Source organism: Bufo bufo, chromosome 10, assembly GCF_905171765.1.
Source record: "Bufo bufo chromosome 10, aBufBuf1.1, whole genome shotgun sequence".
Classification (NCBI taxonomy): domain Eukaryota; kingdom Metazoa; phylum Chordata; class Amphibia; order Anura; family Bufonidae; genus Bufo; species Bufo bufo.
In genome coordinates, this window is record NC_053398.1 from 50,650,783 (window position 1) to 50,794,961 (window position 144,179).

General features: G+C 44.7%; 2 protein-coding genes across 4 annotated transcripts in view; one reads left to right on the forward strand and one right to left on the reverse strand.

Moving 5' to 3' along the window:
* Positions 1-24,395: 24,395 nt before the first annotated feature.
* NAALADL1 (N-acetylated alpha-linked acidic dipeptidase like 1) lies at positions 24,396-117,663 on the forward strand. The gene is made up of 19 exons (XM_040410250.1): positions 24,396-24,595; positions 31,914-32,086; positions 34,149-34,270; positions 35,650-35,769; positions 55,215-55,404; positions 56,847-56,940; positions 58,274-58,375; positions 64,017-64,102; positions 70,241-70,360; positions 70,815-70,900; positions 74,669-74,732; positions 83,146-83,213; positions 86,123-86,217; positions 88,331-88,421; positions 91,206-91,287; positions 91,430-91,603; positions 101,963-102,053; positions 107,777-107,869; positions 117,313-117,663. The coding sequence occupies exons 1-19, from the start codon at positions 24,396-24,398 to the stop codon at positions 117,494-117,496; spliced, it is 2,235 nt and encodes a 744-aa protein (XP_040266184.1). The 3' UTR covers positions 117,497-117,663.
* Positions 117,664-126,368: 8,705 nt separating this feature from the next.
* SNX15 (sorting nexin 15) overlaps positions 126,369-144,179 on the reverse strand; it is a 24,842-nt gene continuing 7,031 nt past the window's right edge. For all 3 annotated transcript variants that reach the window (XM_040410253.1, XM_040410251.1, XM_040410252.1), the window contains 3 exons: positions 132,856-132,996; positions 129,776-130,003; positions 126,369-126,832 (listed from right to left, as the gene is read on the reverse strand). In XM_040410253.1, the coding sequence (XP_040266187.1) occupies positions 126,726-126,832; positions 129,776-130,003; positions 132,856-132,996 (476 nt within the window). In that variant the 3' untranslated portion in view covers positions 126,369-126,725. The remainder of the gene's footprint in view (positions 126,833-129,775; positions 130,004-132,855; positions 132,997-144,179) is intronic.

Genomic DNA, 144,179 nt, shown 5'->3' on the forward strand with positions numbered 1-144,179 from the left:
GTTCGGACGAGGAGGTTGAGGTCCCTGATAGCACCAGGCGTACCCGGCCCCGTGTCGCTAGACCACAGGTTGCGCAGGATCCGCTTCAAGAGCAGCAGAGTGGGGCTGGCGCTGTCGGATTACGTGGTGAGGCATACACCAGCAGCGCAGCCCTCCCTGGACCTAGTACCAGCACTGCCGTACAACATGGTGAAGTGGCGAGCACCAGAAGGGCAGTTGAAGCTTGTACGGTGGCACGTGCAGTAATTACCCCGTCACAGCCACCGCACAGACAGGCCCGTAGACCCCCTAGAGTCCCTGAGGTGCTGGCAAATCCTGATTGGCAGCCACCAACTTCAGCCGCACCAGTAGTTCCCCCTTTCACCGCCCAGTCTGGAGTTCGGGTTGAGACAGCTCAGATCAGTTCGGCCCTGGGATTTTTTGAGCTGTTCTTGACTGCGGAGCTCTTGGACTTAGTCGTGGCAGAAACAAATCGGTATGCCACTCAATTTATATCCGCCAACCCGGGAAGCTTTTATGCCCAGCCTTTCCGTTGGAAACCAGTCCAAGTTTCCGAAATTAAAATTTTTCTGGGCCTTCTCCTCAACATGGGTCTAACCAAAAAGCATGAATTGCAGTCATATTGGTCCACGAACCCGATTCATCACATGCCCATGTTCTCTGCTGCTATATCCAGGGCACGATTTGAGGCCATCCTGCGTTTCCTGCACTTTAGCGACAACACGACCTCCCGTCCCAGAGGCCACCCAGCTTTTGACCGGCTCCACAAAATTCGGCCCCTCATAGACCACTTCAACCAGAAATTTGCAGATTTGTATACCCCAGAGCAAAACATCTGCGTAGACGAGTCCCTAATACATTTTACCGGGCGCCTTGGCTTCGAACAATACATCCCAAGCAAGCGCGCCCGGTATGGGGTCAAATTGTATAAGCTCTGTGAAAGGGCCACAGGCTATACCCACAAATTTCGGATCTATGAGGGAAAAGATCAGACCCTGGAGCCGGTCGGTTGCCCTGACTACCTGGGGAGCAGTGGGAAGACAGTCTGGGACTTGGTGTCACCCTTGTTTGGCAAGGGGTACCATCTTTATGTGGACAATTTCTACATAAGTGTGGCCCTCTTCAGGCATTTGTTCCTAGAACAGATTGGCTGCTGTGGCACCGCGCGAACTAGTCTCGTGGGCTTCCCCCAACGGCTCGTTACCACCCGTCTTGCAAGGGGGGAGAGGGCTGCCTTGTGTAACGAAGAACTGCTCGCGGTGAAATGGAGAGACAAGCGTGACGTTTACATGCTCTCCTCCATTCACGCAGACACGACAATACAAATTGAGCGAGCAACCCGTGTCATTGAAAATCCCCTCTGTGTCCACGACTATAATTTGCTCATGGGAGGGGTGGACTTCAAGGACCAGATGTTGTCTCCGTATTTAGTTTCCCGACGCACCAGACGCTGGTATAAGAAGGTGTCTGTATATTTAATTCAATTGGCGATGTACAATAGTTTTGTTCTCTACAGTAAGGCTGGGAGAACACGATCCTTCCTCAAATTTCAGGAAGAGATCATCGAGAACCTCCTGTATCCAGAAGGTTCCGTGGCCCCATCCACCAGTGTAGTTAGCCGTCTACACGAGCGACATTTCCCCAGTGTCGTTCCTGGTACCTCAACTTAACCGTCACCCAGAAAAAGATGTCGTGTCTGTAGCAGGAGTGGAATAAGGCGTGACACCCGCTATTTCTGTCCTGACTGTCCTGACCACCCTGCCCTATGCTTAGGAGAGTGTTTCCGGAAGTACCACACACAGGTACACTTAGCATAGGGATTGCGTTCCACAGAACAGGCACACAGGGCTATTAGGGCCCTTTTACTCACAGCTGATGCAAACATCTCCTTTCACCTGGGATAAAGTGCATAATGTACTTCGCCACATCTTTGGGCGATTTGCACTTTGCACATTGTCCCATGGGGAAGGAGAGGTTTGTCCTATAAAAGGTAAAAAAAAAAAAAAAACACCAGTAAGCAAAAAAGTTAACTTTCAGTTCAAAAAGTTAAAAATAAGTTTATATGTTCTGTTCAAAAGTCATTATAAAGTTAATAAAATTTATTGCGTTGCGGCCTGGTTTTTTCTTTTTTGTTTTGTTTTTTTTTACCTTCCAGGTGGACCAACCGATCGACTAGCTGCAGCACTGATGTGCATTCTGACAGAAGCATTGCGCTGCTGTCAGATTACACACAAGTCGGTGTATGCGGCGCTGCAAGACGAGATTTCTCCTCTGCAGTAAAAGATACGTTTGCCGAGGCATATAAGCTGAGGAGGCGGCGGTGTTCATATGCTTTGGCAAACACTTTGTATATATATAAAAAAAAAAAATCCCAGCAATGATTTATTAATCCACATCGATTGATGTGAATGGATAAATCTGGTTTGCCAGGGCATACGGGCTAAGTGGGTATGGATGTTGGGCGGAGCTCCTATGTCCTGGCAGACGCCTTTCCCCTCCTTTTTCTTTTTTTGGCAGAGATTTTTTCATCCACATTGATCGATGCGAATGAAGAAATCTGTGCCGTTCATTTTTTCTTTCAGCCCAGAGGCTGAAGGGAAAAAATAAATCTCATTACCCGTATGCTCAATATAAGGAGAATAGCAGAAACTCCTAATGCTGGCCATACATGTAATGATTGCGGAGACCCTCAATTGCCAGGGCAGTACAAACACCCCACAAATAACACCATTTTGGAAAGAAGACACCCCAAGGTATTCGCTGAGGGGCATATTGAGTCAATGAAAGATTGAAATTTTTGTCTCAAGTTAGCGGAAAGAGAGACTTTGTGAGAAAAAACCCGAAAAAATCAATTTCCGCTAACTCGTGCCCAAATTTTTTTTTTCTATGAACTCGCCATGCCCCTCATTGAATACCTTGGGGTGTCTTCTTTCCAAAATGGGGTCACTTGTGGGGTAGTTATACTGCCCTGGCATTTTCCAGGGGCCCTAATGTGTGGTAAGTAGGTAAATGACCTGTGAAATCCGAAAGGTGCTCTTTGGAATGTGGGCCCCTTTGCCCACCTAGGCTGCAAAAAAGTGTCACACATGTGGTATCGCCGTACTCAGGAGAAGTTGGGGAATGTGTTTTGTGGTGTCATTTTACATATACCCATGCTGGGTGAGAGAAATATCTTGGCAAAAGACAACTTTTCCCATTTTTTTATACAAAGTTGGCATTTGACCAAGATATTTATCTCACCCAGCATGGGTATATGTAAAATGACACCCCAAAACACATTCCCCAACTTCTCCTGAATACGGAGATACCACATGTGTGACACTTTTTTGCAGCCTAGGTGGGCAAAGGTGCCCAAATTCCTTTTAGGAGGGCATTTTTAGACATTTGGATACCAGACTTCTTCTCACGCTATGGGGCCCCTAAAATGCCAGGGCAGTATAAATACCCCACATGTGACCCCATTTTGGAAAAAAGACACCCCAAGGTATTCCGTGAGGGGCATGGCAAGTTCCTAGAATTTTTTATTTTTTGTCACAAGTTAGTGGAAAATGATGATTTTTTTTTTCATACAAAGTCTCATATTCCACTAACTTGGGTCACATGTGGGGTATTTATACTGCCCTGGCTTTTTAGGGGCCCTAAAGCTTGAGAAGAAGTCTGGGATCCAAATGTCTAAAAATGCCCTCCTAAAAGGAATTTGGGCACCTTTGCGCATCTAGGCTGCAAAAAAGTGTCACACATGTGGTATCGCCGTACTCAGGAGAAGTTGGGGAATGTGTTTTGGGGTGTCTTTTTTCATATACCCATGCTGGGTGAGATAAATATCTTGGTCAAATGCCAACTTTGTATAAAAAAATGGGAAAAGTTGTCTTTTGCCGAGATATTTCTCTCACCCAGCATGGGTATATGTAAAATAACACCCCAAAACACATTGCCCAACTTCTCCTGAGTACGGAGATACCACATGTGTGACACTTTTTTGCAGTCTAGGTGGGCAAAGGGGCCCACATTCCAAAGAGCACCTTTCGGATTTCACCGGCCATTTTTTACAGATTTTGATTTCAAACTACTTACCACACATTAGGGCACCTAGAATGCCAGGGCAGTATAACTACCCCACAAGTGACCCCATTTTGGAAAGAAGACACCCCAAGGTATTCGCTGATGGGCATAGTGAGTTCATAGAAGTTTTTATTTTTTGTCACAAGTTAGTGGAATATGAGACTTTGTAAAAAAAAAAAAAAAAAAAAAAAAACATTTTCCGCTAACTTGTGACAAAAAATAAAAAGTTCTATGAACTCACTATGCCCATCAGTGAATACCTTAGGGTGTCTACTTTCCAAAATGGGGTCATTTGTGGGGTGTTTGTACTGTCTGGCCATTGTAGAACCTCAGGAAACATGACAGGTGCTCAGAAAGTCAGAGCTGCTTCAAAAAGCGGAAATTCACATTTTTGTACCATAGTTTGTAAACACTATAACTTTTACCCAAACCATTTTTTTTTTTTACCCAAACATTTTTTTTTTCTTAAAGACATGTAGAACAATAAATTTAGAGAAAAATTTATATATGGATGTCGTTTTTTTTTGCAAAACTTTACAACTGAAAGTGAAAAATTTCATTTTTTTGCTAAAAAATCGTTAAATTTCGATTAATAACAAAAAAAGTAAAAATGTCAGCAGCAATGAAATACCACCAAATGAAAGCTCTATTAGTGAGAAGAAAAGGAGGTAAAATTCATTTGGGTGGTAAGTTGCATGACCGAGCAATAAACGGTGAAAGTAGTGTAGGTCAGAAGTGTAAAAAGTGGCCTGGTCAATAAGGGTGTTTAAGCACTGGGGGCTGAGGTGGTTAATCATGTCTTCTCAAGACTAAATACATTTAATCTTTTCCATGCCCTTTATCAGTTTAGTCGCTCTCCTTTGTACTTTTCCAGTTCCAAAGCATTTATGGACTGGTGCCCAGGACTGAACTGCATATTCCAGATGAGGCGCTTTGTAAAGTGGTTAAAAATTAACAATCTCTAACTACCTAAGATAAATAATAGCGATAAATTCCAGAAATTTCAATGCACACATTGTGAGATTCATACCCTCCCACGTTTTCCCGCGAAAACTGAAACTCTGCCCCCCCCCCAGTGCCAATTTTTTAACTTAACCCCTTTGCCACAATGAAAGGGCTCATTGCTTCCTCTGTCCCCCTCTTGCCCCTACCTGGTACTGCCTGAGTCAATCGCCTTACCTGGCCTCCTTGTTGGTGCACCCCTGGCACCTTGGAGGAATTACCTTGTAGAGCAGTCTGCAGATTCGGCCTCTGCCAACGTCTCTGCCAAAGGAATGGAAGTCACTGTAGCTGCTATGATCAAAACACTCTACATCCAACGGAAACACAGTGGGACAATGAAATTACATACTAAATTTTCAATTTAAACATTTTACTGCTATATTTGGTCTAAAATATAATTGATTTAGTAAGTTCCATAAATTGCTGTTCAATAAAAAAAAAAATAGAGTGCTGTATTTTTGCAGCACAAAATGGTGCCTGCGCTATATATTACATATAGTACTGGCACCATTTTGACTACACATAGCAGTCTAATTTTTAAGTTCAGGGGGTGTGGCTTGTTCATGGCGGAGTAAGACGCACGTTCAAACTTCTCTCCCACCTTCCCTGCTATACTCAGCTATCCGTTGTGCAATTTGCCTTACCAACCGTCCAGATGGGCCGGAAAACAGCAAAGGGTCCGGTGGAAACCGAACCCCAACCTGAGAACACCGGCATTCAGAAGTTCTTCGGCTCCCAATCGAGCGCTGCCGGACATCAAGCTACGCCTAAGATGGCCGCCGCTTCCTTCCTGCCTGACGCTGAACACAGTGCACGCCCTTCGCCTCCTGAACTAGATTCTCGGAGCCCCTCGTCTTGCGCTTCAGACAACGGGTGGGATCTCCGTGCTGGTAAAGGCACAGTATTCTGGCAACCAGGAAGTGCAGAGACATGGCTTAAATCAGGAAGTTCATGGGAGGAGCAAAGAGTTCAAAGTTCAAGGCAAACAAGATTCAAGACAAGATCATTCAAGGAATTGTCTAAGGAACTGTCCAGCATTTCAGGTGGCTCAGCAAGTAGAGGCACCACCAGACGCAGCAGAGGTCCCGGGTTCAAGTCCAGATCCTAACAGGGGGAATGATGTTTATGTACATGGACTTAATGTTTAGGCTACGTTCACAATTGGGTTTGGGGATCCGCTTGTGAGATCCGTTTCAAGGCTCTCACAAGCAACCCCAATGCATTCTGAATGGATCCGCATTCGTTCGGCTCCGTACGGCCCCCCGTTCTGTTTTGGAGGCGGACCCCAAAATGCTGCAAGCAGCGTTTTTGTGTCCGCATGGCCTTGCGGAGCCAAACGGATCCGTCCTGACTTACAATGTAAGTCAATGGGGACGGATCCCTTTGCATTGACACAAAATGGTGCAATTGTAAACGGATCCGTCCCCCATTGACTTTCAATGTAAGTCAGGACGGATCCGTATTGGGACTTAGAAATTCAAATCTAATACAAAAGAATCGGTCCTGAACGGATGCATTCGTTTGTATTATCGGTGCGGATCCGTCCTGTACAAGTACAGGACAGATCCGCACGAACGCAAGTGTGAAAGTAGCCTTAGGGGGTGATGTTTACATGGGATTGTGCGTTGGAGGCGGCTGGGGAGGAGGTGATGTTATTTACATGGGACTGTATGGTGGAGGGAGGATTATAACTGCAGGGGGCACTGCAGATCCAGGGGACATTATATGCGGTCTTATTACTACTGGGGGCTCTATAGGAGGGTCTTATAGATCCGCCTTTTTTCTACTAAGTGCACTATGGGGGCCTTATTACTACTGAGGGGTCTGTAGGGAGCTTTATTACCACTGGGGGAACAATAAGGGGCCTTATTTCTACTGGGGACTCTGTGAGGGTATTATTAATATGGGAGGGCTCTTCTAATAATGGGGGCATTGTTGAGGAGCATTATCACGGATGGGGCAGTGTTACTAATGAGGGCATTCTAGAAGGGAATTACTATTGGTGGGACTATGAGGAGCACTATTACTATGGGGGGCAGTAATGTTTCTTCAGGATAGTATTGGGGGGGGGGCAGGGGCGTAACTAAAGGCTCGTGGGCTCCGGTGCAAGAGTTCAGCTTGGGCCCCCCTTCCCTCAGTGCTTTGTGTGTCTTCTTATGCGGCACAAGTGTCTTTGGGCCCCTTCATGCTCCTGGGCCCGGTAGCGAATGCTACCTCTGCACCCCCTATAGCTACACCCCTGGGGGAAGCGGGGCACCGCAAGCAACAGGATAACACTGTGGGGACTCCAGTTGGGGGATAATGATAGAATGTGAGGAAGCTAAGATGTCTGTGTGTCACACTCTGCAGAGACGAGGCGGCTGATAGAAGTTGTCCATACCGAGTGGAGAAGATGATGAGAGAGAAGATCTACAGAGAAGATGATGACAGAGAGGAGACGTCACCTGGAGGCCCTGGACGTGACAGGTAAGTGCTGCTGTATAGCAAGTACAGCAATCAATATTAAAGACGGCCCTGGTCATAAGGGCTCCCTCTCTTCAGCGGTGTATCAAGAGTTATGCGACACACGTTTGGCCCTCAAGAAAATAATTGACCAGAAATACCTGGGAGCCAGAGATAGACTCCAAAAGCTCTTCTATGGTCAGGGGGGCAAGTGTGGTAGACTGCTGGCAAGAGCTCTGAGACCAAGACCTAACTCCTCCTATATTACCTCCCTAAATAAGCGGGGAAGGGGGATGGGCCCATGCCACAGGGGATATATTGCGAGAATTTCAAACATATTATGAGGAGCTCTATAACCTGAGAGGGAAGTTTGCTGATCTTCACTTAGACGTCAAAACACAAAAATTTAGGAATTACATATCGGGACTGTTGGGCCCCAAACTCTCGGGAGAACATAGGGACTTGCTGGAAGAAGAAATTTCAGTCCATGAAGTAAAATGCAACATTAATAGGCTAGTTGTTGGGAAGTGCCCTGGCCCAGACGGCTTCACACCCCGTTTTTACAAAAAATTCCTTGAGGACATCTCCAGCCCCTTTACCAAAATGTGTAACTCTTTAGCAGACAGTTCTTCTTTCCCTCTTCAGGCCTTGACGGCTCACATCTGTGTTATTCCTAAGCAAGGGAAAGATCCTTTGGTCTGTAGCAATTACCGCCCAATTTCCTTAATAAACGTTGATGTGAAAATTTATGCTAGAATATGTCACAGTCGTTACCTTTGGCTGTGACCTTCTGTCTATGCTCTTGCTGCAGCTCCGTTCCTGTGTGTCATTTGTGGTTCTTTATGGGTTAACTCCCCTGTGTGCCTATTAGGAGTTAATCCTCTCTGTCTGCTCCATGGGTGTGGCTTCTCTGCTGCACCCATGGAACCTGTATATAAGGCTGAGGTTTCTTCAGTTCTGTGTCAGCTCTCCTGGTGTGTGTTGTCTTGTCCTGCTCCTGTTTGTACTCTCTCTCTCCCATGCTGCTGACCCATGGGATCCGTGTCTGTCTGTCTGTGCTCTGTGGGTTTCCCTACTTGTTCATTGACGTCCTCTTTCCTGTGTTTCTGTTATCTGTTCTGCCAGTTATGTTTTAGTTACCTTGTGTGTATTCATATGTCTCTGTTCAGCAAGCCCTTGCTGCACCTTTCTTTGCAGCAGAGTGGTATGCGCAAGGCCATGCAGTTTACTACTGGTGGAGCTAGTCCTTCTCTGCTCATTGCCACTCCTGCTCCCTTGCGTGAACTCCTGCTTGTATTTTAGTTACCTTGTGTGTATTCATATGTCTCTGTTCAGCAAGCCCTTGCTGCAGCGCGCCTAGCTGCAGAGTGCTATGCGCAAGGCCACGCAGTATACCACTGGTGGAGCTAGTCCTTCTCTGCTCATTGTCACTCCTGTTTCCTTGCTATGTATTTCTGCTTGTGTTATTAGTTGCCCTGTTTTGTATTTGCCTGTCTGTTATGTTTGCCTATGTGCCGTCGGTACCTCCTGGTACCTGTTGTCCATTCGTTCCTGCTGTCACTGTCTAGTTCACGCTCCAGAGTGGACCCTGGCAACTTCCTGCGGCAAAGCCTAACCCTACCTTCTGGGGCCCTAGTGAATACCAGGAGTTGCTTAGTCATGCCCCTCTGGAGTATTACTAGACAGTGGCGCAGTGGGGGTTTTCTCCCACTGTGCTGACGGTATATAGAGCTCTTGTTTTGTCTGTGCTGCCTTCCCTGGTTTTTGTTTGTGCAATAAACTCTTGTGTGTCTGTACCTGATTTCTGTTTGTTTATTGCTTGACGACGCGGTGGTCTCTCCTGGGACCTCCAACTCGTGACAGAATACTGGCAGATAGATTAAAACCTTACCTACCCTCTTTGATTCACGTGGATCAGACGTTTTTGTCTCGGGCCGGGAATCCAGGGATAATACCATCCGTTCTCTGGCTCTGATAGCCCGAGTCAATGCGACCAAATCTCCACTTTGCCTTCTTTCGGTTGATGCAGAAAAGGCGTTCGACCATGTTGATTGGACTTTTCTAAGTGAATCTTTGAAGGCCTTTGGTATAGGCCCTAACATGATGTGTAGAATTCTTGCTCTTTATCACAATCCCACAGCTCAAGTCCGAGTCAATGGCTCTCTTTCTGGCCCTCTCCAGATACACAAGGTACAAGGCAGAAATGCCCACTTTCCCCCCTGCTGTACGTCATGGTCATGGAATTCCTGGCTAGGGCCCTTAGAGCTAATGAGTCCATCAAGGGCCTTCAGATAGGGGATTTGGAGTCCAAAATTGCGATTTATGCAGATGACTTGCTAGTTTATTGTTCTGACCCAATAGTTAGCTTTCCCAATATTTTAAAGGAGTTCTCGGCTTTCGGCGATCTCAGCAACTTTAAGGTCAACCTCCACAAATCTGTGATACTTAACATCACGCTACCATCTAACTTAGTTCATACATTACAGGACTCATTCCCCTTTCAATGGTCACCCAGATACATTTCCTACCTTGGAATAGCTATCCCCTCCAAGATTTCTGATCTCTTCCCTCTAAATTTTAAACCACTGTTAAAAGAAATAAAAAAGGATCTGATGGCTTGGAGGAACCTTCCGTTATCATGGTTTGGGAGAATTCACACACTAAAAATGAATGTTCTTCCGAGGATAATGTATTTCTTCCGCACTATTCCTATCCCTCTACCGTGCGGTTTCTTCCGGGCCATTAGAACATTGTTCCTGAAGTTTATATGGGCAGGCTCTGCCCCCAGACTAGGTTGGCACCATTTAATCCGGCATAAGTCGGGGGGTGGCGTAGGGGTCCCAGACCTTCAAAAATACCATAGAGCGGCAATTCTATCTTATGTGTTGGATTGGTTTCATTGCGGGCTATCCAAACGTTGGATTCAGTTTGAGAGGAAAGAGGTGGGTTTTCCTACCCAGAATTTGCTTTGGATACCTAAGGCTAAAAGACCCCTGCGCCTCCCCCCGATAACGTCAGGTATACTGCAAGTGTGGGACAGGATAGCTGTTTCTTTAGGTCTCTCCTCGTTCCCTGGGCCCATGACCCCCATATTTAACAACCCTGATTTCCCATTGGGAGTAAGAAGGCGTACTTTACTAGGCCTTCGGAGTGAGGAAAACACGCGGGTGTCTCAGCTTATTGTGAACAAAGCCATTTGCCCATTGGATTCTTTCTTAGAGGGTCATTCCCAGGGTGCCTGGTTTAGCTATTCTAGCTTGACAAACTTTATTTCTAAGTTGGGCCCCATTGAAACACTTGCCAGGGATCTCACTCCTTTTGAATCCCTTTGTCTACAATCTTCACCACCCACACATTTAGTGTCTCTGGTCTACGGGCTGCTTCAGGAGGGAGGAGAGCCTCCTTCTTCCTTGCCTTATGTGAGAGCGTGGGAGAGGGAGTTGGGTAAATCCTTCTCCAATGAACAATGGGGGAAGGCATTCGCTTTATCACATAAATCATCCATTAGCTGCAACTTACAAGAGAAGAATTTTAAGATCATGTCTAGGTGGTATAGGACTCCTGATCTTTTGCACTCCTTTTACCCGTCCTGTCCGAGTACCTGCTGGCGATGTGAGCAAGAGACAGGTACCATGGCCCATACATGGTGGCACTGTAGTCGGTTAACTCCCTTTTGGAAGACATTAAATGATCTATATGACTGAGTTAGCGGCACCACTACACAATAGTCTCTGGAAGGGGCCTTGCTTTCTATACTCCCTGGTTCTATAGCTACCCTGAAAAAGGGCCTATTATGTTTTGTTGTGCAGGCCGCTCGCTTGGTCATACCTAGATTTTGGAAGACTACTAACACTCCACACTTTAAGGATTGGATCAATACCTTTGAAAAAATCCATAGAATGGAGGAGCTCATGGCAGAGGATGAGGAGAATGTTGCTAAATACCTCAAAGTTTGGTCCCCTTGGATTCTATACAAGGATTCCTGTGACTACCAGTCGTGGTTGCGGAGTTTAGATGCCACTTTATAATCTATTTCTGTTTTTTGTCAGCGCAATTATGCCCCCCTTCCCCTTCTTTCCCTTGTCTATGTCTTGTCATTTGTCTTTTTCTATGTCAGGTATCCTCCAGGGATGTGATCTTTTATTTCTGGATGGTTTGGTCCACCTTCTTCCTGACTGTTTTACTGATGCATCTCATCCACGCTGGTATATGCTTATATGTTATATAAGTGTTGTTTGTTGCTTTTTCAGGATTTCAATGATACTGCACTGTACTATTTGTACCTGTTTCTATTTGGTTATTTGACATTTTTATGTTTGATATCCTCTTGGGCTGAGATCCTATATATCTGGTTGGTATTGACCGCCATCTACTGTATCTGATTGCCCTTCTGATGTATCTCACCCATGATGTGTACATGTTTATATATTGTATCAGTGTCGTTTAATGCTTTTCTTGATTTCCATGATTTTGCAATGTACCATTGGTGCCTTTTTCTATTTTGCTCTTTAATAAAAGATATTTAACATTAATTTTTAAGTTCAGAATGTTATGTATTTAGTTTTTTATTTGGCATTAATGGCAGCCAAGCTAAACCCAGGGGGGTCCAGAGAGGGTCTCACCCAGCTTTCACTCTCCCTGCCACTGTTCCTGCCTCTTCCTTCGCCACTGTCACTACCTTTGTCCCTTTCTCAGCCTTAGATCTGCCCCCCCACCCCCCATCAGCCTCCTATCAGACCTCCCAGCCTACATCAGCCTCAGATAAGATTTCCATCAGACCTCCCAGCCTCAGATCAGACCCCCATCAGACCCTCCCTATCCTCAGATGAGCCCCTAATCGCACACCCCCAGCCTCATATCAGAAACCCATCAGACCCCCCAGTCTCAGATCAGACCCCCAAGCCTCAGATCAGACCCCCCAGCCTCATATCAGACCCCAGCCTCAGATCAGACCCTCCCCAGCCTTAGATCAGCCCCCCCATCAGACCCTCTGCAGCCTCAGATCAGACCCTCCATTAGCTTCAGATCAGCCCCTATCAGACCTCCAACATCCAATCAGACATCAGATCAGATGTTTAACAAATAAATGAATAAACTTCCCTCTCCAGCTCCGGACACTTGGCAGATTCACTTACCCTCCCTGTTCTTCTTCCCGCCGCACTTTACTGTGACCTGACAGGTCATAGTGCGTGTCTACGTGCACTACTTCCCAACATTGTATGTGTCAGGACAAAAAGCGGGGCCAGAAGAAGAAGGTGAGGACAGCCAGTGCAGTGCTGTTCTCATCTTCTTGTGCCTCCCGCATGCTAATGACCGCTTCCATAATGGAAGCCTTCATTAGCATTTTCATTAAGTTCTGGCAGGGGGCCGGGGGACACATGAGATGATCTCGCTGGCCGTATGAAGTTTCCCACCCCTGGTGTAATGGATGGAGCTAGATACTGCAGCACCACAGGAATCTAACTCCCCTCAATATTTTATTGATGACCTATCCTAGAGATACGTTGTACAGGGGGAGCCTGCAAACCACATAAAAGAATACAGTACAGTTAAATCCAGTGACTCACCGGTGATGTCTTTTCTGACTGAAGTTGTTCACTTTCCTTTTCGTCTCCATCTGATCCAGACTACCATGAAGACTTCTCCTGACAGTGACTCGTCTCTCCTTGTCTCACCAGTACTCTCATGTATCTTCTACCCTCTACACAAACTGCCATTGGTGCCTTAGCTATAGTTACCACAAAAATAATAGTGCCAAATAGACAGTACTCAGATGGTAGCAGTTCCCCACTCAGTAATGTACCGCAGTAATGCACTGCAGTACAGGCACTCATTAGTGTACCTTTCATGGTAGCAGCCAGAGGCTGTACAGCATAATACAGTGCTGTACAGCCTCAGTGCAGGGCTGATCGAGGTCTGTGAAAGACCCGACAGCTCCTGCACTCTCCCGGCCCCGGCGGTCACATGACCGCCGGGTCGGAACAGGAAGCGCATAGCACTGTTTACAGCGCTCTGTATACAGCGATCTAGAAGGCAGGGACACCTGGGAACTGTCCCTGCCTTCTCTCTGGGTTGCCCTGCTGTCACTGACAGCGGGCAACCCGCTCTGCAGCTGCACGATTAGCGTGCAGCTGCGATCTCTAAATGGACGTTCCAGAACGTCCATTCAGAGTTAAACATCCACCCATAGAACATTTATGTCCTATGGGTGGATGTGAGGTGGTTAAGCATGCCTTTAATGTGCAATTTCAACACAGTGGGCTTGTGCCCCGGATGTTTTCAGACCCTAGCAACACCCCTTCAGACCTTTATTGTGTACATTTTTCACTGCATTATTATTGTATTGTAACATCACTGTGTACATCACTCATTTATTAGGGGTACAGAAAGGGCAATCTGTCACAAAGACCGTGATCGCCGCACAGTGGCGCTAGAGTTCGACACATCGCGGATCAGGTTGACAGATTACTGGGAGGGGCTGGAGAAGATCCAGCGGTCATGGTCCATATCGGAACCAATGACAAAGTTAGATGTAGGTGGAGAGTCCTTAAAAATTATTTTAGGGATTTAGGTCAAAAGCTTAGGGCAAGGACCTCAAAAGTAGTGTTTTCCAAAATACTGCCTGTACCACGAGCCACACAAGAAAGGCAGCGGGAGATTAGGGAGGTTAACAAGTGGCTCAAGAACTGGTGTAGGAAGGAGGGGTTTGGGTTCCTGGAGAACTGGGCCGACTTCTCTATCAGCTACAGGCTCTATCGTTGGGATAGGCTGCACCTCAATAGGGAAGGGGCAGTTGTGTTGGGGGAGAAGATGGCTGGAAGGTTGGAGGAGTGTTTAAATTAGGGACTGGGGGAGGGTAATTACGTTATAGGATGGGAAGATAGTGCAGATAGAGACCTGGAGCAAGGTAGTGGGACTGGGGGAGGAATGGAAGGAGGGACTAGAATAGTTCAGAAGGAAAGGTGTAGGGTAAAAAATATACATAAACCTCTTAATTGTATGTATACTTATGCCAGAAGCCTGACTAATAAAACTGGGGAACTGGAATAAGTGATGTGTGAGGAGGACTATGACATAGTGGGAATAACTGAGACATGGCTGGATGATAGCTATGACTGGGCAGTTAAGTGAGGGACATGAACATGTGGAGTCACTGTGGGTAGAAATACATGGAGGCAAAAGTAATAATAAATTACTAATAGGAGTTTTTTTTATAAACCACCTAATATACCAGAGTCCACAGAAAATCTACTACTAAACGAGATAGACGAGGTGGCAAATCATAATGGGGTGGTTATTATGGGGGACTTCAACTACCCAGATATAGACTGGGATACTGAAAGCTGTACATCTCATAAAGGAAACAGGTTCTTGGCAATAACCAAAGACAATTATCTTTCCCAACTGGTTTAGAACCCGACTAGAGGGACGGCCATACTGGACTTAGTATTATCCAATAGGCCTGACAGAACAACAGATGTGCAGGTTGGGGGACACCTGGGAAATAGTGACCATAAAGTAATAACCTTCCAATTATCCTTCAGACGAGCGTTTATACAGGGAGGTACAAAAATACCAAACTTCAAAAAAGCTAAATTTAGCCAACTAAAAGAGACCATAGGCGCAACTACTGGGACAAAGTCCTCAAAAATAAAAATACCGCCACAAAATTGGATATTTTTAACCACCTCAGCCCCCAGTGCTTAAACACCCTGAAAGACCAGGCCACTTTTTACACTTCTGACCTACACTACTTTCACCGTTTATTGCTCGGTCATGCAACTTACCACCCAAATGAATTTTACCTCCTTTTCTTCTCACTAATAGAGCTTTCATTTGGTGGTATTTCATTGCTGCTGACATTTTTACTTTTTTTGTTATTAATCGAAATTTAACGATTTTTTTGCAAAAAAATGCCATTTTTCACTTTCAGTTGTAAAATTTTGCAAAAAAAACGAGATCCATATATAAATTTTGCTCTAAATTTATTGTTCTACATGTCTTTGATAAAAAAAAAATGTTTGGGTAAAAAAAAAAAATGGTTTGGGTAAAAGTTATAGCGTTTACAAACTATGGTACAAAAATGTGAATTTCCGCTTTTTGAAGCAGCTCTGACTTTCTGAGCACCTGTCATGTTTCCTGAGGTTCTACAATGCCCAGACAGTACAAACACCCCACAAATGACCCCATTTCGGAAAGTACACACCCTAAGGTATTCGCTGATGGGCATAGTGAGTTCATAGAACTTTTTATTTTTTGTCACAAGTTAGCGGAAAATGATGATTTTTTATTTTTTTTCTTACAAAGTCTCATATTCCACTAACTTGTGACAAAAAATAAAAAGTTCTATGAACTCACTATGCCCATCACGAAATACCTTGGGGTCTCTTCTTTCCAAAATGGGGTCACTTGTGGGGTAGTTATACTGCCCTGGCATTCTAGGGGCCCAAATGTGTGGTAAGGAGTTTGAAATCAAATTCTGTAAAAACTGACCAGTGAAATCCGAAAGGTGCTCTTTGTAATATGGGCCCCTTTGCCCACCTAGGCTGCAAAAAAGTGTCACACATCTGGTATCTCCGTACTCAGGAGAAGTTGGGGAATGTTTTTTGGGGTGTCATTTTACATATACCCATGCTGGGTGAGAGAAATATCTTGGCAAAAGACAACTTTTCCCATTTTTTTATACAAAGTTGGCATTTGACCAAGATATTTATCTCACCCAGCATGGGTATATATAAAAAGACACCCCAAAACAAACAACATTCCTCAACTTCTCCTGAATACAGAGATACCACATGTGTGACACTTTTTTGCAGCCTAGGTGGGCAAAGGGGCCCATATTCCAAAGAGCACCTTTTGGATTTCACTGGTCAGTTTTTACAGAATTTGATTTCAAACTCCTTACCACACATTTGGGCCCCTAGAATGCCAGGGCAGTATAACTACCCCACAAGTGACCCCATTTTGGAAAGAAGAGACCCCAAGGTATTCGCTGATGGGCATAGTGAGTTCATGGAAGTTTTTATTTTTTGTCACAAGTTAGTGGAATATGAGACTTTGTATGAAAAAAAAAAAAATCATAATTTTCCACTAACTTGTGACAAAAAAAAAAAATTCTAGGAACTCGTCATGCCCCTCACGGAATACCTTGGGGTGTCTTCTTTCCAAAATGGGGTCACTTGTGGGGTAGTTATACTGCCCTGGCATTCTAGGGGCCCAAATGTGTGGTAAGGAGTTTGAAATCAAATTCTGTAAAAAATGACCAGTGAAATCCGAAAGGTGCTCTTTGGAATATGGGCCCCTTTGCCCACCTAGGCTGCAAAAAAGTGTCACACATCTGGTATCTCTGTATTCAGGAGAAGTTGAGGAATGTGTTTTGGGGTGTCTTTTTACATATACCCATGCTGGGTGAGATAAATATCTTGGTCAAATGCCAACTTTGTATAAAAAAATGGGAAAAGTTGTCTTTTGCCAAGATATTTCTCTCACCCAGCATGGGTATATGTAAAATGACACCCCAAAACACATTCCCCAAATTCTCCTGAGTACGGAGATACCAGATGTGTGACACTTTTTTGCAGCCTAGGTGGGCAAAGGGGCCCATATTCCAAAGAGCACCTTTCGGATTTCACTGGTCAGTTTTTACAGAATTTGATTTCAAACTCCTTACCACACATTTGGGCCCCTAGAATGCCAGGGCAGTATAACTACCCCACAAGTGACCCCATTTTGGAAAGAAGAGACCCCAAGGTATTCGCTGATGGGCATAGTGAGTTCATGGAAGTTTTTATTTTTTGTCACAAGTTAGTGGAATATGAGACTTTGTATGAAAAAAAATCAAAAAAAAAAAAATCATCATTTTCCACTAACTTGTGACAAAAAATAAAAAATTCTAGGAACTTGCCATGCCCCTCACGGAATACCTTGGGGTGTCTTCTTTCCAAAATGGGGTCACTTGTGGGGTAGTTATACTGCCCTGGCATTTTCCAGGGGCCCTAATGTGTGGTAAGTAGGTAAATGACCTGTGAAATCCAAAAGGTGCTCTTTGGAATGTGGGCCCCTTTGCCCACCTAGGCTGCAAAAAAGTGTCACACATGTGGTATCGCCGTATTCAGGAGAAGTTGGGGAATGTGTTTTGTGGTGTCATTTTACATATACCCATGCTGGGTGAGAGAAATATCTTGGCAAAAGACAACTTTTCCCATTTTTTTTATACAAAGTTGGCATTTGACCAAGATATTTATCTCACCCAGCATGGGTATATGTAAAATGACACCCCAAAACATATTCCCCAACTTCTCCTGAATACGGAGATACCACATGTGTGACACTTTTTTGCAGCCTAGGTGGGCAAAGGTGCCCAAATTCCTTTTAGGAGGGCATTTTTAGACATTTGGATACCAGACTTCTTCTCACGCTTTGGGGCCCCTAAAATGCCAGGGCAGTATAAATACCCCACATGTGACCCCATTTTGGAAAGAAGACACCCCAAGGTATTCAATGAGGGGCATGGCGAGTTCATAGAAAAAAAAAACTTTGGCACAAGTTAGCGGAAATTGATTTTTTTGATTTTGTTCTCACAAAGTCTCCCTTTCCGCTAACTTGGGACAAAAATTTCAATCTTTCATGGACTCAATATGCCCCTCAGCGAATACCTTGGGGTGTCTTCTTTCCAAAATGGTGTTATTTGTGGGGTGTTTGTACTGCCCTGGCATTTGAGGGTCTCCGCAATCATTACATGTATGCCCAGCATTAGGAGTTTCTGCTATTCTCCTTATATTGAGCATACAGGTAATGAGATTTTTTTTTTCCGTTCAGCCTCTGGGCTGAAAGAAAAAAATGAACGGCACAGATTTCTTCATTCGCATCGATCAATGTGGATGAAAAAATCTCTGCCAAAAAAAGAAAAAGGAGGGGAAAGGCGTCTGCCAGGACATAGGAGCTCCGCCCAACATCCATACCCACTTAGCTCGTATGCCCTGGCAAACAATGATTTCTCCATTCACATCAATCGATGTGGATGACTAAATCATTGCCGGGAATTTTTTTTTATATATATACAAAGTGTTTGCCAAAGTATATGAACACCGCCACCTCCTCAGCTCATATGCCTCGGCAAACGTATCTTTTACTGCAGAGGAGAAATCTCGTCTTGCAGCGCCGCATACACCGACTTGCGTGTAATCTGACAGCAGCGCAATGCTTCTGTCCGAATGCACATCAGTGCTGCAGCTAGTCGATCGGTTGGTCCACCTGAAAGGTAAAAAAAAAAAAAAAAAAACAGGCCGCAACGCAATAACTTTATTAACTTTAGAACAGAACATATTAACTTTTTTTTAACTTTTTTAACTTTTTTACTTACCGGTAATTTTTTTTTTGTTTCGTTTTTTTTACCTTTATAGAACAAACCTCTCCTTCCCCATGGGACAATGTGCAAAGCTCAAATCGCCCAAAGATGTGGCAAAGTACGTTATGCACTTTATCCCAGGTGAAAGGAGAGGTTTGCAGCAGCTGTGAGTAAAAGGGCCATAATAGCCCTGTGTGCCTGTCCTGTGAGATGCAATCCCTATGCTAGGTGTACCTGTGTGTGGTACTTCCGGAAACACTCACCAAAGCATAGGGCAGGGTGGTCAGGACAGTCAGGACAGAAATAGCGGGTGTCACGCCTTATTCCACTCCTGCTACAGACACGACATCTTTTTCGGGGTGACGGTTGGGTTGAGGTACCAGCAACGACACTGGGGAAATGTCGCTCATGTAGACGGCTAACTACACTGGTGGATGGGGCCACGGAACCTCCTGGGTAAAGGAGGTTCTCGATGATCTCTTCCTGGAATTTGAGGAAGGATCCTGTTCTCCCAGCCTTACTGTAGAGAACAAAACTATTATACAGCGCCAATTGAATTAAATATACAGACACCCTTCTTATACCAGCGTCTGGTTCTGCGGGAAACTAATTACGGAGACAACATCTGGTCATTAAAGTCCACCCCTCCCATGAGCGCATTATAGTCGTGGACACAGAGGGGCTTTTCAATGACACGGGTTGCTCGCTCAATTTGGATTGTCGTGTCTGCGTGAATGGAGGAGAGCATGTAAACGTCACGCTTGTCTCTCCATTTCACCGCGAGCAGTTCTTCGTTACACAAGGCAGCCCTCTCCCCCCTTGCAAGACGGGTGGTTACAAGCCGTTGGTGAAAGCCCACGCGACTAGTTCGCGCGGTGCCACAGGCGCAAATCCGTTCTAGAAACAAATGCCTAAAGAGGGCCACACTTGTGTAAAAATTGTCCACATAAAGATGGTACCCCTTGCCGAATAAGGGTGACACCAAGTCCCAGACTGTCTTCCCACTGCTCCCCAGGTAGTCAGGGCAACCGACCGGCTCCAGGGTCTGATCTTTTCCCTCATAGATCCGAAATTTGTGGGTATAGCCTGTGGCCCTTTCACAGAGCTTATACAATTTGACCCCATACCGGGCACGCTTGCTTGGGATGTATTGTTTGAAGCCAAGGCGCCCGGTAAAATGTATTAGGGACTCGTCTACGCAGATGTTTTGCTCGGGGGTATACAAATCTGCAAATTTCTGGTTGAAATGGTCTATGAGGGGCCGAATTTTGTGGAGCCGGTCAAAAGCTGGGTGGCCTCTGGGACGGGAGGTGGTGTTGTCGCTAAAATGCAGGAAACGGAGGATGGCCTCAAATCGTGACCTGGACATAGCAGCAGAGAACATGGGCATGTGATGAATCGGGTTCGTGGACCAATATGACCGCAATTCATGCTTTTTTGTCAGGCCCATGTTGAGGAGAAGGCCCAAAAAAAATTTAAGTTCGGAAACTTGGACTGGTTTCCACCGGAAAGGCTGGGCATAAAAGCTTCCCGGGTTGGCGGATATAAATTGTGTGGCATACCGGTTTGTCTCTGCCACGACTAAGTCCAAGAGCTCCGCAGTCAAGAACAGCTCAAAAAATCCCAGGGCCGAACCGATTTGAGCCGTCTCAACCCGAACTCCAGACTGGGCGGTGAAAGGGGGAACTAATGGTGCGGCTGAAGTTGGTGACTGCCAATCAGGGTTTGCCAGCACCTCAGGGATACTAGGGGCTCTACGGGCCTGTCTGTGCGGTGGCTGCGACGGGGTAACTACTGCACGTGCCACCGTACCAGCTTCAACTGCCCTTCTGGTGCTCGCCACGTCACCATGTTGTACGGCAGTGCTGGTACTAGGTCCAGGGAGGGCTGCGCTGCTGGTGTATGCCTCACCACGTGATCCGGCAGCGACAGCCCCACTCTGCTGCTCTTGAAGCGGATCCTGCATAACCTGTGGTCTAGCGACACGGGGCCGGGTACGCCTGGTGCTGCCAGGGACCTCAACCTCCTCGTCCGAACTTTGGGTCAGAGAGCCACTGCTTTCTACAGGTTCATATTCTGACCCGCTAGATTCGTCAGATGAGGGTTCCCACTCCTCATCCGACTGGGTCAGAATCCTGTAGGCCTCTTCAGAAGAATACCCCCTGTTTGACATTTTGGACTACTAAATTTAGGGGTATTCCCTGAGACTACCCAAGAAAAAAAGCAAGCCTGTCTTACAAAGGGGAGGCTAGCGAAGTACCGGAGGCCGCTGCGGTTGATAAAAAATATCAAAACTGATTTTTTTATCGCCGCAGTGTGTGTAAAATGAATGTGCAGTGATCAAAAAATATATATTTTTTGTCACTGCGGTGGGGCGGGCGTGGGTGAATGCACGTGTGGGCGACCGATCAGGCCTGATCGGGCAAACACTGCGTTTTGGGTGGAGGGCGAGCTAAGGTGACACTAATACTATTATAGATCTGACCGTGATCAGTTTTGATCACTTACAGATACTATAAAAGTACAAATGCTGATTAGCGATACGCTAAACAGCGAATAAGTGACTGCGGTGCGGTGGGCTGGGCGCTAACTCACGCTAAACTACCTAACCAAGGGGCCTAAACTATCCCTAAAACCTAACAGCCAATACTAGTGAAAAAAAAAAAGTGACAGTTTACACTGATCACTTTTTTTCCTTTCAATAGTGATTGACAGGGGCGATCAAAGGGGTGATCAAAGGGTTAATTGGGGTGCAGGGGGGTGATCTGGGGCTAAGGTGTAGTGTTTGGTGTACTCACAGTTCAGTCTGCTCCTCTGCTGGATCCAACCGACGAAAAGGACCAGCAGAGGAGCAGACAAGCCATATAACAGATCATATTTACTAATATGATCTGTTATATGACTTTTGATTGGATTTTTTGAAAATCGCCAGCCTGCCAGCCAATGATCGTTGCTGGCAGGCTGGTGACGAACTTGTTCTTTTAATTTTGCCGGCCCGCGATGCGCATGCGCGTGCCGGCTTTGAGCGAAATCTCGCGTCTCGCGAGATGACGCGTATATGCGTGATTGTACGCAGCGCTGCCACCTCCGGAACGCGAATCTGCGTTAGGCGGTCCGGAGGTGGTTAAAGCATTCTAAAATCTAATTGTGAGAGCTACATACCTTATAGGAATAAATGGTAAAGAAACAAGTAGAAACCAATGTGGATAAATAGAACTGTAAAGAAAGCAATAAATGACAAAAAGAAAGCATTTAAATCACTATAACAGGAGGGTAGCCAGGAAGCACTGAATAACTATAAGAAAAAAATAGAATATGTAAAAAGTAAACAAAAGCCGCCAAACTAGAGACCGAGAGATTAATTGCCAAAGAGAGTAAAACTAACCCTAAAATGTTATTCAATTATAAAAATGGTAAAAAGTATAAATCTGAAGGTGTCGGCCCTCTACAGAGTAATGAGAGTGGAGTTGCAGAGAGCGACGAGGAGAAAGCAAAGCTATGAAATTTATTTTTCTCCACTGTATTCACTGAGGAAAATAAACTGTCAGATGAAATGCAGAATGTAAAAGTAAATTCCCCATTAAAAGTGCCCTGTCTGACCCAGGAAGAAGTACAACAGCGACTTAAAAAGATAAAAATAGACAAATCGCCAGGACCAGATGGCATTCACCCCCGTATCCTAAGAGAATTAAGTAATGTCATAGCCAGACCCTTATTTCTGATATTTAAGGACTTTATACTGACAGGGAGTGTTCCACAGGATTGGCCTTATATACTATGTTACATTATCCCTGTACTGTGACATCACTGTATATGATATTTTTAAAGTGACATTAGTTTGTTTGTTATTTCTATACTCTGAAATCACTGTAAGCATTATCCCTGGTCTATAACTTTATTGTGTGCACTATTCCTATACTGCGGCATTACTGTTTATTAACCCTGTAATGTGAGTCACTGTGTTCATTATTTTTCTACTGTGACATCACTGTATTATCCACATATTGTGTAATCGCTGTGTTCCTTATTTTTTTTTTACTGTGACATCACTGTATTATCCCCGCACTGAGACATACAGTGTTTATTACCCTGTACTGTAACATCACATTGTACATTAGCCCTGTGCATTAGGCTAATTTCACATGATTAATCTTTCCATCCAGATGTGATACTTGTATAGAACACATAGCAACCTGACTGAATCCTGATTCAATAATTTCTATGGGTCATCATCTTTGTGTTCAGGAAAAATCACAGCATGTTCTATATTGTGCGTTTTTCGCGCAGCCTTGGCTCCATAGAAGTGAATGGGGCTTGTGTGAAAAACGGAAGGCATCTGGATGCAATGTGTTTTTTACTGATGGTTCTTAGGAGATGTAGATTGGTATTCTTCAGTCTTTCTTCATCTGCATGAAAAACGCATCAAAAACTGATTGCATCCGATTGCATCCGATAATGCAATTGCAGACAAAACTTGTGTGCAAAACCATCATTTTTATTCTGAACAGTTCCTGACACAATCCGTATCACTATATCACAAAGTGGCCTTAGGGAGACCAAACTAATCATAATGTATGTTTTATGATCTGAACTTGTTGCTGAAGGTGATCATGGTGGAGCGGGGCCCCATTACAGGTTTTGCTATGGGACCCTGTAGTAACTTGTAATAACCATGCAGGCACCATGCACATAGGGTTCGTTTACTAATCTGAAATACGCCTAAATGAAATGTATTTCAGGTGCAGATAGGACTTCCACCCGCTCACGCCAGGTCTAAAATTGTGGGCAGGGAAGGGGACGGGCCGGTAGGTCTGGCTCATTCATCATTTTCTACGCCTGTTTTAGGTGTAGAAAATGTTTTAAATGTAAGACAGCTCGGAAGCTATCTTACATTTAGAAGTGACGCTGGATGCGCCAAAGTTACGTAGAGGCCGGCACCTCTTCCTAACTTCTGCGGAACCATCGCCAGCGCAGGGCCTTCATTAAGACCGGCATCTAAAACAGGATCTCTTCCAATGCTCGCTTCTTGACTTGATCTCTAGAGATGTGTCATGGGTTTTTTCTTAATAAATAACTTCATAGTCTGATTAAATAATAATGCTTTGGATCAAAGGTGGATAGTCTTGTATATGTGCAGGAAGTAAACTTTGATGTGCAGAACATGTACCACTAGATTAATAAGCGTTTTTAAAAGTCAGTCTGTGATTGTAAATTTTATTCTCTAACACATCCTGCACTTCATGACCTCTGCAGGATTTCAGATTGGCAAGATGTAATAAAAATTAACATTGCCCTACCATAAATGCGGTGATAATTGCATCCAATAGGGACAAAGGACAGATATTGGTCACTGTGACTTAAACAAGTGTAGTAGAGCTGTAAACTGGTAATATGTTACTTGCACTGTGGGATATTGTGTTATAGAACATCTTCTTTTATTATCTCAACACAAATGTACACCAAGGTCATGATAAGATAAGTTTTATAAAAAGTTCAGAGCAAGGATATTTTACTTCTTTTGATTGTCTGGGAGAGAGGAACGATGAACGTGTGGAAAATAGTTGGTGGTGTTTTGGGGGGAGCTCTGATTTTGGCCATTGGATTACTCATTGGACACTTTGGCATCTCAAAGACCTCCGAGACACCATCATGGGTTAAAGACCTTTCTACCGATGTCGATGAAGCTTTCATTCAGGAGTTCATGAAAGAAGTAAGCAGTAATAACATCAGGGAACATCTGAGGTGAGAGAAAAAGATCTGTATAATAATGAAGACATAGATAATCAATATAGACTTCTTCTGAGACATAAATCTAGACATGCAGATGATTTGCAGTGATGACTGGTCATTCCAAAGTAACAAATCTGTTCTGATTAATGGGAAGTTTAATTCTGCTAATACATGATGGAAATACTCAATACTTCAGCTCCTATACAGTGGAGCTGAAGAGTAGCTTAGTCGCACACTGCTCGTAGTTTCTTTCTTTAGAATTTCATGGAGTCGGGTTCCCACCCCATCAAATGCATGAAGAGAAAACTCCAGAAAAAATCACAATGAACTGTGGGTCCATAGAAATATGCTTTGCCTACATTGAATCTGCGGCCAATGTTGATGTTACGTTTCGGCCAATTACGGCCTTTATCAAACTGGTGCCGCTTTGAGGGAGAAATAAGGATAATCTTGTAATATGGTTATCAGCATACTCAATTGTAGGCGTGCAGACGTGGAACCACAGCAAAATCTGGAACAAATCTACAGCGAAACAAGCAGTCTAGTCTTGCAGGAAACATAGCCCCCACTTCTGCTAATCCATTCAGTCTTCTGCTTGCTTAGATGCAGGTTCCAACATAGAAGGGGAAATGATCTAACACTGATAGGGGTAGAAAGTAAGGATGAGTGAATCGGTTCATGCATGAATCATTCAAAATAGCTTCCACCATTTTACAGAGAAGAAGGCTTCTACCACCAAAAAGGGATTTTTAGACTTTTCTTTAACCCTTAGAATACCAGAGGTTTTTTCGTTTTCATTTTTCTTCCTTGAGCCATAACTTTTTTATTTTTCCGTTCACATATCCATATGAGGGCTTTTTTTTTCAGTTGCCGGACAAGTTGTACTTTCTAATGCCACCATTTAATATGGCATACAATGTAGTGGGAAGCAGGAAAAAAAATACAAATGGGGTGGAATTGGAAAAAAAACGCAATTCCTCCACCGTATTACGGGTTTTGTTCCCACGGCAATGTGACAAAACTGACCTGTACCCTTCATTCTCTGGGTCAGTACGATTACAACAATACCACATATGTATAGTTTTTTTTTATGTCTAAATACTGTAAAAAGAAATTAATACTTTGAAAAAGATATTTCTTTTTTTACATTACCGTATTCTGACCCCTATAACTTTTTTATAGTTATATCTACTGAGTTGTGTGGGGGCTTGTATTTTGCAGGACAATCTGTAGTTTTTATTTTAATACCATTCTGGACTTTTTGATTACATTTTATAAAACATTTTGGGGGAAGAGAAGCAATGAAAAAAAATGGCAAATTGGCCATTTTGACCCTTTTTTCTGTTACACCATTCGCGTATTGGAAAAGTATTTTTATATTTTAATATTAGGGGCATTTTTGGACACAGTGATGCCCATGCTGTTCATATTTTTTGTTATTTATGTATTTTTTTTTTTATTTTACGGAAAAGGGGTGATTTAAACTTTTATATTTTTTTATATTTTTTTGAACATTTTCTTTTAACTTTTTTATGATTTTGAGCCTACAAAATATATAGATTTTTCTAATTTTGAACATTCATGGGTCTTTTAGACCCATATTTTTTACAGAATTGCCCATTTCTTATGTTGGCCTGCCACCTGCTGTCCAAAATAATAATTGCAGCTTCAATACCCTGGGTCTCAAATTCATTGTATTGAATTCAATTCAATTACCGGCCTCCTCATTGGCTGCAGAGGATGCCGGTAAGAAGCCTGGAAGCGCGAGCTTCTGGGTTTTTACCCTTTAGATGCCGTGATCTCACTTGATAATGGCATCTAAAGGCTTTAATGACCGCGATTGGCATTATTGGAGCAGGAAGGGCTCGTATAGATATGGAGTTATTTAGCAGTCCTTTACTATTACAGAGTATAGGGCAATAAATAGGGAAGCCTAACATCAACTTGATTAATAGCAACTAAGTGATGACTAAGTGAGCGATCAGCATCACTCAACATTTACTGGCTTTGATTTAATGAGCATTGTTAACTCTGTATCATTTATAACAATCCCACTAGGAAGGTTTATACATATTGTGTGGCCGTTGCCTGGGTTCCAGGGATTGCTCTATAATCTTCGTCTCCCAGCCCACAGTGACTTACCAATATAAGGGTGTGATATCTGCTATAAACCCATGGTCATTTGTGGTCTGGTGATCCCCTGGGTGGGTGTGTGATTAGGGGAATTGGTGTCATCTTACCCTGCTTCATTTCCTTACCCAGGAGCAAGTTCTCTGAGGCTGCGCCTGAGATACATAGGGCAAGCGCCCTGTTCTTGTGTGTTTTTTAGTGTTATTATTTTTAGTTTAGTATCCTTTTCAGGCAGTGAATACACTTTAGATTTGGACCAAATCAAATCTCACAAAATCAAGTTTAACCCAAAGCAAATCTAGTAAAAAGACAAGGAGAAATATGTAAAGTGTCTAGGACAGGCATGCTCAACCTGCGGCCCTAGGGCTGTTGCAAAACTACAACACCCAGCATTCCCAGACAGCCTACAGCAGGGCATGGTGGGATTTGTGGTTTTACAACAGCTGGATGGCCGCAGGTTAAGTATCCCTGGTCTAGGATATATTCAGACATGGCATATTTGTTGCAGACATATCCGCCATTTATCTTTATATCGGTTTTCCAGTCTGCCTTAACATCCTTTAATATATTCATTTATTAAGGTAGCTGTGTGGAACCACTGGGTTAACCAACAGATTTGACTTTGGACTAAACAGAAGGTCATTATCCTGGCAGTCCTCTGATATTCACCATTTAACCCCTACACAGAAATATAGACTTTGCTGCAGGGGAACCACCAGGCCTCTGCCTCTTAGTCACTGGGTGGGTAACACCTAACCCTCAAGGGTCAGAGACACAAGAAACCAGTGCAGGGCACTGAGGGGCAAAGAAAGTTTGTAGTCAGAGAAGACCAAAGTCAGGGCAGGCAGAGTAAGTGCTTGAACAGTCTGAGGTCTGGCAGGCAGTAAAGTGAAAGTACAGAGGTGCGATAAGTGCTTTAGTGCACCTATTTTCTGTTCTGGGCTGTGATCACTTGATAATGTCCATTTTGCTATTTTCTATTCCCTGTGGTGCTATGTCCATGGGCAGGGCAGTGATAGGGGAGTGTCTATGTAACTAGCTGGGTGGGAGGAGCTATAAACTAGCTGGCCATTGTTAGGGGCAGTGATAGGTGAGTGTCTATGTAACTAGCTGGGTGGGAGGAGCTATAAACTAGCTGGTCATTGTTAGGGGTGGTGATAGGGGAGTGTCTATGTAACTAACTGGGGGAGGAGCTATAAACTGTCTGGTCATTGTTAGGGGCAGTGATAGGGGAGTGTCTATGTAACTAGCTGGGTGGGAGGAGCTATAAACTAGCTGGCCATTGTTAGGGGTGGTGATAGGGGAGTGTCTATGTAACTAGCTGAGGGAGGAGCTATAAACTAGCTGGCCATTGTTAGAGGCGGTGTTGGAGATGTAGCAGAGAAAGGAGAAGTGCATCATGGGTTTGGTTGTATTCAGCAACAGGAAGTGCTACATACTGGATGGAAACAAACCAGAGGGATTGTTTACATGGTAATAATTGGTCAGGAAAGTCCAAACTGAAAAAGAAAAAGTATGGGGAAGATGTACATGAGATAAGCAGCTACAGTGGCATGCAAAAGTTTGGGCACCCCTGGTCAAAATTACTGTTACAGTTAAAGAGGACGTTTCACCGATTATTACACTATGAACTAACTATACAGACATGTAGAGCGGCGCCCGGGGATCTCACTGCACTTACTATTATCCCCGGGCGCCGCTCCGTTCTCCTGCTATGCCCTCCGGTATCTCCGCTCACTAAGTTATAGTAGGCGGAAATTCCAGTCCCTAAGTTATGGTAGGCGGAGTCTGCCCTTGTTCTGCTCTAGCGCTGGCCAATGGCAGCACAGAGCTCACAGCCTGGGAGGTTATTTTCTCCCAGGCTGTAAGCTCTGCAATGCGATTGGCCAGCGATACAGAAGAACAAGGGCAGACTCCGCCTACCGTAACTTAGGGAACGGAGATACCGGAGGGCATAGCAGGAGAACGGAGCGGCGCCCGGGGATAATAGTAAGTGCAGGGAGATCCCCGGGCGCCGCTCTCCATGTCTGTATACTTAGTTCATAGAGTAATAATCGGTGAAAAGTCCTCTTTAAGCAAGTTGAAAATGAAATGATCTCCAAAAGGGATAATGTTAAAGATAAAACACACTTTTCAACATTTTGCAATATTGGTGTATTACTTTGGTTTGGTACAATTTTAAAATGAAAAAAGGAAAGGAGTACCTTTCAAAAGTATGGGACCCCAAGTAGATTTAAGTGCCCCAGTAACTTTGATGTCTCAGAACTTAAATAGACTGTTAGGGTTAAGGCTTGTTCACAATCATCGTTAGGAAGGGCCAGATGGTGCAAATTTCAAAGCTTTATAAATACCCAGACTCTAACCTTGTCCCAAAAAACAGCAGCCATGGGTTCTTCTAAGCAGTTGCCTAACAAAATGGCTGAAGCCCATAAAGCAGGAGAAGGCTATAAGATAGCAAAGCGTTTTCAGGTTGCTATTTCCCCAGTTTGAAATGGAATTAAGAAATGGCAATTAACAGGAACTGTGGAGGTCAAGAGAAGATGTGGAAGACCGAGAAAGATTTCAGAGACAGCTGCTCATAGGATTGCTAAAAAAGGCAAATCAGAACCCCCATCTTACTGCAAAAGACTTTCAGTAAGATATAGCAGACTCTTATTTTGTGGTACATTGTTCTACTGTTCAGCGACACCTGCACAAATATGGCCTTCATGGAAGAGACATCAGAAGAAAACAATTCCTGTGGACCAATGAGGTTAAAATAGAACTATGAGCACAATGAGCAAAAGTAAGTTTGGAGAAAAAAGGGCACAGAATTTCATGAAAAGAACACCTTTCCAACCATTAGGGTGAATCAATCATACTTTGGGGTTGTGTTGCAGCCAATGGCAAGGGGATCATTTCATGGGTAGAGGGAAGAATGGATTCAATGCAAATTCCAGCAAATTCTGGAAGCAAACAGTACCAACAGTAAAAAGTTGAAAAGAGGATGGCTTCTACAAATGGATAATGATCCTACTTAAACACACCTAAACACACCTAAACACACCTAAAAATCCTCAATAGACTACCTCAAAAGGTGTAAGCTGAAGGTATTACCATGGCCTTCACAGACCCCTTATCTTAACATCATTGAAAATAGCTGAATAGACCTCAAAAGAGTAGTATATGCAAGATGGCTCAGGAATCTCACAGAACTGGGTGACTTTCGCAAGGAAGACTGGATGAAAATCCCTCAAGGAATAAAAGACTCTTGGCTTGCTACAAAAACTGTTTACAAGTTGTGATACTTGCCAAATGGGTTTCTACTAGGTACTAACCATGCAGGGTGCCCAAGATTTTGCTTCAAGCCACTTTCCTCTTTTTTTATTTTGAAAATGTAAAAGTTGAACATTAAAAATTATTTTTGCTTAAAATACAAAGGGAATGTGTAATCTTTAACGTTATGCCTTTTGGAGATCATTTCATCTAACTTGCTTGACTGTTCACAGTAACAGTAATTTTGACCAGGGGTGCCCAAATTTTTGCATGCCAGTGTACATGAGCAGATTTGTTAATAATCATACTATTCCCAGAACACCCCTTGAGGCTTTCAGAAATACATGCACATGCTGCAGAAAAAAATTCACTTAACCTTACTTAGGTTGTTCCAGTTTATCTCTGGTGTCTTTCCAGTCAGCAACCTTTCCTTAGCTCACTAATTAATAGGAATCTGTCATAATGGTAGATCTTTGAACTTAGGCTAGTTTCACATCTGTGGCAGCTATTCCGGCAAACTGTTGCGGCAGAGAACAGAATGCTAGGATTCTCCGGATCCAACACTTCTGGATGCAACTGGAATGCCCACCAGCCTCATTAATTGTAATGGGGTCCAGCAAAGATCCAGACGCCATCCAGCAAAAATGTAGAGACAGGAACTGTTGCACGCTGTTGAATGTGTCCAGCAGATTCCCAGCATTCTCTGCCAGAATTGTCAGCCGGATCACAATGCTGAAGATGTGAAAGTTACCTTAGACTAGTGGTGTGCCCCTTGAGTTCATCAAATATCTATGCCATGCAACACAACTCTCATTTGTAGCAAGAGGGGTCTGCACATGGATAGTTTCTCTCCCCTCACTTGGAGGGTGACTATGTGAGTACGGCCACCTACAAATGGAGGACATGGTATGGCACCCTGTTCTTAGTATTCAGCAGAGTGTGGGGGAAATTTATCAAAACTGGTGCAAAGGAAAACTGGCTTACTTGTCCATAGCAAGCCATCAGATTTACCGTATCCTTTTATTTTCCAAAGAAGCGCTGGAAAATGACAGGTAGAATCTGATTGATTGCTATGGCCAACTAAGCCAGTTTTTCTTTGCACCAGTTTTGATAAACCTCCTCCTATGAGTCAGTGTGACACAGAGCAGTGTATGTACGCAAAAAAGGCAGCAGACCATGCTGGTTTAGAAAGTCTGTAAGAAGCAATGAATAAAACATGTGAACAATACCCCAAGCATTCAAAACACTTCTTTTAAAATAAGGGACTCAGACCTTGCTCAGGATCTTTTTGACCAGTCAGTAGTATATTTGGCTCCGCAGTCAAGGGTAGAGGAAGGAAACAGGTGGACACAGATGTTACTTGAGCCCTACCTTTAATGATTTCACGTAGGGCAACAAGTTTGGCAGAGGCAACTAGCTTGACGGTTACATTCTCACGTTGGGCAATGAGCTTAGTGGTTACAGCAATCTCTTAAAGAGGGCACAGTTTTAGTCAGAAAAAGGCTTACTCTCTCCTCTAGCATTGCACTCAACTTCCATGGGTATGATCAATCTGTCTTTAAGTCCCCTCTGCATGACAAAAAGAAGACTATGCTGCTTGTCAGGTCTTAGCAACTCTTCTCCTGGTGCACTCTGGACAATCCAGCACAGATGTCTGTACAGGCTATGGATCCTCTTCACTAATACACAAGCCACAGTACTTCTCTTCACAGCGCACTTTATGCACACAGTCTGGAACAGCTCTCACACACACACACAGACATTTTTTCACGTGCGGTATCTGGGTGGTTTCTTCCTCCTGACTTGGCTATTCGTAGGTCCATGGACACTCAAGGGTTGCTAGACATTTTTAGTGCTGCTGTTAGAGCCCTGTTTTCTCTAATGTTATTTCTTGGTGTAACCCACCATTGTAACCCAACATAAGTAATCTCTCCATTTTGTACAGGAAACTCAGTGCGAAACCTCATATGGCCACAACCAAGGGGGATGAAGACTTAGTGAAGATGATCCTAAATCAATGGAAGGACCCAACATTTGGACTTGACGATGCTAAGGAGGAAAGATACGATGTCTATCTATCCTTCCCTAAAGCAGACCAGCCCAACAATGTCCGAGTTGGTATGTAAGAGTCAAATGTCCTGGGAGAAACTTGCAAGTGCCACACAATAGTCATAAAATGTGCTTCACAAAGTGATTTCTTTTGGTATGGAATACTGACCTGGCATGACCTCAGCACGCAGAACAGAGTTATGTTTCTGGCTCTGTTTTCTGTGTCATATCTGGTATCAATGGCTACTGGGATCAGCATGGGGTTCCATATGTCGACCCCCCCCACCGATCAGATATTGATGATCTATTCTAAGGATAGGGCATCAGTATCTATAACCTGGACAAACCCCTTTAATTTGTCAGATAATGTATACTCTTTGCCACATCTTTAATGGATTAAAAGGGTTGCCACAGAAAATTTAGCATTTAGACCGTTAAATACAAGGCACTTACTAATGTATTGTGATTGTCCATATTGTCCCCTTTGCTGGCTTGATACATTTTTCCCTCACATTATACACTGCTCATATCCAGGGGTTACATCCAACGCTGCAGCACAGATACAAGGTGGCTGGGACGGGAGCTGCTTCACATGCCTGCTTACACGTGCTCCAACGGTGCCAGCACGACCACTGGATTGCAGGATGGTCATAACCATGGAAACAAGCAGTGTATAATGCACTTGAATAATAAATCTAGCCAGCAAAGGAGGCAATATGGACAATCACGATACATTAGTAAGTGCCTTGTATTAACTTTGTCTACATGGTAAATGCAATTTGCTAAAGTGAGACAACCCCTTTAAGTAAAAACAACACCAACGGTTATAAAATAAAATGTATATTCACCTCTCCAATCCCCTGCCAATCCAGCACAGTCTCTCTGGCGGACCTCCCAGTCTTTGTTTATATATTTATGTCGGGTTTACATGAATGTTCCTGTGAATGCTCGTCCCAGATAATCGGCCGCAGATCACCCGAAGAACTAGCAAAGTGTTCGTTCATCGGGTGAAATGATTGTTAGTGCGGACACCCGAATCATCGTTTCTGGGCAGCAGATCGTGCTGTGTGAACAGAACTCTGCTGCCCAGAAAGAATGGGGGTCATTTATTATTAGACATACGCCAGATTTGGTCACAAAAGGGATTTGCGGGCGAATCTGTGACTTTTCCCTGCTCATGCCAGATTTAAAAAAGGGGGCATGGTGTGGGCGGGCCGACCAGCCAGTCTCATTTATCATTTTCTACGCCTATTTTCGCATAGAAAATTATCTAAATCAGGGATGCCCATCCTGCGGCCCTCCAGCTGTTGCAAAACTATAATTCCCAGCATGCCTGCACAACCTACAGCTATTAGGGCATGCTAGGAGTTGTAGTTTTGCAACAGCTGGAGGGCTGCAAGTTGAGTATCCCTGATCTAAATCTATGCTAGCAAGGGAGCTGGCGTAAATTTAGGCCGGCAGTGGATGCGCCTAAGTTATGTAGAGGCCTGAGCCTCAACTTAGGCGCATCATGCGTCAGCGCAAGGGGTATTAGGAGCAGCGTTTTATATGAGGGCGAGCTATGACAGCAGTCACCCCTCGTCCTCATACAGTTTAGGTGAACCCTACTTGTAAATGCAGCGCTTCACCTCTACTGAGGAGCAGGCAATTATTGGGAAGGAACACTTTCTTCCAGACAATAGCTTATTGCATCAAGTCGTGTAAACCCACTTTTAGCCATGTGCCATAGTACTGGCATTGTGCTAGTGGTACATCACTTGACTGCTGAGGAAAATGATTGGCTGCAGCAGTCACAGCAAAGACCGGAGGGACTGCTAGGGCCTATGTGCTGGATCGGCAGGGATGAGTATCACTATTTCTAGTTATTTTATAGCATTTGCTGCTGGTTTTATTCAGACTGGATAAATGCTAGTTTATTATAATGCCAGTCCATAGATTGTTAAATGGTTCTTTGAAAAACACCTGTGGAATTTTAAGAGATTAGAAAAAGGTGTCTTTTGCCCCAGAAGCAGCGCCACACTTGTCCATGGGCTATTGCAGTTGTGATAACACAAAGTTATTTTTCATAAGTTCTTTGTAATGCAGTTAATTAAATATTTTCAACGAATCCTATCTTCTTTTCACACATCAGTTACGTCGAGTGGTGAAGAGAAATTTATGTCACGACTCACTGAAAAATTCCTAACTGGTGATCAGAGTGATCCCGATGTGGTTAAGCCATACGCTGCGTATGCTCCCAGTGGAAATCCAAAGGTACGCCACAGAGACTCCCAACATTGGTAGATGACTTTTACAGTCTACACAGAAACAGGACAAAACTCAGTCACATCTATTTGAAATGCTGGTACAGTTTCATTACACCTTGTAAATATTTCAACTAGCCGACATAGATATAGATTATAATAAGACATGGAATACAGTTATAATTAGAGAGTTTTCAAAGACAGGAAACTGGATGGATGAGAGGGATAAGGGATCTGTTTTACAACTCCAGATTGGAAAAACTAGGATTTGTATAAAAACTTTTAATTTCAATTATGTTTCACATAAGGCAAAGGCATTTCATCAGCAATACAGGAAGGGTTTTTTGACAGTAAGAGCAGAGTGCTAATGCTAGTGTGACAAGAGTAAAAAACATCACTAAGGGCTCATTCACACGACTGTGTGTGCCCCATGCCGTACTGTGGTCCTTAATGCACGGGCTCCAGCCATGTGAATACCGTATTGCGTCGCTGACCCATTGACTTGAATAGGTCCGGAATATACGGCAAGAGATATGGACCCGAAAGCCCATGGAAGTGCTTCGTAGTGCTTCTGAGCCGTATCTTGCTCCAAGTCAATAGGCACAGAATACGGGCACAGGGCACACACGGTCATGTGAATGAACCCTAAAGAAAGTACCGTATTTTTCGCTGTATAAGATGCACCTGACGATAAGACGCACCTAGGTTTTTGTGGAGGAAATTAAGAAAATAAAATATTTTGAACCAAATGGTGTGCTTTTGGTGGGTTTTGAACTAATGAGAGATCTGTGGATGGGGCACTGTTATGGGGTATCTGTGGATAGGGCACTGTTATGGGGGATCTGTGGATGACACTGTTATGGGGATCTGTGGATGACACTTCTAGGGATCTGTAGAGGACACTTATAGGGGGATCTGTAGAGGACACTTATAGGGGGATCTGTAGAAGACACTTATAGGGGGATCTGTAGAAGACACTTATAGGGGGATCTGTAGAAGACACTTATAGGGGGGTCTGTAGAGGACACTTATAGGGGGATCTGTAGAGGACACTTATAGGGGGATCTGTAGAGGACACTTATAGGGGGATCTGTAGAGGACACTTATAGAGGGATCTGTAGAAGACACTTATAGGGGGATCTGTAGAAGACACTTATAGGGGGATCTGTAGAAGACACTTATAGGGGGATCTGTAGAGGACACTTATAGGGGGATCTGTAGAGGACACTTATAGGGGGATCTATAGAGGACACTTATAGGGGGATCTGTAGAGGACACTTATAGGGGAATCTGTGGAGGACACTTATAGGGAGATCTGTGGAGGGCGTATCTTTTTTTTATAGGAGAGACATACAATCCAGCATGTCTAACTATTTTCTTGCTTCATAGGGAAAGCTGGTATATGCCAATCAAGGTAAAATGAGTGACTTTGAAACACTTAATAAAACCATTGATCTCAGAGGAACCATTGCTATTGTGCGCTATGGAGGAGCTGGCAGATCTGCTAAGGTAAGTACCTCAATAGTGGCAGAAAACTCTTCATACAGGAAGCATGGTTTTATATATATATATATATATATATATATATATATAAATTTATACCTTATTTAATTTAGATTTTTTTTATTGAATTTTTGCATTTTCAAACATACATTACACAACAACCCCCAAACAGACGCATCAGCCCTCACCCCACCTAGACAGCAGTACAGACAGCACTGCAAAATCACATACAGCGAGTTTCACCTTGTGTCTGCTTGAGCAGGAATCCTGACCCACCTTCCAAACTAAAAAATATAACAAGTGGCATTTGCATTTTTATATATGTTTCGTGTTTCACCCATTATCATTCCATGAAATGTGTTCCGATTCCTTGACAGTCTTCTCAGGTCCTTTTATTGGCAAGGCCAGTCACCCCAAATTGGTATAGCTAACTTACATGCCCTCCAAAGAGCAGGGTGGCATAACTAGCTTTTCAGTTGGTATAAGCCCATTGGCAGATAATATTGACATGAACATGGTGACTGCATTGGCAAAGGCTGTTATGTGATCTTATTAGAGTATCACAAACCTACTAAATCTCTTTCATCTATACTGTTGCCCCGGAGTACTGTGTACTTGAAGGAACAAATGGCCTTAAAGGGAACCTGTCACCTGGATTTTGGGTATAGAGCTGAGGACATGGGTTGCTAGATGGCCGCTAGCACATCTGCAATACCCAGTCCCCATAGCTCTGTGTGCTTTTATTGTGAAAAAAAATATGTATTTTATACATATGCAAATTAACCTGAGAGGAGTCAGAGCTTGAAAATATGACTCTTCTCTGGTCACACAAGTAAGATATGACTCTTTTATGTTAATTTGCATAAAAGGCGGGAAGTACAAAAATGCATAATACTTATTGAATTCATCTACAAATGAAATTAAAAGTTTAATTTATATGTTTAGGGTAACACAATGAACATTTAGAAACGCTCAGTGAGGGTAGCATAGTAGAGGTGACAGGTTCCCTTTAATTACTCTCCAGGAATCTCTCCTTTTGTCTAATCCTCACCTGTCTCCTTTACAGTCCGTACTGAGTGCGGCTCTTTGGACATTACATTTCTAACACATTTATTTTCTAACAATTTAATGCTCCTTTCATTTGAGCAGATATGGGAATACACCACATGCCATCTTCCATTATCTTCAACTTGGACATGCCCTTTAGACCCAGTTCAGTACATTAAATGTTCAAATTAGTTTTTCAAAAACTGAATAACTTTTAGGAACTTCTGACCTACCTAAGCCTCTTACACAGACATACAAGTGGTCCCTCAAGTTACAATGGTAATTGGTTCCAGAAAAACCATTGTATGTTGAAACCATTGTAAGTTGAGTAATTGGTTCCAAAGCCCCCAAATGTCATCCAAGATAAGAGAAAATTAAGATTTAAGAAAATTAAGCGGATAACAGATTAAACATGTCCTTACATATAACAGTCAGGAATAGCTGATAACAAGCAACTAATCCAGCTATTTATTGGTTGGCCTTTATTGGTTGGATATGAGTCTGAGACATTGTATGTTGAGTCTAGTTTCAACTTACGATGGGTCAGAAAAGTCCATTGTATGTTAAAAATATTGTATCCTGAGGCCACTGTATCTTGAGGGTGTCATGGTCTTACCTGCTTGCTGCTCTCCTTCGTTTGACATGTGCTGGCGGCCATCTTGGGTCCTGGGTTTCTTGTAGCCTTCCACCCTGCGGCTCCTCCTTCCCCTGGGAGGAGCTGGATGCCTAGCTCATATATATAGGAGGTCTGTGGCTTCAGTTCCTTGCTTGGTCCTCTTGTGTTCACATGCTTCTAAGACTGCTGCTGCTTCTGGTTCCTGATCCTGGCCTCGTCTGACTACCCTGCTGGTTCCTGATCCTGGCTTCGTCTGACTACCCTGCTGGTTCCTGATCCTGGCTTCGTCTGACTACCCTGCTGGTTCCTGATCCTGGCTTCGTCTGACTACCCTTCTGGTTCCTGACCTCTGGCTTCGCAAAGACTCTGCTCGGTTTCACCATCCGTTTGGACTTTTGCTTTACAGCTTTATTTTTAATAAAGCCTTCTTATTTTCACTTATCTCTTGTTGTACGTCTGGTTCATGGTTCCGTGACATTAGGACCAAGCCCTGAATTCTGACGGTACAGGGCCATCCTCGCTACCCACGCTGGTTGCCAGACTTGATCAGCAGGATCACCTGTTGGGTCGGTTCGCTGTGGCGTTGCAAACCCTGCTTGAACGCACGGCTCATTTCGCTCCCGTTGCCGATGGGTCGGTTGTCGCTCCTGGGCTCGCTCCTACTGCCGCTCCGGTTGTTGCGCCAGAGTCTACCCCGACACCTGTTGTTGCGCCTGCGGTGTTTCGGGGTATGACCGGTTCTGCCCCTCTTCCACAGCGCTTTGGGGGAGAGCCAACTCAGTGCCGAGGTTTCCTTAACCAGGTGGGCATTTATTTCGAGTTGCTGCCACATGCCTTTCCTACTGAGAGATCAAAGGTGGGCTTCTTGATCTCGCTGCTCTCGGACAAGGCCTTGGCCTGGGCCAGCCCTTTATGGGAGAACAACAATCCGGTGGTTGCCGAGTTTTCCGGTTTTGTTGCTTCTCTTCGGAAGGTATTCGATGTGCCGGCTCGTGCTGCCTCTGCTGCGAAGCTCCTTATGTCCATCAGACAGGGTTCACGATCCGTAGCTGAATACGCCATTGAGTTTCGTACCCTGGCAGCAGAGGTGGGCTGGAATAATGAGGCTCTGGTCGCTGCTTTCTCTCATGGTCTCTCGGATGCCTTGAAGGATGAGGTTGCAGCTAAGGACCTACCAGTTGAGCTCGAGTCTCTTATTTCTTTCCTGATTTTGATTGACACCAGACTCAGGGAGAGACCTTCCTTTAAGGAGAACCTGCGGAGGTCTTCTAACAGATTGGTGCCTACGTTTGCTGTCCCACCCGTGCCTCCCTCTCCTCCCACGCCTCCTGGGGATGACTTGTCTGGGGGTGAACCCATGCAGCTGGGGTTTGCTCGCCTGTCCGAGGGGGAGAGGGCACTCCGGAGACGCGAGGGCCGATGCATGTACTGTGGTCTCGGTGGGCATTTTCGGTTGGCATGTCCGAACCGTCCGGGAGACGCTCGTACCCTGAGATCCTGTCGGGGGCAGATCTTGGGTGGAGTCTCCTCGTCCCCGGTTTCCCGTGTTGACAAACCACTGATCACTGTTGTCCTTTCCTGGGTCGGGGGCTCGGTGACGACCCAGGCGTTGGTGGACTCTGGTGCTGGTGGTTTGTTCATTGATAGTGTGTTCGCTGCCGCCAATTCCATTCCTCTGCAGGCTCGAGGTTCCCCACTGGCTCTTGAGGCGATAGACGGCAGACCCCTTCTGCCGCCACACGTGACTCATGAGACCCTTCCAGTGGGAATAGCCATTGGTGCCGTTCACAGAGAGTCGGTCTGCCTCCAGGTTATTTCGTCTCCACACTACTCGGTGGTCTTGGGGTACCCCTGGCTCCAGAAGCATAATCCGACTTTCGATTGGAGATCGGTCGAGATCCTCTCGTGGTCACCGCAGTGTGGGGCTAGTTGCATCCATGGGTCTGTCAAGTTGCTGTGTACTTCCTCGGACTCTCTGTTGCCTCCTGAATACGAGGAGTACCGGGATGTATTCGATAAGGTGCGCGCGGTTGCCCTACCTCCGCACCGCCCATACGATTGTGCCATAGAGTTACAATCTGGTGCCGTTCCTCCTCGTGGCAAAGTCTATCCACTGTCGGTAGCGGAGAATGAGGCCATGGAGGAGTACGTGAGGGAGGCGCTTTCACGCGGACACATTCGCAAATCTTCGTCCCCGGCAGGGGCTGGATTTTTCTTTGTGAAAAAGAAGGGCGGTGAGTTGAGGCCTTGCATCGATTACAGGGGTCTCAATCGCATCACGATCAAGAACGCTTACCCGATACCCTTGATCTCCGAGCTGTTCGATCGCCTTAAAGGGGCCACGGTCTTTACCAAACTCGACCTGAGGGCGGCATATAACCTGGTAAGGATCAAGGCGGGCGATGAGTGGAAGACCGCGTTTAACACCAGGACCGGTCATTACGAATCCTTGGTTATGCCCTTTGGGTTGTGCAATGCGCCCGCAGTCTTTCAGGAATTCATCAACGATGTTTTCCGTGACCTGTTGCAGCAGTGTGTGGTAGTCTATTTGGATGACATCTTGGTATATTCTGAATCCATGGAGGCCCACATTCTGGATGTCAGACGAGTGTTGCAACGGTTACGAGAGAACAAGCTGTTCGGTAAGCTTGAGAAATGCGAATTTCACCGATCCCAGGTAACCTTCTTAGGTTACATCATTTCCGCTGAGGGGTTCTCCATGGATCCTGAGAAGGTTTCGGCTGTCTTACAGTGGCCCCAGCCCAGTGGTCTTCGTTCCCTGCAGCGCTTTTTGGGCTTCGCCAATTATTATCGGAAGTTCATCAGGGACTTTTCCATGCTGGCCAAGCCTCTCACGGATCTGACCAGGAAGGGCAGTAATTCCCAGGTCTGGCCGCTCGAGGCCATCCGAGCTTTTGAGGCCCTAAAGTCCGCCTTTGTGTCGGCTCCGATTCTGTCGCATCCCAACCCTGGGTTGCCCTTTGTCCTCGAGGTGGACGCGTCTGAGACGGGAGTAGGCGCCCTTCTGTCTCAGCGTAGAACACCAGAGGGTCCTCTGCTTCCTTGTGGGTTTTACTCCCGGAAACTGTCTTCCGCGGAGTGCAACTATCAGATTGGTGACAGGGAGTTATTGGCCATCGTGCAGGCCCTTAAAGAATGGAGGCACTTGCTCGAGGGTTCGGTGGTTCCGGTTCTCATCCTGACGGACCACAAGAATCTGACCTACCTTTCTGAGGCCAAGAGATTGACACCACGTCAGGCCAGATGGGCTCTGTTCTTGTCACGTTTTAATTACGTGGTCTCCTACCTACCCGGTTCCAAGAACATCAGGGCGGATGCCTTATCACGGCAGTACTCCGAGCTGTCCAGGGAGGAGTCGATTCCGACTTCGGTCATACCTCCGAATCAGATCCTGGCCGCCATTCGCACCAGCCTGACCTCTCCCCTGGGTGAGCAGATTTTGGCGGCTCAATCTGGTGCCCCCTCTGGGAGACCCAACGGCAGATGTTTTGTGCCTGAGGAGTTGCGCACTCGGTTGTTGCGAACCTACCATAACTCCAAGACCGCGGGGCATCCTGGAAAGAATCAGCTGTCCTGGGCTGTTTCACGTCTGTTCTGGTGGCCTTCCCTACGTTCCGACATCGCCGCATATGTAGCGGCATGCTCCGTTTGTGCCCAGAGTAAGTCCCCTCGGCACCTTCCGTTGGGCCTTCTGCAACCCATAGCCACCGGGGAGCGCCCATGGTCACACCTGGGGATGGATTTCATTGTGGACCTCCCTGCATCCCGAGGCCATACGGTCATTTTCATGATTGTGGATCGGTTTTCCAAAATGTGCCACTGTGTTCCTCTCAAGAAGTTACCCTCTGCACAAGAGTTGGCCACGATTTTTGCCAGGGAGGTCTTCCGGTTGCACGGTTTGCCCAAGGAGATTGTGTCGGATCGGGGGAGTCAGTTTGTGTCCAGGTTCTGGCGCGCCTTTTGCTCCCAGTTGGGGATTCATCTCTCCTTCTCCTCGGCCTACCACCCTCAGTCCAATGGGGCCGCAGAACGATCCAATCAGGCCTTGGAGCAATTCCTTCGTTGCTATGTCTCCGATCACCAAGACAATTGGGTTGACCTCCTGCCTTGGGCTGAGTTTGCCAGGAACACGGCGGTGAACTCTTCCTCTGGGACGTCTCCCTTCATGGCCAATTATGGGTTCCAACCTGCCGTGTTACCGGAGGTATTCTCTCCCCAGGATATTCCGGCTGTGGAGGATCACCTTTCCGTCCTACGTGCTTCTTGGGTACAGATCCAGAAGTCCCTTGAGGTCTCTGCGCAGCGCCAGAGATTCCAGGCTGATCGCAGACGAGCGCCTGCTCCTTCCTACCAGGTCGGAGACCGTGTATGGTTGTCCACCCGCAACCTCAACCTTCGAGTGCCCACTCCCAAGCTGGCGCCTCGCTTTGTTGGTCCCTTCCGAGTGCTTCGCAGGGTAAACCCGGTAGCCTATGCCCTTGCGCTTCCTCCTGGCATGCGGATCTCCAACGTGTTTCATGTCTCCCTGTTGAAGCCACTGGTGTGTAATCGTTTCACTTCCTCGGTTCCTCGGCCTAGTCCGGTCCAAGTGGGCAATCGTGAGGAATATGAGGTGAGCAATATCCTGGACTCACGCCTGGTCCGCGGTCGGTTGCAGTTTTTGGTCCATTGGCGTGGTTATGGTCCAGAGGAGCGTTCCTGGGTTCCCTCCGCAGATGTCCATGCTCCTGCCTTGCTCCGAGCCTTCCACGCACGCTTCCCTCAGAAACCGTTTTGTGCTTCGCGGAGGAGGGGCCCTTGAGGGGGAGGTACTGTCATGGTCTTACCTGCTTGCTGCTCTCCTTCGTTTGACATGTGCTGGCGGCCATCTTGGGTCCTGGGTTTCTTGTAGCCTTCCACCCTGCGGCTCCTCCTTCCCCTGGGAGGAGCTGGATGCCTAGCTCATATATATAGGAGGTCTGTGGCTTCAGTTCCTTGCTTGGTCCTCTTGTGTTCACATGCTTCTAAGACTGCTGCTGCTTCTGGTTCCTGATCCTGGCCTCGTCTGACTACCCTGCTGGTTCCTGATCCTGGCTTCGTCTGACTACCCTGCTGGTTCCTGATCCTGGCTTCGTCTGACTACCCTGCTGGTTCCTGATCCTGGCTTCGTCTGACTACCCTTCTGGTTCCTGACCTCTGGCTTCGCAAAGACTCTGCTCGGTTTCACCATCCGTTTGGACTTTTGCTTTACAGCTTTATTTTTAATAAAGCCTTCTTATTTTCACTTATCTCTTGTTGTACGTCTGGTTCATGGTTCCGTGACAGAGGGATCACTGTACTCACTTCTATAGACTACAAGTGTCAAACCCTTTGATAAAGCTTATGCCGAATGTGTCATAGATACACCTGACTTATCTACTGATGACTGGAAGAAAATGGAACAATCTTATTATGGGTCATACATACACCTGACTTATCTTCTGATGACTGGAAGGAAGTGGAACACTCATGACTTTCTAATTCAATTCAGGTCCCTTAAAGGGGTTGTGCATGTTTGCCAAAACCCCTCCTTCTGGGCAGAACTGCAAATGGCAGCTCACTTACCTGCATCCTGACACTGGGTCCTGCTCCTGTGCTCTCTGGTCTCCGCTTCTCCGCTCAGGTCGCTGATTGTAAACTTCAGATTTGCTGCCACTGCAGCCGATTGATTTCTATAGCAGTGACCTACTACCCTTGCGTCATCTTGAATGGTCATGAGGTGCAAGGGGAGCAGGTCACCGCTGCGGCCAGTGACTGGCTGCAGCAGCATCAAACCGGAAGTTTACATTCAGGGATCCCAGAAGAGCAGTGGAGCCAAAAAAAGGGAAGGAGCCAGCAACAGGAAGCAGGTAAGTATGCTTCCCTTTGCAGGTCTGCTCATAAGGAGGGGGGGTTTGCTACCCCCCCCCCCCCCAAACTTGCACAACCCTTTTAATAGGGTATATTACACCCATGCTAAGCTTAAAAGCAATGAGTTTCTACATCTGACCTATGTTTCCGATGTCAAGCAATGGCTGGTACCTTCCTTCATTGTGTCTGGAATTGCTCTAAATTACTTCTCTTCTGGTCGGGTGTTATCAAGTTTCTAAATGACAACCTTCAGTCCCAAAATAATTTCTCCATAAATATGTCAATTGGGAAGTATTAATGATATTACACAAAGTTCTTATAACAAGAGTTTCTACAGATTTGTGCTCTTCTGTGCACGCAAGGTAGTGATCATGCCTGGAAATTGACTGATGTTCCTTCTCTGGTGCCCTGGATCCAACTGGTTAATAAGTACAGGGTGGGCCATTTATATGGATACACCTTAATAAAATGGGAATGGTTGGTGATATTAACTTCCTGTTTGTAGCACATTAGTATATGTGAGGGGGGAAACTTTTCAAGATGGGTGGTGACCATGGCGGCCATTTTGAAGTCGGCCATTTTGAATCCAACTTTTGTTTTTTCAATAGGAAGAGGGTGATTATCACGGTCGGCGTGGCTATCACATACGTGACGCAGAGGGAGGGAACAAGGAAGGCCCTGCACAAGTGAGAGGGAAGGTGGTGACCCCTGACTCACCTGGCGGCTGGCACCTGGCTGCCCTGACGTCCATAGACGGATTCCTCACCCGTACGCCGATCACGTGCCTAAAGCCCTGGCTTTCCCTGAGCTGAGCCCTAGGTAGTGAACAGGGCGATGGGAGCACTAGTCCGCACCACTAACTCTAAGGGAAAACACCAAGGGGAGGACAGACAACACAGACTCAACATATATTCCCAGGTGGGCGACAACAGGAGACAACAATAAGCCAAACAGGGATCCGGAGGGTAGCACACAGGAACAACAACCCGGATTAACCACTCCAGTGGGTCAGTATAGATGTCCAGGCAGGAAGCTCTATAACTGGCAACTAGAGAAGTGTGAGGGGAGAATATAAGGAGGTAGGGAGTGGCAGACAAGAAACAGCTGAGGAGGAGAAGCTACGGATCCCTGAGAGAGACAAAAAGGATAGCAAGGCAAACACAGAAAACAATCATAAAGAAACACCGTGATCTTTAGATATAGAGCGCGCAGCCACCCGCTGCGACTTCCTGACCCCGGGTATAACGGAGTCAGACGTGGGTCTTGATACCCTCGTGACAGTACCCCCCCTTTCACGAGGGGCCTCCGGACACTCAGGACCAGGTCTCTCCGGATGAGAGGCATGGAAAGTCTGAATTAACCTGTTGGCGTTTACCTCTGACGCTGGAACCCACATTCTTTCCTCGGGACCGTAACCCCTCCAATGCACCAGATACTGAAGAGAGCGGCGGACTCGACGAGAATCAACAATTCTGGCTATTTGAAACTCCAGATTACCATCCACAATAACCGGAGGAGGTGGCAGCGGCGATGGTTCTAGAGGTGGAACATACTTCTTGAGTAACGATTTACGGAAGACGTTATGGATCTTAAAAGTCTGAGGTAGCTCCAGGCGAAAAGCCACAGGGTTAATGACGGCTACTATTTTATAGGGACCAATGAACCTAGGACCCAGTTTCCAAGAAGGAACCTTCAACTTAATATTCCTAGTAGACAACCACACATAGTCATTCACTCCTAGGTCCGGACCTGGCGACCGTTTCTTATCGGCCATGCATTTATATTTACCACTCATCTTTTTCAAGTTAACTTGCACCATCTGCCATACCGATGAAAGAGATGAAGAAAACCTTTCCTCTTCGGGAACCCCAGAAGACCCCCCCTCTTTGAAAGTACAAAATTGGGGATGAAAACCGTATGCACCAAGGAATGGTGACTTGCCAGTGGACTCCTGATAATGATTATTTATGGCAAACTCAGCTAACGGTAAATATGATGACCACAACTCTTGGTTTTCAGACACAAAACACCTTAAATATGTTTCTAGGTTTTGGTTGGTACGCTCAGTCTGTCCATTCGACTGAGGATGGAAAGCTGAGGAAAAGGACAAGTGAACCCCCAAACGGGAACAAAAAGCTTTCCAAAACTTAGAAATAAACTGGGTTCCCCGATCCGAAACCACATCGGAAGGGACCCCGTGAAGCTTCACGATTTCACTGATAAACACCTGAGCGAGAGTTTTAGCATTAGGAAGTGCGGGTAGCGCAATAAAGTGTACCATTTTGCTAAACCTGTCTACTACTACCAAGATAACTGTTTTACCCGCCGACAACGGTAAGTCAGTGATGAAATCCATTGACAGATGTGTCCATGGCCTATTGGGGATGAAAAGTGGCAATAAAGACCCTGCTGGACGTGTATGAGAGACTTTCGCGCGTGCACAAGTAGAACAAGTAGACACGAAATCCATTACATCCTGACGCAACCTTGGCCACCAAAAACGACGAGATAAAAGCTCCAAGGTTGCTTTACTACCCGGGTGTCCAGCAAGTGCCGAATTATGATGTTCTTTTAATAATTCAAGATGCAGGTTTAACGGTACAAACAATTTCTCTGAGGGGCAAGAGGCCGGGGCGTCCCCCTGAGCCTCTAACACCTTTCCCTCTAGAACAGAGTGTACAGCAGAGACAACCACTCCTCTTTGTAAAATAGGTACCGGATCACAAACATTACCCCCTCCAGGGAAACTACGAGATAACGCGTCTGCCTTGGTATTTTTTGCCCCAGGACGATAGGTGATAACAAAGTTAAATCTGGTAAAGAATAGCGACCACCTAGCTTGTCTAGGGGTGAGACGCTTAGCCGATTCTAGGTACAGAAGGTTCTTGTGATCCGTAATCACCGTGACGGGGTGGATTGCTTCCTCTAAGAAGTGACGCCACTCTTCAAGCGCCAGTTTAATCGCCAACAGTTCCCTATTTCCAATATCATAATTCTTCTCCGCAGAAGATAATTTTTTGGAAAAGAAAGTGCAAGGACGCCATTTGCCAGGAGACGGACCCTGAGACAATACAGCTCCCACTCCCACCTCTGACGCATCTACCTCGACAATAAAAGGCTGGGAGACATCAGGTTGAATTAGAACAGGTGCCGAGGTAAACCTCTCCTTTAGAGAGGAAAATGCATCTTTAGCGGCGTCAGACCATTTTGAAAAATCCGTCCCCTTCCTAGTCATGTCGGTAAGGGGTTTAACGATCACTGAATAATTTTTAATGAACTTTCTATAGAAATTAGCGAAACCCAAAAACCGTTGTAGGGCTTTAAGGTTCTCAGGAAGATCCCAATCTAAAATTGCCTGGACCTTCCCAGGATCCATGCGGAAACCTAAAGCAGATAATAGATATCCCAGGAACTGTAATTCCTGAACAGCGAAGACACATTTTTCAATTTTCGCATATAATTTATTCGTCCGTAGGACCTGCAGTACTTGCCTGACATGCACCTCATGTGTTTTCAGATCAGCCGAATAAATTAAGATATCATCTAGGTATATGACTACAAACCTGCCGATGAGATGACTAAAAATATCATTAACGATTGTTGGAAGACAGCAGGGGCATTGGTCAGACCGAAAGGCATAACTAGATTTTCATAATGCCCCTCAGGGGTGTTAAAAGCTGTCTTCCACTCATCCCCTTCCCTGATACGAATCAGATTGTAGGCCCCCCTAAGATCAAGTTTGGAGAACCACTTAGCACCCGCAATCTGATTAAAAAGGTCAGGAATGAGAGGAAGAGGGTATGGGTCACGGATGGTTATCTGGTTTAACTCACGGAAATCTAAGCAAGGACGCAGGCCCCCATCTTTCTTTTTAACAAAGAAGAACCCTGCAGCCACGGGTGAAGAAGAGGGTCTGATGTGTCCCTTAGCCAGACTCTCGGAGATATAATCTTTCATGGCTTGTCTCTCGGGACCCGAAAGATTATACAACCTGGACTTGGGTAATTTTGCCCCGGGAATCAGGTTAACCGGGCAATCATAAGGACGATGAGGTGGTAGTTTCTGACAACCCTTTTCAGAAAAAACGTCCTCAAAGTCCGAAATAAATGTAGGTAGGGAAGCTATGGAGGCGATTAAGCAATTGTTATTTAAGCAATTCTCTCTGCAATGCTCACTCCACTCCAATATCTCCCTGGCCTGCCAATCCACCACTGGATTGTGCGCTACCAACCAGGGAAGACCCAATACCACCGGAGAGGGAAGGCCCTCCAGAACGTAACATGAAAGACACTCATTATGGTGGTCCCCTACCCGAAGGTGTAAATTACGAACAATGTGGGTGAGGTTTCTCTGAGACAGAGGAGCAGAATCTATAGCGAATACGGGAATAGGTCTCTGCAGCGTACAGAGAGACAAACCCATAGTGCGGGCAAAATGGGCATCAATCAAGTTTACCCCTGCTCCACTGTCTAGAAAAACAGAAATAGACTCCGTCTTAACACCAAAAACAATGACCGCTGGTAACACAAATTGAGATGTTCGTATGGAGGAAACGTATACCCCCCGGCTGACATCCTCCGCACAGCCCGGGGTTAGTAGTTTTCCGACGGTCTTTTGTTTTTGAGAAAGGAGGGACAGACATTAATGAAATGACCCCTCCCCCCACAGAAAAAACAAGCCCCCCCCCTACGACGAACCTCGGGAGGACGGACCTGACGAGAAGTTCCGCCTAGCTGCATAGGCTCATCTAAGTCAGTACAGGCTGACTGTTGCTTGGGAGAGGTAACCAATTGCTCCGGAATTTTCGATCTCTCCCTAAGACGTCTATCTATTCTGATAGAGAGGGACATAACAGCATCAAGGGAAAGGGGGGTCTCATACAGCGCCAGTGCATCCTTAACCCTTTCAGACAACCCAGAGCAGAACTGACTCCTGAGAGCCGGGTCGTTCCACTGAGTATCCGTAGCCCACCTACGGAACTCTGAGCAATATTCCTCTGCTGACCGATCTCCCTGTAGGAGTCTCCGTAACTTCGACTCAGCCAGGGCGACTCGGTCAGGGTCATCATATATGAGACCCAAAGCCCCAAAAAATCCCTCCACTGACCGGAGAGCCTGGGAACCAGGGGGTAACGAGAACGCCCAGGATTGCGGATCCCCCTGAAGCAGGGAAATGACAATCCCTACCCGCTGTTCTTCATGACCTGAGGAGTAAGGGCGCAACTTAAAATATAATTTGCAGGCCTCACGGAACGTCGCAAATTTGTCCCTTCCCCCAGAAAATCTGTCGGGAAGAGCAACCTTGGGTTCAGTGACAACCTGGTTACCCATAGCAACCGCTGGGGGTGCGGTCTGCTGCATTTGCTGCTGTTGTTGGAGAACAGACGCCTTCAATCCTGCCACCTCCAAAGACAGGCTTTGAAGCTGTTCTGCCAAGGCATCAATAGGATCCATATTGGATTCTAAGTAGAGAGAGAGAAAAAAAAAAAACAACACAAAAAAAAAATTAAAAAATTTTTATTTATTTTTTTTCTCAAAAAGTAAAGGCCAGTTATAATATCACGGTCGGCGTGGCTATCACATACGTGACGCAGAGGGAGGGAACAAGGAAGGCCCTGCACAAGTGAGAGGGAAGGTGGTGACCCCTGACTCACCTGGCGGCTGGCACCTGGCTGCCCTGACGTCCCTAGACGGGTTCCTCACCCGTACGCCGATCACGGGCCTAAAGCCCTGGCTTTCCCTGAGCTGAGCCCTAGGTAGTGAACAGGGCGATGGGAGCACTAGTCCGCACCACTAACTCTAAGGGAAAACACCAAGGGGAGGACAGACAACACAGACTCAACATATATTCCCAGGTGGGCGACAACAGGAGACAACAATAAGCCAAACAGGGATCCGGAGGGTAGCACACAGGAACAACAACCCGGATTAACCACTCCAGTGGGTCAGTATAGATGTCCAGGCAGGAAGCTCTATAACTGGCAACTAGAGAAGTGTGAGGGGAGAATATAAGGAGGTAGGGAGTGGCAGACAAGAAACAGCTGAGGAGGAGAAGCTACGGATCCCTGAGAGAGACAAAAAGGATAGCAAGGCAAACACAGAAAACAATCATAAAGAAACACTGTGATCTTTAGATATAGAGCGCGCAGCCACCCGCAGCGACTTCCTGACCCCGGGTATAACGGAGTCAGACGTGGGTCTTGATACCCTCGTGACAGTGATGTGACACATCAAACTTATTGGGAATTTTACACGAAAAACAATGGTGTGCTTGGTTTTAACGTAACTTTATTCTTTCATGAGTTATTTACAAGTTTCTCTTTGTTTACAGCCATTGACATGTCGCCGAGGTTAACACGCGAGGAGCTGATAGAAATTGTGTTGATGTCTGGTGAACGCAGTAACCGGGTCATTGCAGCAGATTTCAATGCAAGACACCCTACGAGACCACCCATCTCCCATGCTACAGTTAGCAAACTGCTTGCTAAGTTTTGTGAAACTGGTTCAGTGTTGGATTAGCCAAAATGTGGACGCATGAAATCTGTCTCTAATGAAGAAACATCAGTGGCTGTCCTAGCTTCATTCAGCAAGAGCCCACAGCATAGCACTCGCCGCATGTCACTGGAGAGTGGCATTAGTCGAACATACCTTCGGCGGATATTAGCTACTCACAAATGGCACCCTTACAAACTCCAGCTACTGCAGCATCTCAACGAGGATGACCCAGATCGGCGCACTGAATTTGCAGAATGGGCAAAACAAAAATTGGAACAGGACCCTCAGTTTACACAGAAGATTTTGTTCAGTGATGAGGCAAACTTTTATGTGAATGGTGAAGTTAACAAACAAAACCACCGTTATTGGTCTGACACTAACCCACATTAGATAGATCCCTCCAAGACTGTTGGAACAAAAAAATTGATGGTATGGTGTGGTATATGGGGTACAAAGATAGTGGGGCCATTCTTCATCAATGGAAACCTCAAGGCCACTGGATATGCGAAATTGCTACATGATGATGTGTTTCCCTCTTTATGCACTGAAGCTGGCACGTTCCCTGAGTTTTTCCAGCAAGATGGTGCACCACCACATTATGGGTGTTAGGTCCGAGCATTCCTAGATGAACAGTTTCCTGGAAAGTGGATTGGTTGTCGTGGGCCAGTTGAATGGCCCCCAAGGTCTCCCGATCTGACCCCCTTAGGCTTTTATCTTTCGGGTCATCTGAAGGCAATTGTCTATGCTGTGAAGATACGAGATGTGCAGCACCTGAAACTACGGATACTGGAAGCCTGTGCTAGCATTTCTCCTGCGGTGTTGCTATCAGTGTGTGAAGAGTGGGAGAAGAGGGTTGCATTGACAATCCAACCCAATGGGCAGCACATTGAGCACATTTTACAAGTGGTCAGAAACTTGTAAATAACTCATGAAAGAATAAAGTTACGTTAAAACCAAGCACACCATTGTTTTTCTTGTGAAATTCCCAATAAGTTTGATGTGTCACATGACCCTCTTCCTATTGAAAAAACAAAAGTTGGATTCAAAATGGCCGACTTCAAAATGGCCGCCATGGTCACCACCCATCTTGAAAAGTTCCCCCCCTCACATATACTAATGTGCCACAAACAGGAAGTTAATATCACCAACCATTCCCATTTTATTAAGGTGTATCCATATAAATGGCCCACCCTGTATATTTCACTATGTAGGATATTGTATATGAATAGGAAATGTTCATACAAATTTAAAAAGATATGGATCCATTAGTTGGAGGCTTACATCACTGCTGAGTAACCTACTAATCTGTGGGTTGTAAAGAGAAGTAGATGCATCTGAATTAATGTGATATACAGTATGTGAGTGAATGGGCGTTGAAAAGATTTGGTGGATTAGATAAAGGGAACCTGTCACTGGGATTTTGGGTTTAGAGCTGAGGACATGGGTTGCTAGATGGCCACTAGCACATCCGCAATATCCAGTCCCCATAGCTCTCTGTGCTTTTATTTGATACATATGCAAATTAACATAAAAGAGTCATATCTTACTTGTGTGACCAGAGAAGAGTCATATTTTCAAGCTCTGACTCATCTCAGATTAATTTGCATATGTATCAAATCAGTTTTTTTTACACAATAAAAGCACACAGAGCTATGGGGACTGAGTATTTCGGATGTGCTAGAGGCCATCTAGCAACCCATGTCCTCAGCTCTATACCCAAAATCCCGATGACAGGTTCCCTTTAAGTAGTAATGTGCCTGATGTCCTCAAAAATATATGATATATAACAGTAATTGTACACTAAATTGTAATTTTTTTCTGTTGGTTATGTACAGTCCTGATCAAAAGTTTAAGACCACTTGAAAAATGGCAAAAAATCATATTTAGCATGGCTGGATCTTAACAAGGTTCCAAGTAGAACTTCAACATGCAACAAGAAGAAATGGGAGTGAGACAAAACATTTTTTGAGAATTCAATTTAATGAAAACAACGAATAAACTGAAACAGGCTGTTTTTCAGCTGATCAAAAGTTTAGGACCACACCTCCAAAAAAAAACTAAACCCCCCCAAAACTGAAATCCAACTTCCAAACATGAACTCAGTAATGAGTAGCTCCGCCGTTATTGTTTATCACTTCCATTCGTTTCGGCATGCTTGATGCAAGCGTTTCCATGAGGTGAGTGGGAACATTTCTCCAAGTGGTGAAGACGGCCGCACGAAGGCCATCTACTGTCTGGAACTGTTGTCCATTTTTGTAAACTTCCCTTGCCATCCATCCCCAAAGGTTCTCAATTGGATTTAGATCAGGGGAACATGCCGGATGGGCCAAAAGAGTGAGGTTATTCTCCTGGAAGAAGTCCCTTGTCCTGCGGGCATTGTGTACTGTAGCGTTGTCCTGTTGAAAAACCCAGTGGTTACCACACAGACGAGGGCCGTTTGACGCCCCTGCACTTCCTGAAGCTCCATTGTTCCACTGAAGGAAAAAGCACCCCAGACCATTATGGCGCCCCCTCCACTATGGCGCGTAGAAAACATCTCAGGTGGGATTTGCTTGTCATGCCAGTAACATTGGAAACCATCAGGACCATCAAGGTTACATTTTTTCTCATCAGAGAATAAAACTTTCTTCCACCTTTGAATGTCCCATGTTTGGTGCTCTCTTGCAAAGTCCAAACGAGCAGTTCTGTGGCGTTCAAGGAGACGAGGTCTTTGAAGACGTTTTTTGTTTTTGAAGCCCTTCAGTCTCAGATGCCGTCTGATGGTTATGGGGCTGCAGTCAGCACCAGTGGGGGCCTTAATTTGGGTCGAGGATCGTCCAGTGTCTTGACGGACAGCCAATTGGATCCTCTGGCTCAGTGCTGATGATTTTTTTTTGGATCTTCCACTTGACTTTTTTGTTCCATAACCCTCAGGATCATTTAAGAAATTCCAAATGACTGTCTTACTGCGTCCCACCTCAGCAGTGATGGCGCGCTGTGAGAGACCCTGCTTATGCAGTTCAACAACCCGACCACGTTCAAAAAGGGAGAGTTTTTTTGCCTTTGCCATCACAACGTGTGACCTGACAGAAAATGACAATGAATCCACATCTTTGCACAGATTTGGACTTTTAAAGGCATGTGGTCCTAAAATTTGGATCAGCTGAAAAACAGCCGGTTTCAGTTTAATTGTTATTTTCAATTAATTGAATGCTCAAAACATGTTTTGTCTCACTCTCATTTCTTCTTGTTGCACGTTGAAGCTCTACTTGGAACCTTGTTAAGATCCAACAATGTAAATTATGATTTTTTGCCATTTTTCAAGTGGTCTTAAACTTTTGATCAGGACTGTATATTAAATTATAAATAAAATCTTACAAAATTATATAATACAGTACATACATACACAAACATAAGATGAACATGGGATAATACAATACATGAGCACACAGAGGGCCCAATCTCAGATTTTATTAGTGTATGGTGTAATGTATATTAATCAATAAATGGACTACAGACCTGGGCTGCCTATGTTGATGGGTTTTCCAATGGTCTAGGTCTGCAGTCCATTCACAGGTTTCCAGCTACACTGCCAGGAACGATGGGTAAGAATTTCCATTAATAATCTAGTATAGATCTTCATGTACTTTCCTAATTCTGAAGCTTTACACTTGATGTTTGTAGCGTGACAATTCCAATTTCAAATGGTTCATGGCAGCTGCAGTTACATGTCCATGCCATGGTCATGATAATTTCATGCACCTGACCCAAACACCCAATAAATATATACAGTAAAAATTGCATGTAAATCACTATTGAAGGCATTGCACAAGTTACATGAAAGTTAACGGGGTTCTGCAGTTCTTTTTTACTGATGATCTATCTGGATAGATCATCAGTATCTAATCGGCGATGGTCTGACACCTGGAACCCCACCGATCAGCTGTTTGAGAAGGCAGTGGCGCTCCAGCAGCCCTGCGGCCCTCTCACTCTTTACCACAGGCCCAGTGACGTCACGACTAGTATCACTGGCCTGGTGCGGCTAAGCCCCGTTCACTTGAATTGAGTTTAGCTGTGCCCAGGCCAGTGATACTAGTCGTGACGTCACTGGTCTGCGGTAAACAGAGAAAAGGCTTCTCAAACAGCTGATCGACGGGGGTCTCGGATGTCGGACCCCCGCTAATCAGATGCTGATGATCTATCCAGAGGATAGATCATCAGTAAAAAAGAACTGCAGAACCTCTTTAAGATATTGGAGATATTGGGCAGCAAAACATTTGATGGCCTTAGGGTTCATTTACACGTCCATAGTGTATTGCGGATCCGCAATACACACGGCCGGCACCCCCATAGAACTGCCTATTCTTGTCCGCAATTGCGGACAAGAATAGGACATGTTCTATTTTTTTCCGGAGCCGCGGACCGGAAGATCGGGGCGCATTCCGGAAATGCGGATGCGGACAGCACACTGTGTGCTGTCCTCATCCATTCCTGCCCCATAGAGAATGAATGGGTCCGCACCCGTTCCGCAATTTTCGGAACAGATGCTGACCCATTCTACGGACATGTGAATGGACCCTAAAAGTGAATCTTTCTAATAATTTGTTTTCTGGTACTTAAAGGGGTTGTCTCATCATGGACAATGGGGGCAAATCCCTAGGATATGCCCCCATTGTCTTATAGGTGCGGGTCCCACTGCTGGGACCCGCACCTATATCGAGAACGGAGCCCCGCAAGGTGGTGGCTGGAGCCAGCGCTCGGCTATTTTTGCCGGCCCCATAGAAAATGAATGGAGGGCAGCTGCGCATGCGTAGTGTGCTACTTCAGTTGCAGGGCTCTGTTCTCGATATAGGTGCGGTGGGACCCGCACCTATAAGACAATGCGATATTCCCCCATTGTCCATGATGAGACAACCCCTTTAAATATTGATGACCTCAGGATAGGTCATCTATATCAGATTAGTGGGTGTTCATACTTATCAGCTATACAGATCAGCTGCCCGTGCCGGAAACTATACAGTAGACCGAAGGCTCAATGTACTGTGTAGTTTTTGTCGTTGGTATATTTTCCCTTGCTGGCACCTGCCCAAAACAGCACATCATGAGGATGCTAGGTGTTGGCCTCCAGCGATCTGATATTTACCACCTATTATGAGGACAGGCCCTCAATATCCGAAAAACCCTTTAATTCTCAATAAATGGAAACTATTGATGACACGTAAAGATCTTTAGCTTCTCCCCTGTTAACAGTACTTACCTATCTTTTATGGTAACCTACCAGCTGGAGATTCTTTTATGCCAATATAGATTATCTTTATTACTAGAGTACCATTTATTTTGAAATATTATGAAATACCACTCTGTTATAATTGATGAATATAATATCTTTAATATATAACATATTTAATATTTCATATATCATTTAGGCAATAAATGCTGCCAAATTTGGAGTGATTGGCCTCATTGTGTATACAGACCCGAAAGATATCAATGATGGTTATACTAGTGAGTCTCAGACATATCCTAATTCCTGGTACATGCCCCCATCTGCGGTAGAGCGGGGATCCTATGTTGAAGACTTTGGAGATCTGCTCACGCCGTATTATCCTGCTAAAAGTAAGTAGAAGCCATCATATTAGTGTACGCAGTGTCGGACTGGGATACCTAGGGCCCACTGTACAGCGACATGCAAATATTACCTGCTCACAGAGAGGCAGACAGCAACAAGACGCTAACAGATGATTGATTTTGGGGTTCTCTGAAACAACTTCAAAAGGTGGGTCCCAGGAAAGAGGGAACTGGCTGACCCGCATCTATTCCTAGAGGCCATCTAAACCTTCCAATGCGTCTATAATAATAAACTGGATTGTCTACCCAGTTTTTTATATTGATATACAGTACAGACCAAAAGTTTGGACACACCTTCTCATTCAAAGAGTTTTCTTTATTTTCATGACTATGAAGGCATCAAAACTATGAATTAACACATGTGGAATTATATACATAACAAACAAGTGTGAAACAACTGAAAATATGTCATATTCTAGGTTCTTCAAAGTAGCCACCTTTTGCTTTGATTACTGCTTTGCACACTCTTGGCATTTTCTTGATGAGCTTCAAGAGGTAGTCCCCTGAAATGGTTTTCACTTCACAGGTGTGCCCTGTCAGGTTTAATAAGTGTGATTTCTTGCCTTATAAATGGGGTTGGGACCATCAGTGGTGTTGAGGAGAAGTCAGGTGGATACACAGCTTATAGTCCTACTGAATAAACTGTTAGAATTTGTATTATGGCAAGAAAAAAGCAGCTAAGTAAAGAAAAACTAGTGGCCATCATTACTTTAAGAAATAAAGGTCAGTCAGTCAGCCAAAAAATTGGGAAAACTTTGAAAGTAAGGGCTATTTGACCATGAAGGAGAGTGATGGGGTGACCTGGCCTCCACAGTCACCGGACCTGAACCCAATCGAGATGGTTTGGGGTGAGCTGGGCTGCAGAGTGAATGCAAAAGGGCCAACAAGTGCTAAGCATCTCTGGGAACTCCTTCAAGACTGTTGGAAGACCATTTCAGGGGACTACCTCTTGAAGCTCATCAAGAGAATGCCAAGAGTGTGCAAAGCAGTAATCAAAGCAAAAGGTGGCTACTTTGAAGAACCTAGAATATGACATATTTTCAGTTGTTTCACACTTGTTTGTTATGTATATAATTCCACATGTGTTAATTCATAGTTTTGATGCCTTCATAGTCATGAAAATAAAGAAAACTCTTTGAATGAGAAGGTGTGTCCAAACTTTTGGTCTGTACTGTAGGTTATTTGAGATGCTGTGCTGGTGGAAAGGGGGCCCACCTTTCTCAGGGGCCCACCGGGAAATTCCATTGTTCCCCTGTGGGCCAGTCCGAGCCTGACTGTACGTTCTTTGTTTTTAGCACTGTTTTCACAGATCGCTTACTATACATATTCCTATTATTATTCTATTATCTGCACTATTTATTCTCCATATCTATTTGTGTGACTCAAAACCAAGTTGTTTCATATCATCAACCAAGAAAATGTTTTTCAAGATTTTTCCTACAGAATAAATCAAAATGACATTATAGGACGCCCTCCAATCCCAACTCAACCAATAGGTTTTGATGATGCAGAGCAACTTATATGGTAAGGGGTAAAATTTTGATGTAAGTTAAAATTTTCTGTACTTGTGGTTCCACTTTAAAGAGGACTTGTAGCCTCTCTTGACATGTCCGATTTAGTGTCTGCTTAGGCTACTTTCACACTAGCGTTCGGGTGTCCGCTCGTGCGCACCGTTTGAAGGGGCTCACGAGCGGCCCCGAACGCATCCGTCTGGCCCCAATGCATTCTCAGTGGAGGCGGATCCGCTGAGAATGCATCCGCCTGCCAGCGTTCAGCCTCCGCTCCGCTCAGTGAGTGGACACCTGAACGCTGCTTGCAGCGTTCGGGTGTCCGCCTGGCCGTGCGGAGGCGAGCGGATCCGTCCACACTTACAATGTAAGTCAATGGGGACGGATCCGCTTGAAGATGACACCATATGGCTCAATCTTCAAGCGGATCCGTTCCCCATTGACTTTCAATGTAAAGTCTGAACGGATCCGCTCAGACAACTTTTACACTTAGAAAATTTTCTAAGTTTTAATGCAGACGCATCCGTTCTGAACGGATGCGAACGTCTGCATTATCGGAGCGGATCCGTCTGATGAAACATCAGACGGATCCGCTCCGAACGCAAGTGTGAAAGTAGCCTTACATTGTCCGTGTAATAACAGTTCTGGAGCATCTATCCTTATGACTCTGTGTTGTGCTATTCCTTCATTATTCCTGCTAGAATTGATAAATTAATTACTAGTATTTTGCAGTGAAGGTCCAGCTGGGTGTTTCCAGTTGGGGGTTCGAAAACAATCCAATCAGTGCTGCCAGTAAAGGACTGTGCAGACACACACCCTCAACTGGTAACACCCATCTGGACCTTCATTATAAACTGCTAGTAATTCATTTATAACTTCTAGCAGGAATAATAAAGGAATAGCACAACATAGAGTCATAAGAATAGATGCTCCAGAACTGTTATGACATGGGGAATGTAAGCAGTGACTAAAACAGACATGTCAGGAAAAGTGACAGCTCCTCTTTAAAGCACAACTCCAGTCAAAGCAGAAAATGTATCTTTCAGTATCCTATTCCTCCTCCTCCACCCTTAGTTTGAGGAGCTGTTTAGGTTGGTTGTTCCATCAGGACTATCCCAGTGCATACGCCCTATTGGGGTATATGGATGTCAGAGGAGAGAACACTAACAAGCAGCAGTTCTAGCTCTTCCTCTGTTTTCTTGGGGTGGTTTGGGTCTGTGTAATTACAAAAATCACCTTGAAAGAGAAAGGTAATTGTCCATGAATAATGGATAAATTATGTGTTAAGTGAAGTAATTTACATGCATAACCTAATTTTTCTAATTGATATGTCACTCCTACTCTCACAGTCAACTGAATGGTGCAGAAGCTGACAATTCCTGGCAGGGTAGTTTGTCATGTAGATACAACATTGGGCCCGGTTTTCGTCCCGGTGGAGCGTTTAATGACAGGTAAGTTCTTTCTTATTTCACTTGATGCTAATACCTTGCAATATTGACATGAAGTTACTGCATTGATGCGGTAGTATTGTTCTGTTGGGACTATTAAAGAAGCCCTGTAGCAATTATCCCCAATATGGAAGTATAATTAAATGATTGCATCAATTCCCTCTTCACGGTGTTACTTACTGTAACAAAGGCATGTTTCCTTTTTCAAGTCGTCAACCATCTTGGGAGCAGTTTCTTTCCTTTTCTTTTTTTGCCAGTCTAGCCAGGCTGCACCACTTTTCCTAAAATTTCCAACCTACCCCTCTGATGATCTTGCATAAGGAGACATTCCAATGCAGATCCACAGAGCTACTGTAGAGAGTTGATATCCCGTGGCTTACTGAGTCATTATGTCAAACCAGGGGTGAAGAAGAGGTACGGAGAGGGGAAATCTTTAGCGAGAAGAGATGCATTATACAGGTTCTCCAAGACCGGGAACCACATTTGATATCTGTAGGCAGGGTGGAAGGGTTAAATAAATACTCTCCTGTCACTGGCGCTCTGGTTCCAGCACCGAGTTTCCGTCTCCTCCGCTTCTGGTTCCCGCTGGACCATAAGTCTGACATGCCGTCTACACACATCACCACTGTCAATCAGTGCTCTAAGTGGTGGCATTGGTCATGTGCCTTGCCGAAACACATCACCGGTGAGGCCAATGATTGGCTGGAAGACGTGATGTGAGTGCACATGGCATGTCGTATTTCCAGACAAAGTGGGGACCAGAAGCCGAGGAAAGGGGAGCTGGGCATTGGAAATGGAGGGAGTGCCGGTAACAGCTGAATCTTTTTTTTTTTTATCCCTTACACCCTGCTTGCACATAAAAAGGGTTCCCAATCTTGGAGAACCCCTTTAAGGCACTTACACAACAACGTAGCAGCTGAAAGTGTCACACCAGAAGATGTGACTCCTTCCAAATACAGAAACACTTAAAGGGAATCTGTCACTAGCATATTAGCAATTTTTTTTTTAAATGAATCCATGTGTAATAAAGTACCTTATATCCATATGTCTTGTTCTTTTTATTGTGAGTCTTGTCATTTCTTCCAAAAAACGCTTCTTATGATATGCAAATGAAGCTGTAAGGAGCCCAGAGGGGCGTTATTCTTTCTCCACGGTGCCCAGGAACGCCCCTCTGAAGTGCCGTGCCCGCCTAAATTTAAAAACGAATAACTCCTCCAAGTCCAGCTAAATCGCCCCCCAGAGGCGAGGCTAAGTGCTCCCTCCCCCCCCAGCGCCACGCTCAGCGGCAAACACCCCCGATCTTCCTCTCGCCTGCAACCGAAATCCCGCGCAGGCGCAGTGCCGGCAATTTAGCTGGCTGAGGAAACAGCGATCACGTCACTGGGATCGGCGCATGTACAGTGGCGCTGTTGAAGCTGTTGCCCTCAGTCGTCTTATCAGCGCAAGCGCAGGAAATTGCCGGCACTGCGCCTGCGCGGGATTTCGGTTGCAGGCGAGAGGAGGATCGGGGGTGTTTGCCGCTGAGCGCGGCGCTGGGGGGGGGGGGGAGCACTTAGCCTCGCCTCTGGGAGGCGATTTAGCTGAACTTGGAGGAGTTATTAGTTTTTAAATTTAGGCGGGCACGGCACTTCAGAGGGGCGTTCCTGGGCACCGTGGAGAAAGAATAACGCCCCTCTGGGCTCCTTACAGCTTCATTTGCATATCATAAGAAGCGTTTTTTGGAAGAAATGACAAGACTCACAATAAAAAGAACAAGACATATGGATATAAGGTACTTTATTACACATGGATTCATTAAAAAAATTTTTTGCTAATATGCTAGTGACAGATTCCCTTTAAAACTTCCAGTGGGGTCACCATTGGATAATGGAACCCAATGGACAGGAGAAATACATCCATTTTTCTCAGGAAAAGAAAAATAATAGTGAAGTAATACAAGGAACATTACATATAATTCCACAATATGTATCTAAAGAGGTACTCTAGTGTTGTTTCTATTTATTAAAGCACTAGAGTTGAGTGGCACTACATTTTATTTATTGTATACACCTAATTTTCATATGGTTTTAGTGAAAGTTGAATACTTATTAAGGGGTAAACAAATTACAAAAATCTAAAAATATGTGTGACAGGATCTGCCTCTACATTTACAAGGTTTCAATGTGTATTATGGCTTCAACACCCCAACTTTACAAGTTTTACTGTACCATACTTGGTTTACCACTGGTTTCTACACCATTTATTGTATGTAATGGGTCTTAGTTCTTTTACTGGGGAGCTATTATAAGATGCAATGCCTGAGGGACATAGCTGTACGAGGGCCTCATTTTTGCAGGATGAGTTGTATTTTTCAATAAGACCATTTTGGTTTACATATAACTCTTCCATTAACGTTTATTATGTATTTTTTTTTGGGGGGGGGGGGGGTTTTATGGAAAAAATAAAATAAAAAATACAACATTCTTTTTTCATGATAAATTTTTAGTTGTTCATTGTGTGGCATATGTAAACTTCTGCAGGTCATTATGATTGCGAAAATATCAAATGTATGCTTTTTTAATGGATTTTTTTATGTATATATTTTTACTTTCTACAAAAACACTTGGTTGACTTTTTATATTCCTTGGTACCATTTTGGGATGCATATCACTGGATGCAGAAATATAAATTATATGTACTTTTTAATTTTTGGACATAAGAAAGAATTTTATTGAGGAAATGGTTGGTTTGAGTTCCTTTTCCTTTTTCAATATTTTTAGAAATTCTATAAAAAAAATTAGCCGCACTAGGGGACACATTCTGATACACTTATTGCTCATATGATACACCAAAATACTTATGTATTGCAAAGTATTATACCTGTCAGTATTACACTTACTGGAAGACTGTGATTTTGGCGGTCTGTGCTCGCCGGGATTCCTCTGCTCCCAGTGGCACAGCTGCCAGATGCCTTATCCCATCCCCAGCTCAGATGCTCTGGCAGTCCGTGCCTGTCCACGTCTCTCTGTTCCTTCCCAGTGGGCATGAGCGTCAGAGTAGATCTGCTACATCTATGCTGGCTCCAGCCTACTCCTCCTGCCTCTTTCACACTCTCTCCAGTTCTTAAAGGGCCAGCATGCTCCATAATCTGTTTAGTTTTTGGCTAGCCTCCCTGCAGTATTTAAGGCACCTTCTCCTGTGGGAGGGCTAAGCAACAGGTTATCTAGCTTTGCCAGTTCCCTGCAAAAGTTTCCCGCATGTACCAATCCCTGCTTACTACTGGATTTGACCCTCTGCTGTCTGACTTGATCTCTGCTTGACTTATGGCACTGACCCTGTGCTTCCTGCCCCAACCTTTGGCTTGATTATTGGTTTGAACATATTGCCTGCCCTGACCTCGGCCTGACCCTTTGGTGTTTTGCAAAGGTGTCTCCATGGGTCAGCAGTCACCAAACAGAGACTACTTTAAGAGATAGTGGCCTGGTGGTTCCCCTGCAGCAGAGTCCAGATCCCTGTATAGGGGTTAAAGGGTTTAGACCATGGGGGGCCACTTAGAAATAAAGCTATGTTGAATCTGTTCAAGTAACACATTGGATCCACATCTGCTTCAGTAACACAGACTATAAGAGCCTTTGAACCTTTGGTTATAAAAAAAAGAGCAATTTATGGCACTGTTTGCCGGGCACTGGTCCTAATGTGTTTGGACGATTACTTAATAGCATATGTCGCAGCCAACAGGTGGCCCATGAGATCTCATTCACTATTCAACAGAACGACCATGCCACATATTGATAGGCACTATCAGCACTTCTGTCAAGTTGATCAGTGCTGGCCTAAATAAATTGAATAGGACAGCACCACTTACTGGGACTAATAGTCCATGGTATGGAGGCGGTGCTCGTAGCGTCAGGTCCCGGCCTCAGGGACCCCTCGAATGTAGACAAAACTTCAGGAAAGTCACGGCACTCTTGTTCTCGAATCAAAGCTTAGTGTTTAATTACACCGAAAAAATACAGCAACGTTTCGACACACAGGTCTTTCTCAAGCTGTAGCTTGAGAAAGACCTGTGTGTCGAAACGTTGCTGTATTTTTTCGGTGTAATTAAACACTAAGCTTTGATTCGAGAACAAGAGTGCCGTGACTTTCCTGAAGTTTTGTCTCAGTGCTGGACTAGGCATTATTACTGGAAGAGGATGCAAGGTCGGTGGCCAGGGATTTTTGTCTGAGCTTTTTGCTTTTTTTTTCCATCTAATGTTTTGTAGGTTGGTGATTGGTGAACTGTGTATGAACCCTTATCTGCACAGAAAATACAAGTCTGTATATGTAATCTCCTCGTACCTCACCAAGAACCTTCAGTGTTTCCCATTCATACACCACCTCTTTATCATATTTCCTCTTTGTTGGTGTCCCACAAGGCTCTGTCCTGGGTCCCCTACTTTTCTCCATTTATACATTCGGCCTAAGACAGCTCATAGAGTCCCATAGCACCTCACCTGATGCCATTAAAATCTACCTATGTGGCCCAGATGTCACTTCCCTTCTAGCCAGAATCCCAGCGTGTCTGTCAGCTATATCTTCATTCTTCTCCTCCTGCTTCCTAAAACTCAACATGGAGAAAAGTAAATTCATCATCTTTCCCCCATGTCACTCAGCCACCCTACCTGACCTACAGATTACAGTTAAAGGGGTTGTCCAGGCTTTTGCTATTGATGACCTATCCTCAGGATAGGTAATCAATATCAGATCGGTCGGGGTGCCGGGTGTCGGAACTCCCGCCGATCAGCTATATGAGGAGACGCAGTGTGCACGTGCCATCTCCCTTCTCTATTTCTGTCCGCTGCTGCTGTCTATGGCAAAGATCATAGACAGCAGCAGCGGACAGGAAGAGAGAAGGGGGACGGTACGTGCGCACTGCGTCTCCTCATATAGCTGATCGGTGGGAGTGCCCGGTGTCGGACCCCTGCCGATCTGATATTGATGATCTATCCTGAGGATAGTCACAAGAAATAATAGAGTATGGAGATAGCACATCCTTACTGTGAGGTTTATTCCAGATGCAACGTTTCGGCTAACAAGCCTTTTTCAGGCATGCTTGAAAAAGGCTTTTAGCCGAAACGTCGTATCTAGAATAAACAACACAGAAAGGATGTGCTGTCTCCATACTCTCTTTATTATTTCTTGTGGATATCCGACTAGTTAGTGGAATCTAACCACTTCCCCTGAAGACGTGCACCCACCACCAGATATACCTGGGTGTGCTGGCCACCGACTTTGATTTTTTGAACTATCCTGGGGATAGGTCATCAATAGTAAAAGCCTGGACAACCCCTTTAATAGCACAATGCTTTCTCCAGTCTCGCACCTCTTCAGAAAAGCCTACAACCTGCAATCAGCATGCTGCCACCACACTTTTACCCTCACTCATCGTGTCCTTCCTCTTCCCTTGTAGATTGTAAGCTCTTGCAGGTAGGATCCTCTCCTCCTTTGTACCAGTCTGTTAATAGTTTTTTGTTTGTATTTGTTTTTGTATTAGTTTTTATTTTATTTGTATATTATATATACAGTATGTAATCATCTCTTGATGTACAGCGCCATGGAATTAATGACGCTATTAAATAAATAATAATTATATATGTAATCATAGTAATCTCCCTTCTTCCATCAGTGATGTCCAGGTTAATGTTTATAATTATGCAGAAATTAAGTCCTCAGCAAATGTGATGGGCATTATCAGAGGAAGCGTGGAGCCTGGTAAGAGAATTAACAGTTATTATTTTACATTAACATGGTTTATTTTTTTACAGAATTGTAAAAAAAACTATACAGTAAAACGTACAGACAAAATATATACTTTATTAGATGAAAATTACATTCATCATTAAAAAGGTGGCAAATTCCATACCATGAAAAAGGAAACCCCCTCCAAATATACACATGTAACAGCCCAAAATCTAAGCGATATCCCAGATATCCAACCTTCCAATTGTCATTCAAAAGAGTGTTTCTTCAGGGAGGAACAAAAATACCAAACTTCAAAAAAACAATATTTTGCCAACTAAGAGAGGCCATAGGCCTAACTAACTGGGACAAAGTCCCCAAAAATAAAAATACAGCCACAAAATGGGATTTTTAAAAGCATCCTAAAATCTAATTGTGAGAGGTACATACCTTATGGGAATAAAAGGTTAAGGAATAAGAAAAAAACAATGTGGATAAATAGAACTGTAAAGAAAGCAATAAATGAGAAAAATAAAGCATTTAAATCACTACAACAGGAGGGTAGCCAGGAAAAACTATAAGGAAAAAAATAGAATATGTAAAAAACAAATAAAAGCAGTCAAACTAGAGACCAAGATACTAATTGCCAAAGAGAGTAAAACTAACCCTAACCCTAAGTTCTTTAATTATATAAATGGTAAAAAGTATAAATCTGAAGGTGTCGGCCTCTACAGAGTAATCAGGGGGGAGTTGCATAGAGCGATGAGGAGAAAGCAAAGCTATTAAATATTTTTTTCTCCACTGTATTCACTGAGGAAAATAAACTGTCAGATGAAATGCTCCACAGGATTGGCGCATAGCAAATGTGGTGCCAATATTCAAAAAGAGTCCAAAACAGAGCCCGGAAACTGTAAGTTTGACATCTGTCGTGGGTAAACAGTTTGAAGGTTTTCTAAGAGATGTTATCTTGGAGTACCTCAATGAAAATAAGCACATAATGCCATATCAGCATGGCTTCATGAGGGATCGGTCATGTCAAAATAATTTAATCAGTTTCTATGAGAAGGTAAGTTCTAGACTTGACAGCGGCGAATCAATGGATGTCGTATATCTGGACTTCTCCAAAGCATTTGACACTGTAGCACACAAAAGGTTAGTATATAAAATGAGAATGCTCGGACTGGGAGAAAATGTCTGTATGTGGGTAAGTAACTGGCTCAATGATAGAAAACAGAGGGTGGTTATTAACGGTACATACTCAGATTGGGTCACTGTCACTAGTGGAGTACCACAGGGATCAGTATTGAGCCCTATTATCTTTAATATTTTTATTAATGATCTTGTAGAAGGCTTGCACAGTAAAATATCAATTTTAGCAGATTACACTAAACTGCGTAAAGTAATTAACACTGAAGAGGACAGTATACTACTACAGAGGGATCTGGATAGATTGGAGGCTTGGACAGATAAGTGGCAGATGAGGATTAACACTTACAAATGTAAGGTTATGCACATGGGAAGGAATAATGCAAGTCACCCGTACATACTAAATGGTAAAACACTCGGTAACACTGACCTGGAAAAGGACCTAGGAATTTTAGTGAACAGCAAACTTTGCTGTAGAAACCAGTGTCAGACAGTTGCTGCCAAGGTCAGTAAGATAATGGGTTGCATCAAAAGGGGCATAGATGCCAGTGATGAGAGCATAGTCCTGCCACTTTACAAATCACTAGTCAAACCACACATGGAGTACTGTGTACAGTTCTGGGCTCCTGTGAACAAGGCAGACATAGAAGAGCTGGATAGGGTTCAGAGGAGGGCAACTAAAGTAATAACTGGAATGGGGGGACTACAGTATCCTGAAAGATTATCAAAATTAGAGTTATTCACTTTAGAAAAAAGACGACTGAGAGGATATCTAATTACTATGTATAAATGTAACGCCCCAGAGTGGCATTGCCACATTTGCACCTAGCTACTGTCTTTATTGGTTAACCTCATGTCATCATATGTATTTATTCCAACTCCTTCACAATGTGCATTTCCTATTTCTTGTATCTGTTATGTTATCATTTAGTTCACCTGGTTTACCAATAGGTGGCAGCAAACATGGCAGAGCTACAGTTAGAGAGAATTGAACCCTTCTTTCCATTTTGACTCTCCCTCTAAAGAGGGGAGGGGACTAGTTAGTTAGAGGTCAGTCTAGTACACCCCCAGCTAGGGGAAGGGTGTGCAGCAGGTGCACGTCCCTGCTGGACGTGCCCCAGCCAAGCAAAGCGAGCCAGCTAGAGCACCTCTGCTGGATATAGAGGCCACAGCTTGAAGCCTCCGAACCAGGAGGAGATTCCCTAGACAAACCTAGAGACAGACACAGAGAGAAGTTGCAGCATACAGCAAAAGCAAAGTTACACAGCAAGCCTGTCAGTACAGCAGAGCCAGAGAGCCACAGATGTAGCAGAGTTGTGTTTGCCTGCCAGAGTATTATATGCTAAAGCCTGCTGGGATCAAGAGAAAGTCTGTAAACTGTTGTGGAAACGTTTACCAAAAGTAAAGCTGTTATTGAAGTTCATCACAAGGTCTGGATCATTTCTCCAAATCCCTCAATTATTCACCCTATTTGTCTGCTTCGGATGACAACTCCTGGGGTCCAAAAAGAAAAGAGAAGGACAGCACTACCTGTTGAGATGTTTTCAATCAGTCCATTTAGTGGCGGTGCCAGCGGTGTCGGATCCTGACCTTGGGTCCCCAAAGTACCAAATTAGAAGAGGAAAACCGCAGCAGTCCAACTTCTCAATATATTTCGGTGTTTATTCCTCACCCAACATGCAACGTTTCGACTCCAGTGAGTCTTTGTCAAGCACAGTGCAATACAACAAATTACACAAATTTATACATGTCACCTGAAGCTGATTGGGTGGGTGGTCCACCCCTAGAGTGCCAACCCCTCCCCCCATTGCTGATTCGCTATCTTACCAAAAGGACAATAAGGGGGTATAACACAATAAACAAATTCATTAATACTTATCAGTATAGTGATATAATCCTCCACTTACATGTGACTGTAGGGGACCATACAGAGACCTGCTTATATGTGGCTCATGGCTGCATCTGGCGTGTTGATCGGCGTTCGTGGTCCACGTGTATCAGGATAGTTACAGTTTCCGGCAACAGCACCACCGATACTTCCGGTAACCATGCTGAAGGGCTTCCGAGCAATCCATCCTCCTAAGTTGGAATGTACTGGCTAATGGGAGGTGCGGCAAAAAACAGGCCAGCTGTCGACCTGTAGCAACTACATGCCATCAAAATGCTTGTCATACATGTCTATCATTAAGTAAGGGGGAAGCCTTTTGTTCACAAGAGATCCTATCGCTGACGACTGGTCAATCGCTGCAGACAAAGAGAGAAAACAGCTACTTTTCCATAGAGTGAGAGTGGTATTCCATATGAAATGTTAAAAATAACGTAATTCCAAAAGAGGAAGTAGGGTTGGAGACTGCTGAGGGGTACCTCTCAAGAAGTGGGATATCAAGGCCATTATGACAAACCTGCCATTCACACAGGGGAACCGTATATAAAAACCCATCACACCATGACTTCAGTCCTGGATGTTAGGGCCATCAGTTCCTACATCATTCACTCAAGGGTGATGTGGGTAGGGAGAACCTCTATCCCCATCCCTGGAGAGAGGTCCGTCCCCATTCTCATCCCTATTTCACCGGAAACTGTAACTATCCTGATACACGTGGAGCGCGAACGCCGATCAACTCGCCAGATGCAGCCATGAGCCACATATAAACAGGTCTCTGTATGGACCCCTACTGTCACATGTAAGTGGAGGATTATATCACTATTCTGATAAGTATTAATGAATTTGTTTATTGTGTTATACCCCCTTATTGTCCTTTTGGTAAGATAGCGAATCAGCAATGGGGGGAGGGGTTGGCATTTTAGGGGTGGACCACCCACCCAATCAGCTTCAGGTGACGTGTATAAATTTGTGTCATTTGTTGTATTGCACTGTGCTTGACAATGACTCACTGGAGTCGAAACGTTGCATATTGGGTGAGGAATAAACACCGAAATATATTAAGAAGTTGGAGTGCTGCGGTTTTCTTCTTCTAATTAACTCCTGGGGTCCAGCGTATCCAGGTAGGAGCACCGTGACACAAGTACACTTAAAGGGACATTTTAGGCCACCCTTTACCACTCGGCCATTCCTACACTGGGGTACAGGTTCATCTTAAAGAACTCTGTTCTGTTGTTGCTTCATTGCAACTGGCGTCACAAAACACTTATCCCTCTTAAAAGGGACCCCTTTTCACTGTCGGACGTTGCATAAATATATCAGGGGTCAGTACAGAGATCTCTCCCATCATCTATTTATCCCCAGGACTGTGACAAGGGGACATCCTCTGCGTCTGGAGGAAAGAAGGTTTGTACACAAACATAGAAGAGGATTCTTTACGGTAAGAGCAGTGAGACTATGGAACTCTCTGCCTGAGGAGGTGGTGATGGTGAGTTCACTAAAGGAATTCAAGAGGGGCCTGGATGTATTTCTGGAGTGTAATAATATTACAGGTTATGGCTACTAGAGAGGGGTCGTTGATCCAGGGAGTTATTCTGATTGCCTGATTCCCTTAAGTGGGGAAAAATTGGCTTCTACCTCACAGTTGTTTTTTTTTGCCTTCCTCTGGATCAACTTGCAGGATAACAGGCCGAACTGGATGGACAGATGTCTTTTTTCGGCCTTATGTACTATGTTACTATGTTAGATAGATACCACATAAAGGATTAGCTAGTGATAGGTAAATACTTCACTGTAAAATAGCAAAAGGCTATAGTAGCCTAACAAAATTGCAAATGCTAGCCCTAAAACTTTGTACTAGCAAACATACAAAAAGCATCCAATCTCAACATTTGTTATGCCATGGCTTCTTCTGGGGGGACCTCTTAAAGGGAATCTGGCACCACGATCTTGGAATTTTACCTGTAGTATTACATCTGTCACTTAATCTTCCATGCATTTGTGTCAGACAACAAAACAGATGATGACAGATATAGCATCTGTCAGCAGATTTATACCTGACACTGTCTGACCTGTTACATGTGCGCTTGGCAGCTGAAGACATCTGTGTTGGTCCCATGTCCATATGTGCCTGCATTGCTGAGAAAGATTATGTTTTAATATATGCAAATGAGCCTGTAGGAGCAATGGGGGCGTTATCGTTACTCCTAGAGGCTCAGCTCCTCTGCACTTTGATTGACAGGCCCAGGCAGTGTAAAGATTACATGTATAAAGATTTTTCCCTTGGCTGCACACTTATACACCACTCATGTGCCCACCACACTTCTGGGCCTGAATCCCCCTACCTGTGCACTGCGTTCTTGTTTAAGTGCCCTCTGCTGTTCATTACAGGTCCAGCATTCTTTTTTTCATGCATGTATTCACTAAGACACACATCTCAGGATAGCTGATGATTTCAGCCAATATCTATTAAAGGGGTTTTCCTGGCTCCTGATATTGATGCCCTACCCTCAGGTCATTGGTGAGGGTCTAACATGCCGTACCCCGGCCGAAGCTGGAACTGGCGCTGTGACTGGAACAGGAAACCCAGCTCCATTCAAAGTGTACTGGTCACACTGGTTTACTGCAGCTGAGCCCTCTTTACTTCCATTACAGCTGAACTGGTATGGTCACTACACGTTGAATGGAGCCATGCTTCCTCTACCATTCACAGTGCTAGTTCCAGGGAACAGCTCATTGGGAGGGGTTTGAGACCCTCATCGACCAGGTATTAATGAGCTATCCTGAGCACAGGCCATCAATATCAGGACCCTGGAAACCCCCTTTAAAGGGTAAGTACTGGGAGTCGCTCATCTTCCAACTCTAGTCCCAGCCCTTCTTTCCTTCCATCAGCTGCTCCCATACACATTACATGGTCAGCCGATTCCACCAAATGATGGCCATCGTGATTTAGGTTTCTATTACCTAGTACACTGTGCCCTGTACTGGTGAGCCCGGTTTATCATTTTGTGCATATACACTGGGAGATTATCATGCAAAGAACTGAAAATAATGAATCTATATCTATATTATGATAATCTGTGCAATAATAAGGATATCCCTAAATGTCCCAATGCATCTCAATGCCCTGTGTGTGCTTACAGATAGGTACATCATGTACGGTAATCACAGAGACAGCTGGGTCCATGGAGCAATAGACCCCAGCAGCGGTACCGCAGTCATGCTGGAAGTTACAAGGGTGCTTGGAACAAAGGTCAAAGCAGGTAACACCCCTTACTGTCCTCTGATGCTCCTTTGTAATATTCCTTGCATGTATGCTTATCAGTAACTAGTGCCAGCTAAAATACAGATAACCTGTATTATTATTATAGTATTATCATAACCTGCTTATTGGTTGTCTTATCATGTGTGATAACCAGCGAGCCCATGATGTAGGGTGGACTTTGGGAGATCATTTCTGATATGATATCTAGTATAGTTGATGCGTATTTTACAACATGATGATTATTTGGATGAACAGTAATTTAAAATTTTTAAAAAAAATACTAGGTAATGTAAGTCATCGGTCTGTCAAATTGTTAAAAATGGATTTCCCTGTTTCTTTACGTTCTTTTGTGAACAACAGTCCACCTAGTCATAGGGACTGTCATTTAGCCTTCCCAGACTCTTCCCAGACTCCCAAATCCCCTCATATCTCAAGACATTTCCTGTTAATAGGCAAATGGCGTCCACGTCGAACTATCATTTTTGGAAGCTGGGGAGCAGAAGAATTTGGTTTAATTGGATCTACAGAATTTGCAGAGGTAAAAATATTATGCTATCTCTCGCCTTGCCATGATGTCTGTCCTAATGCTAAAGTGTATTAGCAGCGTATTATATAAAAAGGTCAGTTCACAATATCTAATGTCACATTTGCCCAAATTTCTAACTCTGTCAGAAATATTCAGGCAGTTAAAGCACAAGCTCTCCTGCTAAGGCTGCGTTATGCACGGGCACCAACGGTAGGGCAGCCGCATGGGGATCGCGGACCCGTTCACTTGAATGGGGTCCACGATCCGTCCGTTCTGCAAAAAGATAGAACAAGTTCTACTTTTTTGCGGAACGAAAGCACGGATCGGAACACTACAGAAGCACTCCGTAGTGCTTCCGTGGGGTTCCGTTCCGTGCTCTGTTCTGCACCGCATCTCCGGATTTGCGGACCCATTCAAGTGAATGGATCCACATCCGTGATGCGGAATGCACATGGCTGGTGACCCATGTATTGCAGAACCGCCGCATGCGGCCCGCAATATGGCCATGGAATGAATACGTTCGTGTGAAAGAGGCCTAAATCTAGATGTTTCTCCCACCAGGTTAGTATGGCAGGCAGAAGGACAGTGGCAGGAGCCCCTCAGTGCAAGGACCTTGAAACTTAAATTCTCAAGGAAAGTGGCATATTTCATGGGTGCTGGTCACTTCAATGGAAGGCAGCACTGAGGATGGCTGAGCGGCGCTGCCTCCCATTGAAATTGAAAATGAGAGGCAGAAAGAAAACACCTGCCAGAGGGATTTCAGTGAAATTTCGTGGATTGTCCGTCTGCACCAAAATTCCAAAGAAAAAACCACAGTGTGAATGGCCCTTTACTTTAGAACTTCCCATTGTAATATAAGAATCAGAAACACCTAGGTTTTACTATAGGACCCTGCTGTGTGCATTATCCATTACTTTGTACATTATTCCTGCGCTGTGACATCATGTGTGCATTATACCATGACATCATTATATTTCCTATGCTATAATATCACAGTGTGCACAGTGACCTTTCTTGTATGCATTATCCTATACTTTTAAATACATAAAGGGAATCAACAAGGTAAAAGAGGAGAGAATAGTTAAAAGAAGAAAAACTGCTACAAGAGGACATAGTGTTAAATTAGAGGTTTAAAAGTAATATAAGGAAGTATTACTTTACTGAGAGAGTAGTGGATGCATGGAATAGCCTTCCTGCAGAAGTGGTAGCTGCAAATACAGTGAAGGAGTTTAAGCATGCATGGGATAGGCATAAGGCCATCCTTCATATAAGATAGGGCCAGGGGCTATCCATAGTACTCAGTATATTGGGCAGACTAGATGGGCCAAATGGTTCTTATCTGCCAACATTCTTCGTTTCTATCCTTCTAGTGACATCATTGTGTGCATTATCCCTCTACTGTGACATCACTGTGTGAATTAACCATCTACTGTGACATCACTGTGTGCATTATCCCTCTACTGTGACATCACTGTGTGAATTAACCATCTACTGTGTTATCACTGTACATATTATCCTTGAACTTGATTATCCCTGTACTGTAAAATCACTGTGTGCATAACCCAGCCATTCTAAGGCTACTTTCACACTAGCGTTTTTGCTGGATCCGGCAAAAGCGCTTCTGTTACTGATAATACAACCATCTGCATCCGTTATGAACAGATCCGGTTGTATTATCTTTAACATAGACGGATCCGTCATGAACTTGGAAGGTCAATGGGGGACGGATCCATTTCTATTGTGTCAGATTGTGCCAGAGAAAACGGATCCGTCCCCATTGACTTGCATTGGGGGTCATGACGGATCCGTTTTGCTCTGCATCTCAGGTCAGAAAGCAAACCGCAGCATGCTGCAGTTTGCTCTCTGGCATGAGAACAGAACGGAATGCATTTTGGAGCACTCCGTTCTGTCCAGTTACGTTTTGTCCCCATTGACAATAAATGGGGACAAAATGGAAGCGTTTTTTTTCTGGTATTGAGACCCTATGACGGATTTCAATACCGGAAAACGCTAGTGTGAAAGTAGCCTAACATTACTGTGTGCACCATCCCTGTACTGTAACATCACTGTGTGCATAACCCAACCATTCTAACATACCTGTGTGCACTATCCCTGTACTGTGACGTTTCTTTATCTCTTTACTGTTATTTTGATTTGTTTTTCTCTGCCGTGTGACATCACTGTGCATGTTATCCTATTACTGTGACATCACTGTGCATGTTATCCTATTACTGTGACATCACTGTGCATGTTATCCTATTACTGTGACATCACTGTGCATGTTATCCTATTACTGTGACATCACTGTGCATGTTATCCTATTACTGTGACATCACTGTGCATGTTATCCTATTACTGTGACATCACTGTGCATGTTATCCTATTACTGTGACATCACTGTGCATGTTATCCTATTACTATGTACAAGCAGAGCCCTTGTAGCACTCAGTGGATGTTTGGAGCTGGAGTAGGGTTCCCACCCCTTCTATAGTAGATACAAAGACTCCAGCCAAGTCGTATTTAGTGCAATTTGTTTTATTTGCATATCAATGGTGGTTGCTGCGGCGGAGTGACGTTTCGGCACCTCCGTGCCTTCATCAGACTAGTGCCGCTGGTGGAGGGAGTCACAAAGGTGTGGACGCAGTCGAGAGTAAACATGCGGTAGTACCGCTGACAGGTATAGGCGCCTATACCTGTCAGCGGTACTACCGCATGTTTACTCTCGACTGCGTCCACCCCTTTGTGACTCCCTCCACCAGCGGCACTAGTCTGATGAAGGCACGGAGGTGCCGAAACGTCACTCCGCCGCAGCAACCACCATTGATATGCAAATAAAACAAATTGCACTAAATACGACTTGGCTGGAGTCTTTGTATCTGTTATCCTATTACTGTGACATCACTGTACATAAATCTGTATGTAGCCCAAATTCCACAGTAGAAGATCCGTCTGTGCGGCTGTACCCTATTAACTGGTGTGCTGTTCCAATACTGTGGTTTAACTAAAATGACTTGGCTCAGAAAGAGGAGCAGTCAGTGGGCATTGATGGGGGATATGCACATGAAAGCAGGGGTTGGGTGCGAACAAACCCCTCTATTTTGGCCAATGTACTGAGATAACGGATTGGGCAGCAAACTGAAAGGGGCTGTTGGACTTATTTCAAATACCCCCTTAAACCCTTAAATGTGATGAAGTAATAAAAGAACATATACTCACGACTTCCAGCACCGCCGCTCCAGTTCTCACCTCCGGTCTGTGTTTACACGGCTGAAGCAGTGACAGCCATGTAGCCTAATTGACTGCTGCAGCCAGTACTCATAACGAGACTGCTGAGGCCAGTATACCTCATGGCTGCAGCGGTCATATAGGGTATACTGCTATGTGGCTGCAGCAGAGGGGATATAGGATCTATTTTATTACATTTACATTTTATTTACATTAAATATGATGTAGCAGAGTTAACACACAATCGTAACTCAAATTTCTTAACTGTTCTTAACTCATCGCATTATCTTGAAACAAAAGCCATTGAAGGCATTTGCTTGACACATTTCGTTTAGATGACACGACTCATAAAGCATGTGTGTTAACTCTACTACATCTGTAGGTCCTGGCACCTCTTGAATCTTGAAGGAATGCCTAGCTACCACTCTCAGTGCAGTGGGTATCATTAACTGACCATTAAAACACTGGATCAGATACAATCTAACTATGGAGCGCTAGAAGCTGTTTATTAGGTTTTTATGGACTAACAGATCATTTCCTTCCTTTTCTGTGTAGGACTACTACAGTAAACTAAGGGACAGGACTGCAGCATATATCAATGTGGACATTTCTGTGTTTGGTAAGGTCCAATTAAGTAACTGCTGTTAAGTTGTTATGATTTAGTTTTGGAGAACTATGTATCATGTACAGCGATGGACTGGGAACTTAAAGTGGCCCTGGAAAAAATACTAAAAGTGGCCCCATTTTGTAGTCGGGTCCAAATTGATAGAAGGCAGTGCCAACACAAGTAGACAGGGCCAGTAATACCATATTGTGGCACATTATGCCACCCCAAAAGAGCCAATAATACTGCCCCAAAAACTTCCACTGGCCAACCGTGAGGAGGACTCAGGCGACCCCCACCGTGAAATTTCCCTGTAAGATCTATGGCCAATCCGCCCCTGATCATGTATGATTGTACAGAAACATGAAAACTGAGAAAGTTTTTGAGATTGCTAAGGATATGTATGACACTTTTGAATTCGAGGGTATGGTTTATTATTCACAGTACAATTCATTAGGTTGTCCCACAATTATATATTACATTTCTCTCTTAAATCACACAAAACATGACAATTTTTCAATTTGAGTCACTTAAAAAAAATGGAGCGAGTACTCGTCATTACACTGCACTTCTGAGACAACGTGCCGTGTAATGACCAGGAAGCAGCGCTGGCATGGAGCACCAGCTGATCGGCAGGAGTCTCAGGTGTCGGACCCCCACCAATCAGATGTTGATGACCTGTCCTGAGGATAGGTCATCAATAAAAATTGCTGCATAACCCCTTTAATTCTGGGACAACCTTTTTTATGATTAGATACTGTACATTTACCATGAGTCATTTAAAAGAAATAGTAAATCTAGGGACAAAGAAGGGCACTCCATAGTGCAGGGGTGGCCTGCCTTACGGACACAAAGAGCCACAAGCTATACATTTACACAAATATGCGTGCACACGACAGTATTACTGCAATTGAGTTTTCAAACATTTAAAAGTGCATTTAAACCACCTCTCCTACCTGTAATGTAGCAAATATTGGCAAAAAGAGGAGAAGGTGCTCATAGGGTGAGTAAGTCAAACATTAGTGCCTTCCCAAAAGGGAGGTGGTTTGCTCACCTGTTCTGGTTGCACCAATATGGGCTGGGTGGAGATAGTTGTTGGTTGGTGCAGCCGTACTTGTCCAAAAACCTTGGGGGGGGAGCCAAACCACCAATCGGTAGTGCTGAAGAAACGCTGGACCATAGGAGTCAAGCAAACGTGTGGACAACACAGGGCGCAAGATCACAACCAGGTGTCAAGTGAAAATAAATGTATTCACTTGATTCACTTGACACCTGGTTGTGATCTTCCGCCCTGTGTTGTCCACACGTTTGCTTGACTCCTATGGTCCAGCGTTTCTTCAGCAATACCTGTAATGTAGACAACTTTAGTGAGATTTCTGGCAATCTTTGTTTTTCACAATGTGTTTCAAATCTGGCTTGTATTCAGTCGTTGCTACTCGAAGCTATTCTTTAACATGTGTGTCAGTAAGAACAGAGAGATGTTTTGATTTTACATGTTTCAGGGTGGGAAAAACAGATTTACAAACATAAATTGAGCCAAACATTGACAGAAGCTTCAGTGCAGCTCATTTTACATTGGGATACCTCTCCATAGGCACGATTTTCCAAAACTCCAGGGTTCCCTCACTCAGAATTGAGTCGGTCATCTTCCAAAAGTTAAATCATCTCAATTTGAGTTGTTGCTTGATCTGTCACCAGCGGGGGTTTCAAACAATCTGAATCGGCAGCAAAAGGGTTAAAGGGATTCTGTCATGAGATTTTACCCCTATAACCTAAACATATGCCCATGTCCGTACTAATAACTAATAACTGAATCCTAAGCTGGCCTTATAGGTTTAGGCTTATAGGTTTGTGGCTCTATTAGCCCAAAAAACAGTTTTTTATAACCTGTCAATCACCTACCTAAGGTGCCCAATGGGACGTCCGTTAATACAGGGTGCCCGGCCGCACCCATCGCCATCTAGTGCCCAGTGCCGCCTTCCCTGTCTTAATCGCCGCCCTCCCTGTCTACAGTGCCGCCTTCCTCACCTCAGCGCTGCCTCCGCAATCCTCCGGTCCCTCTGCCAGATCCCGCGCATGTGTACTAGGCTCAGCCTGATGCGCCCGTGCGGAATCCTGGCAGCAGCTTCGTTGAGCGAAGTGCGCATGCGCCGGCCTGATGCGCATGCGCACTTCGCTCAACGAAGCCGCTGCCAGGAGTCCGCACAGCGATTAAGACAGGGAAGGCGGCGCTGGGCACCAGACGGCAATGGGTGAGGCCATGCACCCTGTATTAACGGACGTCCCCTTGGGCACCTTAGGTAGGTAATTGACAGGTTATAAAAACCAGTTTTTTGGGCTAATAGAGCCACAAGCAGGTTTAATAAGGCCAGCTTAGGATTCAGGTTATTAGTACGGACATGGGCATATGTTTAGGTTATAGGGGTAAAATCTCATGACAGAATCCCTTTAACGAGGAATGTAATTTGTGGCCTCTTCAGTTGTAGATCCTGGAATCTGTCCTCAAAGGTCTGTTGTAGGTTTTCAAGAAGTTCTGCATAGTAAGAAGTTCTCCTTTTTAGGATCTTAGCAGCTTGGGCACTTGCATTTGACACAGAGGGGAAATGTGTTAGTTCTCCCTTTCTCAGATGAGTTTTAAAAAGCTTGAGTTTGTTAACAAATCCAAAAACTGTTTGCACTAGATCGGGCAGCATCTTTAATTTCCCTTGGAGCTCAAGGTTGAGTCTATCCAGGTGGTGCAGCATGTCCACCAGAAATGCCAGATCCAAAATCCACTGGGAATCAGAGAGCACAGGATAGTCTTTGTGTTTTTCTTCCAGAAACAACTTTACCTGACTCAAAAGTTCAAAAAAATGAGATATCACCTTACCTCTTTAAGGCTGGGTTCACACTTGAGCGTTTTACAGCGCGTTCAAACGCGCTGTAAAACGCTCAACACATGAAAACCAATGCTTCCCTATGGCCCTGGTTCTCACTTGAGCGTTTTACAGCGCCCTACGCTGAAAAACGCCCTAGGCTCAAACAAGTTCTTGAGCTTCTTTGGGGCGTTTTGTCGCGCGTTTGCAGCCATAGGACACTGCTGTTAATCACACAAACGCGCGTAATACACGCGTTGACTATGGACAAAAACGTGCGACAAAAACGCACGTTAAACGCGCATATCAAATACGCTCAGGTCTGAGCCCAGCCTAAATCCACCTTACAGAGCAGTGAGGTGGCAAATCACTGGGAAGGTTCTCATCAAGGTCTGCAATGAGATTTCTGAACTGTCTGTGATTAAGCGCACGAGTGCGAATAAAATTGACAATTTCCAGAACAGGCATCATGACGTAGTCTAAATTTAGCTTTTTAGACACCAGTTGCTCCTGATGAATAATGCAATGAAATGTCCAAAATTCTGGAAATTGGTCACCACATTTACATAGCCCGACAAGGGCATTCACAAATCCTATCATAGACGGTGCTCCATCTGTGGTTATGGCTGTAAGTTTTGATAATGGCAAATTTGCCTTTTCAACTACAGTCATCAGGGTCTCTTTCATATCGATGCCACGAGTTCTGTCTGTTAACGGGACAATATCAAGTATCTCTTCTTTTATTGTACAGTTGTCTGATACAGACCGTACAAAAATTGGCCAACTGAGGCTTGTCTTGTATATCAGTAGACTCATCCAGTGCCATACTGAAATACTGGCATCTCTCAAGGTCAGAGTACAGCTGGGTTTCAACGGCACTGTTAATGTCTGATATTCGACTGTATGTCGTGAAAATTGGAGGTCTGAAACCATTCAATTCAAACGTTCTTCTTCTGGAGACAAGATTGCAATTGCGTCACTAAGGCAACTTTTCACAAATTCCCCTTCATTTTATGTTTTTTTGGCACGAGCGATATTCCATGCCAGTTGATAGGATGCAAGAGTGACAGTTTCTGAATGTTTTGTAAGCTTCTTAAAGTACTGAGTCAGTTGTTCCGAGTGGCGTTTCAATGCATTTAGCTTGTGTTTGCGAAGTTCGGTACCTGGCGGAAAGTCGTGGTCCATTTTAGCATGTTGTGAGGCAAAGTGGCGCTGAAGAGTTGAAGCTTTGAAATGTGATATTGCTGTCTGGCATATCAGACAGAATGGCTTCCCTTTCCTCTCAATGAAAAAATACAAATCCTCCCACTCCGGTAGAAATGTTCTGTGCTCATCTTCATATATTCATTTGGCACTTGACACTGCCATGTTTAGTGTGGGGACGTTGCAGCGTTCTCCTTACTGAGGGGTGGAGGCTGGCTTTGATTTTGTTTGGATTCCTAGTTTTATTTGGTTTCCTCCAATTATTTTTCATCCTATGTAAGACACACCTAGGTTTTAGAGGAGAAAAATATGAAAAAAAAAACAATCTTCATCAGACCTCCAAAATGAGACCCCTAATACTCAGATGAGACATCACAAATCAGACACCCCCATGCTCTGATCCCCCACAATGCTCATACAAGCCCCGGTGCTCAGATGATCTGACATGGGGGGTGTTATGAGCATGGGGTGTCTGATTTGTGGTGTCTTATGTGAGCACTGGGGGGCTTATTCTGTGGGTCTGATGAGGATCTGGGGGTCTTATCTGAGCTCATACTACCCCTATGTCAGATAAGACCCACATAATCAGTACTTAAATAAAAAAAACTGTGGACTGTTCTCCATGTGTAGGAGGCTTATCCTGCTGTTCCTCTGCTGCTACTGCTCTGAGGACTGTGGCGCCCTCTCCACAGTGACCTGACGTGCACAGGGTCAGGTCAGAGCGCGGGCCTGCACCTACTAACTGTCATTATAGTGACACCAAGCTTGTATGTATGTTTTTTTATTTATTTATTAGTTTTAATACTGGAAAAAAATAAAAGCTTTGGAAAAAATGATTTTCTTCTTTTCATCACTATATTCTGGCCCCTATAACTTTTTTTTATAGTTACGTGTGAGGGCCCATTTTTTTGGGGTGAACTGTAACTTTTATTGATACCAATTTCGTGTCAATTTGGTGTGTATCACATTTTTATTCATGTTTTCAAGCCCTCATACACAGGGCCGTTGTCACGCGGCCAAGACGGATCGAGACCGTGCACGACGGCAACGGCCGTGTGCACGAGGCATAGGCAGGTGAAGAGATGAAAAAATGGCAAATTGGCCGGGTGTTTGCTGTTTTAAAAGACAATATCGCCAACGAGTCGTACGGTGGTAGGGTAGTGGATAATCATGCTAATTAAGTGTAACTATTGGGAGGATGATTAAACAGGGGTGTATAATACTTCACATTAGTTTTTTTTATTTTTATTATTATTATTTTGTAGCATAAAATACGAGTGCAGCAGTGTCATTATCATTTGGAGGCAATTACAGTCATAAAAAGTGAATTTTGTGGCCATTTTGCATTGCCACTAGTGTTAAGCAAACTTCGGTTTACAAGTTTGGCGTACAAGGTTCGGGTTATCTAAGAATTCCGTTATGGATCCGCTGGTAACAAAATCCATAATGGAATTCTTACCCGAACCTTGTACGCCAAACTTGAAAACAGAAGTTTGCTCATCCCTAATTGCCACTTATCTGCCTCCCAAAAAAACTACATGGCCAACAGGTGAGCATACCAGAAGAGAATTTTCTTCCTTTGGCCATGATGTTTCTTGATAGGTTACAAAGTCGTTATGTTACTGCAGAAATACAAATATGGCTGACTGTCAAAATGTCCCTCTAAACCACTGTGACTGGGTTATCTTCCAGCCGCACATTGCGCCTCACATAGCTTACACTTCAAGCTGCAGGCAGCACTGATGACCTGCAAGCTTGTGGTTGAAGAAGTTGCCCATGGAGCGTTCAGTACAGTGAGCAATGTGCTCACCCTTAAAGCCACCTCCCGCTGCATCGGTCTTCTCTTCTTGCTCCTGCAAGGAGGCGGTGCTGATTAAGTCCCGCGCAGGACGTCCTCAAGCGTCAGGACGTTATCACTGTAGGCCTGCTGTGAGTACTTATTAGCGTGGTGCTGCAACTCTCGGCAGTGCTGCGCTTTACACTTTGTGACACCAAACCAATGAGGGGCGTTGTTGGACCCCATAAAGACAACAGGCCTGGGGTTGCCGACTATTATAATCCGCCACTGATTAGCTGGTCCGCTCCCCTGCGAGCCGCAGTGCTGCAGAGAGGAGGAGCCGCAAATGAAGTTGTAAGGAGCCGCGGGTTTGCCGCCCCTGCCATAGTGTGAAAAAGAGTGAGCACAAAAAGAATGTGGGGGTGGTGGAAGGTGGAATATTCTGCAGACTTGTCACCGCTATTTAATGCTGATTTGTGGGAATCAGCAGGTGTAGAGAAGTAGCGCCACTCCCCATGTAACCATTATTGGAACTAAATAACCGTTCGGTATAGATTCTCACACCAATGTCCAAGTGATAAGTGTAAACACGTCCACCATGGGATGGTCTACAGACAGGTGAGTATATGAGGATAAAATTATAATACAATAAAAAAAACAAGTGTGGGCCTGCATGGGTGCTACTGGGTAAGGATAACAGTTGCACTCACCAGAAAAGGTGCAATAGACCGGCACAAGTCAGTAGAAAATGTGTTCAGAACGTTGGAATGCTGCACCTCCTCACTGAAGCTGGAGAACTGCCCCAATGATAGTAGGAGGTAGACAGAAAATATGGGCTGACTAGGCCGCTATCCAAAAATAAGATGACACTTTATTGATTTAAAAAAAACATTAAAAATAAGGTTAAAAACGGAATAAAATTGGGCGAGTAGGACACGTTTTAGAGGCGGTCCGCCTCCTTCCTCAGATACCTACCTCAGAGAACATGCCGTATGCCATGTTCTTATCAGTTAAGGTCTCAATCAGTGCCCACTTACTGCTCTATAGTGCTGTGGCGTCAGCCGCATCACAGGAGGGAGGGACTTACATTATATGAGAAAATTGATGGGGTCGCTTATAATTAATGTCAGGCACATGGCGGTATTAAATTGATAACACCATGTGCCTGACATTAAGGGCTCATTTACACGACTGTGTTTTGCGCAAATTGTGGATCCGCAAAACACGGACACCGGTCCGTGTGCAGTCCGCCATTTGCGGACTGCACATGGTCAGCAATGTGATAGAAATGCTTATTCTTGTCCGCAATTGTGGACAAGAATAGGACATGCTTTATCTTTTTTTGCGGGGCTTCGGAATGGAAGCACGGATGCGGACAGCACACGGTGTGCTGTCCGCATCATTTGCGGCCTCCTTGAAATAAATGGGTCTGCAGAACCATTCATACGGTCGTGTGAATGAGCCCTAATGGTAAGTAACCCCAAGGTAATATGGTACATCACATAACAGTACCACTTAGGCCTCATGCACACGGCCGCTGTGCGGAAGTTCCGTGCATTGGGGACCGCAATTTGCGGTCCCCAATGCACGGGCAACATCTGTGCAGCTGCCGGGACGGATCGAGACCCATTAAACTTGAAAGGGTCCGTGATCGCTCCGCACGGTAAAAAATTAGAACATGTTCTATTTTTTTGTGGTGCCGAGGCACAGACAGAAACACCACGGAAACACTCCGTCGTGCTTCCGTGGGGTTCTGTGCCTCCGTTCCACCACAGCTCCGGATTGCGGACCCATTCAAGTGAAAAGGTCCGCATCCGTGATGCGGAATGCATAACTTAATCATGTCCTGACATACATCCAGAACATTTTGGGTGAGGTGGAGTGTTTTTTTTTTTTTTTATTAAAAAGTCCTTCACTTAAAAAGAAAAGAAAATTTGGCAGAAATCTCAAGAGTAGATTTTCCCCATGAAATGTTTTGCTATGGGGCCCTGTGATATCTCTGTACACCCCTACCTGTCTAGTCCAACTTTTTTTTTCTAATGTTTTTCTACCTTAAAGTCAATGAGAATTAATATAATCCATTGCCATCCAGGTTTTCATTTTTTGTCCCATTCACTTCAATAACGGTAAAAGCAATGTACATTTTTTTAACAGCATCTATTAAGAGCAATGACAACTGATGATTTTTAAAATTTGTCCAAATTTTTTTTGCTAGTACTTACTGGTAGTTCTGATCTTTTCTTAGAAACAAAAACCTGAGAAGAATGTTACTGAACTAATGTCAACTATACACCAGGAAAGGATTTCAGTGTAGTACGAGGTTAGAGGTTACAAAATTGGGCCCTTTGAAATTCTCTGGATAGCATTAAAATAATTAGGGCATATTCACATGCGGCAGAAATTTCTGCAACTGAAAGTTCCATACATGTAAATGGGATTGTTTCTGTGGAATTTGCATGGATTTCTGCAATGCCCTTTCAGATGAATGGGACAGTCACAGAAATGACTGCAACAAATCTGCTGCGTGTGAATGTTCCACAAAGATTTTCGTTTAGGATACTGACATTTTTTCTGCATTTTTATTTCTAACCAGCTAATGCAACACTAAGAGCTCAAGGGACGCCGCCGGTTCAGAATGTTATTTTCACTGCTGCAAAACAGGTAAAGTAATAGGAAAGCTATCAGCAACCTTAGGCACCCCGGCTGTCATGAAACTACAGCTCCCAGCATGCTCTATTCACTTCTATGGGAGATCTCAGAACAGCGGAGCAAGTGTGCATGTCGGGAGTTGTAGTTTCACAACAGCTGGAGTACCTTAATGGGTGGAATAGGATTAGGAAAACATGACTGCTTTCTTCTCAGAAACAGCACCACCCCTGTCCACAGGCCGTGTGTGGTATTGCAGCTCTGCTCTATTTACTCCAGTGGAGCTGGGCTGTAATACCAGATAAAACCACGGACAGGGGTGGTGATGTTTTTGGAAGAAAGCAGCCATGTTTTTCCAATCCTAGAAGTCCCTTTTACTGGAATTTAAGGCTCGCTTCCCATATATCAGTTGTGCCCTCAAGCTGTTTTGGTTGGGACCCGTACACAGCTGATATATGTGCAGAGATCCAGCTTCTGTACACTGATGGTGCCAAACAGGAAAATATAGCATGCAGCGTTTTTCTGTCTGGTGCTATTTGACATCCGGCGTCATAAGTGATGCGCCGAATGTATGTAAATTATCCCACAGGATCAGTTCTGGCTTCGGTTCCCCTCCGTCATTTTCTGCACCACGCCGAAGGGAAACTGAGCCTGATGGCAGTATATATATGTGTGAAATGGGCCTAATACACAAGAAACGGTGGGTTCACATATGTGTTGTATATTCCGTTATACCTTTCCATTATCACAGGGTTATAACAGAATATGGCCTCATGCACACGACCGTTGTGTGCATCCGTGTCCTTTGTTCCGTTTTCCGTGATTTTATGCGGACCCATTGACTTTCAATGGGTCCGTTGAAAACTGGGAAAATGCACCGTTGTTCATCCGCGTCCGTGATCCGTGTTTCCTGTCCGTCAAAAAAATATGACCTGTCACCGGTTCACGGACCCGTTCAAGTCAATGGGTCCGTGAAAAAACACGGATGCACACAAGATTGTCATCCGCGTCCGTGATCCGTGTCCGTGGCTACTTTCACACAGACGGATCCACAGATCCGTCTGCATAAAAGCTTTTTTAGATCTGAGTTTTCACTTCGTGAAAACTCAGATCCGACAGTATATTCTAACACAGAGGCGTTCCCATAGTGATGGGGACGCTTCAAGTTAGAATATACTACGAACTGTGTACATGACTGCCCCCTGCTGCCTGGCAGCACCCGATCTCTTACAGGGGGCTGTGATCAGCACAATTAACTCCTCAGGTGCCGCACCTGAGGGGTTAATTGTGCGTATCATAGCCCCCTGTAAGAGATCAGGTGCTGCCAGGCAGGAGGGGGAAGACCCCCCTCCCTCCCCAGTTTTAAATTCTTTGGTGACCAGTGCGGCCCCCCCTCCCTCCCCTGTATTTATAAGCTATAAGCAATACGCCGCACAGACCTTTCACTTACCAGTAGAAGGAGCGCCCGACCGTTCACAGACATCACAGGTAAGTATAATGCTTCTAAAATTGCTAAGTAACCATGGCAGCCAGGACTGCAGTAGCGTCCTGGTTGCCATGGTTACCGATCGGAGTCCCAGCGATTAAACTGGGACTCCGATCGGAACTCTCCGCTGCCACCAATGATGGGGGGGGGGGGATTTTAATTAGGAAAGGGGGAGAGGGGAGGCCGCACTGGCCACCAATGAATTAAATACTGGGGATGGAGGGAGGGGGGGCCGCACTGGCCACCAATTAATTAAATACTGGGGAGGGAGGGAGGGGGGGCCGCACTGGCCACCAATGAATGTAATACAGGGGAGGAAGGGGGGGCCGCACTGGCCACCAATGAATGTAATACAGGGGAGGGAGGGGGGGCCGCACTGGCCACCAATGAATTTAAAACTGGGGAGGGAGGGGGGTCTGCCCTCTCCTGCCTGGCAACACCTGATCTCTTACAGGGGGCTATGATACGCACAATTAACCCCTCAGGTGCGGCCCCTGTAAGAGATCGGGTGCTGCCAGGCAGCAGGGGGCAGTCATGTACACAGTTCGTAGTATATTCTAACTTGAAGCGTCCCCATCACAGAAGTTCGGGTTTGGGTACCAAACATGCTGATTTTTCTCACGCGCGTGCAAAACGCATTAGGCTACTTTCACACCTGCGTTAGGTGCGGATCCGTCTGGTATCTGCACAGACGGATCCGCACCTATAATGCAAACGCTTGTATCCATTAACAACGGATCCGTTTGCATTACCATGAACAAAAAAAAAAAAGTTTTATTATATATATTTTTTTGTTCATGATAATGCAAACGGATCCGTTTTGACTTACACTGAAAGTCAATGGGAGGCCGATCCGTTTTCAATTGCACCATATTGTGTCAGTGAAAACGGATCCGTCCCCATTGACTTGCATTGTAAGTCAGGACAGATCCGTTTGGCTCCGCATCGTCAGGTGGACATCAAAACGCTGCAAGCAGCGTTTTGGTGTCCGCCTCCAGAGCGGAATGGAGGCTGAACGGAGCCAAACCGATGCATTCTGAACTGGATCCTTATCCATTCAGAATGCATTGGGGCTAAACTGATCCGTTTTGGGCCGCTTGTGAGAGCCCTGAAACGGATCTCACACGCGGACCCAGAAACGCCAGTGTGAAAGTAGCCTTAAAATCTTTTGCACTCGCGCGGAAAAATCACGCATTTTCCCGTGACGCACCCGCATCTTATTCGGCCCAAATCCATGACGCCCGTGTCTAAGAGGCCTAAAGAAACAACATTTAGCAAATGAGGCAGTGGAAAAAATGGCCCAAGGGTCATTGAAGGGGGTTTAGGTGGAAACCCTTCTGTCCTGAGTGGGGGCCTGGTTTGATCCTTGCTGTGGGGCCCTTACTTCTCTACTCTGAACGCCACTGGTGGTAACCATTCCCTCTTATAATCTTCATAGGTGCAAACACCAGTCAGCTCTTCCCTGAGTGTCTACGACAACTGGATCCGTCATTTCAATCGAACCAGCACAATCTATAATGGACTGATACCTCAGTAAGTCCAATAACTATGTCTACGTAGCACATCTATACCTCTATTCACACTGTATCATCAGGTTTCTGATTTTTTGATGTCCAGAATAGTGCATGCTGCCATATTCCATCCTAAGGGCTCATGCATTCATTTCAATGGGGTTGCAAAAGATGCATCTGTATGCCGGTTCCACGGCCCCGTAAATAATTTTCCTATTCGGCCTCATGCACGGATCCGCAAAAAAACGGACGCCGCCTATGTGCCTTCCGCAATTTGCGGAACGGAACGGGTGGCCCATTGTAGAAATGCCTATTCTTGTCCGCAAAACGGACAAGAATAAAACATGCTATATTTTTTTTGCGGGGCTACGGAACGGAGCAACGGATGCGGACAGCACACGGAGTGCTGTCCGCATCTTTTGCGGCCCCATTGAAGTGAATGGGTCCGCATTCGAGCTGCAAAAACTGCGGCTCGGATGCAAACCAAAACAGCGGTCGTGTGTGTGAGCCCTTCTTGTCCGTTTTGTAGATCCACGATTTGCTGACCACAAAACACTTACAGTCACGTGCGTGAGGCCTTAAGAAAACATACAGACACCTGATTGTGAGCGCAAGGGAAAATAATAAAATCTACACAACACCTAACCCAAACCCGAACTTCTGTGAAGAAGTCCGGGTTCGGGTTTGGGTACCAAACATGCCGATTTTCTCACGCGCGTGCAAAACGCATTAAAATGTTTTGCACTCGCGCAGAAAAATCGCACATTTTCCCGCGACGCACCCGCATCTTATGACGCCCATGTGAAAGAGACCTTAGGCTTATTGCACACGACCGTATGGCTTTTTCAGTGTTTTACAGTCCGTTTTTCACAGAACCGTTGTTCTGTTTTTTGTTTCCGTTGTGTTTCCGTTTCTGTTCCGTTTTTCCATATGGCAGATACAGTAATTACAGAGAAAAAATTGGGCTGGGTATAAAATTTTCAATAGATGGTTCTGCAAAATTGGAACGGATACGGAAGACATACAGATGCATTTCCGTATGTGTTCCGTTTATTTGCGGAGCCATTGACTTGAATGGAGCCATGGAACGTGATTTGTGGGCAATAATAGGACATGTTTTATCTTTCAACGGAACGAAAAAACGGAAATACGGAAATGGAATGTATACGGAGTACATTCCATTTTTTTTGCGGAACCATTGAAATTAATGGTTCCGTATACGGAAGGCAAAAAACAGAAGAAAAAAACGATCGAAAAAAAAAAAAGTCGTGTGAAAGAGGCCTTACTTTCACACTAACGTTTTTTTTTTCTTCCGTTTACGGGCTGTTTCTTGCGTTCCGTATATGGTCCGTATACGGAACCATTCATTTCAATGGTTCTGCAAAAAGAATGGAATGTACTCCATATGCATTCCATTTCCGTATTTCCGTTCCGTTGAAAGATAGAACATGTCCTAGTATTGCCTGCAGATCACGTGCCATGGCTCCATTTAAGTCAATGGGTCCGCAAAAGAAAAAAAACAGAACACATACGCAAATGCATCCGTATGTCTTCTGTATCCGTTACGTTTTTGCGGAAACATCTATTGAAAATGTTATGCCCAGCCTCATTTTTTCTATGTAATTACTATATACTGTATATTCCATACGGAAAAACGGAACGAAAAAGAAAAGGGAACACAATGGAAACAAAAAACGGAACAACGGATCCGTAAAAAACACTGAAAAAGCCATACGGTCGTGTGAAGAAGGCCTTATCAATAAACTTCCCAGCATTATTTGATCGCAAAATGGAACACATTGGGGGACATTTATCAAAACAGGGGCAAAGGAAAACTGGCTTAGTTGCCCATAGCAACCAATCAGATCAACTTTTTTTTATTTTCCAAAGGAAAAGGTGGGATCTGATTGATTGCTATGGGCAACTAAGCCAGTATTGATAAATCTCCCCCATTGAACACTGTTCTGGCCTTCAAAAGTACTGGAGACCTGAAGGACTTCATTGACATGGATCTGGCATATCTGTCACGACTGCTAGAAATGCTGACTTGAAGAATTAATAAACCGTAACATTTCCTTTATTCCTGCTGCTTCATGTCTCTATGTATTCATTATATACCTCTGTTTTCCACATAGGTTGGGTACACTTGGTGCAGGCAGTGACTACGCCCCATTCCTTCACTATTTGGGCATCAGTTGCATGGACCTCGCATACACCTACGACAGGGTAACAGATCATAAAAGATCCTTCACACCGGCTTCAAGAAGCACTGAGCTACAAAAGGCTAAGGCCCCTTTCACACGAGCGAGTTTTCCCTCGCGGGTGCAATGCGTGACGTGAACGCATAGCACCGGCACCGAATCCTGACCCATTCATTTCAATGGGTCTGTGCACATGAGCGTTGTTTTTCACGCATCAGTTCTATATTCTGCGTTTTTCACGCAGCCCTGGCCCCATAGAAGTCAATGGGGCTTCAGTGAAAAACGCATTGCGTCCAGAAGCAGGTGCGGATGCGACACGTTTTTCACTGATGGTTGCTAAGAGATATTGTTTGTAAACCTTCAGTTTTCTATCACGCGCGTGAAAAACGCATTGCACCCGCGTGGAAAAAACTGAACAACTGAACGCAATCGCAGACCAACCTGATTGAACTTGCTTGCAAAATGGTGCGAGTTTCACTGAACGCATCCGGAGCCAATCCGTCACGCTTGTGTGAAAGAGGCCTAAAGCAATCAGACAAAAAGTTTAAAAAACCTGTAAATGCTTTGTATTACTCTCTGCTGCAGCCTGCACTAGGGTCAATTCACACTGTGAGGTGTATGTCGGGAAGATTTCCCCATATATACCATCGACAGATGACTCTATATAGGCATACATTGCCCAAGTAGAATACCGTACATTTTTAGTGGAGGCCTCTGTATGAAATTGCGCAGAAGACTGCATGGTCAGCACTTCTGACCAGAAGATGTAAAGGAGCAGTGTGGTGCAGGGGAGCATAGATCTTTCAACAGGGGCAGCGAACTGGGATGCAAAAAAAAAAAAAAAGCTGGACAGCTACTTTAAAGGGAATCTGTCAGCAGTTTTGACCATTCTAAACTGCTGGCAGCACTAGGTAGGGCAGTACAGAAATACCTTTTATGGAGCTTTTATTATCAGGTGTAGTGTGAATACAAACTTTTATTCTGCCAGATTCTGCTCCACCGCCTGTCTAAATATATGCCAGCTTCCTTGCCGGCGTAAATTTAGACCCTTTTCTACGCCTAAAATAGGCATACAAATGAGACTGACCTGCCAGCCCGCCCCCTTCTCCGTTCACACCATGCCCCCTTTTTTTAGACCTGGCGTGAGCAGGGAAAAGTCGCAGATTGCGGCCAGATATATACGCCAAAATTGCCATATATCTGTTAATAAATGACCCCCATAGTGTTTTTGGAGTATAATGTAGTTCCATGGGAGGCAGCCTGTTTATTGCTTCTTACTGGTAAAATGGCCTGCGTCTTCTCACAGACGACCAGCGCTCTATTCTATTAGGTCACTGCCACTTATAAAGAAAGGTAGCACCATTTACAATAGACGCATATTATGTGGCAAATGCCATACTCAGCTGCAAGAGATTTAAAGTGAACCTCCATCCTTTAGCATTATGTAATGTTTAGGTCTAAAATTCTGGGCCAATTCCTTTACAGTTGCTAGAAAAAGTATGTGAACCCTTTGGAATGATATGGATTTCTGCACAAATTGGTCATAAAATGTGATCTGATCTTCATCTAAGTCACAACAATAGACAATCACAGTCTGTTTAAACTAATAACACACAAAGAATTAAATGTTACCATGTTTTTATTGAACACACCATGTAAACATTCACAGTGCAGGTGGAAAAAGTATGTGAACCCTTGGATTTAATAACTGGTTGAACCTCCTTTGGCAGCAATAACTTCAACCAAACGTTTCCTGTAGTTGCAGATCAGACGTGCACAACGGTCAGGAGTAATTCTTGACCATTCCTCTTTACAGAACTGTTTCAGTTCAGCAATATCTGGGGATGTCTGGTGTCAGGACTCTGACTGGGCCACTCCAGAAGGCGTATTTTCTTCTGTTTAAGCCATTCTGTTGTTGATTTACTTCTCCATTTATAGACAATTTGTCTTACCGTGGACTGATGAACAGCAAGGCTTTTGGAGATACTTTTATAACCTTTTCCAGCTTTATGCAAGTCAACAATTCTTAATCGTAGGTCTTCTGAGAGCTCTTTTGTGCGAGGCATCATTCACATCAGGCAATGCTTCTTGTGAAAAGCAAACCCAGAACTGGTGTGTGTTTTTTATAGGGCAGGACAGCTGTAACCAACACCTCCAATCTCATCTCATTGATTGGACTCCAGTGGTACCTCACTCCAATTAGCTCTTGGAGATGTCATTAGTCTAGGGGTTCACATACTTTTTCCACCTGCACTGTGAATGTTTACATGGTGTGTTCAATAAAAACATGGTAACATTTGATTCTTTGTGTGTTATTAGTTCAAGCAGACTGTGATTGTCTATTGTTGTGACTTAGATGAAGATCAGATCACATTTTATGACCAATTTGTGCAGAAATCCATATCATTCCAAAGGGTTCACATACTTTTTTTTGCAACTGTATGTATCTTTATAGCAGTTGGAGCTATATTTTACTGGTACAAAGCTCCAAATTCCCTGAATAGACAGCATTTTTGTTGCCAGCATCCAACACTGAAGGGCGCTTACTGCGTACTGTATTAGTGTGGATACCAGTGTGTAACTGTCTGCAGTTAGCTCCTAAGCTCCCCCTTGTGGTGAATACTGGTAGCCAGAATGTTAGGCATTGACTGCCATTAAGTTAAATTAATTTATTTACCTACTTAGTTGAAAAACCACCGATAATGGTATTCGGGGGGTGAACTATGCTTTTCACTGTGTACCTGTGTGACTATTGTTATAAATTATAGGTAATTCTTGTATATTGTTATCTGTTTTCTCCACTCCGCAGAGCAAGTCATCTGCCCGTATCTATCCAGCTTATCACACTGCTTTTGACACGTTTGATTATACAGATAAGCATATTGATCCAGGTAAGAAAACCATCTGATCATGTAGAAGGGAAATCTATTCTTCCTTCCTCCTGGTGGCTCCATCCCTTCTGTATGTAGACCATTATCGGAGATGTATTCTACGGCTTCTTGTCAGACTCATGTCTTCTCCTTTTCCTTCTAGGATTTACCAGTCATCAAGCAGTGGCCCGCACGGCTGGTAATGTTCTACTGCGACTTGCAGACAGTCTCATCCTTCCACTTGGGCCAAGAGATTACTCAGAAACATTGGAAAACTACTACAAGACTGCTGAAACACAGTTTTCTGCCCAGCTCACAGCCAGGAGCATCTCTTTGGGTAATGAGAGCAAAATGATATGCATGTAAAAAAAAAAAAAAAAAGTCCATTGATTATACAGATGCCCTTAAAGAGGACCTGTCCCCTCTCCTGATGTGTCTTAGTGACTACTTGCATCCCCCATGTAATAGCAATTCTGGAGCATCTATTCTTATGACTCTATGTTGTGCCGTTCCTTTATTATTCCTACTAGAAGTTATGAATGCATAACAAAAAGTTTTCTTCGAAGGTCCAGATGGATGTTACCAGTTGGGGGTGTGTCCCTGCAGAGTCTGACACTATTCAATCAGTACTGCCAGTGTCAGACTATGCAGGTAGATGGGGGACGCAAGTAGTTACTAAACAGACATGTGTGGAGAGGTGATGAGTCCTCTTTAATGGCTAGGGTAGAGGGAGCCCATAAAAACCACAAAGTTCCAACCTGTCATCTTGCCCTTCCTTTATATGAGCCCTTCAAGCCATTCTGCAAAGCTAAACCTGGGCATGGGCATTAGACAGATTTAGGTTGACCTAATTTTCCTGTATAGGGGCTCATCTATGAAACCAAAACTATGAAATAAAAAAAATGCAAAATGTGTTTTTGCAACTTTTCCCCCCGATATTTGCAACTTTTGTGTCTCTTCGCCAATTCCTCATGAGTTCCATTTTCTAGATGAGAACGACAGATTACACCAGGATTATGGTTCATTTATGTGTTGCAACTTTTTTAAAATGTTGCAAAAAAGTTGAACCTCATGCCAGCTCATACCCAGGCTTACTTTATGACCCTGATCTAAAACACAGATTCCTTTGGTGTCTGGCCAAATTGCTAGTTTGTAAGGCTGAGTTCACACTTCAATTATTTGGTCAGTCATTTCCCTCAGTAAGGGCTCATGCACATGGTCTTTGCACGGCCGTGCCCGTATTGCGGCCCGCAAACAGCAGGTTCGCAATACACGTACACCGGTCGTGAGTCCATTTACTTGAATGGGTCCGCAATCTGGAAGGTCAGTGCGGAATGGAGGCACGGAACCTCTACATGCCTCCACACCGCAAAAAAAGTAGCGCATGCATTACTTTTTTGAGGTGCTGACCATCAGATGCGGATCACGGACCCCTTTCAAGTGAATGGGTCTGTGATCCGCATGCGGCGACCCTGCGGTCGGTGCCCATGCATTGCGGACCCCAATTTGCGGTCCGTAGCACGGGCCCGGCCGGCACATGTTCGTATGCATGAGTCCTTAGGCCTCTTTCACACGGGCGTTCCGTGTGAGGGCCGGACAAGATGCGGGTGCGTTGCGGAAAATGCACAATTTTTTCAGCGCGAGTGCAAAGCGTTTTAATGCGTTTTGAACGCGCGCGATATAAATTGGCATGTTTGGTACCCAGACCCGAACATGGACTTCTTCACAGAAGTTCGGGTTTGGGATCGGTGTTGTGTAGATTTTATTATTTTCCCTTATAACATGGTTATAAGGGAAAATAAAAGCATTCTTAATACAGAATGCTTACTAAAATGTCCATTGAGGGGTTAAAAATTATAAACAAATTTAACCCACCCCATCCACTTTCTTCAGGACCTGGGTAAAGGACCTTTGATGATGTCCGTGCGCTCATCACATGGTCCATCAGGTCCAGTTCAGTGAAACTTGCACCTTCTTGCACGAAAGTTCAGTCAGTTTTGTCTGCAATTGCGTTCAATGTGCTTTGATGCGTTTTTCCCGCGCGTGATAAAAAACTGAAGGTTTACAAACAACATCTCCTAGCAACCATCAGTGAAAAACGCATCGCACCCGCACTTGCTTCCAGATGCATTCACTTCTATGGAGCCAGGGCTGCGTGAAAAACTCTGAGGCTGGGTTCACACTTGAGCGTTTTACAGCGCGTTCAAACGCGCTGTAAAACGCTCAACACATGAAAACCAATGCTTCCCTATGGCCCTGGTTCTCACTTGAGCGTTTTACAGCGCGTTTGAACGCGCTGAAAAACGCCCTACGCTCAAACAAGTTCTTGAGCTTCTTTGGGGCGTTTTGACGCGCGTTTGTGGCCATAGGACACTGCAGTCAATCACACAAACGCGCGTTTACTATTGCAAAAAACGCGCATAAAAACGTGCATTAAACGCGCATATAAAATGCGCTCAAGTGTGAACCCAGCCTTAATATAGAACATGCTGCGTTTTTCACGCAATGCAGAACTGATGCGTGAAAAAAATGTACACAGACCCATTGAAATCAATGGGTCAGGATTCAGTGTGGGTGCTATACGTTCACGCCACACTTTGCACCCGCACGGAAAACTCGCTCGTGTTAAATGGGCCTTAGGCCTCTTTCACACGACCGTTGTGTGCACCCGTGGCCGTTGTGCCGTTTTCCGTTTTTTTTTCGCGGACCCCATGACTTTCAATGGGTCCGTGGAAAAACGGAAAATGCACCGTTTTGCAGCCGCATCCGAGATCCGTGTTTCCTGGCCGTGAAAAAAATATGACCTGTCCTATTTTTTTCACGGCCAACGGTTCACGGACCCATTCAAGTCAATGGGTCCGTGAAAGAACACGGATGCACACAAGATTGGCATCCGTGTCCGTGATCCGTGGCCGTAGGTTAGTTTTTATACAGACGGATCCGAAGATCCGTCTGCATAAAAGCTTTTTCATAGCTGAGTTTTCACTTCGTGAAAACTCAGAACCGACAGTATATTCTAACACAGAAGCGTTCCCATGGTGATGGGGACGCTTCTAGTTAGAATACACTACAAACTGTGTACAAGACTGCCCCCTGCTGCCTGGCAGCACCCGATCTCTTACAGGGGGCCGTGATCAGCACAATTAACCCCTTCAGGTGCGGCACCTGAATGGGTTAATTGTACTATCATATCCCCCTGTAAGAGATCAGGGCTGCCAGGCAGCAGGGGGCAGACCCTCCCCCCCTCCCCAGTTTGAATATCATTGGTGGCCAGTGCGGCCCCCCCCCCTCTATTGTAATAATAGGTTGGTGGCCAGTGCGGCCCCCCCCCTCCCTCTATTGTAATTATTCGTTGGTGGCACAGTGTGCGGCCCCCCCCCCCTCCCTCCCTCTATTGTAATAATTCGTTGGTGGCACAGTGTGTGCCCCCCCCCCTCCCTCTATTGTAATAATTCGTTGGTGGCACAGCGTGCGCCCCCCATCGGCCCCCCCTCCCTCTATAGCATTAACAACATTGTTGGCCAGTGTGCGGCCTCCCATCTCCCCCCCCCCCCCCCCCCCCCCCATCATTGGTGGCAGCGGAGTTCCGATCGGAGTCCCAGTTTAATCGCTGGGGCTCCGATCGGTAACCATGGCAACCAGGACGCTACTACAGTCCCGGTTGCCATGATTACTTAGCAATAGTACAATAGTAGAAGATTCATACTTACCTGCTGGTGGCTGCTGCGATGTTCGTGTCCGGCCGGGAGCTCCACCTACTGGTAAGTGACAGGGTCTGTGTGGCGCATTGCTAAATGAACTGTCACTTACCAGTAGGAGGAGCTCCCGGCCGGACACGAACATCGCAGATCCCAGGTAAGTATGAATCTTTTACTATTGTACTATTGCTAGTAACCCGCTGCCACCAATGATCGGGGGGGGGGGGGGGGGGGAGATGGGAGGCCGCACACTGGCCACCAATGTTGTTAATGCTATAGAGGGAGGGGGGGCCGATGGGGGGCGCACACTGTGCCACCAACGATTTATTACAATAGAGGGAGGAAGGGGGGGGGCCGCACTGGCCACCAATGATATTCAAACTGGGGAGGGGGGGTCTGCCCCCTGCTGCCTGGCAGCCCTGATCTCTTACAGGGGGATATGATAGTACAATTAACCCCTTCAGGTGCGGCACCTGAGGGGTTAATTGTGCTGATCACGGCCCCCTGTAAGAGATCGGATACTGCTAGGCAGCAGGGGGCAGTCATGTACACAGTTTGTAGTATATTCTAACTAGAAGCGTCCCCATCACCATGGGAACGCCTCTGTGTTAGAATATACTGTCGGAAATGAGGTTTCACGATCTAACTCATATCCGACAGTATATTCTAACATAGAGGTGTTCCCATGGTGATGGGGACGCTTCAAGTTAAAATATACCATCGGATTGGAGAAAACTCTGATCCGATGGTATAATAGGGACTCCAGACTTTACATTGAAAGTCAATGGGGACGGATCCGTTTGAAATGGCACCATATTGTGTCAACGTCAAACGGATCCGTCCTCATTGACTTGCATTGTAATTCAGGACGGATCCGTTTGGCTCCGCACGGCCAGGCGGACACCAAAACCACTTTTTTTTCATGTCCGAGGATCCTCCAAAAATCAAGGAAGACCCACGGACGAAAAAACGGTCACGGATCACGGAAAAACGGGACCCCGTTTTGCGGACCGTGAAAATATACTGTCGTGTGCAATAAGCCTTATTGTGAGCCAGGTGCGAGTCAAAAACTCAGAACAGGTGCAAATCAAATCATTATACCTGATCTCTGTGTAGGCTCCACTGCTGGTTCTGGCTCACAGTGACTGATGGAAATAACTGATCAAATAACTGTGAACTCAGACTTAGGCCTCATGCACACGACCGTTGTTGGGTTCCGTGTCCGTTCTTCCATTTTCCGTGATTTTCTGCGGACCCATTGACTTTCAATGGGTCCGTTGAAAACTCGGATAAAGCACCGTTTGTCATCCGCGTCCGTGTTTCCAGTCCGTGAAAAAAATAGGACCTGTCCTATTTTTTTCACGGACAACGGTTCGCGGACCCATTCAAGTCAATGGGTCTGTGAAAAAACACGGAGGCACACAAGATTGTCATCTGCGTCCGTGATCCGTGTCTGTTCTTTTTCCCATCATTTTCAAGGCAAACTTGACTTATATTTTTTCTTCACTTTTCATGTCTGTTGATCCTCCAAAAATCAAGGAAGAGACACGGAAAAAAAAACGGAAAAAACGGAACCCCGTTTTGCGGACCGCGAAAAAATACTGTCGTGTGCATGAGGCCTTAGGCCTCATGCACACGACCGTTGTGTGCATCCGCGTCTGTTCCGTAATTTTTCACAGTTTAGCGGAGGTCCCATTCATTTCTATGGAGCTGTGAAAAAAAACTGATAGTCCTCCGTTTTTTCTCCGCGTCCGTGGTCCGTGATTTCAGTCCGTCAAAAAAATATAACCTGTCCTATTCTTGTCAGTGGAAAACGGAGGACGGACCCATTCAAGTCAATGGGTCCGTCAAAAAAAACGGATGCACAACTGGTATGTTATCCGTGTCCGCGTCCGTGTCTGTTTTTTTTTACAAGACCTTGGTGCAATAAAATTACACTTTTCATTAACCTTCATTAACCTTAACATTAAAAAAAAGGAAGACACAAGGAAACACAACTGAAGCAAAATCGGACACGGACCACTGAAGCCAAATCACTGACAGTGAAAAAACACTTTCGTGTGCATGAGTTCCATATACGGGCCATTTTTGGCGTTTCGTATATGGTCCGTATACGGAACCATTCATTTCAATGGTTTCGCAAAAAAAACGGAATGTACTCCGTATGCATTCAGTTTCCGTTTTTCCATTCCGTTGAAAGATAGAACATGTCCTATTATTGCCCGCAAATCACGGTCCGTGGCTCCATTCAAGTCAATGAGTCCGCAAAAAAAGCGGAACACATACGGAATGTACTCCGTATGTCTTCCGTATCCGTTCCGTTTTTGTGGAACCATCTATTGAAAATTTTATGCCCAGCCCAATTTTTTCTGTGTAATTACTGTATATGCCATACGGAACTGAAAAACGGAATGGAAACGGAAACACAACGGAAGAACAAGTGAAAAACGGACGGCAAAACACTGAAAAAGCCATACGGTCGTCTCCATTCACACGTCCGCAATTCTGTTCCACATTTTGCGGGTCCGCAATTCCGATCCCGAAAAAAATAGAACAGGTCCTATTCTTGTCCGCAATTGCGGACAAGAATAGGCATTTTCTATTAAGTGTCGGCGATGTGCGGTCCGCAAAATGCGGAACGCACATTGCCGGTGTCCATGTTTTGCGGATCCGCAAAACACACACGGACGTCTGAATGGAGCCTTAGAGCTGCGGTCTGCAAAACATGTATCTGCAAAAAATATGGATAACGTCTGTGTGACATCCATATTGCATCAGTTTTTTTGCAGATCCATTGTAACAATGCGTATCCTTGTCCGCCAAACAGACAAAAATAAGACATGTTCTATCTTTTTTGCGGAATGGCCATGCGGACATACGGAAATGGAATGCACACAGAGTCATTTCTGTGTTTTTTGCAGACCCATTGAAGTGAATGGTTTCGCATAAGGAGCACACAAAAAAATGGAACGGACAAGGAAAAAAATTACGGTTGTGTGCATGAGTCCTTAGAGGACAACACAATTATTAAAATATCCATGCCTAGGCTGCAAATAACATACAAATCACAGATGTTAATACATTTATGTCCAAGTGTTACATCTTAGCAGTATATTAAATAGGTCATTAATAACAGATCGGGTGTCGGACCCCCGCCGATCTGATAGTGATGGCCCATCCGCTGGTTGGAGAGAAGGCCATGCACCATGCCAGTGCTGCCTTCCTTTCATTGTTCACCTGCTCGCCATCGAGCAGTGGTGAGCAGGTGTAATTACATCTCAGCTGTCCCGTTCACTTTAATGGAATGGATTCTTAAAATTACGACTGTTCGCTGACACGGTACGCGCCTTCTCTTTAAACAGCTGATTGTCAAGGGTGCCGGGTGTCGGACAAACACCAATATGATATTGATGACCTGAGGATAGGTCATCAATATTAAAATCCAGGAAAACCCCTTTAACTCTTCGAATACCGGAGGATTTTTCATTTTCGTCTTCACAGAGACATAACTTTTTTAGTTTTCAGTTCACACAGAGGTCTTGTGTTGGACAGGTTACACTTTCTAATGCTACCATTTAATATGCATACAATGCAGTGGGAAGCAGGAAAAAAAAATCCAAATGTTTTCATGTTTTGTCCTTACAGTGTTCCCTATGCGGCAAAACTGACCTGTGCCCTTTATTCTCTGGGTCAGTACGATTACAAAAATACCACATTTGTGTAGGTTTTTCTCTGTTTTAACACTGGAAAAAAAAATCTAAACTTTGAACAAAAATATTTTTTTACATTTCCATATTCTGACCCCCATAACTTTTTTAAAGTTATGTCTAGCGGGCTATATTAGGATTTTTTTTTGCGGAACGATCTGTAGTTTTTATTGATACCATTTTGGAGTGTATGTGACTTTTTTAATCACATTTTATAAAAAAAAATTTGGGTTAGTGAAGCACTGAAAAATTGGTGAATCAGCCACTTAGATTTTTTTTCCGTTATGCCATTTGCCGTGTGGGATGAATATTTTTATGTTTCAATAGTACGGGTGTTTTTAGACGCGGCGATGGCCCCTTTACACCCAAGCAACTCCCTAATCTCGTAATCTGTTCAGTTCCCAAAAGAGCTGGCATGGCTGTAGTGTTGGAATTAGATGTTGTGGCACAGTTTTCTTGGCTTCCCATTTTTGCAGCAAGAGGTCGGCCATGTGCTGTGGATCAGCTCCATAATGTGCCATGTCTGTGTAGAATTGATGTGGTCTAATTTGGTAGAACACCTGTTCCAAATTATACCTGTGTCAAATCCTGTGTGCCCCATAGTCATTATGTATACGGTATACAGAGTCCCTGCATCTCCTTACTATTGAAGCATAAGCAGTCTGGATTTATATGGAATCTGACAGGGAATACTTTATGCCTCTGTATAAATAATTTCAGGCATTTAGAAGTACTAGGAATGTGTCTTGGGTCAGGAAGACGTGGTTCTCAAAAAACCCTTGGGATTGTCACGCCTTGCCCTGTGAAAGTGCGGCGATCTGTCAGACTGGCTGCACATGTCTGACTCTTCTCTTTGTTTTGGTTTGGGTTTGAGCTGGATCCACCTTCCCTCAGGTGCACTGGGTTGATTGTTAGCGAGGCTATTTATTCCTCTTTCTCCCAGTGGACTGTACGGGTTATAGTTCATTCCTGTGGGCTTTGGCTGTGTTGTGGATTGGCTGCTCCAGCTCAGCTCAAGATAAGTCCTCTCTGTTTCTTACCTTGGTATCTTTTATCTAGGCCTCTAGGGAGACGCTTGCTTCCTCCTGTTTGAAGAAGCAGGTCGCCTCTTCCCCTTTCCCTACTGCTCAGGGTTTTCCCAGGGTGTATAGATTTAGGCACGAGGGCATGTGCATATGCACCATAAGGGTATGCACATGTGCACAGCAGTATAGGGAAAGCCTTAGGGATCGCTAGGAGGTGACCCTTTTCTCCCTAGCTTTTGGGCCTGGTCAATTGTTCTGTTTTTTTTCCCCCCGTGTTTGGTTATTTCCCTGCTTACCTACCTACCGTGACAGGGATGTAGAGAAGAGTTTTGCCACTAGGTGGCAGCCCTGTTCTCTTGTCCATACGCCGATCATACAAATCACTGCAGGATCTGAAGAATACATGTAAATGTTCTCAAACTTTTTTTCTACTTGGTCCTCACTAGTCAAAAAATGGTGATGCTTTGTTTTGGTTTGGGTTTGAGCTGGATCCACCTTCCCTCAGGTGCACTGGGTTGATTGTTAGCGAGGCTATTTATTCCTCTTTCTCCCAGTGGACTGTACGGGTTATAGTTCATTCCTGTGGGCTTTGGCTGTGTTGTGGATTGGCTGCTCCAGCTCAGCTCAAGATAAGTCCTCTCTGTTTCTTACCTTGGTATCTTTTATCTAGGCCTCTAGGGAGACGCTTGCTTCCTCCTGTTTGAAGAAGCAGGTCGCCTCTTCCCCTTTCCCTACTGCTCAGGGTTTTCCCAGGGTGTATAGATTTAGGCACGAGGGCATGTGCATATGCACCATAAGGGTATGCACATGTGCACAGCAGTATAGGGAAAGCCTTAGGGATCGCTAGGAGGTGACCCTTTTCTCCCTAGCTTTTGGGCCTGGTCAATTGTTCTGTTTTTTTTCCCCCCGTGTTTGGTTATTTCCCTGCTTACCTACCTACCGTGACAGGGATGTAGAGAAGAGTTTTGCCACTAGGTGGCAGCCCTGTTCTCTTGTCCATACGCCGATCATACAAATCACTGCAGGATCTGAAGAATACATGTAAATGTTCTCAAACTTTTTTTCTACTTGGTCCTCACTAGTCAAAAAATGGTGATGCTTTGGCCTCAAGAGCGAACAAATACTACCGCACAGCACCCATATTACCTCTTGAAGAGCAGCAAACAAATGCCACAACGCAGTGCCCACCTAGCAGCACCAAATACCTAGGTGTAGCACAGCATGCCTCCCAAATAACACCACCTACCATAATGCAACATATAATACGTCCCAAAGCACCAAATACCACAACAGTACACAAATATTTCCACAACTTCTATAATGCAGCACAGAATACCCTCCCAAAAGTTCTAAACACCACAAAATATCTCTTTAGAACAGCCAAAGAAAAACCACAGAGCAGCACAAAATTCTTCCCTAGCAGTGCAAAATAAAAAAATGCAGCACCACTGCACACATTATTAATGGTAGCAACACTGTCCTCTTCCCACTCCTACCCCACTGGCAGCAGCATTGTCCCTCTCCGACTTCACCTCCAGTGGCAACAGCATTGCCCCACTTCCCTTACCTCCTCACAAGAAACAACACTGCCCCTTTCCATTCCTCCCCCATTGGCATTGGTAGTGTCCTGCTTTCCACCCCTCCTCCACTGATAGCCCCCTTTCCCAAATATCCTCTACTGGCAGCAGCATTGCTCCTCTTCCCTTTTCTCCCTCAGTGGCAGTAGCATTGTGAGCAGGAGCAGGAACAGATGAATACTAATGTGGGCATGGGGTAGCTGGCATTATTTTTAGGGGCAGGATGTGGCTGCAACTGTCATAAGGGAAACATGGTTTGATTGTAAGCAACATGAAATAGTAATTCAGCCAAAACTGGTACTTGTACTATTAATAGTGAAAACTTTTTCATTATTCCAGAAACAGGTGTAATGGTGGCCCAAAGGTTGAACCCAACCTACCAGGCATTTATGTTATATACTATTAATGTCCTATAAATGTCACTGGTAGGAATATCCCTTTAAGTTTTACTGTAACCCACCTGGAAAGGTTGGGCTCCCCTGCGCTAAGTCTTTGAATCGTTGTCTTCTGTCAAATGCATAAAAAGAAAATCAGTGTAGCTAAAAAGTATACATGTTTCTGGGGTGGTTCCATGGCCACCACTACTGGTTCTACAGTGCTTGTCAGCCATCTTTCTTCTCCAATTTGCATCTGTTAAGAATGATTTTTATTGAGACAATGGATATTAATGAAGACCATCTGGGTTTCAGTGCCATTGAAGAATGCAATTGCAAGATACCAGAAATTTTCTGATGAGCTCGACAAGACAATTTCAGAGCTGAAGGATGCAGAAAAGACGACGTAAGTTTATATGTACAACATATCCTCACATGCAGCTTATTGATCATGTTCTATTTCACTCCAGTAGTCAATAACTTTTCTTACTGAGATTAAACCATGAATCCCCAGCTGTAAAATCCAAACCTCACATTTAGAGAACATATCATGTAGCAGTTAAAGCCGCATGCATTTTTGCCACATTTCACCTGTAAAAACCATAGAGCATCAGAGATTGTTTGCAAAAATGTTTTAACTGCTCCTCAACCGCCAAGTTTAAATACACCCTTATAGGCTACCTGCACACAGGGGGGTAAACACATATAAGATCCGCATGAATTTCCGTAAGGATTTATATGCTTTTTTGCAACATATCCGCACAAAAATCGGGTAGCGGGTTATTACAGGCAAAGGTTTGGTGCCTGGACATGGAAGTCGCGCGGCTCCGTCAGTGCACGGTCGTGGTTTGCGCTCACTCGGAGAAGCCTGTGACGTCACTTCTGCAACTACAGATGGTTGCAGAGACCACAATACCTATTAATAACGCGTATCGGACAGTGCGCTGTCCTTCGTCGGGAAGATTGATTGATCATACTAGGCACTACCCTATTATCTGCTTGCTCCTGTTTTCTCATAATCACTCTAATAGAGATGAATTAATTCAAATTTATTCCACCAAACATACTTTATAGTTATTATTGTTTTGGGTGTTTTTACAGTTTTTAGTCAAATGCAAATAGTTCTACCTCTGTATTCAGACCAGATGGTACCAGGGTATTCATATTAAAGATCCATTTAGTTTCCCCTCTAGACATATCTTTAATGATATCTCCTCCCCTTCTATTTTTCTTTACCACTTCTAACCCACAAAATTTTGATCCCATAAATTTTCCTTCATGTTTTTCCTTATAGTGACGCGATAATAGTTGCCCTCAAATTTCCTTTCAATGTTGTACACATGTTCTCCTATTCTTTCTTCATCTGTCTCTTTGTATGGCCAATATAAATTTTACTACAGGGGCATATTATAGCGTATATTACTCCCCAACTCCCACAAGTAATCAATTCTTCAATATTGCGTATATACAATCCCTCCGTATTCTTTATTCGCGTCTGAGCACTATTTCTTTGCGATTTTTCACCCTACACATTTTTTACATGGGAAAAAAACTTTTAATAGGCCTTCTACCTTTTGGTGTTTTACCTTCATAATACCAGTAGTTGTGCATTTGTTAGTAGATTCAATCGCATATCCATTATTTTTGCTTTGCAATAAATGAATTTTGGTGTAGAAGGGATAAATTCCCCTATTATTTTATCCTCCTTTAGAGTGTCCTAATACTTACACTATTTTCTTGAAGTACGATACTTGATTATTGTATGGTATGATAACAGATGGTATTGTAAAATCCTCTTCTCTTTTTTTCTTTTATTACCCTGTCTTCCAGTAACATCTGTCTATTTAATTGGCCTATTTCTGTTTATTGTTGTATCAATTTCTCCTGGTCATATCCCTTACTTTCAAATTTCTTTTGCATCAATTCTGCTGCCCTTTCATAATCAATTTCTGAGTTGTGTATTACCACTATTGGCGATTTTGGGGCTATGGGATCGGGGCCATCTATTTCATCATGTTCACTATAGGTTGTAAAAATTAATGCATTATTGTCTTGGTCACTGTTTACATTAGGTACATAGTCATCTATCATAGTCTGTCTCCTTTTATGGATGATAAAAAATAATTGCCCTTCTAGAAAAATCATGGAACATTTGTCCCGACTCTCTGACGATGTCCTTATTACCCATATCTCCAGACAGTGTTTTTTTTTCGACTTTTAGTCCTTTTGGTATAACATCCCATTCTAAGTATTTCTCCAACTTAGTTATTTCCCAGAGGTCCCTCATCTCCATATTTAATGAATATTCCAGTTGTTGCATTGTATTTTTAATAAAAGGGAGGTGTGAGTTATGATCCATATCATTAGAACTGCCCAATTGGTCTCTCCTGTATGGTCCAAATATGGTTTGGACCCTCTGAATTCGCTCTTTTCTGTCCCACCATAGATCGGACATATTATTCAATATAAAGAGGAAAGGATAAATGTAAAGTGGGAACATCAGTTCATCCACCCTAATGATGAGCTCCGGGCGGGCCTCGTCCTATGGCGGCGTTTTATCGATGATGTGGTTTTTATTTGGGGGGGGGGGGGGGGTTGGACGAAAAATTGCAGGAGTTTTTTGAAGAGTTAAATAAAAATGAATTTTACCTAGCATTCCCACCAAGTTATAGCAAAGAAGAAATACACTTTTTAGATTTAAAAGTATACATTGAAGAAGGAAAAATATGCACGAAAACATACAATAGGCCTACAGTCGCAAACAGCTTTATCTCCAGGGAAAGCTGTCATTTACCTCGTTGGTTAGAAAATGTACCAAGGAGCCAATTCATGCGTATTAAAAGGAACTGTACAAAAGTAGAAGATTATGAAAGGGAAGCAGCATTGATGCAAAAGAAAATTGAAAGTAAAGGATATGAACAGGAGAAATTGATACAACAATAAACAGAAATAGGCCAATTAAATAGACAGATGTTACTGGAAGACAGGGTAATAAAAGAAAAAAAGAGAAGAGGATTTTACAATACCATCTATTATCATACCATACAATAGTCAAGTATCGTACTTCAAGAAAATAGTCTATAAGTATTAGGACACTCTAAAGGAGGATAAAATAGGGGAATTTATCCCCTCTACACCAAAATTCATTTATCGCAAAGCGAAAAATATTGGATATGCGATTGTATCTACTAACAAATGCACAACTACTGGTATTTTGAAGGTAAAACACCAAAAAGGTAGAAGGCCTATTAAAAGGGTTTTTCCCATGTAAAAAATGTGTAGGGTGAAAGAAATCGCAAAGAAATAGTGCTCAGACGCGAATAAAGAATACGGAGGGATTGTATATACGCAATATTGAAGAATTGGTTACTTGTGGGAGTTGGGGAGTAATATACCTTATAATATGCCCCTGTAGTAAAATTGATATTGGCCCTACAAAGAGACAGCTGAAAAAAAGAATAGGGGAACATGTGTACAACATTAAAAGGAAATTTGAGGGGCAACCGTTATTACGTCACTATAAGGAAAATTTAGAGGATCAAAATTTTGTGGGTTAGAAGTGGTAAAGAAAAATAGAAGGGGAGAAGATTTCATTAAATATACAGTCGGGTCCATAAATATTGGGACATCGACACAATTGTAAAATTTTTGGCTCTATACACCACCACAATAGATTTGAAATGAAACGAACAAGATGTGCTTTAACTGCAGACTGTCAGCTCTAATCTGACGGCATTTACATCCAAATCAGGTGAACGGTGTAGGAATTACAACAGTTTGCATATGTGCCTCCCACTTGTTAAGGAACCAAAAGTAAAAGTAATGGGACAATTGGCTTCTCAGATGTTCCATGGCCAGGTGTGTGTTATTCCCTCATTATCCCAATTACAATGAGCAGATAAAGGGTCCAGAGTTCATTTTAAGTGTGCTATTTGCATTTAGAATCTGTAGCTGTCAACTCTCAAGATGAGATCCAAAGAGCTGTAACTATCAGTGAAGCAAGACATCATTAGGCTAAAAAAAACACAACAAACCCATCAAAGAGATAGCAAAAACATTAGGTGTGGCCAAAACAACTGTTTGGGACATTTTTAAAAAGAAGGAACGCACCGGTGAGCTCAGCAACACCAAAAGACCCGGAAGACCACGGAAAACAACTGTGGCGGATGACCAAAGAATTCTTTCCCTGGTGAAGAAAACGCCCTTCACAACTGTTGGCCAGAACAAGAACAATCCCCAAGGAGGTAGGTGTATCTGTGTCAAAGTCAACAATCAAGAGAAGACTTCACCAGAGTGAATACAGAGGGTTCACCACAAGATATAAACCATTGGTGAGCCTCAAAAACAGGAAGGCCAGATTAGAGTTTGCCAAACGACATCTAAAGAAAGCCTTCACAGTTCTGGAACAACATCCTATGGACAGATGAGACCAAGATCAACTTGTACCAGAGTGATGGGTAGAGAAGAGTATGGAGAAGGAAAGGAACTGCTCATGATCCTAAGCATACCACCTCATCAGTGAAGCATGGTGGTGGTAGTGTCATGGCGTGGGCATGTATGGCTGCCAATGGAACTGGTTCTCTTGTATTTATTGATGATGCGACTGCTGACAAAAGCAGCAGGATGAATTCTGAAGTGTTTCGGGCAATATTATCTGCTCATATTCAGCCAAATGCTTCAGAACTCATTGGATGGCGCTTCACAGTGCAGATGGACAATGACCCAAAGCATACTTCAAAAGCAACCAAAGAGTTTTTTAAGAGAAAGAAGTGCAATGTTATGCAATGGCCAAGTCAATCACCTGACCTGTATCCGAATGATCATGCATTTCACTTGCTGAAGACAAAAATGAAGGGAAAATGCCCCATGAACAAGCAGGAACTGAAGACAGTTGCAGTAGAGGCCTGGTAGAGCATAACCAGGGATGAAACCCAGCGTCTGGTGATGTCTATGCGTTCCAGACTTCAGGCTGTAATTGACTGCAAAGGATTTGCAACCAAGTAGTGCAAGTTTGATGATTATTATTCTGTCCCATTACTTTTGGTCCCTTAACAAGTGGGAGGCACATATGCAAACTGTTGTAATTCCTACATCGTTCACCTGATTTGGATGTAAATGCCCTCAAATTAAAGCTGACAGTCTGCAGTTAAAGCACATCTTGTTTGTTTTATTTCAAATCCATTGTGGTGGTGTATAGAGGCAAAAATGTTAGAATTGTGTCGATGTCCCAATATTTATGGATCTGACTGTATGTCTAGAGGGGAAACTAAATGGATCTTTAATATTAATACCCTGGTACCATCTGGTCTGAATACAGAGATAGAACTATCTACGTTTGACTAAAATCTGTAAAAACACCCAAAACAATAATAAATATAAAGTATGTTTGGTGGAATAAATTTGAATTAATTCATCTCTATTAGAGTGATTATGAGAAAACAGCACACAACAGGTTAGAAGAGTGAGGGCAGGAGCAAGCAGATAAAAGGGTAGTGCCTAGTATGATCAATCAATCTTCCCGACGAAGGACAGCGCACTGTCCGAAAAGCGTTGATAGGTATTGTAGTCTCTGCAACCATCCGTAGTTGCAGAAGTGACATAACAGGCTGCTCCGAAGGAGCGCGAACCACGACCGTGCACTGGCCGGGGCGCGACTTCCATGTCTAGGTACCAAACCCTTGCCTGCAATAACCCGCTACCCGCGCACTAAAGGAATAAGGACCCCAGAGGATTTGAAGTTATCAGCAAGGTATTTTAGACTGATCAAATAATCACGGGCACCTTTTTAGCAGGGGGGGGGGGGGGGGGCTTGCATGCTTTCTGAGTGTAGAGAGAGCGCGGTATCAATAATATTATTGTGCATCACTTACATTAGTGCAGCAGTTCTGTGCAGCTAGATCAAGAGGAACAGAAAGTTAGTGCTATTGGTATTTTTGAGATTTTCTGCAAAAAATAAAGCTCTCGTATGGACATGTGAATGCAGAAGTAAAAAGTTATGGATCTTGGAATGCGCGGAGATGAAAATTAAAATGAAAAAAAATTAAGTTGTTTATGGAGCCAAGAGGTTATACAGATATCCCAGGAGACTGAATAGGTCCTCTTTAACTTTGTTTCATTCTCCCCATCTAGACCATTTAGAGTTCGAATGATCAATGACCAACTAATGCTGCTGGAGCGGGCTTTCATCAATCATTTTGCCTTCCCGGATAAACTTTATTACAGGTACTGTGCAGTTACTTATGGATCTGAGTATTTGTAAGCCACAACCAGGATACAAACTATGGAAGGGGTTACAGAACTTGTTAAAATACAGGAGCACTGATTTTCTATGTTCTTATCTTTTCACCAACATTGACATCATCAATTACTGCTTTTTTTGCCTATTTCCCATGGGTTCTTCACTGTTAAAAGGAGTTTGATTCCCAGCACGCCCACAGAGCAGCTGTTTAAAGAGGCGGCGGCGGCACTCGTAGGAGCGCTACTTCCTCTTCAAGATTACACTGCCTGTAGTCCCGCTTGCAACGGCAGAGCAGTGAAATTACAAATAGAGATGTCGCGAACATAAAATTTTCCGTTCGTAAACGGCGAACGCGAATTTCCACAAATATTCACGAACGGGCGAACCGCCATAGACTTCAATAGGCAGGCGTATTTTAAAACCCACAGGGACTCTTTCTGGCCACAATAGTGATGGAAAAGTTGTTTCAAGGGGACTAACACCTGGACTGTGGCATGCCGGAGGGGGATCCATGGCAAAACTCCCATGGAAAATTACGTAGTTGACGCAGAGTGTGGTAACTTAAATTCGCAATGCGAATACAACTTAGATCTGAGTTCCTAATGGTTGTATTGCTAGAATTGACGAATATAGCACTATATTCTCAATCTTCGTTATATTCTAGAAATACAACCATTAGGAATCCAGCTCTAAGTTGTAATCGCAATGCGATGAATATAACCTGTATTAATCGCATTGCGATTACAACTTAGATACAGTGGCGTTGCGAGGGGGTGCGGTGGGTTACGGGCCGCACCGGGTGACACCAGTCTGATGGAGTGTCACCCGCGGCCCGCCGGCACAGGAGTTCTCACTCACAAGTTCAACTTCTAAACTTCGCAAGCAAGCACGTTGCGCCGTCACGTGGTAAAGGGGGACGGGGGTGTGACTCACTGCAGCCTGGTGAGCGGTGGGGTGCCGCGGCAGCTGCCCTGCAGGAGTCTCTGCTGCGGGAGGAGGAGGTAGGTAGAGCGGCTCTGACTTTATAGACCAAATTATTTTAATAATACCCCAATAATAATAAGTTAATAACCTCACCCCATTCATAAATTACTGGTGGATTATTATAGAGACGGCCCCAGGCCCGGAGACATAAGGGGTTGGGTTGAACTGTGGGCTGGGGCCACCCGGCCACATTTACTAAGCTTATAGGAATATAGTTTAAACGTTTAAGTGCAAAAGAGAAAATCAGAAGTCAGCTCCAATCAGATATCTGCACATAGACCAAGACTCTGGGTCTATGCAGATATCTGATTGGAGCTGACTTAGTGACTTCTTTTTTTTCTCTTTATTATGGCTTCCGGGGGGGGGGGGGGGGGCAGGGGTGACACCATTTTCTACCGCACCGGGTGACACCAGCCATAGCAACGCCAACCATTAGGAACCCAGCTCTAAGTTGAATTCGCAATGCGATTAATATAACCTGTATTAATCGCATTGCGATTACAACTTAGTCAAATTTGTGACACTGCAGCTTCCGAATGAATCTAAAATGGATCCTGTCCAGGAGGTGGGAGGGTCTGGGAGGGAGGGTCTGCTGCTGATTGGCTGGAATGTGTCTGCTGACTGTGAGGTACAGGGTCAAAGTTTACACAATGATGATGTATAGGGGCGGACAGAGCATCGCATATGTTCGCCCACCGCGGCAAACGCGAACAAGCGATGTTCGCCGGGAACTATTCGCTGGCGAATAGTTCGGGACATCTCTAATTACAAAGGCTTGTTCCATTCAAGTGAATAAAACAAGCACTCGTAAAATTACACTGCACCTCCAAGATGGCACGCAGTGTAATCTTGAAGAGGAGGTAGCAATCCTACAAGTGGCGCCTCCTCTTCAAATAACTGATTGGCAGGGGTGCCAGGAGTCGGAACCACGGATCAGATATTGTCACGGGTGTATGTGAGCAACGATAGTAATTCACAGTACAGAGCAACTGACTGGACCCAGAACTAGGGAGGATAAAGGGTGACCCCTGTCCGACCCTCAACGCTTTCCCTATTCTGCTAAAGCACATGCCCGGATCCAAAAGGCGGAACGAGGCATGCCCACGTGCCTAAGACTAATGACCACTGTAACCCCTACAATAGTGGAAGGGGCACGGCCACCAGTGCCCTACTCAGTATATGGAGGGAACCGTGGCCACCTCAGATCCAGTCAGAAAACAAACAGGAATACAACAATGTCTGCAGACTTAGCTGAAGGTGTTGTAGCCGCAGAGAAGACGGATCCAAGGACAGGCTGGCAAAATCCGGAGTGCAAGCTGCAACAGAACACAGGTCCAGTGGACTGATAGCTACAAGTGAAGAAACCAAAGCAAGAGCCACAACTGAAGTGAGAACTATAATCCACATCCTATCATAGGAGGAGGGGTGATATAAAGAGAGGGAAATCAAACACATGAAGGACAGCTGTGGTGAGAGAAACCAGAAGTAAACAGAGTAGTGAGAACGCCTCCCAGCTCTAGTAGTGACATCATCACAGGGGTGGAGAAACAGAGCTGTGAGAACGTCCCAAAGCTCTGGTAGTGACAGTACCCCCCCCTCTACGGGTGGACTCCGGACACCCAGGACCCACCTTCTCAGGATGAGCCCTATGAAATGCCCTGATGAGGCGAGTGGCTTTAATGTCCGACACCGGAACCCACATCCTCTCCTCAGGACCATAACCCTTCCAATGAACGAGGTACTGAAGAGAACCGCGGACCATGCGAGAGTCCACAATTCTGGAAACCTCAAACTCCAGATTGCCATCAACCAAAATCGGAGGAGGAGGCAAAGAGGAGGGTACCGTGGGCTGGACATATGGTTTTAAGAGAGATCTGTGAAATACATTATGTATCTTCCAAACCCGTGGAAGATCAAGACGGAAGGCAACAGGATTAATGACTGACAAGATTTTATAAGGCCCAATAAACTTGGGACCCAATTTCCAGGAGGGAACCTTCAACTTAATGTTTCTAGTAGACAACCACACCAGATCACCCACATTCAGGTCCGGACCAGGCACACGTCTCTTATCAGCCACACGCTTATACCTCTCACTCATCTTTTTAAGATTACTCTGAATCTTTTGCCAAATGGTAGACAAAGACGAGGAAAATCTCTCCTCCTCAGGTAAACCAGAAAGAGCCCCTCCCGAGAATGTACCAAACTGCGGATGGAACCCATATGCACTAAAGAATGGTGACTTATCAGAAGATTCCTGACGACGGTTGTTCAGAGCAAACTCAGCAAGAGGGAGAAATGAACACCAATCCTCCTGGTTCTCTGAAACAAAACAGCGCAAATATGTCTCCAGATTCTGATTGAGGCGCTCAGTCTGACCATTCGACTGCGGATGAAAAGCAGAAGAGAAGGACAGCCGAACCCCCAGGCGAGAACAGAAAGCCTTCCAGAACCTGGACACAAACTGCGTGCCTCTATCGGAAACAATATCAGAGGGAATGCCGTGCAATTTAACAATATGGTCGACAAAAGCTTGCGCCAACGTTTTAGCATTGGGTAAACCAGGGAAAGGTACGAAATGAGCCATCTTGCTAAAACGGTCCACCACCACCAGGATCACCGACTTCCCCGAGGAACGAGGAAGATCCGTGATAAAGTCCATGGACAGGTGTGTCCAAGGACGGGAAGGAATGGGTAACGGGAGAAGGGAACCTGAAGGCCGTGAACGAGGGACCTTAGCGCGAGCGCACGTCTCACAAGCAGCCACAAAACCCTCCACCGACTTACGAAGAGCCGGCCACCAAAATCTCCGAGCAATGAGATCCACCGTGGCTCTACTCCCGGGGTGACCAGCAAGAACCGTATCATGATGCTCCTTAAAGAGTTTGTGACGTAGCTCAGGAGGCACGAACAACTTCCCAGAAGGACAACGGGCAGGTGTCTCAGTCTGGGCAGCCTGGACCTCGGCCTCCAAATCGGAATATAGAGCAGAAACAACTACCCCCTCCGCCAAAATGGGACCCGGGTCCTCGGAGTTTCCTCCTCCCGGAAAACAGCGAGAGAGAGCATCAGCCTTCACATTTCTTATCCCAGGTCGGAATGTAACAACAAAATTGAATCTGGAGAAGAACAGAGACCATCTGGCCTGTCTCGGATTCATACGCCTGGCCGACTCCAAGTATGCCAGATTCTTATGGTCGGTAAAAACGGTGATAGGGTGCCTGGCCCCCTCCAACCAATGGCGCCATTCCTCGAAAGCCAACTTGATGGCCAACAACTCCCTATCTCCCACATCATAGTTTCTCTCTGCCGGGGAGAGTTTTTTAGAGAAAAAGGCACAGGGTCGCCACTTGGCAGGGGAAGGGCCCTGGGACAAAACCGCACCCACACCCACCTCGGAAGCATCCACCTCAACAATAAAAGGTAAGGAAACATCGGGATGCACCAAGATGGGAGCAGACGCAAAATTCTCTTTAATCTTAGAAAAGGCTGCAAGCGCCTCCTCCGACCAAGAGGAAAAATCCGCCCCCTTTTTTGTCATGTCAGTGAGGGGTTTGACAACAGAGGAATAATTCAAAATGAACTTTCTGTAATAGTTCGCAAAACCCAGAAAGCGCATCAATGCCTTCTGATTCTCAGGAAGCTCCCACTCAAGTACAGCACGGACCTTCTCGGGATCCATGCGAAAACCAGAAGCCGAGAGGAGAAAACCCAGAAATTGAATCTCCGATACCATAAAAAGACATTTCTCCAGCTTGGCGTACAATTTATTTTCCCGCAGAATCTGCAGAACCTGAAAAAGATGATCCTGATGGGTCTGAACATCAGGGGAAAAAATCAAAATATCATCAAGATATACCAATACGAATTTCCCCATTAAATGATAGAAAATACTATTAACAAAATGCTGAAAGACGGCCGGAGCATTCATCAGGCCGAAAGGCATAACGAGATTCTCGAAATGCCCGTCAGGGGTATTAAAGGCCGTTTTCCATTCATCCCCCTCTCTGACCCTGACCAGGTTGTACGCGCCTCTCAAATCCAATTTGGAAAACACCTTGGCCCCAACAATTTGATTGAAGAGGTCCGGGATCAGAGGAAGGGGATAGGGATCGCGAATCGTGATACGGTTCAGCTCCCTAAAATCTAGGCAAGGTCTCAGAGAGCCATCTTTCTTTTTAACAAAAAAAAAACCCGCGGCCACAGGTGACTTTGAGGGACGAATATGCCCCTTTTCGAGACTCTCGGAGATGTAAGTTCGCATTGCGATTCTTTCCGGTTGTGAGAGATTGTAGAGGCGTGCTTTTGGCAGCTTGGCGCCGGGAATGAGGTTAATGGGACAGTCAAACTCCCGGTGAGGAGGTAGCTCCTGAACACCGCTCTCGGAAAACACGTCCGAGAAATCAGAGAGAAATGATGGCACCGTTTTAGTAGACACCTCTGCAAAAGTCGCTGTGAGACAATTCTCTCTACAAAAATCACTCCACTCATTTATTTGCCTTCCTTGCCAATCAATAGTGGGGTTATGTCTAGTGAGCCAGGGTAACCCCAAAACTAGAGGAGACGGCAATCCGTTAAGGACAAAACAAGATATATCCTCCACATGAGTGTCACCTACAGCTAGCCGGATATTGTGAACAATGCCCTTCAGAGATCTCTGTGAGAGTGGAGCAGAGTCAATAGCAAAAACAGGTATATCTTTATCTAATGTGCAAACCTGAAAACCATGCATGACTACAAATTGAGTGTCAATAAGATTGACGGCCGCTCCACTATCGACAAAAATCTCACAAGAAATGACTTTGCTCTCTAGCGCCACCCTGGCAGACAGGAGAAAACGGGAACTGCAGGTCAGAGGAAAAGCATCAAATCCTACATCAACTTTGCCCAAAGTAGCAGATGAAGCAGAACTTGATGATTTACCTTTTGAGATTTTTCTCTTATTATCGCTCTTAGTACGGTTCAAGAATCTCCTAGACGGACAAACATTTGCCAAATGACCTATGCCCCCACAACAAAAACAGACCATACTCTGAGGACTAAATCCTCTTTTATCAGGGTCAAGTCGACCTAGCTGCATGGGCTCCTCCTCAGAGGGGAGCGAGACAGGATGAGGCCCCTGCACACTGAATGAGTCCGCACCACTGCCCCTAGACTGACAATGGCTGGACAGAGAGGTCTCGTTTCTTTCTCTTAGACGCCTGTCAAGGCGTACCGCCAATGACATGGCAGACTCTAAGGACGTTGGTCTCTCATGGAAAGCAAACGCATCTTTTAATCTCTCCGAGAGACCATGACAGAACTGACTCCGGAGTGCAGCATCATTCCAACCCGAATCAGCTGCCCATCTCCGAAATTCAGAACAATAAAGCTCCGCAGACCGTTTGTTCTGGCATAAAACACGTAGGTTAGATTCGGCCAGAGCAACACGATCCGGGTCATCATAAATCTGCCCCAGGGCCACAAAAAATCCCTCCACGGATCGAAGGGAGGGATCCCCTGATGGCAGCGAAAAAGCCCAAGTCTGAGCATTACCCCTGAGCAGGGAGATGACAATCCTCACCCTCTGCTCTTGATTACCAGAAGAGTGAGGACACAAGCAAAAATGGAGTTTGCATGCCTCTCTGAAACGAACAAAATTCTCACTGCCCCCGGAGAACGTCTCCGGAAGTGAGACTTTTGGCTCGCAACAGACTCCATGAGCCGGAGCAGGGCCCAATGCTTGAAGCTGGGTCATAGATTGACGGAGATCCGCTACTTCCAAAGAAAGACCCTGCATGCGGTCAACCAGGTCAGAAAGCAGATCCATGTCAAAAAAGGACGGTTTTGGTGGATTATAATGTCACGGGTGTATGTGAGCAACGATAGTAATTCACAGTACAGAGCAACTGACTGGACCCAGAACTAGGGAGGATAAAGGGTGACCCCTGTCCGACCCTCAACGCTTTCCCTATTCTGCTAAAGCACATGCCCGGATCCAAAAGGCGGAACGAGGCATGCCCACGTGCCTAAGACTAATGACCACTGTAACCCCTACAATAGTGGAAGGGGCACGGCCACCAGTGCCCTACTCAGTATATGGAGGGAACCGTGGCCACCTCAGATCCAGTCAGAAAACAAACAGGAATACAACAATGTCTGCAGACTTAGCTGAAGGTGTTGTAGCCGCAGAGAAGACGGATCCAAGGACAGGCTGGCAAAATCCGGAGTGCAAGCTGCAGCAGAACACAGGTCCAGTGGACTGATAGCTACAAGTGAAGAAACCAAAGCAAGAGCCACAACTGAAGTGAGAACTATAATCCACATCCTATCATAGGAGGAGGGGTGATATAAAGAGAGGGAAATCAAACACATGAAGGACAGCTGTGGTGAGAGAAACCAGAAGTAAACAGAGTAGTGAGAACGCCTCCCAGCTCTAGTAGTGACATCATCACAGGGGTGGAGAAACAGAGCTGTGAGAACGTCCCAAAGCTCTGGTAGTGACAGATATTGATGACCTATCCAGAGGATAAATCATCGATATTACTAGCTGCACAACCCCTTTAAGCCTTTAATGGAAAACATGTGTGTCTGCATCTCCCAGACTGATGGCAGCCCATTTGACCCGAATTTAAATAGTGATTTATGATGAAATGAGTTCCTCTCTAACTGGGGGTCTATTGTACTGTACTTACATGATAATTTTTAATTGCCCGTAGACACAGCCAACAGCACTGTTTCTTGCGGAGGTCATGCATGTGCAGTAGACTCTTGTTATCTCCGAATCTACAGCACAGCCAGCTTGGCCACAATATGGTCATCAGACACAATATGATAAGACAGCTCTGGGCATGCACATTATCCTATGGGTATGGAAAGGCTATGGAGGGGGAACAAACATCAGATCACCATAACTGCATGACCCCATCTTAAACCACGCAATGGAGCCCCTTACCTTTTATGTACAGTGGGTGTTTTCTCCTAGGGTTAGTACTAAGGTCTCATTCAGTTTGAATGTGAGCACATAATTTTTTTTCCCATTACAGATGCAAATCCCAGCCCGACCTCAGGTCTAATGACCCAACCTAACAGCAGCATAGGCATCTTTGATGCTTTATGTTCAGATAATTAGACCTGTGGTTAGTCTGGAACACAGCGGTCTAAATGAGGCCCAATTCCAATCTTACACTTCCTCGTAGAGATAAGGAGACGGAGGGTAGGACAAATATGCACATCATAAGGAGCAGGAATTTCAGTTTTAACTGTTGTCATCAATGTCACCTCTGGCCTGAGCTACCAGGTCGGTCTAAAGTAGCAGGATTTAAAAAAGTAGCCTAATTGGTCCATTTTCTTGGAGGAAATAGAAGATCATAAGCAATTTTGTAAAAAGAGTTTTTAGAAACCCATTTGGACTTGCAAAAAATTGCTATTTTACATTATTTGCAAACAATGAGCATATTCTGCAGTGCTTTAAAGACATTGTTATCATTGCCTGCTGTCTCCAATGGGGCTCACAATCTAAGTTCCCTATCAGTAAGTCTTTGGGGCATGGGAAGAAACCAGAGTACCCAGGGAAACCCACACAAACACAGCCACCATTGCTTCCCATATAGCTTGCTAGTGATTTAGTAGCATGTCTGAGCTACTAATAATTTCCTGTGTGGCTTAGGCCTTCCTGTCAAGAACCTTTACCCCGAAAACAGAAGAGAAAGATGTATCCTCACTTATTCTAGAAGGTGCAGTGGTTTTTGTTAATGAATCATCTGACAGCATAGCCTCTAGTGCTCACATCAACATGGTGAGATGAAGCTCGGCCTTTGAGTAACACTGGCTATATGGTCAGCAAACAGAACGAAGCAGAACATTGGAGGCAAAGGAGGAGCAAATGAGGAATAATGTGATATTTTTGTTTTGCAATGCAATCTTAAGCAAGACTACTCACCACAGAGCCCTGGAGCATGTCTAAGATGTTGCACCCTTTGCAATGCGTAGGTTAAAATCGGTGGCAAAATATCCACATGCAGATTTTTTCTGAAGTCACCATTGTGTTCCAGTCAGATCTGCTATTGTCAGAACAGCTTAGAAATTGTCTGTTTTCATCAAATAATCTAAAATTCCATCCACATTTTGCAGTTCAGAGGTCTTAAACCCACCAGCATTTATATGGTGTCTATCTCCCCAACGATTTTAGTGGGGCAAAAATAGAGTTCTGCACATAAAATCCCACACATTTTCACCTCACGTTTGGGAAATCCACTTTCCCATAAGTCTTTTTTCTTTCAGAAGGAGAATCAGATCTCCACACAAGGGAGTAGGGAAAGTTCCTATGAGGAAATTTCAGGGAATGTTTCACTGTTCCCACATCCTCCTTGACATTCCTTTTGGCTATAGTAGTAGTATGTCTTTAGATTGGGCTTTATAATAATAATTCCCCAACTTACATCTCTCTCCATCTTCCCTGCAGTCATGTGATCTGGGCATCCCGGAGTTCCAGCGTTGTCACCTTCCCAGGAATAGCAGATGCTTATGCCAAGGCAAGTTCCACAGGACTGCCAAAGGACTGGGACCAGGTTCACCACCATATTACTGTGGCTGCTACAGCGGTGGATAACGCGGCATCAACTTTGGAAACTGCTGCATCCATTTAAGAATAAGACTGAGACCTCAGTCACACATGGAGGCAGATTTACTAATCCTGTACTCAGTGTGAACTTAAACTGTTTAGATCTGCAACACATTTATAACAGTATACTTTTGTCTATGTTTATACCACCTATTGGTTGGTTTACTTTTTGACTGTGTTTTTGGCTTGCAATAAAACTCTTTTTTACAGGCTTTTTTGGCATAAAACACTGCAAAAAAATGTATGTAATCATTGATTTCTAATGTTAATCTGTTCTCCCTTAGTCCTAACAGCAGAACAATAATGGGCTAATTCTGCCCCTGTGTACTAGTAGGACAAATAGAATTTTAATTTAATCAAATTAATCACTAATTAGAGACCCCCTGAGTCTATAAAAATATATCTATCCCTCCTACCCAGTGTTACAAAGAAGCAACATACAAAGGAAGAAAAGTTAGTCCTGTGTTAGGACTAAGGGAACAGATTAACGTTAGAAAACAACAATTCCCTTATGTCCTATGAGCAGCACAATAATGTGGGATTAACAAGAAGTATCCCCATAGAGAGGGCCTTATTTTGTGGTAGAACTCAAATAGACTGCCACAGAGCAGTCTCTTCTGAGAACCATAAATTCAACATACAGTGCAAGCTCCATGCAACACGCAAAAATATGCTCCAGCAGGATCAAACTTCATCAGCCAAAGAGGTTTACACTGCTTTAAAAGGACCTTAACAGAATTAAGTGAATCCGAGTTCTGAATAAAGTAAGCCAGTCTAATGGCAGCCATAAACTATCCATCCAGGGTATGTATGGGGGCTTTTAAGCTCATTGTTCCTTCTGGAAATTCAGTCATAAATTCTCAACCTTCCTGATCTCTTTACTCCAGGTTAAATCTCAGAACATCTGGAAAGATCTAGGGAATGGAGATTATATTCCTTATGAGGAAAGCTCATAGCAGACCCTGGAAGAGAAGACCTGATTATAGTTACCAAAGAACAATCCTTTGGGAATAAAGTCAGATAATACCATTAGCAAAAACCTTGTTAGGGAGGTCCACTGATGACAAGACTAGGATTCCCTTTTGTCATGGCAGATGTCAAGGCCAGATGGAAATAACTTTTTTAGGCTAGGTCTTTATGTGGACCTCATCCAGCCCAGGGAAATGAGTTAAAAATGTTTAAGACTTAAAGGGGTTATCCGAGTTAACTTAATTTCTCTCTATGGCTTTATTTCTCCTATACATTAGTTTTCCTAAATCACTTGCAGTACCTATCTTGTGCCGTTTCTCTGCTATACTAAACAGTCATGTGACCGCCCACGTCATCAGCTGTGACGTTCCGTTTACATGGAGCTCTCTGCTTGTCGGAGTGACTAAGCCATGTAAACGGAACGTCATCAGCCTTGGCCACGCCCCCACCTCTCTGGATTACAGTCCGTGCGGCTGTGAGTTGATCGCGTATGTGCGATCCTCACTTGTGCCGCGGCTACCTCTAAGTTCCTCCCTGCGGCTAATAGCTGATCGCATATGCGCGATCCTCAGGCCAGGCAAAACAAGCAATAGCTTGGGGCCCCGAGCTGGCCAAGCAGAGTAACAGTCAGAAGATCCAATGGTATAAAATATTCTAACCCCCAGGCGTTCCCATGGTGACGGGGACGCTTGCCTGGTTAGAATATACCATCGGATCTGAGTTTTTCGAGCTCAGTGAGATCGTAAAAAACTCAAATCCGATGGTATATTCTAACCCCCAAGCGTTCCCATGGTGACAGGGATGCTTGCCTGGGGGTTAGAATATACAGGGCGCTGTAGTGAGCTCTTTACTTGGATTATTACAGGATATCTCTTACTTTGTCTTAGCTCTGTACTCCGGTAATAGCAGAGCAGGCAGTTCGGGGGGCGGCGCTCACTCACTGTCACTGACGTCACGCGCCTGCTCCTCCCACTAGGCGGAGCAGGCGCGTGACGTCAGTGAGTGAACGCCGCCTGCACTGCCTGCTGTTGTTACCGGAGCTAAGCCAAAGTAAGAGTCAGAGACTCAGAGATTTCAAAATAATAAGAAAATAGCTCTGCATTGAGAAATGAAGTGACTGATTAGTTTATTAATATACTGCTGCTGTGAGCGTCGGGGAGGGGGATCTGTGGATGGCACTGTAGGGGGATCTGTGGTCTGTGGATGGCAGGCAGTGCCATCCACAGATCCCCCTACAGTGCCATCCACAGATCCCCCTCCCCTAAACAGTGCCATCCACACAGATCTCCCCCTAAACAGTGCCATCCACACAGATCTCCCCCTAAACAGTGCCATCCACAGATCAACCCCTCCCACAAATATTCATGAGGGAGAGATGAGTCATTGTTGTTACTGCTGCATGTAAACACAGCAATAACAGAACCTAGAAAAGGTGTAAAGATCGTTTTTTTTTCAAAAAATCAAGCTTGACTAATGTATATGTATATCCTGAATAATTTTGTTATGGGAAAAAAAATAAAACCTAACTCGGATAACCCCTTTAAAGCCTCTATTACACCTGCCGATTTTTTTTGCAGATGATCGCTAATGAGTGTTCATATAAACACTTGTTAGCAATCATCTTGCAGTGTAATACTGCCGCCGATTGCCCGATGCCTGTTCATCGGGCAATCCAAATCTTTTGAACAATGAGCGTTTGCAGGCGGCAGACCGTGGTGTCTAATAATAATCTGAGGCCAGCAAACCACAATACAACATGGGGACAAGTGATGGCATAGCGATTTCTCCTCCCCATGCTGCGAAGGAGATTGCTGCATGTAATAGCAGTGGTCTCCTCTGCTAGCGAGCAGGCAATTGCTGGGAAGGAATGCTTCCCTCCCGACAATCGTCTGCCACATGGGGCTGTGTAATACAGTGTTAAAGGGAACCTGTCACCAGGATTTTGTGTATATAGCTGAGGACATGGAATGCTAGATGGCCGCTAGCACATCCACAATACCCAGTCCCCATAGCTCTGTGTGCTTTTATTGTATAAAAAAGCCAATTTGATAGATATGCAAATTAACCTGAGATGAGTCAGTGCAGAGCTATAGCCGTTCCCCTGCCCACCTGCTGCTGATTCATATGGAAAAAAAACTGTCAATCAGCAGCAGGTGGGCGGGGAGAGTCAGGAGCTCATGAATATTCAGGACTCATTATTATGAGCTGGAGCTTTTCAATACAAGATGTTGGCAGATTGACTGGGTCCATTAAAGAAAGTGACCCAGCATTGTGCTAAGAGAATCAGTCACTTATTTATGTTGCCCTTAGTTAGGACACCATAAAACTGGTGACAGGTTCCCTTTAAGCTCATCATTGATTTGCAGTTATTTCAACTGAAATACAGTGTTTGTGTGATTTCATGTCTGCTATTGACACCCATACATTGAAAATACATTTTGGGATATTTTTCACATATACAGTTGTACTGAAAGGTGTAATAGACTGCACAAGTGAATACAGTTGCAAAAAAGGTGACCACTATTAAACAGTAGTGGCAGGGGCCACTATTAAACAGTGACCTCCACAGCAGCCTGCCCCCTTAACAGTAACATCCACAGTAAACGCCTCTTTTAGGCTACATTCACACGTCAGTATTTTTCTATATCCCGATTTGCGGTCCGTTTTTTGCGGATCCGTTGTTCCTGAAAATGTTTCCATATGTCATGCGTTTTTTGCGGATCCGCAAAAAACGGAAACATGTATAAATTTCAATAAGCAAATAAAGTGGTTTGGATTTCTTTGAAAAAAAATTGAAAAAATAAAAAAAGTGAATAAAAGTTTATAAAATAAAAATTTTAATTTCCAGGAACGGAATCCGCATAAAACGGATGACATACGTAATGACATACGAATGTCTTCCGTTTTTTGCGGATCCATTGACTTTGTATTGTACCAGGATCCGATTTTTGCGGAAAAGAATAGGACAAGTTTTATATTTTTTCGGACATGTGGAACGGAACAACGGAAACGGACAGCACACATTGTGCTGTCCGATTTTTTCCAGGACCCATTGAAAATGAATGGGTACAGAACTGGTCCAGATCTGTTCCGCATAAAACGGAACAGATCAGGAAAGAAAAAACGGACGTGTGAATGGACCCTAACAGTGACCTCCACAGTGCCCTGCCCCTTTAATAGTAGGGCTACACGACCTGTGTCGCGCGACATTTTGTCTCAACAATTTTTATAGTGATGGGCTATGGTGTCGCACTGCGATATGTGACATGCTGTGACTGCGACACGACAGTTTCAAAAAAATCCATCCAAGACACATGTAGCAGTGTAGTTGTGCCCTATGTGTCGTGCGACTTATTGTCGTGTAGCCCTAGCCTAAAGCTGACCTACAGCAGTAAGGAAAAATGGCTGGGTTGTTATGGAAACCTGGTGTAAAACTGTGTGTATTTGGAGACTAAGGGACTGCGAGCTTCTATTGGCTGATAAGGGACATGTGACCGTGTGTATGGCAGTTGGGATATGAAGAGAAAGACTTGCAGGCTTGTATTGGCTAATGCAGGTCATGTGATGTGCCATATTTGCATTTTTGGGAATACATCAGGAACGGTACGTGCTAGAGAGCTGTGACCCCCACAAGATTTCTTTCCAGGTAGTAAGGGATGTGTATACCAAGTTTCATTGAAATCGATGGTTGCATTTTTGAGTGATCGCGGAACATAGGGGAGGAACACCAGAATGACAACAGAATTTTTCTGATGTGTTCAGCATAGCCTGTTCCCAGTGATGAAATGCTGTGTGGGTGGAGCAGCTTCAAAGTGAAAGTAAAAATCCCAGCATGCATCTTCAGAGAAGTGATCACATGACATCCCTGGCCAAACAAAACAAATCATGTTTTTTCTGTGTCACCATTTTCTGAAAGCTATTATTTTTCTTTTTGTAAATCATCTTGTGCACGAGGTCATTTTTTGCGGGAAGAGTTGATATTTTTATTGGTACCATTTTTGGATCATTTAATATTACTCTTTAAGGGTCAAGGTGACCAAAAAAATTGGTTGTTTTGACACAGTTTATATTTTATTATTTTACGCCATTCACCTGAGGGGCTAGACCATGTGATATTTTTATAGAGCAGGTCGTTACAAATGCAGTGATACCTAATATGACTACCGTACTTTAAAAAACTCATTTTTTTCAACGATCGAAGAGTTTGAAAGGAGGGTGAATGACATGTTGATTATGGGAAAAAAGTGTGTTTGTTAAAAGAGGTTGTCCTCAGAAGTTTGAGAAATTGTGGAATGATTGGATGTCTCATACTCATATTGTGTTATAAATTATGACAGAAGTTTTCTTACAGTTTTCTTACTCCTTTTCATGGGGGGGGGGGGGGGGGAAAGAGCGTTAATTGGATATGCTTTGTGCCATAAAAAGTGTTTGGGTATATATCTTGTATTGATGCTGTATATTGTATACATTTTCAGGTACCCATGATTGATTATTCCTTACTGCTGTAGTTGGCATTTTGCCTGAAGATGCAATTTATTATTGTATTTTGTATTTTATTTTTGTATGTTCCATGGTAAAATGTATCTACAGAAAATGATTATATCATAAAAACAAAATAAAAACGATTTGATTTAAAAAAAAAAAAACAACTCATTTTTTGCAGGATGAGATGATGGTTTTATTGGTACTATTTTGGGGTGCATATGACTTTGATCGCTTTAGATTACGCTTTTTGTTAGGCATGGTAACCAAAAATTACTGTTCTGGCACAGTTTTTATTTTTATTATTTTACAGTGTTCATCTGACAGGGTAGATCATGTGCTATTTTTATAGAGCAGGTTGTTACGGATGCGATGATATCAAATATGTCTACTGTTTGTTTGTTTCAGTTTTACATAATAAAGGATTTTTGAAAAAAAATCATGTTTTTGTGTCTCCATTTTCTGAAAGCCATATTTTTTTTCATTTTTTGGGCGATTGTTTCATGTTGGGGCTAATTTTTTTCGGGATGAGGTGACGGTTTGATTGGTACTATATTGGGGTACATATGACTTTTTTGATCACTTTTAATACATTTTTGGGAAAGTGAGGTGGTAAAAATTTCAATATCATAGCTTTTCTCTTTTTTTATGGCGTTCACCGTGCGGGGAAAGTAACGTGATCCTTTTATAGATCAGGTCGTTACAGACGCAATGATACCAAACGTGTAGTGTATTTATTTATTTTTTTATCAATTATAAATGTGTGGCTATAAGAAGAAATTAGATTTTTGTAAATTTTTTCGACCCAGACCCACTTGGTTCTTGAAGATCCAGTGGGTCTGATGGTTTACAATACACTGCAGTACACTGTATAGGCGTCTGGTTGCCATGGTAACCATCGGGATAACAGCGCAGCACCCGATGGGGGAGGGAGCTCCCTCCCTCTGTTAACCCATCAAGCATTGGGCCGCTGCCACAGCACAGCAGCAGCCTGATGGGAGATGGAGGGAGCTCCCTCCATCTCTCAACCCCTTCCATGCTGCGGTCCATAGGGGTTAAACGGCCGACATCGGTGCCAACACCGATGTCGGCCGTTTTCAAGCAGAGTGTGATCTGTATATTATAGTCATGGACTGTGGGGATCAGAACCTTTCAGCCGGCATTAGGATCGTGTGATTGACTAGTCTGTACAGACTAGCCAATCAGAGCGATCGCCGGGGGGCAGACTGGACATGCGCTGCTCTTAGCAGATTAGGACAAGCAGCGCATGTGCAGTTACAATAAAGGCATGGACGAGTTTTCTCTAAAGCTCCTCCATGTCGCGTGCAGCCATGGACGAACTGGCTGCACGCAGAGCGGGGCTCAGGGGGCATGGCTTACTATAAAAAGATTATCAGACAGATTTTTTTTAAATAAAGTATATTTGGAATCTCTTTTTTACCCTGCCTCCAACAATGTTGTGTAAAGTACTGATAAAGTGGTACTGATATAGTAGTAAAGGCGCATTTACACACGTAGAGCAGCAACAGATTGGAAGGAAGTGTCCCTTCCCGACACAGTTGGCTGCTCGTTCAGTGAAGGAGACCACTACATTTACATGCAGCGATCACCTCCACAGTATAAGAACGATTTCTGTGCAGGATAATAAATAGTTCATCATATAAATTCCCTGTTTTCACCAGTCAAAAGTGTCTCAGCCACTAGGAATGTAAAGTCAGCAGAATCCTCTGGCAACCAAAGTTATCACAAGACACTGAGAATCTATGTGAATTGTCCCCCCCATCTACAGTAAAGCCTGATGCACTGTTATACCACTCATTCCAATGTAGATCCATGCAATATACACTGCTCAAAAAAAAAAAGGGAACACAAAAATAGCACATCTTAGATCTGAGTTAATTAAATATTCTTCTGAAATACTTTGTTCTTTACATAGTTGAATGTGCTGACAACAAAATCACACAAAAAGAAAAAAATGGAAATCAAATTTTTCAACCCATGGAGGTCTGGATTTGGAGTCACACTCAAAATTAAAGTGGAAAAACATACTACAGGCTGATCCAACTTTGATGTAATGTCCTTAAAACAAGTCAAAATGAGGCTCAGTAGTGTGTGTGGCCTCCACATGCCTGTATGACCTCCCTACAACACCTGTGCATGCTCCTGATGAGGTGGCGGACGGTCTCCTGAGGGATCTCCTCCCAGACCTGGACTAAAGCATCTGCCAACTCCTGGACAGTCTGTGGTGCAACGTGACGTTGGTGGATAGAGCGAGACATGATGTCCCAGATGTGCTCAATTGGATTCAGGTCTGGGGAACGGGCGGGCCAGTCCATAACATCAATGCCTTCGTCTTGCAGGAACTGCTGACACACTCCAGCCACATGAGGTCTAGCATTGTCTTGCATTAGGAGGAACCCAGGGCCAACCGCACCAGCATATGGTCTCACAAGGGGTCTGAGGATCTCATCTCGGTACCTAATGGCAGTCAGGCTACCTCTGGCGAGCACATGGAGGGCTGTGTGGCCCTCCAAAGAAATGCCACCCCACACCATTACTGACCCAATGCCAAACCGGTCATGCTGGAGGATGTTGCAGGCAGCAGAACGTTCTCCACGGCGTCTCCAGACTCTGTCACGTCTGTCACATGTGCTCAGTGTGAACCTGCTTTCATCTGTGAAGAGCACAGGGCGCCAGTGGCGAATTTGCCAATCTTGGTGTTCTCTGGCAAATGCCAAACGTCCTGCACGGTGTTGGGCTGTAAGCACAAGCCCCACCTGTGGACGTCGGGCCCTCATATCACCCTCATGGAGTCTGTTTCTGACCGTTTGAGCAGACACATGCACATTTGTGGCCTGCTGGAGGTCATTTTGCAGGGCTCTGGCAGTGCTCCTCCTGTTCCTCCTTGCACAAAGGCGGAGGTAGCGGTCCTGCTGCTGGGTTGTTGCCCTCCTACGGCCTCCGCCACGTCTCCTGATAGTGCCTCCATGCTCTGGACACTACGCTGACAGACACAGCAAACCTTCTTGCCACAGCTCGCATTGATGTGCCATCCTGGATAAGCTGCACTACCTGAGCCACTTGTGTGGGTTGTAGACTCCGTCTCATGCTACCACTAGAGTGAAAGCACCGCCAGCATTCAAAAGTGACCAAAACATCAGCCAGGAAGCATAGGAACTGAGAAGTGTTCTGTGGTCACCACCTGCAGAACCACTCCTTTATTGGGGGTGTCTTGCTAATTGCCTATAATTTCCACCGGTTGTCTATCCCATTTGCACAACAGCATGTGAAATTGATTGTTACTCAGTGTTGCTTCCTAAGTGGACAGTTTGATTTCACAGAAGTGTGATTGACTTGGAGATACATTGTGTTGTTTAAGTGTTCCCTTTATTTTTTTGAGCAGTGTATTTCACAAAATTAAAAAATAATTTTAGATTATAAGACATTTCCTGGGTTACCATAAGAAACGCACCTTGTGCTTTTATCACTCGGTTTTAGCCAGGATCTTCCAGTTATGATACAAATAACGATTATCAAGAAAACAGACATTTCAATTAAATAAACTTCAAGAGCACATTTGTGAGAAAAACGTTCCAGTATTAGCAGCGTGAACAATTGAGAAAATAAAAAGCATTGGAAGCACTTAGTTCTAGATTCCATTGTAGAGCAACAAATCCTTTGTTCGAGGCCATATAGAAAGTGTGCAATTTTCATCTGTCTTTGCAAACTCTGAAATAAAATATTATAAAAAAATAAAAAAAAAGTCACTTTGTACCAGATCTGGGGTCCTTCTAGCATGAGAGTCACTCAGTACTCCCACTCATGTGATCCTGAAAAATTTGTTCTGCGTGATGAAGATATTCTGCCGTTCTGCGTCGCACAACATCTCGTCTGTCTGGACAGCGGTCATCTGGTCGAAAAAATAATAATGAAATAAAAAAAAATGAGGTCAATATGGTATATTGCCATAAAATGGTAATTATATATATATATATATATATATATATATATATATATATATGCACACACAGAGTCTAAGAAGATGCTAGGACTTATACTATCGTATTTAGTTTACTCCTCCCCACACACCACCAGTAAAATTAAAACATCTAAAAGAAGGACTTTTTTTTGCTTGTGGTATATACACCTTTCTTTTTTCTGCACATGCTTGGAATGCTAATGTATACGACCTAAACTCCCAAGTTTTTTAACTGTATAAGAATGTGTAGTCTGCTGTGCTTTCCTATACAGAGGGGTACAGTAAAAAAAAAAATTACACAAAAACAAGTCTCTTTGTTGCTTCTGTCAGAGGAATGTTTTTGTTTTTAAGTATAGGTAGGAAATTCTTAGGAGCTTGTATCTCTGTATCTGAAAAAAATTACACTTACTGGTAGTGTATTTGATTTTCCAGAACCCATGACAGCAACAGAGAGAGAGAGGGATTTGCCTCCACAGCTGGACGGGTAATTTGATTTTGCAGAACCCATGACACCAATTCCTCCTTCAGCAGATTCCAAAGTAGATCAGTAGTTGCTGTACAGATACATTCTTAAAATCTTATTTTTCTATTTTTATTTTACCACCATTATGTGAAGGCAAAGCGCCAGGAGGAAGCGGGTGTTCCCTAAGGCTTCCTGACCAGCTGTGGGGGCAGATCCCTTTCTCTTTCTAGGGCTGTCTTAGGGTACTTTCACACTTGCGGCAGAGGATTCCAGCAGGCAGTTCCGTCGTCCGGCAACCCGGACGCAAACTGATGGCATTTGTCAGACGGATCCGGATGCAGATCCGTCTGACAAATACATTGAAATACTGGATCTGTCTCTCCGGTGTCATCTGGAAAAACGGATCCGGTATACATGCGCAGACTGTAATGACGGATCTGTTTTTCCGGTACACTTAATGCCGGATCCGGCACTAATACACTTCAATGTAAATTAATGCCGGATCCTGTTTTCCGGCAATGGATCAGTATTTTTGACCGGAGAGCAAACTGCAGCATACTGCGTTATTTTCTCCGTCCAAAAAACGCAAGAGTGACTGAACTGATGCATCCTGAACGGAATGCTCTCCATTCAGAATGCATTAGGATAAAACTGATCAGTTTTTTCCGGTATTAAGCTCCTGCGACGGAACTCAATACCGGAAAACAAAAACGCTAGTGTGAAAGTACCCTTAGCTTTCTAAGCAGATCTCAGAGTGGTGAGGCTATAGTAGATAGAGTATATGATAAGTAGATGCTAGGACACAGCTCTGCCCCTCTGCATGTCTATCCCTGTCATTTAAGGGGAGGGGGAGTGTGCAGAGCACAGGGGGTGTTTCAAGGCAGTGCTCAGACGATTCAGTCCTGCCTCCTAGTGCTCCAATTGCTCATTTACGTATGAATAAAAACACATATTTCTCTGCAGCTATTTATCATACAGACAAAACAAAGGTATAGTTTTAATTAGCATGATGAGCCCCACCGGGCAGTATGTCTGGTTTATTAGGGTTGATCCTAGTGACAGAGCCGCTTTAAATGGTTATTCCTGCTTTTGTGTAATTTTTCAATTTGTCAAGTTGAGTGTCGATCCAAAAGTAAAAAAAAAAAGTTACTAACCTGCTTCCCACTGTTCCATGGGTCCAGTGCGCCTGTCCTCCTAGTCCCTGGCCTGTAAACTTCGAGTCGCATCACGTGTTGCTTGAGAAAATGTCACGACTGAGCCCTGTCATTGGCCACAGCAGCACACATGACCCCACCCAAAAAAGTACAGGCTGGATACTGGAAGGCACCAGTTGGGACCCTCGGCGCAGGAATGGAGTAGTTGGAAGGTCAGTGACATTTTTACTTCGGGATCAGTCCCCACTTAACTCTACAAGGACCTTCCTGAATGTCCTTGCAGAGTTAGAAGCTGCATGGAGATCGTTAAGGTGCGGGAAAGTGAAGGTGCGGAAAAGTGAAGGTGCGGAAAAGTGAAGGTGCGGGAAAGTGAAGGTGCGGGAAAGTGAAGGTGCGGGAAAGTGAAGGTGCGGGAAAGTGAAGGTGCGGGAAAGTGAAGGTGCGGGAAAGTGAAGGTGCGGGAAAGTGAAGGTGCGGGAAAGTGAAGGTGCGGGAAAGTGAAGGTGCGGGAAAGTGAAGGTGCGGGAAAGTGAAGGTGCGGGAAAGTGAAGGTGCGGGAAAGTGAAGGTGCGGGAAAGTGAAGGTGCGGGAAAGTGAAGGTGCGGGAAAGTGAAGGTGCGGGAAAGTGAAGGTGCGGGAAAGTGAAGGTGCGGGAAAGTGAAGGTGCGGGAAAGTGAAGCGCGATGTAGGCGACAGTTGGGTTCCCTATAGAAAAGGCAGGGCTATTTTTTTTACTGTCCCTGCCTGTACCCTAAAGATGGAAAGATTTGTACCTTTGTACCCCTTCCTGGTTTTGGCTTGCAAATGTTCATCAAAAGACTGCATGTGCAAGTGGAAAATTTAGCAATATTCACACTCGACTGTGGATCACTTAAACTAACAGCATCATCGGTTCTTATGTGGTTAGTTTGGGTGATCAGACCCACAGTTGGTCTGGAATTTTCCGCTGAATGTAGCTGAGCGCAATACCAAGCATAGCCACTATACAATGTATGGCGCTATGCTTGGTGACCTGCATGAAGGCAGCGGCGCTCACAAAAGCACCGATGCCTTCTCAATACAAGTGATCGGCGGGGGTCCTGGGTGTCAAACCATCACCAATCAGATAATGATGGCCTATCCTAAGGATAGGTGATCAGTATAAAAATCTTGGACATCCCCTTTAAACTCCAGCTGTACAGATGGCGCTTGCGTCATCTTCAGAGATACAGGAATCCACTAGCTTCTATAATACCTGTACTTAGAATTGACAGTCACCTTTCACTCCTTTTAACAATATATCCACAGCATTTCTGAAGAGCCTGAATGCTTCTGGGTAGTCCCCGGCTGTCTCTCTCTCCATTGCTTTCTGGACTTCAGCTGTAGCTAGTGAAAGATACAACGCTCCGTCTTCTTCACTGAGAGGAAGGGCAGGCGTCGACTCCTCTACCTCACACCGCAAAGATAACAGGTTCAAAGAGGACTCTGTCTCCAGTGACGCACCATCTACATTTACAGCAATAAAACAAGGAGCTTGGATTATAATCAGCAGAGAAGAGCAAATCCATTTGTCTCATCAACAACATTTCTTCATCTGCGAGGGGCTGTCCCTGCTGCTGAAGAAGCGATTAACAGGGTAGCAGCACATGAAGAGTCGCTGCTCGAGTAGCAGAAGCAGAACCTCTGCAATTGATCCATTACTCGGCGCAGGTGTGAGATGGTCGGGGCTGGGCGAGATGTCCAGCCCTGTCAATCAACAGGCACCAGGACTGCCCCTCACAGATGAAGAACTCGACAAGATGAATGGATTTGCTCATCTAATACACAATATAAATCGTATATAACTGTATAGACATACATAGCAGACTGGATGTCTGTACAGTTACAGACACTTTACTATTCATGGCCTATTGTCAGGATCAGCGCTGGAAGTACACAGATCCATCCATTGTGTAGTGGACATATACAGTAGTTCAATGGCAGCGCTGCAATGCCACCTCTGTCCACCACAAACTGCTAATCATCAGGGCTGCGGGTATCAGGCCCTTGGCAATCAGATACTGATGGCATACCCTGAATCCTATCCATAAATAGTAAAGGAGTGAACAACCTCTTTAATATTGTACATATTTGTGGGCTTCATGATTATATAATAAATTCACTTTTCAATATATATATATATATATATATATATATATATATATATATATATATATACACACACACACACATACACAGTACAGAGCAAAAGTTTGGACACACCTTCTCATTCAAAGAGTTTTCTTTATTTTCATGACTATGAAGGCATCAAAACTATGAATTAACACATGTGGAATTATATACATAACAAACAAGTGTGAAACAACTGAAAATATGTCATATTCTAGGTTCTTCAAAGTAGCCACCTTTTGCTTTGATTACTGCTTTGCACACTCTTGGCATTCTCTTGATGAGCTTCAAGAGGTAGTCCCCTGAAATGGTTTTCACTTCACAGGTGTGCCCTGTCAGGTTTAATAAGTGGGATTTCTTGCCTTATAAATGGGGTTGGGACCATCAGTGGCGTTGAGGAGAAGTCAGGTGGATACACAGCTGATAGTCCTACTGAATAGACTGTTAGAATTTGTATTATGGCAAGAAAAAAGCAGCTAAGTAAAGAAAAACGAGTGGCCATCATTACTTTAAGAAATGAAGGTCAGTCAGTCAGCCGAAAAATTGGGAAAACTTTGAAAGTAAGGGCTATTTGACCAAGAAAGAGAGTGATGGGGTGCTGCGCCAGATGACCTGGCCTCCACAGTCACCGGACCTGAACCCAATCGAGATGGTTTGGGGTGAGCTGGACCGCAGAGTGAAGGCAAAAGGGCCAACAAGTGCTAAGCATCTCTGGGAACTCCTTCAAGACTGTTGGAAGACCATTTCAGGGGACTACCTCTTGAAGCTCATCAAGAGAATGCCAAGAGTGTGCAAAGCAGTAATCAAAGCAAAAGGTGGCTACTTTGAAGAACCTAGAATATGACATATTTTCAGTTGTTTCACACTTGTTTGTTATGTATATAATTCCACATGTGTTAATTCATAGTTTTGATGCCTTCATAGTCATGAAAATAAAGAAAACTCTTTGAATGAGAAGGTGTGTCCAAACTTTTGGTCTGTACTGTATTTTTATTTTTTTTTAAGAGTCTGTAAAACCTATAATTCATTTGAATCTCTGCTCTTTCTGTGCTTAAGAGTCACGTAGGCGGTCATACTCATTGACTGACAACTTTTCCTGTATGCGTAATACTTGCTGGATATGACTTCTATGAATCCAGAATGCTGCTGCCTTCACCAGCTCTCATGTACTAGCACTACTTCATCCCTGTACTGCACTACTTTCCTAATACAGCCCCTGCGTAATCTCCTTTCCACAATGATCCCCCCAACCCTGAACTCTCCTTTACTGCTGCTTTAATCCTGTGTGATTTCCTCCCCCACTTGGGTATTCTCCTATGCTCTGCGTACAATCTCCCCAGATACAGTTTTTCCCTCCCTGCTACCTCTAAAGGACACTTTACATGGGCTGATCGAGCAGGCAATTATCAGAAACAGTTTGCACCAGATAATTGCCTGCTCATAGGAGGAGGTGAAAGATACATTTACATGCAGCTCTGCTCTATGAACGCTCGCCCCCATACAGATGTTTCTGGGCAGCAGACCGCTGTTTACACAGAATGGTCTGCTGCCCAGAAATGATCAGTTAGGTGTCCGCATCAGCAATGCTTTCAACCAATGAACAAGCAATTGCAGGAGGGGTAGACAGAGAGCTCAGTCTGCATCAGACCTGAGCCCAAGGCTGGCCATACACATTAGATAGCGGTTAGCTAAACACTTGTTGAGACAGCCATCTCTCCCAATCCCCAATCAGATCGACTATGCATGCATGTGTCGTGAATCGGAAGCAAAGCCGCTGCTAGACACTTCATACCCATGAACAAAAGGATTGTGCATGTTGAAATCCTACTGCCTTTTGCCAGTGGAGAGAAATGAGAGGTCTTCATGCACATTCTATGGTAGACTTGTCTTGTTGGATGACATTTACTCAATGTGTATGGTCCTGCCCCATCATCCCCCATCATCGGCCCAGCATGTATGTGTTCTCATTAGGAAATCATGATCATAGGACAGCCTGTGTCTTCTGCGGCAGGGAATTTGACTTCTTTTCCACTGCCCTGCTGTGGAGCAGCTCAAGATGGAGTGATCCCAATAATACAGAAAAGAACTGCTATGAATACAATTCCCTATAATAAAAGAGAGGCCTTACCATGCTTACATGATGTTTTAAACATACAATGGTACAATCTATATGAACAGGACATGTATACCTTCTGCATAGCAAGGGTCAAAGAGTGCCAAATCATTTGGAGCCAACGTTTTTGGAGCTGCAGTTGGACTTGCTGTCTCTTCCTCTCCCGTCTGGCCTATATCTTCATTCAGATCAAACAGTAAATCAAATTGACTTGGTTCTGCAAGAAATAACTTACATTATATAGATTGTCTGGTGTAAGAAAACCATGTTCACATACCCTATTAAAGCACTGTGAGTTGAAGGTAATCTGTCACCAGTGACCCCCCTATCAAACTGTTTGCATAGAAACATACAAGTATCTCACATCTTACACCCCTCACATTTTAGTAAATATTTTATTATATCTTTTCATGGGACAACACTGAAGATATGACACTTTGATACAATGTAAAGCAATCAGTGATAATATTGTGCCCAAAGTGTCAATATTTTGTGTGGCCACCATGATTTTCCAGCACTACCTTAACTCTCTCGGGCATGGAGTTCACTAGAGCTTCACAGGTTGTCACTGGAATCTTCTTCCACTCCTCCATGACGTCATCATGGAGCTGGTGGATGTTAGGGACCTTGCGCTCCTTCGCCTTCTGTTTAAGGATGCCCCACAGATGCTCAATAGGGTTTAGGTCTGGAGACATGCTTGGCCAGTCCAGCACCTTTACTCTTCCTTTCCTTAGCAAGGCAATGGTCATCTTAGAGCTGTTTTTGAGGTCGTTATCATGTTGGAATACTGCCCTGCAGCCCAGTTTCCGAAGGGAGGGGATCATTCTCTGCTTCAGTATGTCACAGTACATGTTGGCATTAATGGTTCCCTTAATGAACAGTCTTGGTCTCATCAGACCACAGGACATGGTTCCACTAATCCATGTCCTTTGTCTGCCCTTCTTCAGCAAACTGTTTGCAGGCTTTCGTGTGCATCATCTCTAGAAGAGGCTTCCTTCTGGGATGACAGCCATGCAGACCAATTTGATGCAATGTGCGGGGTATGGTTTGAGCACTGACAGGCTGCCCCCCCACCCCTTTAATCTCTGCAGCAATGCTGGCAGCACTCCTATGTCTATTTTGAAAGAACAACCTCTGGCTATGACGTTGAGCATGTGCACTCAACTTCTTTGGTCGACCATGGCAAGGCCTGTTCTGAGTGGAAGCTCTCTTGTTAAACCGCTGTATGGTTTTGGCCACCATGCTGCAGCTCAGTTTCAGGGTGTTGGCAATCTTCTTATAGCCTAGGCCATCTTTATGTAGTGGAACAATTCTTTTTTTCAGATCTTCAGAGAGTTCTTTGCCATGAGGTGCCATGTTGAACTTCCAGCGACCAGTATCAGAGTGTGAGAGCGGGGGCAGGGCTAGCCACCGAGTGGAGAGGACGACTTCCTAGTGAGCTTCCTGATATCAGAGCTCATCAAGCACCATCGGTCCCTTTACAGGCACCCTTTTGGCCCAGTTAGCCCATAATCAAACACGGTACTGTGTCCTCTATTAAAGGAGACCTTTCTAAGCTACGGCAGTCCTCCGACACCGAAGATACAACTGAGGCCTCCCAAGGCCTATAAAGCCTCGGCCTCGAGTTACAGGAGGGCGCAATCGCCCGGTACAGGCAAGCAAGAACGAAACCCAGGGGTAAACAGCAGGTCTCATCGCACCCAGAAGACCTCTGCTGGGACAGCGCCGTGTACCTGGTGGGCTTCGGCCCGCCGCGTGCCCCACCACCAAGCCGGAGGCGGACGTCCATCTTGGATGCCCCCCCATCCAATGTATGTTGTTGTTTGGCAGGATCTCAGGTCTCCTCAGGTGCCGCTCATTATCAGTGATGAGGCTCCATTTAGATCCGCCTCACACTGCTGACCATGCGGTTGATAGTTTCTGCTTGGAGTTGCTAGTGCTGGTTTGTCTTGGATCTCCTGCTTCTCCATACATCTCTAAGCTAAGTACTTGTTGCCTTCGCTGTTTCTTATTATCTGGTGTGTGTTGTTTCTACGCCTCAGGGAGATGCAGGTTATTTCATTCTGGAAAATGGTCGGAGTTAGACACCAAGCATCTGTACCGATTCTCACGCGGCATCTCTCGATGCACACGATTACAGGAAAATTCATTTAAATTACTCACAAGATGGTACCTCACCCCGGTCTGTCTCAAGCAGATGAATTGTCTCAGCTCAGACACTTGTTGGAAATGTGACCATGCTCAGGGCACCTACTTCCACATGTGGTGGTCTTGTCCGGTTCTGCAACCTATTTGGTCTGAAGTTGATCAAATTTGTTCCCTACACAGCCCACCTACCCCCATCCTAGTTTTGATTAACATCAGACTACATGACATTCCTCACACTAAACGTAAACTAGTACTTCACTTATCATCCGCAGCTAAATCCCTAATCCCGCAATATTGGAACCAACCTACATCCCCTACAATATCACAGTGGTTGCGGAAGGTGGACAACACCTACCACATGGAGGAACTTGCGGCTTGGCAAGCTAGATCACATATCAGTTTCCAGCGGATTTGGGCCAATTAATAATCATTCCGGAAAACAAATTCTTTCCTTGGACAACTTGCGGATTGTACCCCGCCCACTCGTCTCCACAGTTAAACAATTATCCAGGATTTCTACCACCCTACCTGTTTACCTCTTCACCCCCCCCCCCCCCCCCCCCCTCACTGTTTAATAATTGGTGATCACAGAAATATCCCACTAGAAACGGCCTAATTTAGCTGAAATGCTCTTTATGTGGAGCTCTCCTCCTCCGGGTCGCCCCCTGCGATTCCCCTTGGGATCTGTGGGTATTGGGCTGGGAGAGGGTGGTTCGCCATTTCTTGTACTAGATATGGCTTATTATATGATTGTTCAAGTGCTCACCACTGTTTGCTCTGTATTTCAATCTTTGTATTTCCTGTCTTTTTGCAATTTTGGAAAATCAATATAAAAGACAATTGAAAAAAATTGAGTGTGAGAACGATAACACCTAATTTAACCTACCTGCTCCCTATTCACACCTGAGACCTTGTAACACTAATGAGTCACATGACACTGGGAGGGAAAATGGCGAATTGGGCACAATTTGGCCATTTTCACTTAGGGGTGTACTCACTTTTGTCGCCAGCGGTTTAGTCATTAATGGCTGTGTGTTGAGTTATTTTGAGGGCACAGCAAACTTACACTGTTATACAAGCCGTACACTGACTACTGTACATTGTATCAAAGAGTCAGATCTTCAGTGTTGTCCCATGAAAAGATAGAATATTTACAAATATGTGAGGGGTGGACTGACTTTTGTAAGATACTGTAGCTGTGGTTCACCAGATTAAAATGCTGTCTTTCTTCTGTGGATCTGAGGCTCCGTTCCTGAGTTATGATACTTTTTATTTATATGCAAATTGGCCTATTGGTGCAATGAGGGCGTCACCATTGCTCTTGTTACACCTAAGCTCCACTCCTTCACTCCAGCCCCTCCCTGGCTGCTTAGCCACTGCCTGGTCCGGTCTATCAGTTATACAGGGAGGGAGGGAGGTCGCTGGTGACAGATTCCCTTTAAAAGAAGGGATTTCCTCATTCAGGACCCACATCTATTAGCCAAAGTGGAAAGTAGGCAAATATATTACAATACCAAAATATTATTATTTTTTTGTTTATTCATATATAGCACTGACATATTCGGCAGCGCTTTATCATCGTTGTCTCCAGTGGAGTTCACAATCTAAGTTCCCTATCAATATGTCTTTGGAGTGTGGGAGGAAACCGGAGAACCCAGAGGAAACCCACCCAAACACGGGGAGAACATACAAACAGATGTTGTCCTTGGTCCAATTTGAACCTAGGACCCCAGCGCTGCAAGGCACCAGTGTAACCACTGAGCCACCGTGCTGCCCCAATGTTAATTACTGTAAATGATACCATTTTCTAATATATTTTATCGGTTATTTTTTGCATGGCTTCTGAGAAGACACAGCTCTGATAAGTGTACAGGACGGGGTCACGCACCACTGTCCATCAAGGACGGATTTATATTCACTAAAAGCAATGAATGAAGGTTCCAACTGAATAACAGCAAGCAGAGATCTTGAGAACCATGGACACTGAAAGATTATTGGAAAATTGTATAATGTTTCACGAGGCACAGAAATCATAATGACCCTTTACTGGATTCTGGAATTCACCCCCACTCCGAGCAGAGAATTTGCTAGCATGTCATAAATCTTGCATGTGTCTGCCAGGTGGATGTAGGTATGTGCCGCCACATACTGCCTGTGCCATCAGTATAGTCTTCAGATGAGAGCTCTAGCTACCTAAGGAAAGTGGTTTTACTATGAGAAGCGCTACTCTAAGGCCTCTTCCACATGGGCGAGATTTCCGTGTGGGTGCAATGCGTGAGGTGAACGCATTGCACCCGGAATGAATCCGGACCCATTCATTTCTATGGGGCTGTGCACATGAGCGGTGATTTTCAAGCATCACTTGTGCGTTGCGTGAAAAAAATCGCAGCATGCTCTATATTGTGCGTTTTTCACGCAACGCAGGCACCATAGAAGTGAATGGGGCTGTGTGAAAATCGCAAGCAAGTGCGGATGCGGTGCGATTTTCACGCATGGTTGCTAGAAAACGATCGGGATGGAGACTATCATTATTATTTTCCCTTATAACATGGTTATAAGGGAAAATAATAGCATTCTTAATACAGAATGCTTAGTAAAATAGGGATGGAGGGGTTAAAAAAAATAAAAAATAATAATAATAATAAATAAAACGGACCTCATCCACTTGTTCGTGCAGCCCAGCTTCTTTTCTATCTTCTTCTTTGATGCCCAGAAGGAAAAGGACCTGTAGTGACGTCACTGTGCTCATCACATGGTCCGTCACATGATCTATCACCATGGCGATGGATCATGTGATGGAACATGTGATGAGCGCAGTGACATCATCACAGGTCCTTTTCTACCAGCCTATCAAAGAAGAAATAAGAAAAGCCGGGCTGTGCGAACAAGTGGAGAAGGTGAGTTTAATTTTAATTTTATTTTTATTAACCCCTCCAGCCCTATTGTACTAAGCATTCTGTATTAAGAATGCTATTATTTTCCCTTATAACCCGAACTTCTGTGAAGTCCGGGTTCGGGTCTGGGTACCAAACATGCCGATTTTTCTCAAGCGCATGCAAAACGCATTAAAATGTTTTGCACTCGCGCTGAAAAATCACGCATTTTCCCACGACGCACCCGCATCCTATCTGGCCCTCACACGCGACGCCCATGTGAAAGAGGCCTAAGGGCCTCCAAGTATCTACCAGTACCCAAAGAATGCAGGAGAAAGGGCCAACACAGCTCTAGCCCAGCTGCACAAGGATTAATAGCAACTTGGTCTTCTGAGGCCACACCAAAAGGTGAACTTTTGAGATCTAGGGCAGCGTTGCATAGAGGATGTTGTGGTGGTGGTCGCCATGTAGCACTGCGCCAAATTAGAATCTGTGAGACTGTGTAAGGGTTAAAAGCTGGTCTCAGTCTGGTTTCTGAAACCACATGTAACATCTTGAGATCTGTTCACATGAGGCAGTGCTGCATGGTGGCTGTTGTTGCTGTGGCGTTATAAGTTGGTGGGGCCCAGTGTCAAGGGTGCTTAGCCTGACAGCAGAGGTATTGTTGGGGTACTCGGTGTCGTTGTCTGCAGGTACCGTGTGTCAGCTGCAATGTTCCCCATGTGGCTCCATGCCAAATTAGAGTAGGGATCCACTCGGAAGAGGACACCTTGACGCATTTTGATCAAAACGTGTTTTGTGGAAGCAGGGGCATAGTGAGCGGGGGGGGGGGGGGGGGGGGGGGGCATACGGGGCACGTGCAGAGGTTGGGGGAGCCTGCCTGGCAGTTTGTTTTAATAGTGAAGCAGGGAGCCCTCCGCTCTCTGATCACTGTTCTGCCGGCGCTCTCCCCTCAAGCCGCACATCACGCTGCTGGCTGTGGGAGGAGCGCTGAAAGCCGGGAATCGGCCTCCTACACAGCCAGCAGTGCGATACCTGTGTGCGAGCGTGTCCTGCTGCTGGAAGTGCCCGTCATCAGGGAAGCAGGTATTTGTGGGTTGTTTTTTTTCTTTTATGTAGCTGGAGAGGGCACTAGGGTCCACAAGGAGGACATAACTCTGTGAGGGGGCACAAAAGTGGGGGTAACTACAGTGACGGGGATGCAAATCTGAATCCTTGCCCCGGGTGCAGGAAAGCCTAGCTACACCTCTGTGTGGACGGGTTTATAAATTATGCTGAGAAGCAATAGCATTTGGATGTGAATCCAAGATTGGCATATTCGCTGTTCTCACTGAGCTAGGGGTCTTTTGCTGACAGGAAGCCTAGAAGTGTATGTACAGCTTTTCCACCCAAAGCATCTGGGTAGACAATGGAGAGGTCTACACCCTCTAAGGGATCGGCCACATGGGGTGGAAATTCCTCTGCCGTTTGCTGTGGATTCCAACCTATGCATTGCAAAGGGTAAATCAGTGGGGGATATTTGCAGCTTGTATTACATACTGCGGATGTAAGATCTGCATCACAGGTCAATTTAAGCTACAGATTTTTTTCCGTACGCCTCCCACAACGGCACTTCAGCAGGAGGGTACCCCGCCCCCAGGGACAGGAAACGACGTAAAAAGCAGAAGTTTAAATGCCTCCTCCCCATTACCTTCTCCAGTCGTTTCCTGTCCCTTGGGATGAGTGGAAAGCGGGCAGGCTCCCTCCTGCCGAAGTTCCATGCGCCCAGCCTGCGGTGAGTATTCTCTGCTTTGCAGGAGGGCTGCGGCAGACGCTGGGGCGAGATACGGCTCCCACCGCATGCTTGTGGCGTAAGTCCTGACTTCAGGCAGCCCCCGGATGGTGCACCGGCTCAGGAGAAGCCAGTTGTAGGGCCAGAAGGCGCGCGGGATCTCTGGCCGAGATCCGGTCACGTGACCTCGGCCGGGCCATGTGACGCGCCGGCAGGTCATGTGACCAGGAAATGATTCAAATTTGGCGGCGGGAAGCTGAAAAACGCCGCACAGTGTGTCCAGCAGAGCAGCAGTGGATTCCTCATCATGTCTCTGCAGCAGGAGAAGCCTTCTGATGCCCCTAAGGCCCCCAGTCCGGTAAACCTCCTCCTCTGGAGTAGTTTTCTTTTATGCTATAACCTGTGGGATTTTGTTTTCTTGTTAATCCTGGTGACGGTTACCCCACTCCTTCCCCTACACTAAAGAAGAGCCCCTGCTCTTTTTTTGTACTTTCAGAATAGAGAAGCCGGAAGGAGTTGGGAATCTGCACAGAAGAAAAAATGTGCTATTTGCAAAAAGCATCTGGCAGCACATAGCAAAAAAAACTATCTGCCAAAAATGTACGGACAAAATAATGGCTGAAGATTCCCCTTCTCTAGTGGAAAATTTATGATCCATTATAAAGAGAAGAAGTGAGTTCAGCAGTGGAAGCAAAAATGGCGTCCTTTTCCCAAAAACCTTCCACTTCTAAAATGGTCACGGAGCCCCAGATAGAATGGGATATGGAGGACGACGATTTTAATGATTCGTCTGACTCAGGATCCTCCTCTGAGGAGGAGGTCAGTGGTCCGTTCTGCTCAGTAGAAGACACTGACGGTCTCTTGAAAGCGATAAGATTAACTCTGAATATTGAGGAATCTAGACAGTCACAGTCGGTTCAGGATCAGATCTTCAAAGGGCTGGGTGATAGGAAGAGGAGAGTGTTCCCCATCCATGACAGAATCCGAAAGCTTATACGGGACGAGTGGAAGGACCCAGAAAAAAGGGCCGGTACTTCAAAAATCTTTAAAAGGAAATATCCCTTTAGCAAGGAAGATTCGGCTCTTTGGGATAAAACACCAAAGGTTGACGCCCCTGTTGCGCGAATTTCTAAAAAGGCAGCCTTACCTTTTGAAGATGTCGGCTTATTAAAAGATGCTATGGATAAAAAGTGTGAATCCGTACTTAAAAAAGCTTGGGAATCCAATACCGCTATGTTGAGACCTAGCATAGCTGCCACCTATACGGCTAGATCTCTGTCTCTCTCAGCTGGAGGAGCACCTGGTCTCTGACACCCCCAGAGAGGATATCCTGGCCTCCTTGCCGGTTTTGAAACAGGCCTCTAACTTCCTGGCAGACGCGTCTGCCGATCTTGTAAAGTTATCAGCTAGGTCAGCGGCTCTTTCAAATACGGCAAGGAGGTCAGTCTGGTTACGCTATTGGTCAGGCAATACCGCTTCAAAAAATAAACTCTGCAGTATTCCTTGCGAAGGAGATCGTCTTTTCGGTTCTGTCCTAGACGACATTCTGGAAAAGGCCTCTGATAGAAAAAAGGGGTTTCCGCCAGAGTCCAGGTTCTTCCAACAGCGTCGTTCCTTTCGCCCCCCCAAAGAAAGGGTAGACAGGACTGTAGAAAAAAGGATCCCTCTTGTTCTTGGCAGTCCTCAAAGGGGAGAGGTAGGAATTTCCTCTTTAGCCAGGATAAGTCTACGAAACAGTCCTCCCAATGACGCCATGAGCCCGGTGGGGGGGGAGATTGAAAGAGTTTTGTCCCTTCCTGGGAAAAGATCTCAAACTGAGCCTGGGTTCTAGACGTAATCCGTCAGGGATATCAGCTGGAATTTTGCACTCTCCCTCCAGACAGATTTGTATTAAACAAAAGATTGAAGTCAGATAATCTCCTAGAGTCTCCGATTTCTCTTTTGTTAGAAAAAAAGAGCGGTGGTTCCAGTTCCAGCAGACCAGGAAGGAAGGGGATTCTATTCCCCAATTTAAAAAAACCAATGGCTCCTTCAGAGCAAAAATCAATCTAAAGCTCCTCAACAAGTATATAAAATACAAAAGGTTCAAAATGGAGACGCCAAGATCTACAGTGAACCTTTTAACACAGGACTGCTCCATGGTAACACTCGACCTGGCGGACGCATGTTACCATGTTCCGATCCATCAGAAACATCCAAAATATCTACGTTTCACCATTTTCAGGGGAGAGCGTCTTCTCCATCTCCAGTTTCAGGTGTTACCTTTTGGCCTGGCCTCAGCACCCAGAGTGTTCACAAAGATTATTGCAGAAATCTCAGCCTTTTTCTACCAGAAGGAGATAAACTTCATACCCTATTTGGACGATTTTCTCATTACAGCAGCCTCCCAGACTCAGCTGCAGTTACAGGTGAAGTTCGTCCTGGAGACCTTAAGATCCCTAGGTTGGAAACTAAATCTAGAAAAATCAAATCTATCACCCAGCCGAAAGATGATCTTTCTAGGTATTCTTCTGGATTCCAGCCAAATGACCTCTTTTCTTCCAGAACAAAAGATCCAGTACATCAAGTCAAAGATTTCTGTCTTCTCACACTAGAGAAAGGTCACGTTCCGAAGGATTATGAAAATTCTGGGACTCATGACTTTGACGATTACTGCGGTGAGATGGGCCCAGGCTCACGGGAGACCACGTCAAGAATTCCTGCTAAAACAGTGGAGCAAAAGCATCTTCTCCCTGGAAAAGGCAGTTACCTTACCTCCAGGGGTCAAACTCTCCTTGCGGTGGTGGCTGAACGAAAGAAACTTAGTCAAGGGGGTCCCTTGGAGACTCTCCAATCAGATAGTGGTAACAACAGACGCAAGCGGGGCAGGCTGGGGAGCCGATTTTTAGGGTCAGCTGTTACAGGGGTCCTGGGATGCAGAGACCCTTCCCCTTTCTTCAAACGCCAAAGAGCTTCTGACCGTGTTTTTGGCCCTAAAAGCCCTGGCTCCAGTCATCCGAGGACAAAACGTAAAAATCCTCTCCGACAACTCCACCACGGTGGTATATCTCAACAAGCAAGGGGGCACAAGAAGCAGTTCCCTTTGTCAGATAGCATCACGGATCTTTTCTTGGGCAGAGTCAAACATCCAGTCCATAATCGCGGTCCATCTAAAGGGGGGCGAGAACACACTGGCAGACTTCCTGAGCAGGAAGAGAATTTGGAGTGGAGCCTCAAAAAAGCGGTGTTCCAGAACATCTGCAGCAAATGGGGAGTCCAAAGAATAGACCTCTTTGCTTCCCAAAAGAACAAACAGGTGGACCTTTTCTATTCCCTCTTGGCGAAGGACCACCCGGTGAGAGTGGATGCCTTAGCGGGTCCATGGCCATTGGGTCTGCTCTATGCGTTTCCTCCTTTCCAGCTCATACCAAAGGTTCTGGCAAAGATAATAGAGGAACGAGCCCATGTCATCCTAGTGGCTCCATACTGGCCCAAAAGGCCTTGGTTCTCCCTCCTTCTGAACCTCTCCAAGGGGACTTCTGGACCCTTCCTCAGTCTCCGGACCTCCTCCATCAGGGCCCAGCCTGGCATTCGGCAATCAGCCAACTAAAATTGACAGCATGGAATTTGAGCGCTCCATTTTGAAGTCCAAGGGCTTCTCGGATGCAGTTATCTCCACCCTGCTCTCTAGCAGAAAGCAAGTAACTTCCAATATCTACTGGAGAACTTGGAAAACCTTCCTTTCATTTGGCAAGGAATCCTGGAATCCCACTCTTCCCCCAGATATGAGGGTAATTCTAGACTTCCTTCAGAAGGGGCTAGATAGAGGTCTTCGTGTCAGTACAATTAAAGTCCAGATTTCAGCCCTTAGTGCCTTCTTGGATATGAGATTGGCGGATTTGGATGTGGTCAAGAGGTTCATAAAGGGAACCAGCAGACTTCATCCAGTTATTAGATCTACGGTTCCGCCTTGGGACCTTAATTTGGTCCTTTCCGTCCTTATGGACCATCCCTTTGAACCTCTTGAGTCAATCCCCCTCAGGTTGCTGTCCTTTAAATCCGCTTTTCTCATAGCTATCACCTCAGCCAGGAGAGTGGGGGAGATCCACGCTCTTTCATGCAGACCTCCATACCTAACCATCCTTGACGACAGGATTATATTGAGACATGAACCCTCCTTCTTACCAAAGGTTTTCTCAAAATTCCACTGCCAACAGGAGATTTCCTTACCCACCTTCTGCGCAGGAGCAAAATCTTCAAAAGAAAGACGTATCCACCATCTGGATGTACGCAGATGTATACTTGGCTATCTGGAAGCCACAAAAGGACTGCGAAAATCCGACCGTCTTCTGGTCCAGTATGCAGGCCAAAATAGGGGGCAGTCAGCATCAAAAATTACTATAGCCCGCTGGATAAGAATGACCATTGCAATGGCTTATACAGTTAAGGGTCTTACTCCTCCAGAGGGTTTAAAAGCCCATTCAACCAGAGCGATTTCCACCTCCTGGGCAGAATCTGCCTCCGCCTCCTTGTCTCAGATCTGCCAGGCCACTACATGGTCAAATCCTTCCACCTTTTTCAACCACTATAGGTTGGAAGTTCAGTCTAATTCGGATTTGTCGTTCGGAC

Coding starts and splice junctions, on each gene's coding strand:
- NAALADL1 (XM_040410250.1), top strand. CDS start 24,396: ATGAACGTGTGGAAAATAGTTGGTGGTGTTTTGGGGGGAGCTCTGATT. Junction 55,405..56,846: donor GCCGTATTATCCTGCTAAAA/GTAAGTAGAAGC, acceptor ATGTTTTTCAAG/ATTTTTCCTACAGAATAAAT. Junction 56,941..58,273: donor GATGCAGAGCAACTTATATG/GTAAGGGGTAAA, acceptor CTACTCTCACAG/TCAACTGAATGGTGCAGAAG.